This window comes from Leptodactylus fuscus, chromosome 5 (genome assembly GCF_031893055.1).
Source record: "Leptodactylus fuscus isolate aLepFus1 chromosome 5, aLepFus1.hap2, whole genome shotgun sequence".
NCBI classification, from domain to species: domain Eukaryota; kingdom Metazoa; phylum Chordata; class Amphibia; order Anura; family Leptodactylidae; genus Leptodactylus; species Leptodactylus fuscus.
This window is the reverse complement of record NC_134269.1, coordinates 21,215,273-21,336,477: the sequence shown is the minus strand read 5'-3', so window position 1 is coordinate 21,336,477 and position 121,205 is coordinate 21,215,273. Positions and strand designations below refer to the sequence as shown.

Genomic DNA, 121,205 nt, shown 5'->3' with positions numbered 1-121,205 from the left:
CTGTTTCTCAATGGAGCCTCATTGTTCTCTAAAGCTAAAGCGTGATTAAGCCGCCATCTTGCGAGCAGCATCACCAATCCCCCTCAGCCAATCACAGCCGTCCTGCGTTCCAAGCCTCGACTGTGAATTCCTACCTCTCAATAGAAACCGGCAACGTCAACACCTAGTGGGCGGGGCTTACATCCCCCTATATATAGCCTTGCACACGGTCACTTTCGTTCTATCCCACCTTGCCGGGCGCTTCCATCCTTTCGCGCCAGTCTCTGCCGTCACGTGAGTGGGATTAGCCAATCGCGCTGCAGCTCCTCCTCCCACCGACCGTTTAGCTGCGCAGTCAGGCCGCACATCACCGGGTAAGTATGAAGCCGTCCAAGCGGTTTCATTCGGCGGTTTCTGCCGTAGTTCACATTAGACATTGCTTCCTTGTCGTAGTTCACATTAGACAGTCCTGTGTTCATTGCTTACGCCAGGCGGTTATAAGGTGGCTGCCGCCATTTTCTCTTGTGTGGAGCCGCCGCCATTTTGTCTGGTTCCGCCGGTATTGTCCGTCCGCCGCGGCGGGTTGTGTGTTTCTCTCGTCCTCTGGTCGTTGTTCGCTGCGGTCTGAGTTCTCTCTTGTGTAAGATGGCTGGCGGGGAGATGAGGCGGTGCGGGGTTTCCTCCTCAGGTTGCAGGGGCTTTGTCCTCGGCCATTGCTGTGTGTTCTCTCTCCATGGCCTCAGGACTTCGCCTGTTTCCTCCCCTCAGTACACGAGGCCACATGTGACATACATGTGCATGGCATGTGGTGCCATTGTGCAGGCTCACCTCTTAAAGGGACAGGCACCCAGAATAGCTATAGCGCTATATACCTGTATACCCCTCATAGGGGGATGTTTAACCCTTTATTGGACTGATGCCTCCTACCAGCATGGTGTATAAAGGGTTAAACTCATTGTCTACCTGATATTGCTGTCAGAGAGGTAATATCCGCTATCAGACTGTTTAAAGTCTCATAGGGGTAAGGGCTTGACCCCATTTGGTCGACCTCTGACCTTGCCTACGGCTTTGTTCACACCGGCCTCCATTGTGCTGCAGAATCCATTGGCCAGGTCCGGTGTTGCTGCAGATCTGCCGCAGCCTTCTCAGTCTGACTAGTTACCGGCGGGGGTGAGGGGACGTTCGTGATCGGATAGACTAATGCTACACACGGGGGGCCGTATACCCTAGACTGAATACAGAGAAGGGTACACAAGTTCATTAACCCATTAGGTGAACAGCAGAGCAGAGTCTTCTGCAGTCCTGGAGATGTATATAAGGGCAGGTTGCCTGTGTAACCCCATGTGCCCCCGGTTAGTGATGGGTGGGGGGTCCAGATAGTGATCAGATACTTAGAATGGACTGTGAGGAGGAGGGGGACCATGAGCACGCTGCTGTATAGGGCAGAGGCCTGATCGCTAGTCACATGGATCCCTGTGTACATCCTGTAGTGTATGAACAGTGTTCTATTCACCTCTATGGGGGTGTTTGTTTCGAGCACTGCACTTAGCACCTCCAGTGTCCATACAACACATTTATCTATGAGACTGTCCGTGCACGAATGGAAAGGCTCCATATAAAGAAATCTGTGACACTGATCTCTGAAAGCAGCTGCTCTTTTGTTCTCCTGGCTCCCGTAGACATAGATAGGAGTTATGGGAACGGCGTAGCACATGCACCATTGTTTCCATATCTCCAGGAGCTGCGTACACGGCTTGCTGCATGGTTTCTGTAATACGATGGGAGTTGTGGAAACTGCTGAACAGTCTCCAGATCTCTAAACCTCCTCTTGAGATGGGCGATTAGGGCTAGGCCCTTATCACTGGTCACAACAGGAGCGCCCTGGAGCTTGTCCTGGCAGAAGTCCTTGTTGCACATGATAATTGAGACCTAAGGAAAAGACCCAGGATGTTCAGGTCTCTTCCTTAGGCTGCTGACTGGTCTGAGTTACGTGCGGTGAGGACTTGTGTCCATACAACTCTGAAGATAGCACCACCTTTTGGAAAATGGCTAATAGTGTTCCCTATCAGTATGTCTGGAGTGTGAGCGGGAAACCCACAAACATGGGGAGAACATACAAACTCCTTGTAGATGTTGTCCTTGGCAGGATTTGAACCCAGGACTGCAGCACTGCAAGGCCACAATACTAACCACATACATACGCTCTTATAGGCATCCTATCAGTCAGACACTTTTTTTTTTTTTCTTTTTCTAGGTACCACGACAGAATAGCCTTAAGACAGGTTATTTTTCTCCTACCTTTCATCGTCTTCTCTACGCCACTGTTATATGTTCTTGTTTGTATACAAATGAACTCTCTCCAGTGACGCCTCCATCTTTGTCATCAGTGTCCTCTTCAGCGTCTTCTTCCAGTGGTGACTTGTAACTTCTAGTGCTGTGAGCTAATTTGCATACCAACAAGAACCAGGATATCTACGTAACGGCGGCGCGGAGAAGACGACGAAAGGTAGGAGGAGAATAGCCTTTCTTAAGGCTATTCAGACGTGGTACCTAGAGAAAGTGTCTGACTGATAGGATCCCTTTTAGATGCCTGGTTTTCCAGTATAATAGAATTATTTTTCCTTGGATGTATTCTTATCTCATGTGCTGAGGATGAGGGTCTGTCGGGGGGGTGGTCCTGCACCCCATCACTCGTCCAGTTTAAGCGCAAGTAGACAATAGCCTGTACTTAGCCAGCAGTAGGTTGGGTCTCTCTAATAATTTTGCACATATTACCCCAGTGCAGCTTTTAAGGCAGAATCGACTTCAAAATCTGCTTCAAATTCCACCCTGAGTCTGCCTGCCATTGTTTTCAATGAGATGCAGAGTCAGACACAGGAGGCTGAAAAAAAAGTCTCCTGCTGGTTCTGTCTGTATTGTGGCCAACTCTACTATAGAGGCCCCTGTGTCTGAGGCTTCTGCAGGGTAGTGGAGCTCAATCTGAAGACTGCTTTAAATCCTCCTTCCCTCCTACTGTGTGAACTTGCCCTAGCGGTCCCTTGGAGCAATGTCTGCCTTAACTGGGGTGTTAATACAGATATATTCTGGCAAGTAGGCTACATGTTGGTAAAGACGTCTAATGTCCCCAGCATTCCTCCTGCTATTCTGAGGCAGATAAGTAAATGTAGATTTTCTACTTCATGAAATAACATCCCATTAGCCCCCCTCCTTATCTCGCTGTCTTGGGTCCTCCTGAGTCATGGCCTCAAGGCTATTCCTATAACACAGCTCACCCTCTTGTTCCTCTCTGTTATTGCTGATGTCTCGCTTTATTGATGGTGGTTGGTGAGGTGGGGGTGGCTGCTGTAGCATTGACAATCCCTAAAATACATATTTCTTGTGACTAGTGTATTTTGTCTGGACCCTGCAGCCTTGCTCTGTCAAGGATTTTGGCAAACAGACCTTGAGGATGTTGTGACTGCTGTGGTTTTCCTACTTTACTGCAGACTTGCCTCCTGCAGTGTGAACATGGTTGTGTAGCTTCTGATCCTCTCTGCATTGGGGTGTTTGTTTCTAGTTGCCTGGCTCTGTGGCTGTCAGATTAATTTCTTCACCTTCATTGTCCTCCACATTAATGCATCTGGGCCTGGTAATCACCTTATATTGCAGGGTATTATTTTCAGGTTGCATTCACATTGGCACGGAGATGGTGCTTTGGAGGTCACAGTGGCTTTGTGAACGTCTGTGCTAAAAGTAGGATTGTGTGCGTCTTCCTCTGCTCACTTTGCGTTATTCTTTGCAGCTCTGCTCACTACCTGGGAAAGATCCTTAGCGTGTGAATATCCCATCCGAATAGACTGCAGCCATGGTGAGTAGTCGCGTCACTCCGAGTCAATGCCCTTTGTATCTGTGCTGTTAAAGAGGACTTATCACTGATTTGGGCACAGGCAGTTCTATATACTGCTGGAAAGCAGACAGTGCGCTGAATTCAGCGCATTCGGCTTTCCCGATCTGTGCCCCGGGTAAAGCGCTATTGGTCCCGGTACTGTAACGCTTTACAGTCAGAAGGGCGTTCCTGACAGTCAGTCAGGAACGTCCTTCTCCACAGCAGCGCCTATCGTGCTGTACAGTGTGAGCGGGGAGGAACTATCAGGAGGGGTGGGGGCGTTCCTCCCCGCTCACACTGTACAGCACGATAGGCGCTGCTGTGGAGAAGGACGTTCCTGACTGACTGTCAGGAACGCCCTTCTGACTGTAAAGCGTTACAGTACCGGGACCGATAGCGCTTTACCCGGGACACAGATCAGGAAAGCCGACAGTGCGCTGAATTCAGCAGTATATAGAACTGCCTGTGCCCAAAGTCATGAAAAGTCCTCTTTGAGATTAGGCCTAACGTCTTCCCTGACCCTTTCAGCGTCCCATGCGCATCTTCCTGAATGATGACCGCCATGTTATGGCAAAGCACTGCGTGGTGTATCCAACTCAAGAGGAGCTCGAGGCTGTCCAGAACATGGTGTCTCAAACAGAGAGGGCCCTGAAGGCTGTGTCAGACTGGATTGACCAGCAAGAAAAGGTTAACACTGGAGAAACTCCCCAACCAGAAACCGAAGTCCAGGAGGAAACTTCTGAAGAGGGCAAGGAAGGGTAAATATCCTCCTTGTATGCATTTACTATTGTTGGAAGCAAGTTTGTGGAGGTATTAGAGGTATATTATGGTGGCTAATGCGTTTTTGTTTTGTTTTTTTTCTTCTCCTTCAGTAGTGAATCAAAATCTGCTGAGAACTCTACACGGACTCTTCGTGGCGTGATGAGGGTTGGACTTGTTGCCAAAGGACTTCTATTGAAGGGCGATCTGGATCTGGAACTGGTTCTTCTATGCAAGGACAAACCCACCATCTCTCTCCTGAAGAAAGTCGCTGACAACCTTGTTGTACAGTTTGCCGTAAGTCAGTTTGTGGACTATAAGACTAGAGATGAGTACTGCTGTTTCGAATAGCACGCTCCCATAGGAATCAATGGACGCAGCCTGTGCTGGCATTTGGCCGCTTAAACCCCCTGCACGCTGGCTGCGTCCATTCATTCCTGTGGGAGTGTGCTATTCGAAACGGCAGTGTCGAATAGTACTTGCTCATCTCTATATAAGCCCTATATCTCCTACCTGTGAGTCTGTAGCATGACCTGTGCTTTCTCGTAGTCTGTTTCTGAGGAAAAGTACGATGTGGTTCCCAACATCCGAGAAGCTTCAATCGTCATTAAGAACTCCAAGGAGCCACAGCTGACTCTTAACATCCGCTTGACCTCTACTCTGGTCCGCGAGGAGGTGGAGAAGTTGAGTGCCGGAGGTACGTATGGCAGAGAAATGGCCATAACCGAACACTTGCCCTCCCCCCGTCCCTACCTATCCATCCCCCTCCCTCTCCTTCTGCCCCCTGCAGTCCCATATAATGTATATTACCCTTCCACATAATGAGATTTTCTGCACTTGAATGACTTAATCTGTAACAGCACTGGCTGATCAATCTATATACTGTAATACCCTCCCCCTTTCTGGGCCTTGCTGTCAAATGTCTTATAACTTAGTGGTGCCCTTTGTGGATATTACAGTCTCTGCATACAGCATGGACACGGCCTGCTTTGCTGTTGCCTGTAGGCCCTGTCGCTGCTGTATTCAGTTGTAGATGTATTTCTAGTATTTTTTTTGCATGATCTCTTAATAGTGGGCTGTATGTGTTGCAGCAAGAATATCTGAAGCCATCTCTTTATCCCTAAAGAGACTACTCAGCATGTTTAATTCCAGCGGGGACTTGCGTTTTGGATAGTCAGCCTGGCTCCATAGACTAACGTATATCTGTAAAGACTGTCCCAGTAAATGAGGGTAGCCTTATGTAAAAAGACAAAACCACCCTGGTCTTACGACATGGTCTTGCTGCAGCACAGACTCGTCCCAATATGTTGTGCTGCTTCTGATAATATATATTGCTATATGGTTCTGACATCTGATCACGTATCAAGACTTCTAGTTTGTCGATTTTCAGGGACGCTGGACCTTTGACCAACAGGACTCTCTCTGTCATGGGCTGTGGCCAGGGCAGTCGAGCTGGGTGGAAGGTTTAGTGCAGTCTCAGCCATCAGATGAACGATTCTATCTTTCTTCTTTTTATTATTTTCTTGATCTTTCCCTCTTGTGGCTTTAAAGCAGCATTCTGGCATTAGTTAGGATTTTCCGCACCACAATAAATTGCAATATGAACTTGAATGCGTTAACGGTTTCGATCCAAACCTGTTTCTTTTATCCAGTACCTTGCAGCCTTTGATGGCACCCTATGCAGACTGCTGCTTTATCGCATTAGGCATGTCAGTTTCTTAGCCTTGAGTATATTATATAGAGATGCTGCCAGATATATTTTGTTTTCGGGAGAGTGTGAGACTGGGGGACGCCCGATCTCTTCCTTTATTAGCACAGTGTGTTAGGGTGATATGTAAGCAGTAGTACAGAGAAGCCCCACTGCCCTCTGGAAGCTGCCTCATCCCCTGTCCAGCTGACAGACAACCCCTTGGTCAAACCGTGCCTTGTCTTCTTATCCATGAATAGAAACGCTATCAATCAGCGATCCTCCGGACGTTCTGGACAGGCAGAAATGCCTTGCTGCATTGGCGTCACTCCGACACGCCAAGTGGTTCCAGGTTTGCATTTTATTATTTCTGTCTTAAAAGTAGTAAATGCCATTTTATATATTTTATTTTTAATTTTAAATCAACTCACATGTTTGTAGAAGAATACTATTAAAGCAAACACCAGAGCAGTAGCTGTGCTGCAAAAAAAATGGCTCCTGCCACCTCGCAGGCAGCCGCTGAAGGGCGCAGTGACTACACCTCACAGGAATACATTATTCTGCTTAGATATTAGTTGCTGCTTTGTTCTAAGAGTAATTCTAGCATAACTACACTGTAATTGCTAATGTAACATACATAAGGCTTATCCTTAAACATAGCTTACATTTACCCTTGACAAAGTAGCACTATATGTCTTTAATTTTTTTTTTTTTTTTTTTTTTCTTTTTTCTGGCTTGTGTTGGTGTAACATTGAATACTAACCGGGGTTTTCCTTGTCTCAGGCTAGGGCAAATGGGCTTAAATCCTGCGTTATTGTAATCCGTGTGTTGCGAGATCTGTGCACCCGTGTTCCAACCTGGGAACCTTTAAGAGGATGGGTATGTATCTTCTGGATGTTCAATGCAGTTTTCTTTTGTATTAAAGGGATCCTAATATTAAAACTCTTATTTTTTTTTTTCCCTAACACGTAGGAATAGCCTTAACAAAACGCTATTCATCTCTACCTTTCGATGTCTTCTCCGCGCCGCCATTTGGATGAAATCCCGGCTTCCAAGTGCAAATGAGTTCTCTCACAGCACTGAGGGCGTCCCCAATGCTGTGAGAACTCTCCAGCACCGCCTCAATCTTCTTCATGCATCATCTTTAGGCACAGGCTTCAGAGCTCTAGGGCAAAGCTGACTGTGTATGCCTGCCGGCCACAAGAAAATGGCCACTTGCACTGTATTGTAAGCGACCATTTTCTTGTGACCAGCAGGCACGTGCAGTTGGCTTCGCCCTAGGCCTAGCAGTTTGAAGCCACTGCCGGAAGAAGACGCGAAGAGAGCCCGTTCCTGAAGAAGATGGAGACTTCTCTTGTAGCATTGGTGACACCCCCCAATGCTGTGAGAACTCATTTGCATACTGGTGAAAACCGGGATTTCTACTGAACGGAGGCCCGGAGAAGACTTTTAAAGGTAGCAGAAGAATAGACTTAAGAAAGGCTATTTCTATGTGTTGGGGACAAAAAAAAAATTGAGTTTCAATGGTGGGATCCTTTTCAAATGTTTTATGTAAAATTGTCCTTTTTTTTTTTTTTTTTTTTGAACCAGTCATTGAAGGTGGCATATTTATTACCTTCCTGCCTTTCCGATTTGCTATGTACAGTGTTGCATGACTGTGACCACTAGGGAGTCATATAAGCATATAAGGCCTGCCCATCACTGAAGATGTAAAAATTTAGAGAAAAGACCCTAAAGAGGACCTTTCACCACTTTTGGGCACATGCAGTGTTATATACTGCCGGAAAGCTGACAGTGCGCTGAGTTCAGCACACTGTCAGCTTTCCCGATCTGTGCCCGGTGTGAAGAGCTTACGGCCCGGTACCGTAGCTCTTCTATGGTCAGAAGGGCGTTCCTGACAGTTAGCCAGGAACGTCCTTCTGCCTCACGGCGCCAATCGTGCTGTACTGTGGAGCGGGGAGGAACGGCCCCCCCCCCCCCTCCATCTGCTCACACAGCTCGTCCATAGACGAGCATTATCAGGGAGGGGAGGGGGCGTTCCTCCCCGCTCCACAGTACAGCGCGATTGGCGCCGTGAGGCAGAAGGACGTTCCTGGCTAACTGTCAGGAACGCCCTTCTGACCATAGAAGAGCTACGGTACCGGGCCGTAAGCTCTTCACACCGGGCACAGATCGGGAAAGCTGACAGTGCGCTGAACTCAGCGCACTGTCAGCTTTCCGGCAGTATATAGAACTGCCTGTGGGAAAAATGATGAAAGGTCCTCTTTAAAAACAGGCAAAATAGCCTTGTCCTGAAAGTAGCTACAGGATAGCAAAAGTTTAAATGAGGTTTCCAAAACTTGTGTATCGGTGGCCTATCTAAGATTGGTCAATATGTGATCGGTGAGGACACAACCAAAGAGATTTCAGGTGATCATGGAGTGTTGTAACATCTTGTGCTGACGTCCTCTACATTAGTGACCTGATACCTCAGCGCTTCTAAGCTCTGGCCCTACACAAATCTATATTTGGTGAAGAGTCCACACTGCTCTCCCTAATGCTGCATACGCTTAGGCTGTGTGCGTGCCATGTGTGGGGCTCATCCTACACCCCCCACTATTAATATTATCTAGCTGTATGATAAAAAATCATTTTAAGGTCCAGGAAAAACCCTTGAATTTTTCCATTTAAGGTACTTGACACCCATGACAGTACTAAGCAATAGCAGCAGAAGCCATATGTAACTGTCCCTTCCTTCTGGCTGGGTATGGTGGTCCCAGTGATTGGACCCTTGCTGCTTATCTTATGGATAGGTAGTGTTTTTGGTACCCCACCTTTAATTAAAAACTACATTTTTGAATTGCTATGCAGACTACAGGATTACTGTTAGCATGGAAACATGCCTGAATTCTTCAAATAGTCCCTACTTTGTGCTAACATGTCTGGTATTACAGAAGAAGGTCTGATTTGCCGGGGGGGGGGGGGGGGGGTTATGACTATTGGGTTTGATTATCTGAATATTTAGCAAAACTGGTTCATTTCTCTTAGCACCTGGTATTGTTAAAGCTTGGCCATGGCCTTTTAATATAAATCCACTCCCTACATGTAACCTTAGCCATAGTCTCTGGTTCTGTACTGTATGCTTGGCATATATAACTTTTCCTAATTCTTTCCTTCGTTCCTCTTCAGCCTCTTGAGCTGCTATGTGAAAAGGCTATTGGCACCGCCAACCGACCTATGGCTGCTGGTGAAGCTTTCAGGAGGGTCCTTGAATGCCTCAGCTCTGGAATCTTAATGCCAGGTCAGTGGGCTTTTCCTTAAGGCGATTACAGCTTGGGACTCTAATAAAATGCATGCCCTGACTGTATCAAATATTACAGATGGTCCCGGCTTGTACGATCCTTGTGAAAAAGAAGCTACAGATGCGCTCGGACACCTAGAAAGACAGCAACGGGAGGACATAACCCACAGTGCTCAGGTATGGGACCCCCTGGCTTGGTTGACTTGTCTCTATACCTAAAGAGGGCACTTGTCTTGTCGTTGCCGGATTTAATATCTAGTATTTCTCAACTTTTATCCTTACTTTACAGCACGCTCTTAGACTTGCAGCGTTTGGCCAGCTACACAAAGTTTTGGGTATGGACTCTTTACCCTCAAAGTTGCCTAAAAAGTCAAAACCAGAGCCCGCCATTGACTATACAGGTATGTAACTGGCTGCTTCCCTCTGGAACCAGGCTTGGTTTTGCCTCTGGTGGCATGTATGGTTCTAGCACTGCATTGTATTGAATTGACACTAGTTTACCTTTGTCTTACAGTCCAGATTCCCCCCAGCACCACCTATGTTATACCAGCCCTGAAACGACCCATGGAGGAGGACGGAGAGGACAAATCGCCAAGTAAGAAGAAAAAGAAGATTCAGAAGAAAGGTATTTGAGTGGTGTTAGGCAGGGTGCTACTAGTGCATGGAAACCTTTTGTAGCTCTCACGGCTAAACTTTATTATAGCAGGTATTTCCCAAAGTGTGAACCCAAACGCTTTGGCTAAGAACTGCAGGTCACCTCTGGTCAGGAGGTATCGATCCAGGGCTCCTGCAATGAATTTGGATGCCATGTCTCAATACATCATGGCAGCTGAAATATAGTGTTAGTTGCAGGGTAGACCTGTAGTTCTAGTGTAGCTATACATTGGGACAGAACGTGTGGGATCCATGCTTGGTTAAATGGGTGCAGCGCTCTGTGACGAAGTGCCAGCACTTGAGGTCTGTCCCTAGCCCCCCCCACCTTTAGTCTTATCCATATGGGACAGTGTTGGCACTTAAAGCATACCTTCCATTATAGAACTTTTATATTGATAGTTTAATGTAGAACGCTTAGAAGTGTCTCTATAATCGGAGGTACGCTTTAGGTCACTCCTTGGCGTAAGAAGCTGAGGTAAACATGTATTTCTGTACAGATGAGAAGAGCGAGCCTCCCCAAGCCATGAACGCCCTGATGAGGCTAAACCAGCTGAAGCCAGGCCTGCAGTACAAGCTGATCTCTCAGACAGGACCTGTCCACGCACCCGTCTTCACCATGTCTGTGGAAGTAGATGACAAGACCTTCGAGGCCTCAGGACCTTCCAAGAAGACTGCTAAGCTCCATGTTGCAGTTAAGGTATGTACATTGGATGTGATGACTTACGGCGGTCAGTCTGTCGTTCCTGTATGACAGAATAACTGAGCCTGTCTTAACTTTAGGTTTTGCAAGACATGGGACTTCCGACTGGAATCGAAGAGAAAGAGGAAGGCTCTGAAGAGACTGAGCAGAAGCCGGTGGTCCAGACCCAAGCCCAGAATGACTCTGCACAGGGCGATGCTTCCGCCGCAGACCAGGCAGAGGTAATACTATTGTGTCTGTCAGGAAGACTCCTCTTAAATCTTTACTTCTGTATCGGATACTGAGTGTTTTATGCATTTTAGAGCGCTAAACAGCAAGGTCCTATACTCACAAAGCATGGCAAGAATCCAGTCATGGAGCTGAACGAAAAGAGGCGAGGACTGAAGTACGAGCTTATCTCCGAGACGGGTGGCAGCCACGACAAACGATTTGTCATGGAGGTAACTATCATGTAAAGACTGAGCGGATGTCGGACTTTTTTTTTTTTTTTTTTTTTTTTTTTTTTTTTACTGATCCGTCACTCGGTGTATGCTAGGTGCTCAGAAAGGAATCTCACCGCCATAATCCAGAGAACGAGGTATTTCTGGCACTCAAGATGGATGTTTGGATGCCTGCAATAAACGCATAAAAAACATCCATCTTGAGTGCCAGAAATGCCTTGTTCTCTGGACATCAGCTGGTGTTAGACCTGTAATGGGGCACCCAAAGTATGATCCCTCATGTATCTGACTAGGCCTTCTGACTCCATCAGCAGACTTCAAGCCAGATTAGTAATGTGTAGTGTAAACCCATCCCCCCCCCCACTGGCATGTTATACACTAGAATTAAAAGCCTCTTAATCCTGCTGCACTATGGGAGGTCCTGCATGTCGGACTACTGTAGACTTGTGCAGTAAAAGGGCCACGTACAGATAAGACAGCGTGGATGGAATGGTAAATGCCCTCCACCACACACAGCTGAACATGGCATTGGTAAACTTCTCTCTTCTCATTGCGTCTTACCAATGCTTCCTTATCTTCACAGGTGGAAGTAGATAATGTGAAATTCCAAGGCTCCGGATCCAACAAGAAGGTGGCCAAGGCCTACGCTGCGCTGGCCGCATTAGAAAAACTCTTTCCAGATTACATGACCTTCACAGAAGCTCCCAAGAAGAAGCGACCACCAATGATGCCAAGAGGTGGCCCCAGAGGAGGAAAAGTAAGACTCTTGTAAATGGAGCTCTCTAGATCATTCCTCTCTGTAATGCTGCTCCTAACTGAATGTAAACCTTCTATCCACAGCATAACCAGGGCTTCGGCATGATGTACAGTGAAGTCCCACCACCCCAAGGCATGCGAGGCCGTGGGCGGGGAGGCATGAATCGTGGCAGGGGAAGGGGACGCGGCTTTGGTGGCAATCACGGTTACATGAATTCAGGTAAGGCGCATACTAATGCATTTACATAAGGATTATAGCTGATGCTTGTCTGCCTTAGACATACTTATAAGCTTCCTTCTTGTTCTATAGGTGGCTATGGGGGATATGGAGGAAACTACAACTATCAAACTTCCGCAACGGCTGGATACAGTAAGTGTTGTGCTGGATACAACAACCATACAGGCAGTACAATGTAATCGTGTGCACTAAGGCAGGACCTTCACTTAAAGGGGTACGTCAGATTACCTGATGGCTAGTCATCCTATAGGCACCCCTTAAGTCAGGTAAACTTTGTTTGCCGCCTTTTGCAGAAGAGTGGCTGGCTGGGATCTTCAGAGTCCGCCACATTCAGTAAAAGCACTTGAGTGCAGTTGGTTCTGGGCAATGTGATCAATGGTTTTGCTGTATTTTTTTGGGGACAGCTTTGCAGTCCTTCCACCTGGTAACATACACTTCCAAGCGTGACTGGAACAAGAAGGCATCACTCTTGTGTATTTTTTTTATTTTTTTTCAACTTTACCGCCAGAGATCTCTCCCTTCCCCCACTTCCTCTAAAGGCAGGGTACAGTAACACACCATTAATCCTACGGGACAGGAATCCTTCTGGAAAGGCCACTTCTGTCACATCCAAGAGAACCAAACGACTTGTAGACACGTTACTGCACTTTATTACATCCATTGTCTATCGCTACGTGTTCAGTTTCCCTTTGCATATTGAGGTTGGACACGAGAGCAGCCGAATATGCAAACGTCAACTGGTTCAATGTGGAACTAGCTAAAATAAGCTGCTTTTAGGGAGATGTTCACACGGCTAACTTGTTGCAGAAGTTTCTGAAACTGACCCGCTTGGTGAATAGCGTTCCTGAAAGTAATCCCATTCAGGTGTATGGAACGTCTGCAATCAATCCGCCGCATGTGAACGCTTCCCAAACTGTTAAGCATACTCTGACAGAAGCTCTTTCATGTGATGCGTCGTGTGGTTGCACCTTCTAGTAAAACCACATAGACCTTGACCTATGGAGCCTCTGTCACCGTATCCATGTCTTATGCTACACTATAGTACAAGGAGCAGCTTGTGTTGGTTGGCTTTTAAAGTCTGCCCCGTCGTCACATCTTAGAAGCCGTCCTCATTTCTTCTGGCGGACTCTGTACGGTTTCATTTCACCAGGAATGGCAGGTCTTGCTCGGCTAGGCCGTGGTTACAGGACAACTAAGATCGCATGGTCAATGCAGGTTACCAGGTCGCCAGTTTTGGGTGTGATAGAGCGATCTTTTGTTGACTACATGTAGCCATAGCCTATACCGGTGATCTTGCTGGTTCCTGGTGGACGGGGACTTCTTCGTGTACCGGTCCAGCCCTCATGGCGACTTTTCTCTGATGTGCCGACACTGGGTATACTTTACAGAGCAGATGTCTATCTGGTAATAATGTGCGTTAATTCTGTCGGACCTTTTTACATTTCTCTGCTTTGGTTTAGCGGTGTGAGATCTCTCCTCACACTCCCAAGTTGAGTATAGACTTAAAAACCCTTCCTCCCGTCGCCTAGCACCCCTTCCCACTGGAGGAGTCCCCCACTCGTGGGGGGAGACAGGAGCAGAGAAATCTAAAAAAAAAAAAAAAAAAAAACAAAAAAAACTTGCAGTGAAATAATCTGGCACAATGGCCGATCTACAGAGGATTCTAATTTTATTTCTCTCTGCTGTCTCCCCCTTTTGTAGGTGACTTTTTCACAGACTGCTACGGTTATCATGATTTTGCATCCGCTTAGACCATCTATAGCGTTATTGCGCCCAACCCTCTCAAAAACCCACAAACCAGCTCTTTACTCCTGACTGTCTTGAGCTCCACAAGATGAAAGCTCTGCTGTACCTTTTTACTTTTTTTTGTTTTTTTCCACATGCATATTTTTTTGGGAACTGTTCACTTCAAGCTTACAGACCGTAGCCCGCAGCATTGTAAAAAAAAAAAAAAAAAAAAAAAAAAAAAAAAATTGTGCAGTTTTTGAGCCTTTACTTGAGAACTTTTCACAAGTGGAACTTTGTTTTACTCAAGTCAGCGGTTGACGTGTCACTTGGCCAGTCATTTTCTCTGGATGTTGCCCTTTTATCATGGAGACCCTATCCCCCCTCTGGGCAGATTTTATTTTATTTTTTTTTACTACTACTTGGTGGTTTTTATTGTCCGAAACTTGCAGTTTTTAATTTGCGTGTTCATAATGTTTTAATAAATCTTGTATAAACTACTGTGGAAAGTGGCACTTGTCGTAATAGTGGTGTGGTCTCACTGGGTTATGCACACGCCTATGTACTACACTATATGGCAGTACAGGTTTTTATTTATTTTCCAGTGCAGGGATTCTGTTCCTCTATAGGATTCATTAAGGGCCAAAAACCTAGTCAAGGTACCGTATATACTCAAGTATAAGCCGACTTTCAGCACAGTTTTTAGGCTGAAAAAGCCTCCCCCTCGGCTTATACTCGAGTCAGGATCCACGGAGCACAGAAACTTAAAGAACCTGCATAAATTAAATGGAGGGGTCCTTTAGTGCTGCTCCTCTGTGATTGGCTTGTCATGTAAGGTCACGTGACTGTCATCAAAGGTCCCGTAGAAACTAGAATGTAACATCGGCAGATAAGTCAGTGGCCAGGATTCATTGTGTCTTATAGAAGATGTCTGTCGTATGGAGGAGAGGAAGTGACAGTAACACGCAGGTACCTGCTGGGGTTACTATTCCTAGTAATGTCAGGCATTTGGGGTTATTAATCTAGTTTCACTAACTCCATGTGCCTCACATTACTAGACGTTAACCCCATCATGTCCCTCGTATTAACCCCTGTGTGCCCCATATAAGGGTTACTAATATGTGAGACACATGGGGGTACTAATAAAGGACCTTAATTATGAAGATACCGAATTATTACCTCCATATGTCTCACATATCTAACTCTTACAAGGCACACAGGGGATTATGAAGCTGTAATGCACATGACCAGACTTTTTCTGCAATGATGGATTTCCAAACCAGGCTTCTACTCGAGTCAATAAGTTTTCATTTTTTTTTGTGGTAAAATTAGAGGCCTCGGCTTATACTTGAGTATATACGGTAAGTTGTAGAAGTGTAAAACTATTCAGGTTAGTTCCATATTGGCAAACTAAAGATTATCAGTCCTGATTTAGAATGAAGCTCTAGTCCTGAGCAGCAATACAAAGTGTTCCTGGTCTTCTCTAGGCCTACGATACCCCTGTGGCCTCCTAGTCGGTAAGTATTGTGGCTGTGTGTAATGTATCTCAGCTGCCACATGACCATGTGATCTCTATGGTGTTGAGCTGCACGTCCTACATGTGGGTCACTACATTGGAGACCACTTGGTGGATTCATTTGGACTATAGCTGTACCTCAAACACTTAGTGGCCCTCTGGGGTTCAGACTCAATTGATCCTGAGGGTAGGTTGTGAATTGTGATCTCCACTTAGCACATTGACAGCAATAATAGCATGTGGCCCCCACTCCATACTGTGATTCTAGCGGTGGTAAGAGTCAGTCCAGCCGATATATCCTGAGGGTGGGATATCTGTTTCTAAATTGTAGAAAACTTTCCGACTGCATCCCCGGAGCAGGATAGTCCTGTAGTGGCGTCCTGTCTTCTGCCTTAGTATTGGCTATGGCACCTCTCACTGTATGTTCGGATGCCATACTGGAGGAATATGAAGATTGGTGATGAGCAAGTACTATTCAATCGAATACAGTGCTGGTATAGGAATGCATGTAATTAGCTGAACACCAAGGGGTTAAACGCATCGACTATTCAAAGCGTGTAACCCCTTGGTGTTTGGCCGATGACTCGTATTCCTATGCCGGCGAGGTATTTGAATACTTCTCACTCATCACTAATGAAGATGGCAGGACTTTCTCTATTGGTGTGGTATGGAGGTAAAGGGCTGCTAATTCTCGAGGTCAAAGCTTATCTACCACTTCTGTATTCATTGACTTCTGTAGGCCATAACTTTAGTTACTGTACCTTTTTTATTAGGGTTTTTTTCATGGGTCTTATTGTTGGTGGCACAAACTGAATGACGGAAAGGGAAAATTTGTCTGCCCAAAACTGAAGACCCTGTAGAATAGAATGGGGTTCGACAGGTTTCTCCACCAATTTCAACAAAAATTGTTTGAGTCCTGTAGGATTCTACTCTGCCGACTTAAGCAAAATCTTGGGTGGATTTGCCGGAAGGCTTGTGACCCTAACATAAGCTGCTAACATAATGGTATGCTGCCACGGTGTACCTGAAATTGCTGCGACACCATTATGCTTAAGGGATATCCTATCCATTGGTCACGTGGTGATGCTACATCTTGATCCCATTAAAATGAATGATGCAAAGCTGCTGCATGGCCCTGTGACCAATGGACACTATCACTTCCTGAGAAGTAGAAATGGGGGTGACCCCTTTTATCTAAGACATCTGGTTAGCAGCTTTCCTTTAAAATAGAATACCCCCCAGCCGGTAAAGAGGTAACAGTCACTTAAAGGGGTTGTCTAAGACAACACTGGTCATAATGTAGTGTGTGACTTCAGGGCTGGCACCCGGACACTGTGCCAATAATCTGGGCTGAGGAAGCGGTTTCTGGACATGGAGCATACTCCTCTCCTATTCAGTAGGTGCTGCAGTTCTCCAGATCCACCACTAGGACTGTATGCACACTGTCTACTAGCACGCTCTGGTTTTCAGAATGGTGTCAGTGTTGATCTGGGGAGGGGGGGGGAGGTCACAGTTGAGGTCACAGTTGAGGTCACAGTTGAGGTCACAGTTGAGGTCACAGTTGAGGTCACAGTTGAGGTCACAGTTGAGGTCACAGTTGAGGTCACAGTTGAGGTCACAGTTGAGGTCACAGTTGAGGTCACATACTGATGACCTAGTCTGTACACGGGTCATCAATGTGCTAAAGTGATCTGGGGCCAGAAAACCATCAATTTAAGGCTCAGACGACCCCAGCGCTAGTCACTGTCAGGCTGGGACAATGTGGTTAACTTGGTAATGGGTCTCTCAGGGAGTAGGGGGAGAGGGTCTGGTTATAACTGTGCTCAGTTCTGGGTCTTCAGGTGGTTTTCCTTATGAGGTGACTTTATTGACCTTAAGGCCAAGGCCCCACAGGACGACCCATGGCAATAAAGCACGGGGGGGGGGAGAAACGCGGTGGCAACACATCGTGGTTCTTCCGTTGCGTTTTAAACTTCATGGTGTCTTCCTTTGGACTTTGTTACAATTATTATATCTATGGGGAAACTGACTGTTTCCATAAATATAATTGACATGCTGAGATTTCCAAAATCGTGGCAGTCTTGGAGCTTGTAATGTGTGTCCACACCATGGTTTTTACCGCAAAGTGGGTATGGGTTGCGCTAGAATCCCGTCCACTTTGCACTTGTTATAAAAACACTGCAATTTTTTTCCACTATGACCCAGTCAGTTTTTGTCCCGGCCTTAAGGGGACAACACCAGAACTTCAGCTAAGCTGGAAGTAAAAGCAATGTGCAGGACTTTATCATAGCCGCTTTCTTCCTCTCAGGAGTGACCTGCTGCAGTTTGGGCCTGCTCTCTTCCATGGCACTGCACTGAGCTGTAGCTTTGCCATGTGACCATGGACATGAGGTCACTTGCGGAGAATAAAGCGGCCAGGTTTTCTAGTCCTGCACAACTTTGGCTTCACCTGAAAACGTGATTGATTGGATCTGTTTAACTCTAATAGTGACTAGGTGTGGGGTTGTGATGGTGCAGACAGTGTGTATAGACCAGGCTTCTAGCTGTAGTACACTACTGATCATGGTGGAGCTCAGTCTAATGACCTCAGCCCTTAATATCGAGTCCCTTTAATGCTGGTTCCAGCATAGTGGTCAGTATAAGGAGCTGCAATGACTGAGTAACTTGTACTGCTCCCCACATCTGCTTCAAGTCAAGACTAAACTACTGTGCACTTACCTGTAAGTCCGCTACACTCTCTCCTACATATGGATGGCATGGTGGTCATGGCCATAAACTACTTAATTGTGTGGGTTAAGCCATGTCCCCATCTCAGTAGTCCTAGATCCGGGGAGGCTCCATCTGCTGCCAGGAATGGGCCCTGAGGTGGGTGGACATGGCTGATCTCCCAAGCCATATGTACAATGGTTCTAAATACTATAAAGGTTCACGATTATAGAAATTGTAACCTTTCAGGACCATATTTGTTACCCATTCCCTTCTGGTCCTCCGCTGTCATGTGATCAGCACAGACTCACCAACTGGTAGCAATTCACGTGAATGGCAAGTCAATTTTATAGTCTCTCCTTTTGGACGTCCTGTAAGGCTCTTCCAGGGGGTAGAGAAGCTCTGCACATAGTTGGAGAAGCTTTGGGTGGGTTCACACTACTTGTTTGCTGAAGACCTGAGTTCTCACACTTGTTACTCTGCAGACTGCTGGTAAACTCTGGCTTACTGACGTGATATACATATACTAAACCCTGCTGATCTGCAGTAATAAAGCTTGTACTGCTGGTCACATGACACAGCTGAGGACCACAAGGTGGCCCAGTATCTAGAAGACATCTGTGCTACAATACTGGGCCAGACACAGCTTTTCTTCATTGGATCAAAGCCTGGGGCTAGACGCTGCCTGTCTGTAAATGATTTGGTGTTGGGGATCCATCAGGCCAGACAGGGTCATAACACCGTCCAGCTGTAGCTTCTGGGTCACTGCCTATTTGTATATCCAGCTGTCAGGAGGTATCGGCTTCTCTTGCATTGTACAGGTTGGTCACATGTCACTGCAGTCCTAACAATTGCTCCTTCTTTCTCTTTGCAGGCCAGTTCTACAGCAACGGAGGCGGCTCTGGTAATGCCGGGGGTGGCGCTGGCTCTGGGGGCTACAGCTCCTACTACCAAGGGGAAGGTTACTCTGCACCAGCTCCTGCTAAACCCTTTGTGAACAAGAAACCTCCAGCACAACAGCAACAGCAGCCGCCACAACAGCAGCAGCAACAGCCGCCCCCATCTCAGCAGCAGCAGCCCCCAGCACAGCAGCATTCAGGTGCTCCCAACAAGCAGTCCTATAACCAGGGCTATCAGGCACACCAGGCCCAGTCACAGCAAGGCTACAACCAGAGCCAGTATGGAGGCTACGGGCCACCACAGAAGCAAAAGGGAGGCTACAACCAAGCATCTCAGGGAGCTGGCGGAGGCTCCTACTCCTACTCCAACTCTTACAGTGGCGGAGCAGCTTCAGGTAAGACTAGATGGGCTGGATCAGCGTCTCCGGTGTGGCGGGTTATTCTGATTCCTCTGTCTGGAGTTGACTCTTGCTATTCTTTCCTAGGTTATACCGGTGGTGACGGTGCTGGTGGTAGAGGTGGCAATTCATACACTGCTCCAAGTGCTGGTGGCTACAACGCCGGAACCAACTATGGTGGTGCCAACAATACCTCATACCAAGGTAAGGGTTCTGGTGTTTATAAAGGCCCCTAATCCCAGAACAAACCAGATTAGGATCTAGCATTATAGGTTTGGGTGAGGAAATGTCTCTGCCTGTATATGGCTCCGCGCTCTTGTGCTGTACAGTATAGGACACTGGAGCAAGCAGGCAGGGACTCCAATCTACTTACAGCACATGGAGCGAGCGCCTCTCAACTAGGTTTGGACTCATGTAGAGACTGGATTTTCCAGTACAGATTGCCGCATGTGCGTGGGACCATATCAATCTGTACTTGGGTAACATTATCGATCTACGTGGTTGGTTATACTCTGTGGCAGAAGCCTACTGGAATATCAACTGATCACAGACATTAGTGAATGGTGCATGAGATCAGGTCTTTCACGCCCACCCCACTACAAAGGAGCGGACTGTTATTCATGTGCGCTGCAACCTCTTTACGGCACTCTTCATTTCACATTTTCTATCTGGTATGGTTTCTACCATCTTATTGCAGCTCTGCCTTTACAGGGTTGTGTGCAGTACCAGCCACAGCCACTACAGAATGTGGCACTGTGCCAGTTAATGATTGGGTTGCAGGGTTCGCACAGCTGATCATAGGGAGTGACTGTAGATAGTGTCTTGTGGCCATACACAGCACTAAATATCCTTCAGAGTTCCCAATATTCTGTGCCCTTACCAAGGGTGTGTGGTCACGTGACTTCTATCTGCAGCCATCCTGGTGGGACTGAAGACTTTCATATGCCATATCCTATAATTTTGTAAAGGATCCCTTTTAACGTCGTCTTTCCTTCCTCTGTAGGATACACACAGTCCACTTACAATCAAGGTCCCGGTCAGAACTACAGCGCCCCCGGCTCCTATCAGCAACCCCAAGGAGGCACCGGAAACTACGGCAGGAATGCGGATCACAGCATGAATTACCAATACAGATAGACTCTAGTCCTACCCCACCCCCCTCCTCTGCTGCCCCCCCCCCCCCACCCTGCCCCTAATTCTGTGAAGTGACTTATCAAGCTTATGTATTTTAATGCGTTAGTGTTTTCAACTTCATGTTGCATATTTGTTTCGTTTTTTTTGTTCCTGTTTTATAAGTGAAGATTTTATTTTAAGACAGTGGGATGTGTCAAAAGGGTTTTTGGTATGTCTCGTTTCATTCAGGCGTTACTGGAGTGAGCCGAAACATTAAAATAAAAAAAATTTAAACTAACTTTATTAAGTATGTTACATCAAGGCCAACAATTGATGGGGCAGAAGTGGGGTCTGACCTGTATTGGAACCACAACTCCCAGCATGATGGCTTCCATGATAGACTTAGATGAACACCCCAAGGCTTAGACCTTATAGGTTAGGTTGTCACACCATTCACGTTATACATGGAAGAACCTGACTCCTGTCCTTGGTCCTCTTCACACATTGGACTATAAAAAGCCAAGATCCAAGGTATGGTCCGAACACTTTGGTGACTAGAAAATGATGAAAGACTTTTCTTATAAAGTCTCCTTGTCCTGTGGGCTGATCAGTGGGGGCACTGGTCTATTGCTTCATACAGGGGGGTATGAAGCAAATTTGGCATTGCTCGCAGTAGATTGCAGATTAGTACTAGGCACACCCAAAGACTTGAACGGAGCAGCAGCCTGTTCTAGCTGGGGGATGTTTGTCAGGGATCCCTGGACTTGCCCCATCACTAATCTGGAACCTGGTCCCACTTGGAGAAGGCTATAAATTCTGTTCCTGATGCCACAAGTGTACGGGGTTTCTCTACACTTCCTCTGGACTCTTTAAGTGCTGTATCTAAAGCCTCGTTCATATCTGCATTTTGTTACGTCAGGGGGAGTCCGCATAGGGACCGACACCCCCCCCCCCCCCCCCCCACCAAACAGCATACAGTACGCAACTGCAAGCGGTGTGCCAGTGAAAGCACATGGACCCCATAGACTATAATGGGGTCCTTGTGCTTGCCACCAGATCTCCACAGGGATCATGCAGACAGGCAAGTAGTTCATAATCTACTTTCTTGCCTGCATGATTCGTGCGGGCAGCGTGTGACCAGCACACGGACCCTATTATAATCTATGGGGTCCATGTGCTTTTACTGCACAGCGCTTGCATTTGCGGTCGGTATTCTATTTGGGGGTCCCCATGCAGACTCTCAACAGAATACTGAACGCCTAACTACGATGTGAACAAAAGGTCAGGGGTCCAGACTGGGTCTTAACCTGGGCCATATCATTGGAACCAGCACCCATCTGTCACTCTGCCTCCTTCCTCTCCCACTTTTCGAGGTGGTTGTCTGTACTACAGAGACTGGACAAATAAGTCAGACCCCCCCCCCCCCCCATACTTCAGGGAGCTACCTGTGAATGTGGAAGATACAGGAAGCAAAGCAACGTGGGATAGGCTGGGTACTGGTTCTGCTACCCAGGATCAGAATCACAAAGTCTAGTGCTTTAAATCCCTGGATAAAACAAAAATAAACTCCCTTTAAACTGTGAGAACAGAATGCAGCCTTGGGCGATCCGGTCACTTCAGTTTTTAGCATAAGCTGCCATGTGTGTAACCATCTCTGGTCTTTGTCTATTCTGCATCATTTAGCGCTTTTCCCCTCTGCAGGCTCTGACAGTGGATTGCAGATCTCTGAGATGTTGTGTGCACTACCTGTTGTATAATTGGTACAGTAGGAGGATATACAGGGCATATACACTCACCGGCCACTTTATTAGGTACACCATGCTAGTAACGGGTTGGACCCCCTTTTGCCTTCAGAACTGCCTCAATTCTTCGTGGCATAGATTCAACAAGGTGCTGGAAGCATTCCTCAGAGATTTTGGTCCATATTGACATGATGGCATCACACAGTTGCCGCAGATTTGTCGGCTGCACATCCATGATGCGAATCTCCCGTTCCACCACATCCCAAAGATGCTCCTCTATTGGATTGAGATCTGGTGACTGTGGAGGCCATTGGAGTACAGTGAACTCATTGTCATGTTCAAGAAACCAGTCTGAGATGATTCCAGCTTTATGACATGGCATTGCATTATCCTGCTGAAAGTAGCCATCAGATGTTGGGTACATTGTGGTCATAAAGGGATGGACATGGTCAGCAACAATACTCAGGTAGGCTTTGGCGTTGCAACGATGCTCAATTGGTACCAAGGGGCCCAAAGAGTGCCAAGAAAATATTCCCCACACCATGACACCACCACCACCAGCCTGAACCGTTGATACAAGGCAGGATGGATCCATGCTTTCATGTTGTTGACGCCAAATTCTGACCCTACCATCCGAATGTCGCAGCAGAAATCGAGACTCATCAGACCAGGCAACGTTTTTCCAATCTTCAATTGTCCAATTTCGATGAGCTTGTGCAAATTGTAGCCTCAGTTTCCTGTTCTTAGCTGAAAGGAGTGGCACCCGGTGTGGTCTTCTGCTGCTGTAGCCCATCTGCCTCAAAGTTCGACGTACTGTGCGTTCAGAGATGCTCTTCTGGCTACCTTGGTTGTAACGGGTGGCTATTTGAGTCACTGTTGCCTTTCTATCAGCTCGAACCAGTCTGGCCATTCTCCTCTGACCTCTGGCATCAACAACGCATTTCCGCCCCCCACAGAACTGCCGCTCACTGGATGTTTTTTCTTTTTCGGACCATTCTCTGTAAACCCTAGAGATGGTTGTGCGTGAAAATCCCAGTAGATCAGCAGTTTCTGAAATATTCAGACCAGCCCTTCTGGCACCAACAACCATGCCACGTTCAAAGGCACTCAAATCACCTTTCTTCCCCATACTGATGCTCGGTTTGAACTGCAGGAGATTGTCTTGACCATGTCTACATGCCTAAATGCACTGAGTTGCCGCCATGTGATTGGCTGATTAGAAATTAAGTGTTAACGAGCAGTTGGACAGGTGTACCTAATAAAGTGGCCGGTGAGTGTATATAGGACTGATATGAGCAGTTGAGTACATTAATTTGTCACAACTTCATGTGTAACGCCAGTGGGGAGATATCTGTGCCGAAATAATGTAACAGGGCACATACTGGGAAAGCCGACAGTGCGCTGAATGCAGCGGTATATATTGCCACACGTCGATGGATGGTAAAGTTTCTCTCTCATTGACTTGCTGTCCTTTGTCCGCTCAGGTCCTAATCTGTCACCAAGTATATGAGTGTGTTATATGGAATACTAGATTCTGTAGCCGCTGGAAAAGGGAAATATCCGGGTAGTCACAACTTGGCGGCTGATGCTTGTAAATCCTGCGGTAATCCGTTTATAGCTGAACCTGTTGGGGTGTCCTAAATACTGGGCTACCCTGTTAGTACCTCCCTGTAATTGCCTATTACCTGCCATGGATCCGTGCAATGCTTCATATCTGCTGTAGGGAGACTGAACACTTGCTGCTGAGTTGTTTTAAGGTTATCCGTATGTGATCTGTGGAGTCTGACCCCCTAGACCCTGCACGGATCAGCTGTTGCAGCCGTCCCTGGGTGCTGGAAGCTGCTAGTGAGCAGGTGGTGCAAGCACCTAGTCAAGTGATAGGAGTGGCGCTGCAAATCTCAATAACCATGGCTATGCGGTGGACGGGCTACCCAATGATAGATCCATTGTCCCACACGTTTCGCTTGCCATACACGCTTCCTCAAGGTAAGAGCTTCTCAACAGGACGGGGTACCGGACCCCCAATGGGGGGGGGGGCTAGGCCTGCACACTTGGTCTTGTGCATGAGGCCTAAGTCTTCCATTTCTAAGGCTCTGCCGTTTTTGGTAACAAAGGGGATTGACCTGAAGACAACCCATGAATGTCTGATCAGTGGAGGTTCATGAGAACTGCAATCCTGAGTCCCCACAGTGTAAATTGTGCTTTACTGGGCTCCATTTATCTCTATAGAACTGCCAGATATAGCCGGCTACTAAAACGCATCGTGCAGTCGCGTATTTACACAGTCATCGCCCCCCATTCGGAAGGGGGTACTAGGAACCTCCATTCTTGTAATAGAGGATACATGTCTGATCGGTGCAGGGCCGACTGCTGGGACCCCCACTGATCCGACGTGTATTCCCTATACGCAGGAGCTACGTTGTCTTTGAGAGCAAACTCTTTTAAGGTGTAGGGGTGCAAAATGGGACATGGGAATGGGAAATGTCACTTGAGCCAATGAAAGGACCCAACTCCTCAAAGCTGCTGAAGATCCAAAAAAATGCCGAAATAAACACAATCGGGAGGTTTATTAAACTTGTCAAAGAGGGGGGGGCGTGGCTTGGCATGCACGCGGGCGGCAGCTTACCTTAGGAGCTCCGCTCTAGGCTCCGGGACTTGGGCTTCTTCTGGCGGCGAAATGGGCAAATCCCGGTCACAGCGCTCCAAGGGGGATTCGTCTGCCCTTCCTCCACCTCCTGGGAAGATTCCGGCCTTCTTCACCCCGCGGTCGGGGCGGCAGGGGCCCGTTCAGGATGCGGCCTACTGCCCGCCGCCGGCGCCATCTTCCTCCTCCAGGCGTGTGCGCCTGCGCGAACTGTCCGGCTCCCTCTCCTCTTCTATGCCGGATCTCCGATGCCAGGTATCGACCGCTCCGGGGCTCTCCACGCTGTCTGCAGTAGGATCACAGGTACCTGCGGCTGTCTCTCCTGCTCTGGCCCCAGCTGGTTCCTCCTCTGGCTCTCCCGTGCACCACATGTGTGATGCTCCACAGGGAGCAGCGGCATCAGCGGCACCACTGCTCTCTGCTCCTGCTTCCCCGCCATTTGACCCCAGGTCCACTCCTAGGACCCTTCAGTCTTCACCTCCACAACTCCACGGTTCCATAAGGCCTCAGGGGTCCCTGGAGGCTGCATCTGAGTGGGGTGCCAGCCCCCAACCTGGACATCACCTCTGCCCGCCTGTCGGTCTAGGCCTGGTATCCTCTGCTCCTGGCCCTGATTTTCCCTCCGTGGCGGGTTCGCTCCCCCCAGCTGTTGTTGAAGGGGCGCCTGGATCTACATCTCCTGCTGTTACCCTCCGTGCGGAGGCCCCTGTTTTTGTTTCTCATCTCCCTCCACCTGAGGAGGCTGCTCTGACCCTGCGGAAGTTTCCAGAACTACAGGCCTTATTAGCCCTAAGCTGGAGGGACATGGACAGTCTTGCTTCTGATTTAAAGAGCGCCTGGCGCCAGGACCTGCGTGTGGTCCAAATGGACATCTCTGATTTACAACAACGAGTACAGGTCCTGGAGGATTCTCGGTCTGCCACATCCTCCTCTCTCGACTCCATCCAACAGCAAATGGCGGTTCACTCTGCGCAAATCTGTAATTTGGTTTCTCACATGGATGATATCGAGAACCGCAACCGCCGCAACAATATCCGCATTCGGGGCCTCCCAGAATCAGTTCAAACTGCGGATCTGGTTCCGGTTCTGTCTGGCATCTTTAACTCGCTATTGGGGCGCCCTCCTGACTCTCATATTGAGATGGACCGCGCTCACCGGGCTCTCCGCCCCCGCAGTGAGGACCCCGGTAAACCAAGAGATGTCATTTGCCGGATTCATTTCTATGCTACCAAGGACGCAATCATGCATAAGATTAGAGATGTTGGCACAGTGGACTTTGAGGGATCTTCTCTATCGATTTATCCGGATCTATCCAGGTACACTCTTCGGCAACGTGCAGCCCTGAAGCCTCTCCTCTCTCTCCTCCGGGAGCGTAAAATTCCTTACCGCTGGGGTTTTCCATTTTCATTACAAGTCCGCCGGGGTGACCGACTGCGCTCTCTCGCCCATCCAGATGATCTTCCGAACTTTCTGCGATCCCTGGGTTTACCACCTTTGCAACTTCCTGACTGGTCTTCCCTGCTTGCCGATCCTAATCGGTCTGGCCCTTTCCGCCTGCAATGGGATGCTGCAGAAGACTTAGGTGATTCAGGCCCCCTACGTCCTCAAAGGCCTCAACGTCAGCGCAGACCCTCCTCGATCCGGGGGTCCCAGAAGTGACTTTCTACGTTGCATTTTGGTTGTCTGTGACCGGACTCTGTGAGTTTGTTCCATATCCTGTTTTATTGTGATGACTTTTTCTACTTTTATCTTTTATTTGTTCTTGCCCACACTTATATGTTAATTGCCCTAGTCCTCTAGCCGCTTTCTACTTATTCTATGTTACTAGTCTATTCAGATGCCCGTGTGTCGGAGCCGGAGCTGCTCTCTCTCCTGCTTGTGCCTTTCACTCTTCCTTGTGTGTTTCTCCTCTGGTGCTCTGCTTTTGGCCGCGTGGCTTGCCTTCTTTGTCCCCACATAGCTGTGTCCCTGCTGTGCGGGGTCATCTGGAGACTTGTGCTCCTGTCGCCTAGCTTTCCCCCGAGGGTACCCCGCAAGCCCTCTTTTTGTGTTCTTATTCAGTGTTGTGTGTGAGGTCTCTGGCTCTCTTGAGGTCTCTGTTCTCTGGTCTTTAGTTCTCGTGTGTTCCTTGTGTCGTTTGGTCTCCCTCCCCCCCCCTTCCGTTCTTCCCTCCTGTGTCTTTTTTGTTCTTTGTTCCTCCCCAATGTCGGATATATCCGTCTCCTCTTTCAATGTTAAGGGGCTCAATGTCCCGGAAAAGCGTTCACAAGTATTGTATGATGCCCACAAACGTAGGGTGCAAATTTTATGTTTGCAAGAAACTCACTTCCTGGCTACCTGTACTCCCACGATTAAGAATAGATACTTTCCGCAATGGTTCCATAGTAGCAGCGCTTCGGGTAAGGTTAAGGGGGTAGCCGTCTTTTTCCATAAAAATCTCCCAGTGAAAATTTTAGATTCTTTAGCGGATAGTGAAGCGAGGTACTTATTTCTTATCTGTGAAATCTCAGGTGTTGTTTATACGATTGCTAATATATATGCTTCCAATGTCGATCAGGTACCTTTTCTGCTGTCTGCCCTGTCTGCGCTCCAGTCCTTTGCCAGGGGTCACATGATTGTCTGCGGTGATTTTAACCTCCCACTTAACCCTTTGCTGGATACCTCCACGGGTAGGTCCCAGATTTCTTATGGCGCTCTAAATAAGGTCCGGAAGGCGTTAAACGCCTTGTTGTTGTGTGATGTTTGGCGAATCCTCCACCCGACCGACAGGGACTATTCCTTTTTCTCCCACCCTCATGGTTCGTACAGTAGGATTGATTATATCTTCTTTTCTCATAATCTTCTGTCCTCTGTCTCGGTGGCCTCTACTGGTGTTGCCTTTCTCTCTGATCATTCTCCAGTTTCCTGTGCTTTTCGTTCGCCTGTCGCTAGCTCGCGGTCTAACACTTGGAGATTGAATGAATCGCTCCTTCTCGACCCGCAGTGTTTGGCGGAGCTGAAGCTCTCTGTCTCTCACTTTGTACAGGATCACTCGAGTGACGTCACCACCCCATCGATACAGTGGGAGGCTCTGAAGTGCGTTCTCCGCGGAGTGCTAATGAAGCATGGTGCGCGTCTAAAGAGAGAAGCTGGCCTGAAGCTTCGCTCTCTCTTGAACGATCTGGCAGTTTTAGAAGCCCAGCACAAGCGTACGCTCCAGCAGGCGACTTTGGCGTCTCTGACCGCTACGCGTCAAGAGATTAGGTCCCTTCTTGAACGGAAACACCAGCGGCTTCGTCTATTAGGTCAGCGCTCATTTTATGAATGGGGTAACAAAGCGGGCCGCCTGCTAGCGCGGGCAGTTCGGGAGCGCCATGCAGCCCAACATGTCATGGCTCTCAAATCGCCCTCGGGCTCTATCACTCATACCACATCTGCTATTGCTGCGGCCTTTCAGGAGTATTATAGTTCCCTCTATCATTTGCCCCCCCCGGGTATGGTTCATCCGGCTCCTGCCACTGGAACCTCGCTTTTTCAATATGTCGCTAGTACTGCCCTTCCGTCTCTGCGCCCTGAGGATGTGGATGCTCTGGAAACTCCCTTTTCTGCGAGTGAGCTAGAACTGGGTATTGCCTCCCTCCCCGGGGGTAAGAGTCCGGGCCCTGATGGCTATACGGCACGGTTTTTTAAGGTGCTTAAGGCTGATTTGACGCAACCGCTCCTGCGCGCGTTTAACTCCTCTACCTCTGGGGTCCCCTTCCCCCCTGCTTTCCTCCAAGCCCATATTACTGTAATACCTAAGGAAGGCAGGGACCATTTGCTCTGTGCTAATTATAGACCAATCTCGCTCCTGAACACTGACGCTAAGCTTTATGCCAAGTTGATTGCCAATCGCCTGAGCCCGTTCATGGGAGAGCTTGTACATCCTGATCAGGTGGGGTTTATCCCTTGTAGGAAGGCCCGGGACAACACCCTGCGGGCCTTCTCTGCAATTCATCATGCACAGCGCTCTCGTACCCCTATGATGCTGTTGTCTCTTGATGCGGAGAAGGCTTTTGACAGGGTGGACTGGAAGTTCTTGGAGGCTACCTTGTCTCAAATAGGCCTCGGCCCAGCCATGCTCGCGCGCATTCAGGCTCTCTACAGTTCTTCTATGGCTCGGGTCCGGGTTAATGGCTCACTTTCCTCCCCCTTTACTATTTATAATGGTACTAGGCAAGGCTGCCCGCTCTCCCCTCTCCTATATGCACTAGTAATGGAACATCTCTTAGTCGCTATTAGGAATAACCCTGATATCCGAGGCCTGCAGATGCGTAACTGTCATCTTAAGGTGTCTGCTTTTGCAGACGACGTTCTCCTGTTCATCACCAGCCCGCTTACTTCACTTCCGTCCGTTCTTAAGGAGATTAGTACTTACAGTTTCTTTAGTAATTATAAGATCAATTTGACGAAGAGCACAGCCTTAGATGTCTCACTGCTTCCGTCGACCCTTGGTGCCTTGCGCTCTTCCTTTCCGTTCTCGTGGTCCCCCAGATCCATTAAGTATCTGGGAGTGCAGTTGCCCCGTAATTTGGGAGATACCTATATGCTGAACTTTCTTCCCATACTCCGCACTTTGCGGTCTGATCTTGAGCGCTGGGACACCAAGGGCCTCTCGTGGCTGGGACGCATCAATTTATTGAAAATGAATGTCCTCCCTAGGTTGCTGTATCTCTTTCAGACTGTCCCGGTGATCCTGCCTTCGTGTTTTTTCTCGGTAATTAACAAATCCTTCACCAAATTTGTTTGGGCCTCGAAACCCCCCCGTATTGCTCGCAGTACGTAGCTCGTTCCAAACGAAAAGGAGGCCTGGCGGCTCCAGACTGCCTGAAATACTATCTAGCAGCGGTCGTCACGCGTATTCTTGATTGGCATCATTCGGCTAAGACTAAGCTCTGGGTTTCCCTCGAGGACTCGTTGAGCCCTGTCCCCCTCACTGCACTTCCCTGGCTCCATGAGAAATATTGGACCGATGATAAACGGTATTCGCTTCCCTATATAGTGCGCCAGACTATGGGAGTGTGCCGTAGATATAGTGCCATGCGTCTCCTCTATACGAACGATGGCCCCATGACTCCCATATCGGGGAACCCGGACTTTCCTGCAGCGTTGGGCTCTTCCTTCTTATCTTATCGCGTCGGCTCTCCCACCCTTCGCTTTAAACAAGTCACTTCTGCCTCTTCGCTTCTTTCCCACTCTGAGATTTTGGCTCAATCCTCTGGTTCAGATACACCTCTCTCCTCTTGGCAATACTCCCAGCTTTCTCATTTCTATTCCTCTTTACGGTCCTCTCGGGATCTTCATAGATCCTTGTCGCTGTTCGAACGTCTCTGTATCTCTTCCACTCCTCCCTCCCATACTGTATCCCTTCTGTATGGTCTCTTACTGGACGGGTCTGAGGATTCGCTTCCGTCATTTACTGGTGGGTGGGAGAGGGAACTGGGGACCTCATTCCCTCCTGATGTGTGGTCTTCGGCATTTCGTGCATGTCATACTTTCTCTATATCATGCAGGGCGCAGGAGACCAATTTTAAGATACTTTCCAGATGGTATCGAGTTCCAGCCCTCTTGCATGATATCTACCCCTCCACCTCTGATAGGTGCTGGAGATGTCTATCCGACCGCGGCACGATGGCACACGTTTGGTGGGGGTGTCCTCTATTACGCCCTTTTTGGACTGGGGTCAGACAGGTTATTCGGCAGGTGACGGGGATTGACTTGGAGGACGACCCGGCCCCGCTTCTTCTTTCCCTGTTCTCCCGGACGTTTTCTAAACCTACCCGTAGACTTCTTGGATTTTTGTTGGTGGCAGCGCGCTCTGTCATTCCCAGGTTGTGGAAGTCCACGACCCCTCCCTCGCTCATTTGCTGGCTGAATGAAGTGCTAGCTCTTCGAACGATGGAGACCCTGGTTGCTGAGCTCCGACAGGATGATACTAAGCATCGTCAGACTTGGGCCCTTTGGAACCATTTTTACTATTCTGCCGACTTCCGTTCCCTCTTCCCTTCTGTGTCCCCTGTGTAGTGTCCCCCTGTGCGTTTTGTCTGCTCAACGTGTTACTACTCCCTATGATACTTGATTTCCATTTGCTCTGAGATTTTTTGAATATGCTTTGTTCTTCAGCTCTGCTGCGTCAGAGCGTTTGCCTGTTTTGGTTTATTGTTTTTCTTTATTGGTTTTTGACCTTGTGACCCCCCTTTTTCTTTCCCCGCCCCCTACCCTCCCTTCACCCCTACGTTCCGCCTTTATTTGACTCCTTTGTTTATTATCCCCCCCCTTCCCCCCTCCCCCCCCCTTTCTTTCCCCAGTTTTGTAAAAATTTGTAAAACTTTCAATAAACTTCTAATGTTGAAAACTGTGCAAAGAGAAAAGCAGTTACCCATACCAACCAATCACAGCCCAGCTTTTATTTCTTATAGCACGTAGGAGGAATGAAACCTGTTCTGTGATTGGTTGCGTCGGGCAGCAGATCAGCTTTCACTTAAACTGTGTCTATAGGGCTCAACAATGGACCTGACCTTGTTCTCATCGCAACCAATTCCTTCAACTGCTATGGGGGAAAAAAAAAACCCCACTGCATTGTGGTTCTTATGGGCAACAAGGTCGGGCTCGTGTTCACATTGTTGCTACGGTCCAGTGTGGATGCGATAGGAAGAGACACCAAGCGCCAATATGGTGCAGTATTACAAACCGAACTGTGGAGTAAAATAAGCGATGAGTGGCCTCATATAGTGAACTTAAAGGTGGTGGCAGCAGCTTTTCCCCTTATACTAACCGAAGTTGCGCAAACATCAAATGCAAGGAGTCGCTCAAGGTTCTGGACCAATCGGGTGAGGAGGAATAGAGTAGAGCGCGTATGGTTCGCAAAGAGTCTTCAACAACTTTATTAAGTACTAAGCACAACGCGTTTCGGGCTGGGCCCTTTCTCAACGACAAAAAAAACATATTACAGAAAATGGCAACATATCCACGCGGACTCCCCCAAACGGAATACAAAGGCAGATGTGAACGAGGGGTTACCTGGCTTGTAGTCTAACTTGTCTAAATCTGAAGCTGTGCGCATGCGCACTGGCTTAAACGTATGCACGCGGAGAGTTATCGGCGGCGTCCGGTCATTCCATCGTGCGCATGTGCATGGACTTGTGAAACACGGCGTTCAAGCGGCATAGAAGCGCTCATAAGTGATAGAGCTGCCGCTACGCAGGGTTCACGTAATACAACCTAGATACCTTAGACTCTTAATTGACCAATTAAGGAGTTCACTTACTGATTTAATGTAGGACCAAATAAAACCCCACGTCAAGTGGATGGAATTACAATAAGATATAACTTAAAATTTACATTTACCCTAATCGCTCTACTGAAATTGCGTTTGGATTTTGCGCTCTTCGTTCTGATTTGATCTTTTGTGTGTATTTTTATATCTCTTATAATTATCATTCTCAGTATTTTTATTGTAGTTGTGATAGGTTGCTATTTTTTTGTAATGTTTTTTTTTTAGTTGTAAAAGTGCCCAGCCTGAAACACGTGATTAGTACTCAATAAAGTTGTTGCAAACCATCTGGCTTGTGCGCGCCATACCCTATTCCTCCTCACCCGATTGGTCCAGAACCTTGAGGCGCTCCTTGCAGTGTGGAAATAAGGCAGGGGTCTCAAACTGTTCTGGAGAAATGGGTCACATTCCTTACAGACTCCATACAATACAAATCTATTGTTAAATAATCCCAGAAGTGGAGCCACGCAGTATAATGTCCCCATCAGCTGTGTAGACGCGATGTGATGACGTCACATCGCGCCTACAACTGTGTGCGAGAGAGAGGCGCGCAGAGAGCGGCGGGGGAACGCGGAGAAGGTAAGTTTAATGTGTACACTGAGGTGGAACGTGAAACTGGGGGCAGATGAAGGAGAGGACGGCATGACACTGGGGGCAGAGATGGAGGGGACATGAATCTGGGGGCAGAGATGGAGGGGACATGAATCTGGGGGCAGAGATGGAGGGGACATGAATCTGGGGGCAGAGATGGAGGGGACATGAATCTGGGGGCAGAGATGGAGGGGACATGAATCTGGGGGCAGAGATGGAGGGGACATGAATCTGGGGGCAGAGATGGAGGGGACATGAATCTGGGGGCAGAGATGAAGGGGACATGAATCTGGGGGCAGAGTAACGGAGACCCCCTTTGGACAACAGGGCAGTAGTTCATTTTCTGTCCCATTGCTCAGGACAGCAGGTGCTGCCCCAACTCTTCTTCATCTGAAGGATGCTAATGAGTTGCACACAGTAATAAAGTAGGGAGCGGTCCGCTCCCTGCTTCACCGCCTGGCCCCTGTCTTTGCTCTCGGTGACCTGGAGTAGGATACGCGATGTAGTGAAGTCACTTTCATTGGGCCTGTTGCTCCTTGAAGACTCCGGTACCAGAGAGGAGAGTGAACGGGGAAAGGTATTAAGGTTTGTTTTTTTTATTTGATTATATACAATAGGGGACATAACAGTGTGGAGGAAAATGATACTGTGGGGGTAACCTGAGGGGGACTTGACACTGGGGGTAACCTGAGAGATGGGGAGAGATAATCTTGTGGGGTAACCTGGGAGAGGAGGAACATGACAGTGTGGGGGGATACAAATCTGTGAGGGCAACCTGAAGGGGGGACATGGAAATGTGGGGGCAACTTGGACGGGGCTATTATGGGGCCACTGGTGTTATACTATGTGGGGGCATTAGAATTTGTGCAGGTCAGGGTATTTCTAGGTGGTGATGGGGGGGGGGGCACCATCATTGCACTGGGCCCACCATCATTGCACTGGGCCCACCATCATTGCACTGGGCCCACCAATGTGTTAGAACGGCCCTACTTTTATAGTTGATTTTTCTATCCCCCCAGAATTGCGCTGCTGTGGACCTGCGTGGAGATTTGGCCCCGTGCATTGGTACTAATCCGTTTGCCTCTTCTCCGTATGGTCAGAATTGACAGGATCTCGTTTATTTCCCCACAACTTGGGTTCCTTTTGAAATCATATGGAATTCAGGATGAAATCGAACAGTCGTCATAAAAATGCAGTGTGAACAAGCCCTAAATGTGTCAAGTCAACATATTGTGTTACGATTCCTTTGTGACCACCGGATTCAGCTCCAAGCATCATACACTCACCGGCCACTTTATTAGGTACACCTGTCCAACTGCTCGTTAACACTTAATTTCTAATCAGCCAATCACATGGCGGCAACTCAGTGCATTTAGGCATGTAGACATGGTCAAGACAATCTCCTGCAGTTCAAACCGAGCATCAGTATGGGGAAGAAAGGTGATTTGAGTGCCTTTGAACGTGGCATGGTTGTTGGTGCCAGAAGGGCTGGTCTGAGTATTTCAGAAACTGCTGATCTACTGGGATTTTCACGCACAACCATCTCTAGGGTTTACAGAGAATGGTCCGAAAAAGAAAAAACATCCAGTGAGCGGCAGTTCTGTGGGCGGAAATGCGTTGTTGATGCCAGAGGTCAGAGGAGAATGGCCAGACTGGTTCGAGCTGATAGAAAGGCAACAGTGACTCAAATAGCCACCCGTTACAACCAAGGTAGCCAGAAGAGCATCTCTGAACGCACAGTACGTCGAACTTTGAGGCAGATGGGCTACAGCAGCAGAAGACCACACCGGGTGCCACTCCTTTCAGCTAAGAACAGGAAACTGAGGCTACAATTTGCACAAGCTCATCGAAATTGGACAATTGAAGATTGGAAAAACGTTGCCTGGTCTGATGAGTCTCGATTTCTGCTGCGACATTCGGATGGTAGGGTCAGAATTTGGCGTCAACAACATGAAAGCATGGATCCATCCTGCCTTGTATCAACGGTTCAGGCTGGTGGTGGTGGTGTCATGGTGTGGGGAATATTTTCTTGGCACTCTTTGGGCCCCTTGGTACCAATTGAGCATCGTTGCAACGCCAAAGCCTACCTGAGTATTGTTGCTGACCATGTCCATCCCTTTATGACCACAATGTACCCAACATCTGATGGCTACTTTCAGCAGGATAATGCAATGCCATGTCATAAAGCTGGAATCATCTCAGACTGGTTTCTTGAACATGACAATGAGTTCACTGTACTCCAATGGCCTCCACAGTCACCAGATCTCAATCCAATAGAGGAGCATCTTTGTGATGTGGTGGAACGGGAGATTCGCATCATGGATGTGCAGCCGACAAATCTGCGGCAACTGAGTGATGCCATCATGTCAATATGGACCAAAATCTCTGAGGAATGCTTCCAGCACCTTGTTGAATCTATGCCACGAAGAATTGAGGCAGTTCTGAAGGCAAAAGGGGGTCCAACCCGTTACTGGCATGGTGTACCTAATAAAGTGGCCGGTGAGGGTATAGTTCTGGCCTTGTTGATCTGCCTTATTCACCTTTATAGGAGACCAATAGTCCGCTCAGTCTCCTTTGGACACCATGGTGCGGTGGTTTTCTACCCTAGACGCATGATATGGTGCACCTAGGGGCTTAATGTGCCTTGGGCAGGGGTCTTCATAGGTGGCTTTACCATGATCAACCCCTTATTACAAGTCTCCGCAGTCACCATGAAATCTGGCCAAATTTCCACCAGCTCCTTCGGGGTAAATTGGTGGACAGTGATGAGCTTCGTGAACCGACACCCGTCATAAGGAACCTTTTCCCCTATAAACCAATTTTCTGTAGGTTTGAAGATTCGGACTCCTAACTTTTCTAAACACATTCCCACAAAAACATCTTCGAAAGGGAATGTCGCTATGGTTCCTGCCATCAAGTAGATCTTTTTCGCCAGGTCTCCAGAGAATACGTACCCCGTCCCGGAGCAGTAGGGCGGATAGAATTTTTTGGAGTAGGTTTCCAAGGACATGTACCATTTACTGCCCTTGTCTCTGTGGGGTATACCATCCTGCACAATCTGCCCCGTAATGAAGTTTCTCTTGGGTTGACTTCGAGGCTGTAATAGCGTTTCCACCAAAAACCACGGGTTGAAGAACATATCGGTGTCAATTTTCATGACGTACTTGACATTTGGGCACCAGCGACTGATCCACTCCATACCCATCAAAGTCTTAATGGTCAGGTTGAGGTAGGAGTCCGTGAAGTTTTGCATTACGATGTCGTGGAAGCGGTTACTCTCTTGGATCACGTTCTCTTCGCTACTATTTGGTCTTCCCAAGAGGAAAAGCCTCATGATCTTGACACCGTTGACCAAAGACTCATTGGCCCATGTTTTTCTCAAGACATTTCTGGTGTGGAACTCGTGAGGAGCAGAAGGGATGAGCATCAGTAGAAACGGGGCGCCATCTTTACACTTCCTGTCTTCCTCAATGAGGTACGGATACAAGGGGGTTATAGGTCTCTGAGGAACCCGGGCGTTGATCTTCTCATCTTCAGTCCTCCAGTCGTGTTTATATACAAAAATGAATGTAACGAATATTACAAATAGGATGAATTTCTGTTTCGAGCAGAAGAGATGATTTAGTGATGTCCTGTGAAGAACAAGGGGTAGATCAGTTACTTGCAATTCCAAAATCCTTGTGTACAATTGGTCACCCATAAATACCCACACTGCAGCTCCACCGCCCTGTCCTGCGGAGTACTGGAGTCAATAGCTATGGCCACCAGGTGGCAGCAATCGTATTATGCCCAGAGTGACCCCTGCACACAGTATTATGTCCCATAGTGGCCCCTGCACACAGTATTATGCCCCATAGTGGCCCCTGCACACAGTATTATGCCCCATATTGGCCCCTGCACACAGTATTATCCCCCATAGTGGCCCCTGCACACAGTATTATCTCCATAGTGACCCCTGCACATAGTATTATGCCCCATAGTGGCCCCTGCACACAGTATTATGCCCCATAGTGGCCCCTGCACACACAGTATTATATCCCATAGTGGCCCCTGCACACAGTATTATCCCCCATAGTGGCCCCTGCACACAGTATTATCTCCATAGTGGCCCCTGCACACAGTACTATGTCCCATAGTGGCCCCTGCACACAGTATTATCCCCCATAGTGGCCCCTGCACACAGTATTATCCCCCATAGTGGCCCCTGCACACAGTATTTTCCCCCATAGTGGCCCCTGCACACAGTATTATGTCCCATAGTCGCCCCTGCACACAGTATTATCCCCATAGTGGCCCCTGCACACAGTATAATGTCCCATAGTGGCCCCTGTATACAGTATTATCCCCCATAGTGGCCCCCGCACACAGTATAATGTCCCATAGTGGCCCCCGCACACAGTATAATGTCCCATAGTGGCCCCTGTATACAGTATTATCCCCCATAGTGGCCCCTCCACACAGTATTATGCCCCATAGTGGCCCCTGCACACAGTATTATGCCCCATAGTGGCCCCTGCACACAGTATTATGCCCCATAGTGGCCCCTGCACACAGTATTATGCCCCATAGTGGCCCCTACACACAGTATTATGCCCCATAGTGGCCCCTGCACACAGTATTATCCCCCATAGTGGCCCCTACCCACACTATTATGCCCCACTGTGGACAGCCATGAACAATTATTATACTCTGAGGTCTGTTCAGACCCCAGAGTATAATAATCGGAGACCGAGAGGGGATACAAACATAAAAAACAATGTTACTTACCTATCTCCGGCTCCGCTGCAGTCCTCGGTGGTGTCGGGCTTCTTCAATGACATCCAGGACGTCACATAACCGAGCTCTGCGTCCCGGGTGATGTGATGTCAGGGAGTGTCCAGAAGTAGGCCCGAACCTGCCCAGAGCGTGGAAAGGTAGTAACATGTTTTTTTATGTTCTCTTACCTTTCCTGGACCCCCGATCATTATAATTAGGGGTCTGAAAAGACCCCTGAGTATAATAATGATGTTTGTGGTGCCCGTGGCATCACTTACCAATGCTGGCCCCTGCCAGGATTGGTAAGTAAATAGGGTCCGTTACCGGCTGGAGTTAAAAAAAACCCGCTGTGGTAGCAGCTGGTGCCGGGCCCCTAATGTCCCAGGCCCTGTAGAAGCCACTACCCCAGTAGTTACGCCATTGGTTTCAAGTGAAAAACACCAACATTCTGAAAAATACAGTGAAAGGGTTAAGCGTTAGATAGTCAAACAGGATATTCCTGCCTATAAACATGATTTTAGGCCATGTTTGAAACTGTATACTTGGATTTTACCTGTGACTTAGGTAGCGCATTCCAGAGAACGGCTGCAGCTCAAGAAAAGTCATATTATGGAACATGGGAGGCTGAGATCACTGGTAGAATGAAGTGGATATGGTGGGGGTGGACAGAAATGTGAGAGGAGAGTTTAATGACTGGATGAGAGATTAGTAGGGAGGTTTGGTAATCTAGACGAGAACTTGCAAGAGGTAGGGATGGAAAAATAGCTCTTGAACTGTCAAGATAGCCGCTGTGCTGCTCAGAAATTGTGTTAAGACTGCAGACCGACGTGCAAATGGAAGGTTGGGTAGGAGGTGGCGGAAACACAAGGTTCTCAGTTTTAAAAAAAATTGGTTTCACTTAGAAAACCTAATATTAGAGACAGCAGACAGACGGTCACTGGTGTATTCTACCTGAGCAGGTGTGACATCTCGGGAGGAAGTATATAGGAGGGTGTTATCAGCAGAAAGATGGTGCCGAAAGTCAAACCTGTTGATGTTTTGTCCAGTAGGGGGAGCAAAGGGTTTGCCATAGTCCTAGGCGGGTATTATTATAGGGTGAAGCTATGAAACTCACTGCCACAGGATGGCTGAAACTCTGTACAAGTATAAGGAGGGGGTCGGATGCGTTTCTTAAAAATAAGGCTAGGAACTTACATTTTTTTATTTATATAGATTGTGAGCCCCATATAGGGATCACAACGTACTTTTTTCCCTATCAGTATGTCTTTTTTTTTTTTTTGTAGAATGGGAGGAAATCCACGCAAACACAGGGAGAACATACAAACTCCTTGGAGATCTTGTTCCTGGCAGGACTTGAACCCAGGACTCCAGCACTGCCAGGCTGCATTGATAACCACTGAGCCACCATGTTTCCCCTGATCTTACACATTTTTGTGATAGGGATGTTGATCCAAGGACCCACACAGTGTAATACTCTCTTTAGTGACCCCATACAGTATATTGCCCTCTAGTGATCCCAACAGTATAATGCCGTCTAGTGATTCCACGCAGTATAGTGTCCTTTAGTGATCCCACGCAGTATAATGTCCTCTAGTGATCCCACACAGTATAATGTCCTCTAGTGATCCCACACAGTATAATGCCGTCTAGTGATCCCACACAGTATAATGCCGTCTAGTGATCCCACGCAGTATAATGTCCTCTAGTGATCCCACGCAGTATATTGCCCTCTAGTGATCCCACGCAGTATAATGTCCTCTAGTGATCCCACACAGTATAATGTCCTCTAGTGATCCCACACAGTATAAGGCCATCTAATGATCCCACACAGTATAATGTCCTCTAGTGATCCCACGCAGTATATTGCCCTCTAGTGATCCCACGCAGTATAATGTCCTCTAGTGATCCCACACAGTATAATGTCCTCTAGTGATCCCACACAGTATAATGTCCTCTAGTGATCCCACACAGTATAATGTCCTCTAGTGATCCCACACAGTATAATGCCCTCTAGTGATCCCACACAGTATAATGCCCTCTAGTGATCCCACACAGTATAATGCCCTCTAGTGATCCCACACAGTATAATGTCCTCTAGTGATCCCACGCAGTATATTGCCCTCTAGTGATCCCACACAGTATAATGTCCTCTAGTGATCCCACACAGTATAATGTCCTCTAGTGATCCCACACAGTATAATGCCCTCTAGTGATCCCACACAGTATAATGTCCTCTAGTGATCCCACGCAGTATATTGCCCTCTAGTGATCCCACACAGTATAATGTCCTCTAGTGATCCCACACAGTATAATGTCCTCTAGTGATCCCACACAGTATAATGCCCTCTAGTGATCCCACACAGTATAATGTCCTCTAGTGATCCCACGCAGTATATTGCCCTCTAGTGATCGCACACAGTATAATGCCGTCTAGTGATCCCACACAGTATAATGCCCTCTAGTGATCCCACACAGTATAATGTCCTCTAGTGATCCCACACAGTATAATGTCCTCTAGTGATCCCACACAGTACAATGCTCTCTAATGATCCCACACAGTATAATGTCCTCTAGTGATCCCACACAGTACAATGCCCTCTAGTGATCCCACATAGTATAATGTCCTCTAGTGATCCCACGCAGTATATTGCCCTCTAGTGATCCCACACAGTATAATGTCCTCTAGTGATCCCACGCAGTATAATGTCCTCTAGTGATCCCATGCAGAATAATGCCGTCTAGTGATCCCACAGTATAATGCCCTCTTGTGATCCCACGCAGTATAATGTCCTCTAGTGATCCCACGCAGTATATTGCCCTCTAGTGATCCCACACAGTATAATGCCTTCTAATGATTCCACACAGTATAATGTCCTCTAGTGATCCCACACAGTATAATGCCCTCTAGTGATCCCACACAGTATAATGCCCTCTAGTGATCCCACACAGTATAATGTCCTCTAGTGATCCCACACAGTATAATACCCTCTAGTGATCCCACACAGCATAATGTCCTCTAATGATCCCACACAGTATAATGTCCTCTAGTGATCCCACACAGTATAATGCCCTCTAGTGATCCCACACAGTATAATGTCATCTAATGATCCCACACAGTATATTGCCCTCTAGTGATCCCACACAGTATAATGTCCTCTAGTGATCCCACACAGTATAAGGCCATCTAATGATCCCACACAGTATAAGGCCATCTAATGATCCCACACAGTATAATGCCCTCTAATGATCCCACACAGTATAATGCCTTCTAATGATCCCACACAGTATAATGCCCTCTAATGATCCACACAGTATAATGCCCTCTAGTGATCCCACACAGTATAAGGCCATCTAATGATCCCACACAGTATAATGCCTTCTAATGATTCCACACAGTATAATGTCCTCTAGTGATCCCACACAGTATAATGCCCTCTAGTGATCCCACACAGTATAATGCCCTCTAGTGATCCCACACAGTATAATGCCCTGTAGTGATCCCACACAGTATAAGGCCCTGTAGTGATCCCACACAGTATAATGTCCTCTAGTGATCCCACACAGTATAATGCCCTCTAGTGATCCCACACAGTATAATGCCCTCTAGTGATCCCACACAGTATAATGCCCTCTAGTGATCCCACACAGTATAATGCCCTCTAGTGATCCCACACAGTATAATGCCCTCTAATGATCCCACACAGTATAATGCCCTCTAATGATCCCACACAGTATAATGCCCTCTAATGATCCCACACAGTATAATGCCCTCTAATGATCCCACACAGTATAATGCCCTCTAATGATCCCACACAGTCTAATGCCCTCTAGTGATCCCACACAGTATAATGCCCTCTAATGATCCCACACAGTATAATGCCCTCTAATGATCCCACACAGTCTAATGCCCTCTAGTGATCCCACTCAGTACAATGCCCTCACTCATCCACCCCCTCTCTTGTCCATGACCGCCTCCATATAGACTCTACATACCCTAAGGGAAATTTTCATGTTCACCATCATTATAGTCTTTCAATTCAATTTTCAGGTCACTTCTAGTCTCTGTAGGAAGACATCTGTTGCCGTCTGGAAACCATCAACAAGCAGGCTGGCAATCATTAGTGACAGCAGAACTTAGAGGCGTTATGGTGGCTGGCGTGTATTTTCATCCCCAAATCAACATTATTTAGCAATTTTTCAGAAACCGCGCCACTGTTGTCCTTGGCTTGTAGCTCAGCTCCTTTGAAGTGAACGTGACTGAGCTGCAGTTCCAGACACAACCTATAGAGAAGAGTGGTGCTGTTTCGGAAAAAATCAGCCAGGTTCATATTATTTTATACAAATCCGTTAACCACTTGCCGACTGACCAATGACTTGATATGTCTGGGCTTTTGGGAGTTAACTCTTTAAGGATGCACGGATGCGAGGAGTCAGTGAGAGCCGGATTTCCCGGAGAGAAGGCAGGGACGATTTATTACCATCCATACCTTACCGATTGTTGTATATCTTCAATGAGGACTATATATACAGCTATGGAAGATGCCATGAGGTGTACCCAGTCGTGACGAACCAGGGAAAATGGCCTGGTCATGAAATGGTTAATATAGTAATGGCTGGTATTGAAGGAGATATCCAGGCAAAAATATCACACCGACAAGTTGAAGCCCTGACCACCAGCATACGGCACGAGAGATATAATACGAATAAAAGATCTGTAGACAGCAACTTGCTGATGGTTTCCAGGCAGCAAAATAGCATCAAGTGAACTGAATAGGCGGCAGTTCCTACTGACATCTTCATGGACGCCAAGGGGCTCCTACTTACAGCTGAAGACTCATCCTGTGGCGGAGCTGATGTGGGGAACTGAACTGCTGGTGACGGCACGTGCACGAAACATATCCCATCAGCCTGTAGGGAGTGCTTCCGTTCTGGTACGTAACCTTATTCACCCTACCGTCTAGGGGCTAGTACCGACCAACACTACAACATACAGTGTAAGTGATGGACTAAAGCATCGAAACGTGTTCCTGTTAGGAAATAACTCCACCTGGCAAGAGATGGGTTAAACCACACCCGGCGCTCAGTCCGCGCGTGTGCATTAGTGACTTGCAGCTCAGAGCTTCGAAAAATATCTCCAGAAAGAAGGAAATTGTGGCCAAAGTGTTAGGTACGAAACGCGGTACATAATAGTAACGAGTGATAAGTGAGTAGTATTCGATCAAACACCTCGCCGGCATAGGAATGCGTGTAAGCGGCCGAACACCGAGGGGTTAAATGCATCGAATATTCATCATATTAACCCCTTGGTGTTCGGCCGCTTACACGCATTCCTATGCCGGCGAGGTATTCGATCGAATACAACTCGCTCATCACTAATAGTAACCTTAGAGGAAGTTTCGATTTTGGGTTCCCCCTGTTTCGTACGTTCCATACGTCACCAATTTGCCTGCTAGACTCATGGGTTAAAAGACTTAAAGGGATCTATCAGGTTCCCACACCAATGGTAATGTCCGGTCGGGGTCTTTAATAGGAGCGACACCTACCTGTATGGCCACGTTCCGATGAGGCAGTGCAGAGATATTCATCTATTTATGGATATGAAAATCAGTCGGATTTCCCTAAAGACGTTTGTCAGGGAGACGGAGGATGGAAATGTCCTTCACAGATAAAGGGACGGCGTCCAGAAGAGAGCCGGGACACATACAGTGATTTATGGCCAATTTTGGGAAACCTGGCCCCGCCATTGTTGTGCTGCCAGGCTGATTTGCATATCCATAAATTATTACCTCTGCATTGCTCTGCATCAGGTTGTGGCCACAATGGTATGGTTCTACTTCTATTAAAGGTCCACTGTATTAAAGGGGTTTGGGGTCCTGGGTTGGGTTAAAATTAAAAAAAAGAATCTATCCCTCCCCCTGAGTAGCAGTGATGTCACTGGTGCCCAACGTGTGACCTCGGAGGCCAGTGATTGGCTGCAACGGTCATGTGAGACACTTAGATTCCGTCCACAGAAAGGAAAAGGTATCCAACGCTGGATCGGAGGAATGGGGTGTATGTGGAAGAGCGCTGCTCTGCGAAATCAGAGGGAACAAGACCATCATCTCCTGACCGATGGGTGTCCCAGTGGTGGAACAATATAGACATTTCTGCTACTTCCTGTACATATACGATAAATACCAGTACAACCTATAGACACGCCACAAATACTGATACGCCCTATAGACACGCCATAAATACCGATACGTCCTATTGACACACCATAAATACCAGTACGTCCTATAGACACGCCATAAATACCGGTACGTCCTATAGACACACCATAAATACCGGTACGTCCTATAGACACGCCATAAATACCGGTACGTCCTATAGACACACCATAAATACCGGTACGTCCTATAGACACGCCATAAATACCGGTACGTCCTATAGACACACCATAAATACCGGTACGTCCTATAGACACGCCATAAATACCGGTACGTCCTATAGACACACCATAAATACCGGTACGTCCTATAGACACGCCATAAATACCGGTACGTCCTATAGACACACCATAATTACCGGTACGTCCTATAGACACGCCATAAATACCCGTACGTTCTATAGACACGCCATAAATACCGGTACGTCCTATAGACACGCCATAAATACCCGTACGTCCTATAGACACTCCATAAATACCGGTACGTCCTATAGACACGCCATAAATACCGGTACGTCCTATAGACACACCATAATTACCGGTACGTCCTATAGACACGCCATAAATACCCGTACGTTCTATAGACACGCCATAAATACCGGTACGTCCTATAGACACGCCATAAATACCCGTACGTCCTATAGACACTCCATAAATACCGGTACGTCCTATAGACACGCCATAAATACCGGTACGTCCTATAGACACACCATAATTACCGGTACGTCCTATAGACACGCCATAAATACCCGTACGTTCTATAGACACGCCATAAATACCGGTACGTCCTATAGACACGCCATAAATACCCGTACGTCCTATAGACACTCCATAAATACCCGTACGTTCTATAGTCACGCCATAAATACCAATACGTCCTCTAGACATTCCATAAATACCGGTACGTCCTATAGACACACCATAAATACCGGTACGTCCTCTAGACACTCCATAAATACCGGTACGTCCTATAGACACGCCATAAATTCCGGTACGTTCTATAGACACGCCATAAATACCGATACGTCCTATAGACACACCATAAATACCGGTACGTCCTATAGACACGCCATAAATACCGGTACGTCCTATAGACACGCCATAAATACCGGTACGTCCTATAGACACGCCATAAATACCGGTACGTCCTATAGACACGCCATAAATACCGGTACGTCCTATAGACACGCCATAAATACCGGTACGTCCTATAGACACGCCATAAATACCGGTACGTCCTATAGACACACCATAAATACCATTACGTCCTATAGACACACCATAAATACCGCTATGTCCTATAGGCACACCATAAATATCGGTATGTCCTATAGACACACCATAAATACCGGTATGTCCTATAGACATGCCATAAATACCGATACGTCCTATAGACACACCATAAATACCGGTACGTCCTATAGACACGCCATAAATACCGGTACGTCCTATAGACACGCCATAAATACCGATACTTCCTATAGACACGCCATAAATACCGGTATGTCCTATAGACACACCATAAATACCGGTACGTCCTATAGACACGCCATAAATACCGCTACGTCCTGTAGACACTCCATAAATACCGGTACGTCCTATAGACACACCATAAATACCGGTACGTCCTATAGACACGCCATAAATACCGATACGTCCTGTAGACACTCCATAAATACCGGTACGTCCTATAGACACGCCATAAATACCGGTACGTCCTATAGACACGCCATAAATACTATAGACACGCCATAAATACCGATACGTCCTATTGACACACCATAAATACCGATACGTCCTATAGACACACCATAAATATCGGTACGTCCTATAGACACGCCATAAATACTGCTACGTCCTATAGACACACCATAAATACCTCTACGTCCTATAGACACTCATAAATACCGGTACGTCCTATAGACACACCATAAATACCGATACGTCCTATAGACACGCCATAAATACCGGTACGTCCTATAGACACACCATAAATACCGGTACGTCCTATAGACACACCATAAATATCGGTACGTCCTATAGACACGCCATAAATACTGCTACGTCCTATAGACACACCATAAATACCTCTACGTCCTATAGACACTCATAAATACCGGTACGTCCTATAGACACACCATAAATACCGATACGTCCTATAGACACGCCATAAATACCAGTACGTTCTATAGACACGCCATAAATACCGGTACATCCTATAGACACACCATAAATACCGATACGTCCTATAGACACACCATAAAAACCGATACATCCTATAGACACACCATAAATACCGGTACGTCCTATAGACACGCCATAAATACCGGTACGTCCTATAGACACACCATAAAAACCGATACATCCTATAGACACTCCATAAATACCGATACGTCCTATAGACACGCCATAAATACCGGTACGTCCTATAGACACGCCATAAATACCGGTACGTCCTATAGACACACCATAAAAACCGATACATCCTATAGACACTCCATAAATACCGGTACGTCCTATAGACACGCCATAAATACCGGTACGTCCTGTAGACACGCCATAAATACCGATACGTCCTGTAGACACTCCATAAATACCGGTACGTCCTATAGACACGCCATAAATACCGGTACGTCCTATAGACACGCCATAAATACTATAGACACGCTATAAATACCGATACGTCCTATTGACACACCATAAATACTGGTACGTCCTATAGACACACCATAAATATCGGTACGTCCTATAGACACACCATAAATACCGGTACGTTCTATAGACACGCCATAAATACCGGTACGTTCTATAGACACGCCATAAATACCGGTATGTCCTATAGACACGCCATAAATACCTCTACATCCTATAGACACTCATAAATACCGGTACGTCCTATAGACACGCCATAAATACCGGTACATCCTATAGACACGCCATAAATACCAATACGTTCTATAGACACATCATAAATAACGGTACGTCCTATAGCACACCATAAAAACCGGTACATCCTATAGACACACCATAAATACCGGTACGTCCTGTAGACACGCCATAAATACCAATACGTTCTATAGACACATCATAAATAACGGTACGTCCTATAGACACACCATAAAAACCGGTACATCCTATAGACACACCATAAATACCGGTACATCCTATAGACACACCATAAATACCAATACGTTCTATAGACACATCATAAATAACGGTACGTCCTATAGACACACCATAAAAACCGGTACATCCTATAGACACACCATAAATACCGGTACGTCCTATAGACACGCCATAAATACCGGTACATCCTATAGACACACCATAAATACCAATACGTTCTATAGACACATCATAAATAACGGTACGTCCTATAGACACACCATAAAAACCGGTACATCCTATAGACATACCATAAATACCAATACGTTCTATAGACACATCATAAATAACGGTACGTCCTATAGACACACCATAAAAACCGGTACATCCTATAGACACACCATAAATACCGGTACGTCCTGTAGACACGCCATAAATACCGGTACGTCCTGTAGACACGCCATAAATACCGGTACGTCCTATAGACACACCATAAATATCGGTACGTTCTATAGACACGCCATAAATACTGCTATGTGCTATAGACACGCCATAAATTCTGGTGATAGGACGCCAAGGCCTCCCCTAGGCTCCAGTTTATTAAGAGGCAGGAAGTAGCTAACTTCTCCTCCTACTTCACTCTCCATATACATGTGACCAAACTGTCTACTTGGGACATAACAGATCAGTTATATGGGATTTCTAGTCTTATTAGACCTCTGCGTAGGATGTACATTACGTTCTAAGTGCTCGGAGCGCCCCAGACGTTACAGACATCACTCACCTCATTTGCAGCTTCTCTCATGAACGTAGGAAAAGTGTATCAGGTCTGGAGTAAATAACGGGATGGCGTCACCCGGCTCTGCTATATCCAGTACAACTGCCTCAAAAAACAGGAGGGAGGGAGGGGGTGGATTTTGGAAGGAACCTGCAGAATCAGCATTCCGCCGAGCGCCTGTATTCAGAGTCATTTGGGTTTGATAGAACGGGATAACAAAGGACACTGAATGGCGTTGATGTATGTGAGGCCATTTTATTAATCCAGTATGTTGGCTGTACAAGCGGTTGTTTGATGTGAAGAGTCATTATTGCCCCCTTTACTTCCTAACCTACCTCCTCTTCATCACCACAACCAGGGGTCAAGCACTGTCCAACATGTCACCACTGTCATGTTATCACCAAATTAAATAGTGGCACCAACCATGGGCGGACACTAAGTAAGTGAATAATACCGCCAAACTGTGACTGATCAATAGTACCACACCGTTACTAAATAATATAATCACATAATGGATAAATAATATCACAATATTGTGACGGAAAAATACCGCCAGTCAGTGATGAAATAATACCATCAAAGGGTTACTAATACCGCTATATATCCACCAAAAGTGTACTGAAACTGAATAAGACTCTATAAATTACTGTGTAAAACCACCAAATAGTAATTGAAAAATATCACTATATACTTATACACATCAAGCAGTGAAGAAATAATACCAACATAGAGTCATTTAATAAAATAAAGCCACAACTCAATGACTAATAGCATCATACAGTCACTGAATACTACCATCACAGTGGGAAGAAATTATACCACAATACTATCACTAAACTATCCTGCCATACACTAACTAAATAATACCACCACAGAAACATTAATACCACCATACACTAACTAAATAGTTCCACCCAGTGGCGTAACTAGGAACGATGGGACCCAAGGCGAACATTCTACATGAGGACCCCCCCCAGCCCCCTGATCCACACCCCCGACCCGCACAAACCTCATTCCTGCACAGACTTTATGCCCCATAGTGCCCCTACCCACAGTATTATGTCCCATAGTGGCCCCTGTACACAGTATTATGCGCAATAGTGGCCTCTTCACACAGTATTATGTCCCATAGTGGCCTCTTCACACAGTATTATCCCCCATAGTGGCACCTGCACACAGTATTATGCTCCATAGTGGCCCCTGCACACAGTATTATGTCCCATAGTGGCCCCTGCACACAGTATTATGCCCCATAGTGGCCCCTACACACAGTATTATTCCCCATAGTGGCCCCTGCACATAGTATTATCCCCCATACTGGCCCCTGCACACAGTATTATCCCCCATAGTGGCCCCTGCGCACAGTATTATGCCTCATAGTGGCCCCTGCACACAGTATTATGTCCCATAGTGACCCCTGCACACAGTATTATGCCCCATAGTGGCCCCTACACACAGTATTATGCCTCATAGTGGCCCCTGCACACAGTATTATGGACCATTGTCGACCACCCATGAACCATTATTATATTCTGGGTTGTTTTCAGACGCCCGAGTATAATGATTCGAGACCCAGGGGAGGATACAAACATAAAAAACAATGTTACTTACCTCCCCCTGGCTCTGGCGCACTCTGCTGATTTCGTTCATCTTCAATGTTGGACCAGACGTCACCTGACCCAGGTCGGCATTGCAACACATAACGACACTGGCTTGGACCACATGACGTCTGTGATGTCACCAAACAGGACTGAAGTCTGTCGGAGCCCAGGAGAGGTAAGTATCAGTGTTTTTTATGTTCCCTCACCTCCCCTGGGCCCAACAATCATTATATTCTGGGCTCTGAAAAGGCCCCAGAGTTTAATGATAGGAGTGTCTGTGGGGTTCCTGGGCCCATGGTTTCACTTACTGATCTCCAGTCTTGTTCACAGCCACATCTGTAGAAGGGGAAGCATCGGCAGCCGTGAGCCGAATAGGGGATTGGTAAGTAAATAGGGCCCATTACCTGCTGGGGTTACTCCAGCCTATTTAAAAACAAAAACAAAAAAAAACAACACATCAATGGCTCGCCGGGCCCCCTAATGTCCCGGGAGCAGCTGCTACCCCGGGAGTTACTCGCCTGGTTCCACCATGTAGTGATTAATATCACCTATATTAACTAAATAATACCAAAATAAAGTGATTAATACCACCAGGACATGGTTCCCAATCCAGGCTTGTGTACGGTACCCCCTTTAGGCCAAAGTAGAGGTGGCCCTGAGCAGGGGTGGGAATGGGTGAGTGAGTATCAGTCATTACCAGTTGGCATGATCCAACAGGCAATGGCCTATCGTGGGAATAATACAAGGGGAGAATGTATTGTTTAGAGGCCATAAAATGGGGCAATGTATTGTGTGAGGGTCAGTTAAGGGGGCAATATGTATAGGATATGGACTGAAGCTATAAAAAAACATTAGGCGTTACTGACTATCACCCTCCATGGTTACCCCCTTAATAGTCTCCCATTGTTCTTATTTTTGTTCTGCTTTCTGCATGGAAACCACCAGCAAGCAGCAGTGTCCTTTTACATTTGCCTATACAATGCCGGGATCTTTTTTTCAGTTTGTGTCTATTAAAAAAAAAATAAAAGTTTTCCAAAACAGCACAGAAACAAGAATTATATTTTAACCCCTTCCTGCCTTTGACATTTTTTAAATTTGATTTTTGACTCCCCACCTTCCAAAAACGGTAACTTTTTTATTTTTCTGTTCACAGAGCCATACAAGGGCTTAATGTTTGTGGGACAAATTGTACTTCATAATGGCACCATTTAGTATTCTGTATGAAGTAGTGGAAAGCTGTAAAAAATTCAGAACGGGGTAGAATTGGAGAAAAACGGCATTTGTTTGACTTTCTTATCGGCCTCCTTTTTTACAGGGTTCACTGTGCAGCCAAAATGACACGTCATCTGTATTCTATTGGTCGATACGATTCCGGGAATACCAAATTTATATAGTTATTTTACTTTTTAACCCCTTTAAAAAAAATCCAAAACTTCACAAAAAAATCAAAAATTTCTTGAGGGCTCCATAATCTGACCCGTAACTTTTTTATATTTCCATGTACGGGACTATATAAGGCGTTTTTACGTTGGGCCAGATGTACTTTTTATTTATAAAATTTTGGGAGATGTCTGATGTATTGATTTATTTTTATAAAAATTCTTATGGGAGGTGAAATGGAAAAAAAAAAATCAGCGGTATGGTTCTTTTTGTTTTTTTTTCCTGCTACATCTTTCACTGAATAGGAAAAATACTGTTATATGTTTGTAGACCGGGCATTTTCAGATACGGGGACACATAATTTTTCTGATACGGGAACACATAATTTTTGGGGGTCTTTTATGTACAATAACGACAATGACCAGGTATTGTGTTGGGGTACACAGTGACTTGATCAGTATCTAATTCTTTTGTGTACAAGAATGAAGACTTGGTCCTGGGCCAAACCATAAAGTCAGGATAAAAGGACAACTTTCCGTATCTGGAAAATACAAAGACATTCCATCAAAGAAGTAAAATTATCTGATGGTTCGACCAATCAGGATGGGCTGCATTATAGTCAATGGCAATAATGTGGTTAAAAAGAGGCTTCAGAGGACATACAACAGATTTAGAAGCTCCTCACCACCAGAAGTCCTGAGTGTAGAACATCTGACTACTCCAAACCAGAACAAGTAACTAGAGATAAGCGAGTATATTCCATCGAATACCTCCCCTCCATAGACACTGGTGTTAAAAAAAAAAAAGGCTCCAGGGAAGGTTGGAGGGGAACGAAGGATTATGTAGATAATCTTGTTTCCCTTAGTCCTAACAGCGGCACAATGTGGGGTATTTCGTGCCCCTGTGTGCTGGTAGGACAGGCGGAGTTTTAATTAGCCATGTATTAATTTCACATGGCTCGTTCCCTTTAAGAGGGCACAGATACCTCCCCCCTGTGTGTAAATAACAAGTAATAATACATACATTTCAAATAAACAACAATAGGGGGGGAATCCTTGTGCCGCTGTTAGGACTAAGGGAAACAAGATTATCTACATAATCCTTCGTTCCCTGTCGTCCTTACCAGCGGCACAATGTGGGGAAATAGCAAGTAATCCCCATAAGGGTGGGACATTAAACACAAGCAGAATGTAATACAGTGCGCCCGAAGGCAGTAGCTTCTGAGCTATACCGATCAAGTCGGTAGTGCTTCACAAAAGTCGATTCTGAAGACCAGGATGCTGCTGCACAAATCTAATCCAAGGCAAGAGCCTTGATTTCCGCCCAAGAGGTCGACACTGCCCGTGTCGAGTGGGCCCTTAGGACAGTGGGCGGAGGTAAGTTCTGTTTCACAAACGCCAACTTGATTGCTTCCTTCACCCAGCGGGAGATGGTTGCTTTAGAAGCCTTGCGGCCTTTATGGCAAACTACATAATTTATTAATAAGTTTTCAGATCTCCTGAAAGCGCGCATGCGCTGAAGATAAATCTGCAGGTTCTGGACTAAATCCAGAGTATGCCACCTCTCCTCCTCAGGGGAAGTGGGTACTGGAAAAGGTTGGCAGGCAAATGAGCTGACACACATTTGCCCTAGAAGAAACCTTAGGCCTGAACCCTGGCAGAAATCTTAACTGAACACGGTCTTCAAAGAAGGCAATGTAAGGAGCTTCCGATGAGAGTGCTTGAAGCTCCCCTACTCTTTTTGCCGAGGTGACAGCGAGGAGAAAAGATACCTTATAGGTCAGCCACTTTAGATCCACCTCCTCCAGGGGTTCGAATGGAGCAACACAAAGTGCCTTTAGGACCATGTTGAGGTCCCATTGGTGGACAGGAGCAGATACTGCTGGTCTCAGCCTAGTTGCCCCTTTGATAAAGGTGCTCACTAAAGGATCTTGAGACAACCGCCTCCCCAGATAGGCGGACAGAGCGGCCACATGTACCTTCAGGGTAGAAGCTGCAAGCCCTCTGTCTAGGCCGTCCTGAAGGAAATCCAGGATCGCCCTCACAGGGGGATCGGAGGAGTCCACTTTGTGATCCGTGCACCAGGCCTGGAAAATATTACCGACCCTACGGTAATTCTTATTGGTAGAGTTGGCCCTGGCGCTGGCTAAAGTCCTTAGGACGCCTTCAGACAGTCCTCTATTCCTTAATAGGGACTGGTCAACCTCCAGGCTGTCAGATTGAATCTCCTCAGATCGTGGTGTCTCAGCTCTCCTTGTGTCACCAGATCTGGGAGGGGGGAAGCCTCCAATACCTGCCTTGACTCATCCACATGAGCTGGGCAAACCAAGTCCTTTTCGGCCAGAACGGGATTATGGCAACTCCCGAGACTTGGTCCTGTCTGATTTTCATCAATACCTTGGGTATGATGGAAACTGGAGGGAAAATGTATATCAGCCTGAACCTCCATGGGATGGACAGGGCATCCACTGCCAAGGCATTGTCCTCCTGGTACAGAGAACAGAAGGTTTCCACCTTGGCGTTGAGTCAGGTTGCCATGAGGTCGACATCCGGAAGGCCCCATGTTTGGACAATTTGATGGAATATGTCTTGATTGAGAGACCATTCTCCTGATACAGGGATACCCCGACTCAACTGATCCGCTACTATGTTCAGGGAGCCCTTGATGTGAACAGCGGATATGTGGGACAGATTCTTCTCTGCCCATGTGAAAATCAAGTTCGCCTCTCTCAGTAGGGCTGGAACCCTGGTGCCGCCTTGCTTGTTCAAGTATACTACCGTCGTCATGTTGTCTGACCGGACCTTGACTGCCTTCCCTTCGAGAAAAGGGGCAAAGTACTTCAGCACCAGATAGACTGCTTTTAGCTCCTTCAGGTTGGAGGTTCCTACCTTTGGATTCCTCCACAGACCCTGGACGGTCCCGCCGTCTAGGTGGGCTCCCCATCCCGTATGGGACGCATCTGTTGTCAACAGGGTCCAACGAGGTTGGACCGAGGACCTTCCGTCTTTCAGGTGTCTCCACCATCTGAGGGAAAGACGGGTACCGGGAGAAAGGCAGATCTTCCTGTGCAGTCCCCGTGGAGATCTGTTCCAGGCTCTCAACACCTCCATCTGAAGGGGACGCAAATGCCATGAAGCCCAAGGGACTGCCTTGGCTGAAGACGACATTAGGCCTAGGACCCGCATGGCGGTGCGGATGGTGACCCGCCGGGTCCGGAAAAGGCCCTGCACTGAAGCTTCTATTTTCGCTCGCCTTGGACGGGATAGGAAAATCTGCATGCTCTGGGAATCCAGAATAAACCCTAGGAATTTCTTCCGGGTGGATGGCACTATTTCTGACTTCTCCCAATTGATCAGCCAACCCAACTCCTGGAGGAAGGAGATGGCTATCTGGAGGTGGTGATGGAGAATTGAAGTAGACTGAGCTTTTATAAGCCAGTCGTCAAGGTAGGGAACCACGAAGAGGCCTTGCAGTCTGAGGGTGGCGGTAACTGGTGCGACCATCTTGGTGAATACGTACGGGGCTGACGATATGCCGAATGGCAGAGCAGTGAACTGTAGGTGCTTTCTGTGACCAGCCATAAGAATGGCTATGCGTAGATACTTCTTGTGTGGCGGGAAGGTGGGGATATGTAAGTAGGCATCCTTCAGGTCCAGGGTGACCATGACCTCGTCGCGCAATAGAAAGTTGGTTACTGAGTCTATGGACTTCATCCTGAATGGCTTTCCCTATATGAAAAGGTTGAGGAACCGAAGATCTATAATCATCCGCCACCCTCCTGTGGACTTTGGAACCAGGAATACGGGTGAATAAACTCCTTATCCCACTTCTGAGGGAGGGACCCTTTCCAGGTCCCCCTTTGCAAAATATTCTGCCACGGAAGCCTCCAGGCAGACCTGTTGTAGAGCTGGTAAAACCCGCGTAGTGATGAACCGGTCCACAGGAGGGTGTGAGAACTCTATTGCGTACCCCCGCTGAACGAACTGAAGGACCCATGGATCCAAAATGTGAAGATGCCACGCCACGGAAAAATTTGGAAAGGCGCCCTCCTATGGGAGAGCTGGACACAGAGAGCGAAGCCTCCTCAAAACCCCTTCTTCTTAGGGTCTTCCTTGGGGACCCCTTGCCCCGCCCCTTTGGGCGGTATCTGGAGCGTCTCTGGTTACCTTGCTGAGGCCTGTATTGGGATGTAGACTCTCGACCCCTAGAAGGGGAAAGCCTTCTTCTTCTGGTCGCTTGTGGTAGCGACCTGCCTTTACCTTCAGCCAGCCCCTCCATCAGGTCGTCCAGCCCCTGGCCGAAAATCTTCCCTGGTTGAAAGGGGAGGGAGCATAAAGAAAATTTGGAGGTGACATCAGCCCGCCAAGGATTGAGCCACAAGGGCCTCCTGGCAGCGGTATTCAGAGCCATGGTCTTGGAAGCCAGTTTCACCTTCTGTCTTGCTCACTCTCTCAGGAAATCCGTAGCGAGACGGAATTCCCCCATGGACGCCAGGATGATATCCCTGTTGGCCCCGGAGTCGATGTCCCGCTCCAGACGGTCCAACCGGGCTTGAAGCTTATCAGCTACTTCTGTGGAGGCGATGCCCACTGCCATCTGGGCTGAAGCAGACGAATACGCCTTCTTGAGTGTTGAATCCACTCTCCTATCGAGCAAATCTTGGAGGTTTGACCCATCATCGATAGGCACGACAGTGCGACGGGAGAGCTTTGAGATGGCCAAATCCACCTTGGGCGGAGGACCCCAGCGATCCAGCTGGGAGGAATCAATTGGATATACTGCTTTGAAAGCCCTGGTGGTGACATAAGCTTCCTCCGGCTGCTTCCACTCTTGTTCCATTAAACTGGCCATGGAGGCGTCCACTTGAAAAACCCTCCGCTTTTCAGAGGTGGACGCAGAGGCTTCCCCCTCGCCAATCTGGTCCCACGACCAGATGGCCTTCAGCAGCTTGTTAGTCTTCTCACGATGAAAAAATGGGTCTGCTGGAACAGGAGGACTGGTCGTCCGATGATATGGACACATCCTCCACCTGGAGGCTCCTTGACCTATGCTACCATATCACTGGTAACGGGTTCCTCCCGCAGAGGTCCCCTGCATTGCTGGCAGCGTGACCAGTCATAGCCTAGAGGCAAAAAATGACATTCAGGATACTCCCACCATTGGGAGAATTAGCAGACGAAAGAGACTGCACCTACTATCAGGTAGTAGAACGTCACATTCAATACAAGCCAGATGTCTCCTTTTTGAAGACTTCTTCCGTCTCACTTGATCCCCGGGAGGGGTGGAAGACGAAAACATGACAAAGAAACTAGCTTTCAGTGATACCTAAGCATAGGATACGGAACATAAAGGAGTACATTCAAGGAACCATATAAGGAGACTCACCCAGCTTCAGTCAGACAACTTACCAAACTTCAGTCAAGTTTGCACTAGAACAAGTGTAGTTGAAGCAGTAACACGAGCCACAACACGGAACCGGCTAGTGGTTTAAACTAGCAGACAATGAGGGAAGCAGCCATGCCCCTGTTTACAGCCCTGTATCCAGAAAGGGGCGTGGCTTAACAAAAAAATATGTGAGCTCTGTTCCTTGCCCTCCTGAGAGCACTCTCAGGCCTTATGAGTTGCTCCCTCCCTAGCCAACAGACCCTTGGCACATACCTTGCCTCTATAGCCGCACTGCACCGCTGTCTGCGTGGCCCTGGAGCAGTGGATGCCGAAACCGGAAGTGCCGGTGTCACCTCTATGAGCGTCCGGCCAGGAACCTCCTAGACAGAGAAGGTTCTGCAAAAACGGAAGTTCCCCTTCCTGGAGCCGCGCGTACACGCCAGCAATGCGCGGCTCCACAAAGCCCAAACAAGATGGGACTGCCGGGGATACATGAGGCAAACATTGTGGGAGGGAGGCAGGGATATATGAAGAGATAAAGGAGCCTTTAAACTTACCCCTCTTCTCCCTGCAGGACTGACACAGAAGTCCAGCAGGCCAGAGTGCTTCACTGAAGATGATTTGAACAGGTGAGAACCTGCAACCTGCAACTTACAACTTCTTCCTTCTTTCTCTTTAGGAGGACACAGAGTCCTCTCCACCTGTCCGATCCTTTACTCAGGACAGAAAAAAACACACATGGGGGAGGTATCTGTGCCCTCTTAAAGGGAACGAGCCATGTGAAATTAATACATGGCTAATTAAAACTCCGCCTGTCCTACCAGCACACAGAGGCACTAAATACCCCACATTGTGCCGCTGGTAAGGACGACAGCGAATTGAATAGTTCCCGCGTTTACCACGTGGTATTCGACCAAGTACACCAATAACTATGCAATGGAGGTATTCGATTGAATATTACTCGCTCATCTCCACAAGTAACGTCTCTGCTCCGGCAGGAGACAGTTGTAAGCCTCAGGCTTCTTGATACCTTCTGGTCCAGAAGTCCGGGGAAAGTCGAGAGCCTATTCTGTTTGGAGATGGCCTTGTGAAGCAGAAGCACCCCGTACACGTTTTTCAGTGGCACTCCCACTTTTTGTGCACTCAGTGTAATGTTGGCACATTCCACTCCATGCGCTGCTTGGCCATGCACCACGCAAGGAAAAAATTAAGACCTGGCGCCTGCGGATGAGGTCTCTGGCTTTGGAAGAAGGGTCGTGAGGATCAGCTGCAGCTCTTACCCAGGGAACAACTTACTGAGTAGGAGGTAGTGACCTAAGCGATAAAGGGAAGGAGAAAAATCTGGTAATATTTGAGAGCGCTGCTGAGTAAAGAGAAGGCAATAGTCATGTGATGAATGCACTTTATTGGTTCCAGTTGGACATATAGGACAAATTTGTCTTACTATGTTTTATGTGTCACGTTTACATTGCTATTCGTCAGTAGGATGAGGCTCAGACTGGCCCACTCGTGTACCGGTGAATCTCTGATGGCCCTGTGCCTTTTTTAATATGCAGTGGAGGTCCAATAACAGCTACTATTAACTTACCTATTCGTGCTCCTGCTCTTAGCCTCCTCTTCCATCTTCAGCCTCCAGGGAGCCCCTGTGTGCCTCACATTACGTCATCGTGGATAGGAAGTGCGTCACACTGGGCCCATTGAAGGCTAAAGAGGAGGCTGTGAGCAGGACAGCCACCTGGGAGAAGTGATGCCCCGAGCGGCTTCTGCTACAGGTAGTGCAGGAAACCACAAGCTCCCTACTCTACGAGTCTCTGAATTATTGGTAACAGGCCTATCCTGTTCCCCCCATAGGATATTAGCAGGGGAGGGGGTCACCTAAAAAAATTTCACTGTTAGGCCCTAGACATCCCACTCCGACACTGGGTAGAATTGGGGTAGAGATGGGTCTTGGTCAGATAATTAAAATTGTGCGCAAATTTGTAAATCCATCTATGGTGCGTTGGTTTTTACTGCCCTCATTGAAGAGATGGGTCGAGAGTGGTATCATGTCAGGGGATAGCATTTTGTAATATTCGTTTGTGAGACCACCAGGGCCGGATGTTTTATTGACGGGGCCGCGGAGATCGATGACACCTCAGCAGTGACGTCCTCCCAAGAAGGGTCACTTGTTCTGCAGTAAATCCCATAGTTAGTCAATCACATGAACCTCTGAGGGCGAGGCCCTTGTGTGTACAATGTTTTGTTCATTGGTGTACAAGGATCGCTCCTCAGGGTCTTAAAGGCTCAGAATATGGAGGTGGAGGTTATGTGAGTTTAGCCAGGAGGGGTCTCACTTGGTTACCCCATCTACAGTGTATGTTTTGTATGACCATGTTGTGCCATGTTTCTTGACCAGAGCCTGATCTTTGCGTTCTCTGGGGACAGGTTTGCTATGTGACCCCATTATGCTTGGTGTAGGGTTTGGAATTTATCAGGATGATGTTTGCGGAGATGATGCACGTGGTTGATCATGTGACCCCGCATCGCCATCTTGGAGGCAGCCCCAAAAGAATGGAAGATCCTCAGTATGTTCAATATTGTTAATTGCTAATTATTACATTTTTTTTTTACAGTTTTTTTGTCTGTTCATTTCTACTTAGGCCAGTACTCAAACAAATGTTCCCCTGATAATAGGAAACCATCAAAAAGCAGGAGTTGGTAAATCTGTTTTTGTTAATATTTGTCTGTAACGTGTAAAATCCCACATCATTGTATAGACATGTAAAGTGTTAAACCCATTCCATTTAGTTTTTAAAAATTTTTTTTTTTGCTATTGTGTATGGTAAACATTTTTGTAATATACTTTATTAACCTATCTAACTTCCTTTGAATAGAAAACAGGCTGTAATGTTCTCATATGTAACCCTCTCACTAAGCTGTTACTAGTGAAAGTCCGCACACATTCGTATTGTGAATATCAGTGGCGTAACTAGGAATGGCGGGGCCCCGTGGCGAACTTTTGACATGGGGCCCCCCCCATCCCAACTGACGCCGAAGACCTCAACCGACCCCCTCCTCCGCACTCTATTATGTCCCTTACTTGCCCCTGCACACACTATTAACCCCAGTAGTGTCCCCTGCACACACTATTAACCCCAATAGTGTCCCCTGCACACAGTATTAACCCCAATAGTGGCCCCTGCACACAGTATTAACCCCAATAGCGTCCCGTGCACACAGTATTAACCCCAATAGTGGCCCTTGCATACAGTATTAACCCCAATAGTGGCCCCTGCACACACTATTAACCCCAATAGTGGCCCCTGCACACAGTATTATGTCCCTCTGTGGACACCCATAAACAATTATTATACTCTGGGGTCTTTTCAGACCCCAGAGTATAATAATCGGAGACCCGGGGAATAAAAACATTAAAAAAAACAAACCACTGTTGCTTCTTACCTGTTCCCCGGCTCCTGTGCTGTGCTGTCTTCCTGGGCTCGCGTCCTTCGTTAATGACGTCGGACGTCACATGACCCGGGAAGCATGCCGGGTTCATGTGACGTCAGAGACGTCAGACAACAGTAGGACGGAGGCCTGGCAGGATCGCGGAGAGGTAAGTAACAGTGTTTGTTATGTTCCCTTACTTCTCCCGATCCGCCAATCATTATACAAAGACCCCCGAGTATAATGATAGCCTTTGTGGGGCCCGCAGTGTCACTTGCCGATCCCGGCCCAGCCAGGATCGGCAAGTGAATAGGGCCCGTAACTGCCTATTGAAAAAAACCGCAGCGGTAGCGGCTGTCACCGGGCCCCCTAATGGCCCGGGCCCTGTGGCAGCTGCTACTGCTGCTACCACGGTAGTTACGCCCCTGGTGAATATAGTTAGAGATATCGCTAGTTAAAAACACTGTTGGAAATGTGATTTTATTTGCAGAAAAAACTGATTTTTCTAAGTGGTATAAAACCGGAGATACAGTCATGTGAAGTGATCATCTCCCATTTTGGTAAATCCTTCAGCTCTGTATATACACAATACAAATGTCTATGGACTTTCCTAGTAACAGCTCAGTTAGAGGGTTGTAAGGAGAATGTTACTGCCTGTTTTGTAATAAAAAGGAAGTTAGATAGGATTAAAAAAAATAATAATAATAATTTTTCTTGCCCAGGTTATATCTGAGGGGCTCTCAGATGACTTAATCCTCCACGACTGTGCTTGCTGGAGTGTCGCGTCCTCTTTTACGCCAATACGCATGCGCAGAAACTTCATCTCGATATCTCCAGGAAGGAGCTGACGCAGGGACACGAGGGCTGCTGTGCTGGTACATGGCAGGCGGACCCTCAGAATGTATAAGGTTCATGCCTTCAGCATCTTCCGGAAAATTCTTCCTCTAATATTTGTACCAAATGTTCGCCTTCTTTTGAAGATCGCGGGTGTAGGGGTGAACCTACCTTTTTTGCCGCCCGAGGCGGACGACAGAAAGCCGCCCCCCCCCCTTCCCGGGAGGAGGGGGCGGACAAAGCAAAGTGACAAATATAAGTTTATTTACATGAGGTCACAAATGAAAAAATAATAATCACATAATATATTATAGCATTATAAATAAAGTTTTCAATGTCTGGACATTTTGTCTACCATTTTTTTTTAATCACTATACAATGTAGGGCTCTGTGTTAGGCATTCAGCAAAAAGGAAGCAATGCTCACTCAAATGCAAAGGATAGGTCATCAATGTGTAACTCCAGAAAAACTCCTCAAAATGTGGCTGCACATAGGTCTAATATTGTCTTTTTCCTCACGAACAGGAGCAGAATCATTAAGCGCAGACCAGAGGCGAGCTCACCAGCAGGTATAGGGAGTTCCCACGCTGTCAGCTGGTGTTCACCTTGCCCTAGCCTAGCAGCAACTGAGCTCCGCTTGCTCAAGCGCCGCTCTAGCTGTCAGGAGAGCAGGTGCCTTATATCCCGGGTGAGTGGCGCCGCCATTTTAAATTCCACTGGTGGGAATCAGCAGCCGCATCAGTTACTCCTTATATACACAGTACTGCAGGAGTACAGTTTGCCCTTCCCCTTAAGAGCAAAGACGCCATTTCTGTTCAAAGAAATTCAAAGAATTCAGAGACTTATTGTACTTTAAAAGTGTTGGTCTTACATAAAATGCGCACATTGACTTGTATTTAGTGTTAAACATATTGTATAGCGCTCATGGAATTACACTTTAAAATACGTGGCATTCATGATTCTCTCAGCCAAAAAGGTTCCCGACCCCTGCACTAACATATACAGAGATATATATCAGTGGATGTCAAGCAAATACATTTACAAGCACAATACAATACAGAAAATAAAATGGGGCTAAAAGAGAAAAACGAATACCGGAACAAATCTGTAACCTGGTCCACTTTGGCCTGACTCCTAGGCTCCCGGGTGCTGGCTTAATTCAACAGCATGACGTGTTGCATGTCTTCCCGGGTCTGTCAAGTGTAGAGGGTCTTCTTGTGCAGCTAACCTCGAGATGCCTCCTCCTTGAGAGACCCAGAATCGTGGTCTGCCTCGCAGTAAAAGGCTAGTGTCTAGCCACACCTCCCTTCCAGGTAGCCCCCTCCTCTTCCCCCACTACAGAATCTTGAGAAAGAGGGATACCTTCTTGGCTGTTGGGAAAGATGTGTGTCTGGGGTTCACCTGAGGGTCATTAGCCCCCCCGCCCCTCCCTCTGTGGACTTGTGCCATCTAGGGGCAATATACTGTCTGTCCAGAAAGGGCAATCTCCCATGGTATACACATAAAACCAACGTAAACACAGCTTAGACACAACTTTCCTAAGCCTAATAGGAATAAGGAGCAATACATTTCAAAGAAAGATCCATAACTGAGGGTCTCTCATCATCACAATAGGTTTGTGGGAAAAGATTGAGTAGAACTGGTAACTTATTCAATAAAATCTCTGCTCATCCTTGGCTTAAGAGTCCAGTGGGCGGTCCTAACAGTGCTTGACAGAGAAGGACATCCGTGGGTACCTTATTCATCACTATATCAGATTTTTTTTCCTCATGTCTGACCACAATATCAGCAAGTCCTCATTCTTAAAATGGTGGGCCATGACAAGCTTACTGAAGACGGTGGAATTGTAACCAATTCTCAGCCCCTCAAATACGTTTTTAGGAGGCGGAGTTAGTGAAATGTTCATTTTGTACAGGCATATCCCAATAAAGGCATCCTCTATGTTGTAAACAGCAATCTCTTGGGCCACTTTGTAGACCTTCTTGGCCATGTCACCAGATAGTACATACCCGGGACCGGCAGGATATGGGGGGAATATTTTTGAGGGGTATATTTCTTCAGGTAGGTACCATAGGCTATAGTTTACTCTACTGGGTGAGGTATTTTCCACTACAATCCCGGTTACATAATTCCTACGAGGTGGAAGCTCTGGATGGAGAAGTTGGTGGACCAGATAGTTGACATTGACAAAGACGTCATTGTCCACCTTCATCACGTAAGAGGCGTTAGGACAAAATTTTGTCACCCATTCCATTCCTGATAGAGTTTTCAGCGTTAGATTATGGTAGGTGTCCAAGAAGTCTTGTTGAACAATGTCTCCATAAAGGGTACTTTCCTCTTTGAGGACCCTCTGTATGGTGGCAGTCATAACGGGAGAGATGCCAACCAAGAAGATCCTGATGACGTGAACATCTTGATAGATACTTTCGTTCCCCCAGGTCCTACGGATGGTATCTCTAGCTTTTACATCGTGACTCTCTCCGATCACCAGAAGAACTAGGAAGGGGTTCTTCTTCTGACATTTTTCTAGAGGGTTCATTAGAAACTTATAAGGGTATGGGTATGGAGACAACATGGGGTGGTGTCTGAAGGAGGAATTAAAAGTCAATACAGTGATCTGTTCTGGCCGTTGGGCTGAACGAGTCTCTATCTTCAAGGTCGATAAAACTTTTTCCTCTATGTTAAACATTCGGATCAATAGAAACCACCCAAAACTAAGAGGAAAAACCAGGAGGATTAATCTAAAATATCTTCTAGACATGATGGGAGATCCAGAGGGTAATGTTAAATTTCTGCACAACAAAACAGAAAAGTCAGAGTTACACAAAAATTTTTGCAAAAATATCCATTTCTATTTGACGAAAGGCCTCATGAAAGTGTCTACTATACTTTTTTGTAAGCGCTTTACAGCCATTGTCAGTCACTGTCCCCTATAGGGCTCACAATCTACATTCCCTATCAGTAAGTCTATGGAGTGTTGGAGGAAATTGGAATCCCCGGAGGGAACCCACGCAAACACGGGGAGAACCTACAAACCCCTTGCAGATGTTGTCCTTGGCAGGATACTTTGTGGTGAATCTATAAGGCAGCTAGAACATGATGGTGGACCTCATCTCAAACTAAATATGGAGCCCCCCATAGCTGATCTATCTAAGTTACTGGCTCACACTTACTCCAGCCTTGGGGTAACCTTTGATCCTTCCCTAACCTTCAAGCTTTATAACCAAGCACTCAAACCTCCTGCCACCTCCAACTCAAAAACATTCACCGAATCAACTTTTTCCTCATCCCTGAGAGTACAAAAATCTACAACAGTCCTCATCATCCCCCACTTAGACTACTGCAACATCCATCTCGGAGGCCTGGGACAGTTCTTGACCAGCATTGCAAGCCCCCGATCCCTCCCCACACCCCATATAACTGGAATAGTGGAAGACTGTACATTAACACAACCAATCCACCCTAACCTGTGCCACTCACTTAATCTACCCCTCCCACGCATATTTCATCAGCCACTCCCCTCTACTAATCCTTCCACTGTTTACCCAACACTAAAGCATAATCTCTCACTACCTACCAAGACGTAATCTACGATCCTCCTGAGACCTCCTGCTTCGCTCTGCTCTTATCTACTCTTCACACTTTGCACGTCTCCAAGCCTTCTCCCGTGTATCCCTCATACTCTGGAACTCACCACCATGTTACATAAGACTGTTCCCCACAATCACAAGCATTAAGAGGATTGCAATTAAAGGATTTTCCCAAGCCAGAGCCAGAAGTTTATAGCGCCATCCACTGAGTAGTGCTCATGTTGAGCTGCCGCAGCTTAGGTCCAACTCATTTGAAGCTGTGTGCTTCTGGCTCTGTACACTGTGTAGTGCTGATATCAGTGAAGATATGTGTCTCTGCTTCTGTACACTGTGTAATACTGATATCAGTGGTGTTGTGTGCTTCCTGCTCTGCACACTGTATAGTACTGATATCAGTGAAGCTGTGTGCTTCCTTCTCTTTTTTTTTTTTAATGTAGATTGTGATCACAATATACATTTTTTTCAGCATGTCTTTGTAGAATGGGAGGAAATCCACGCAATCACGGGGAGAACATACAGACTCCTTGCAGATGTTGTTCCTGGTGGGATTTGAACCCAGGACTCCAGCACTGCAAGGCTGAAGGGCTAACCACTGAACCACCGTGTTGCCCCTGTGTGTTTCCTTCTCTGTACAGTGAAGTGCTAATATTAGTGGAGCTGTGTGCTTCTGGCTCTGTACACTGGAGTGCTGATATGAGTGAAGTTGTGTGCTTCTGGCTCTTTACACTGTATAGTGCTGATTTTGGTGAAGTTGTGTGCTTCTGGCTCTGTACACTGTATTGTGCTGATTTTAGTGAAGCTGTGCGCTTCTAGCTCTGTGCACTGTGTAGTACCAATATTAGTGAAGCTGTGTATTTCTGGCTCTGTGCACTGTAAAGTACCGATATTAGTGAAGCTGTGTGCTTCTGGCTCTGTGCACTGTATAGTCATTAAATCAGTGGAGCTGTGTGTTTCTGGCTCTATACACTGTGTAGTACTGATATCAGTGAAGCTGTGTGCTTCTGGCTCTGTGCACTGTGTAGTACCGATATTAGTGAAGCAGTGTGTTTCTGGCTCAATACACTGTGTAGTACTGATATCAGTGAAGCTGTGCGCTTCCTGCTCTGCACACTGTATAGCATTGAAATCAGTGGAGCTGTGTGTTTCTGGCTCTGTATACTCTGTAGTACTGATTTCAATGAAGCTGTGTACTTCTGATATCAGTGGATATTTGGGAGAATAGGACACTATTTCAATGTTCACCCTGTTGGTAAAACTCCTTAGAAACAGTGTGGGAGCTCAATCAAGTGTATAAGGAATGATCTCACTGGTTGCCACCTGAGGGACTGACGCTAAACCTCCTCGTACACACAGAAAATACAGTAATAAACATTGCAAAGTAAATAAAATGGCCTCGGTTACAATTGTCTACAGGCTTGGCCCATTTGCTCTGGAAAGACTCCGGCAGTTTTGCCCTATGTGATATGTACACACTAGCGCGCGTCTATGTTACTATGATCATCATGCTTTGACAGAACTGCCCTGACTGGCTACGGATACAATAGCATGTTGTGGATAGCCAAGGTTTACTAGTCCAAAGGGGACATTCCTGAACATCCCAGGGAGCTGCTATTGTGGGAAATGGGGGCCGACAAGGGCAACTGATTCTGAGATTGAGAAGACAAAATGAATTAACGACACACTTACTAATCGTTTTGTCTTGTCAATCATGTGTATGTCTCCACTATCACCGGTGATGTACAATGAACCACTATCCACAATTTCCGTCCAAGTGCAGACAGGAGGGGCCCGTTTTAAACATGTTTTTTTACCTAGTATACATAGGAGTAGCTGTCCATGCAAACAACTACCCTGTTTCCCCGAAAATAGGACACCCCCCCCTTCACCTCCTGGACCACCTACAACCGGCAGTCATGCCAGAACTCCTCTAAGGAAGCACCGGTATGACTGCCGATTGTCCCCCGATCCAGCTACTGCATAAGACATCCCCCGAAAATAAGAAAGGACACATATTTCGGAAGATAATTTAATATAAGACACTGTCTCATAAGGTTATAGAGTATACTGTACCTGTGTGGTGCTGATCAGATAGCTATGTGATATATTATAGTATATAAGGTTATAGAGTATACTGTACCTGTGCGGTGCTGATCAGCTAGCTATGTGATATATTATAGTATATAAGGTTATAGAGTATACTGTACCTGTGTGGTGCTGATCAGATAGCTATGTGATATATTATAGTATATAAGGTTATAGAGTATACTGTACCTGTGTGGTGCTGATCAGATAGCTATGTGATATATTATAGTATATAAGGTTATAGAGTATACTGTACCTGTGTGGTACTGATCAGCTAGCTATGTGATATATTATAGTATATAAGGTTATAGAGTATACTGTACCTGTGTGGTGCTGATCAGATAGCTATGTGATATATTATAGTATATAAGGTTATAGAGTATACTGTACCTGTGTGGTGCTGATCAGATAGCTATGTGATATATTATAGTATATAAGGTTATAGAGTATACTGTACCTGTGTGGTGCTGATCAGATAGCTATGTGATATATTATAGTATATAAGGTTATAGAGTATACTGTACCTGTGCGGTGCTGATCAGCTAGCTATGTGATATATTATAGTATATAAGGTTATAGAGTATACTGTACCTGTGCGGTGCTGATCAGATAGCTATGTGATATATTATAGTATATAAGGTTATAGAGTATACTGTACCTGTGCGGTGCTGATCAGCTAGCTATGTGATATATTATAGTATATAAGGTTATAGAGTATACTGTACCTGTGCGGTGCTGATCAGCTAGCTATGTGATATATTATAGTATATAAGGTTATAGAGTATACTGTACCTGTGCGGTGCTGATCAGATAGCTATGTGATATATTACTATAGTATATAAGGTTATAGAGTATACTGTACCTGTGTGGTGTGATATATTACTATAGTATATAAGGTTATAGAGTATACTGTACCTGTGCGGTGTGATATATTACTATAGTATATAAGGTTATAGAGTATACTGTACCTGTGCGGTGTGATATATTACTATAGTATATAAGGTTATAGAGTATACTGTACCTGTGCGGTGTGATATATTACTATAGTATATAAGGTTATAGAGTATACTGTACCTGTGTGGTGCTGATCAGATAGCTATGTGATATATTACTATAGTATATAAGGTTATAGAGTATGTGAGATATATATAGAGAAAGATCCACCACACAAAAATTTGGATATTACCTAGTGTCAGACTAGCAGTTTACAGGTCCTGTAATCTGACACTAGAGTGGGACCATGTATCTCAGAGGTGTGTTTCTGGTGGGACACTTATTGTAGTGCACCTCAGATAGCAAGAAGAAGGGAGGTCCTACTCTCCATATTGATGCATGTCCCTTATGATTACAGATAAAGTGAATAAAGAATATAACCCCCCCAACCACACCAGTGTTAGTTCATTAGGTGTGCAACAAAAATGGCGACGAGGATGGGATTGAGTGACAATTCATAGAAGATACAGAGCAGAATTCACTCAATAAGAGATAGAAAAGAACCAATTGTACAGTGCAGCCATCTCAGTGATATCCTGTGAGTGTCCCCTCAGTGAGATCCTGCCCAGCAGACTGACAATGGATGTGGAGAGCTGTATTAATGACATTAGTGAGTCCTTGCTGCATCTAACATTTGATGAACTGGGTGCTGTTAGCAAATATCTTAAAGTGCCAGGGGAGCAAATCTCTAAAGCCAGAACCCGCAGGCACCTGCTGAATGCCATCAATAAACTGCTTGATGAAGTGGGAGAAACAGAGGATGAAGATGTTACCTGTCTGTTCCTCCAAAAGTGCAAACAGTTCATTACAGATCTGCATTCAGAGGCAGAGGTCGGGGCACAGGCAAAAGAGACTAAGACCCAGACTCAATTGGAAGATTTAAAGGCACAGTACCTTACTTTGCAGAAAGCATTCCAGGAATCTAGCAAACTGTTAGAAAAAGCCCTTGTTTCTGAGACATCAAGTCAAGCAAAGCAAGAGGTGTCAGAGAGAGAGAGACTTACTGCAGGACTTCTCCACAGAACATGTGGCCAGAAATGACAATACGGAAAGACTTTAAAATTAGTGGTCAAATTGGTGAAAGAGGTCAAAAAGACAAACTGTCTTACACAAATCTCATGCACCAGATAGACATGGGACTGCAAAAGGGCTACAGTGAATTAGAAGTGATTGAGGCAGTAGTTAAAGCAATAAGCCCCGGCCTGAGTATAAGAAATATGTTAGAGATGAAAAGTGATCTAACACTGCCACAGCTGAAGACTATCCTAAAAGGACACTACAAGGAGGAGAGCAACTCGGACTTATACCACCAGCTGGTAAATATCTCGCAAGACAGCAAAGAATCTCCTCAAAATTTCCTCTTCAGGGCTATAGAACTAAAGGACAGACTTCTTTTTGCCTCTAGAGAAGTGGGAGCAGAGGAAAAATTTGAAACGGATTTGATTCAAAGGAAATTCCTGAGATCAGTAGGAACAGGACTGCTCAGTGAACACATTAAATTCCAATTGAAACCTTATTTGGATGATCCCACTGTCACTGATGACGTATTAATAAAGAAAATGAATGAAGCTGCCAGTTGGGAACAAGAGAGGGAACAGAAATTAAAGAAGTACTCTTCCAGCAAAATCAGCAAACTTGGCGAAATGCAGGCTGGTACCACACAACAAGGATTACTTACAAAAGTAGAGTCATCTACAACTCAAACCGCCCCACCTACGCTAAAATCAAAGAAAGTTCCACCTTCAGGAGATACAGAAGTGACAAACTGGGAGGAGGCTGTGAAAGAACTGAGGAATGAGATGTCAGAATTGAAAAAGTTACTTAAGACTTCTCAAGAACCAAGATTGGTTTCATCCCAAGTAACTTCCAGAAATAAGCAGAATCCAATTTGTGAGGCCTGCAAGACATCAAATCAAGGTCATACATGTCGCCACTGCTACAAATGTGGTAAAGAAGGACATTATGCTAGGGGATGTTGTGCATCCAGATCTGCACAGTTAAAAGACAGGAGGTTGCTGATGAGGGACAATCAGTAACCTGTGCCAAGCCCCAGTCCCAACCAAAGAAAGTACCATCTTCAGGTATGGAAGCCAAAGAAAATCTGCTACATACTTATTTCCAAAATGTATGTGATCGTATCCAATAACTGGAGCTTCAACAGAACAATATACAGCAAGTCACTTCTAGGAAGTGCACGACAACTAACTTACAGATGAGTGACAGTGTGTCGAGAGGCCAAAGAAAACTCATCAATTTAATAGGAAAAAGGTGTATGGTCCTATGTAAACTAAATGGGGTTCCTCTTCAGGCATTATGGGACACTGGAGCTCAAGCAAGTATCATCAATGAAAGTTGGCGGCAGCAGTACCTTCCTCAAACAGAAGTAAGGGCAGTGGAAGAATTACTAGGCTCTGAACCATTATGCGGGAGAGCGGTAAACAAGACCGAAATTCCTTTCATTGGTTGGATAGAAGTAACCTTCCAGCTGTCCTCTGGTAATGACAACATAGAACTTCTGGTGCCTTTTCTAGTATCCAGTGACAATAATGTAGCTGAAGAGCCAATCATTGGATATAATGTGATTGAGGAAGTCATCCTGAGAAAAATCCCTTCATCATCTTTGGTGAGTACACTGGCTGCATCATTTTCACTGCCGACAAGAAGAGCAGAGATGGTGGTAAAAGCCGTCCAAGTGAGCCAAGCAGAAACATTTGTGAAGGAGGTAAGAACTGGAGTACGTCGTACCATTATTCCTGCAGGTACTATAATGGGTGTCAAGTGTGGTGTCCATGTGGGACCTCATAAGAAGAACCAGGAAAAGCTCTTTGTGCCAAGTAACACTGCACAGTTACCAGAGGGAATATATACAGATGAGACAGTTGTGATTGTACCTTATGACAACTATGCTCGGGTAACCATTCCAGTAATGAACCCCACTAAACATGATATTGTACTGGATCCAAAAACCGTGTTGGGTCACTTGGAAACAGTCAAAGCGGTATACCCAGCTTGCATAAAACCTGTTCAAGTTTCTTCTCTGACTGCAAACATACAAACAGTGGAAAATGTTGACAAAGCAGAGGGTGAAGTGTATTCAGTTAAAGAGGAATGGGATCCTCCGGTTCCTACGGATCATCTTGATGCAGACGAACAGTGCATAGTAAGGCAGATGTTAAGAGAAGAATGTCATGCCTTCTCCAGAGATGAGTCTGATGTTGGATGCATTCCATCACTCCAATTAAAGATTAATCTAAAAGACACCACCCCCGTTAAGAAGACATATACTTCCGTGCTGAAACCGCTTCATAACGAAGTGAAGGAGTACCTACAAGACCTGATAAATAGAGGATGGATTAGAAAGTCAAAATCATCCTACTCTTCTCCTATAGTATGTGTAAGAAAACGAGATGGTAGCCTGAGACTCTGCTGTGATTATAGAGAACTAAACCAGAAGTCAGTTCCTGACCGTCATCCTATACCGAGAATCCAAGATATGCTGAATAGTTTGTCAGGAAGTTCATGGTTTTCTGTGCTTGATCAAGGGAAAGCCTATCACCAAGGATTTATGGAAGAATCCAGTAGGCCTTTGACAGCCTTTATAACACCTTGGGGATTATATGAATGGATCCGTATTCCTTTTGGGCTCAGCTCAGCTCCAGCGGAATTTCAGAGAAGCATAGAAGAATGCTTGGAAGGACTGAGAGACAGTATCTGTCAACCATATCTTGATGACAACCTGGTTCACAGTAAGTCTTTCACTGAACATGTGGAACATGTACGGACTGTGCTTCAGCGCTACCAACAGCATGGAATCAAGCTAACACCGAAGAAATGTGAGCTGTTCAAAAGACAAGTCCGGTTCCTAGGTAAGATTGTCTCTGGTGATGGCTATACTATGGATCCAGCAGAAATTGCTCCAGTAATGGCTTTGAAAAACAAACCTCCATCTACAGTGGGAGAGCTTAGAAAAATACTAGGTTTTCTGTCCTACTACCGGACATATATTCAAAATTTCTCCCGGATTGCCGCTCCACTGTATAATCTACTGTCAGCAGGGCCATGTTCACCATCACCCACACAAAAGAAAGCAAAGAGAGATAGATCCAAACAGAAGGAAAAAAGTCAACTTCCTGCACATCAGCCCATCAATTGGACTGCCCATCATCAAGAAATCCTGGAGAGACTGATTGATTTGTTAGTTAAGCCACCAGTGATGGGATATCCAGACTTCAACATCCCATTCATACTGCACTGTGATGCGTCTCAGGAAGGACTTGGTGCTGTCCTATATCAAAGGCAAAATGGCAAGTTGAGAGTTATTGGTTATGGCTCAAGAACTCTTACTGCAGCAGAGAAAAACTACCATTTGCACTCGGGGAAACTTGAGTTTTTGGCAATGAAATGGGCAATATGTGACCGTTTTAGAGACTACTTGTACTATAGTCCATCATTTGTTGTATATACAGACAACAATCCACTTACCTATGTTCTCACTACAGCAAAATTAAATGCGACTGGCCATAGATGGGTGTCAGAACTTGCAGACTTCAATTTTAGCATTAAATACCGCCCAGGGAAAGCAAATGCAGACGCTGATGGATTGTCAAGAATGCCACTAGATCCTGACCAGTATATGAAGGAATGTTCCCAAGAAATCAGCATGGAAGCTATTGGTAGCACTGTCCAAGCAGTTCAGATACAAGAGGAGGAACATATGCCATGGTGGTGCCCTGTAACTGTAGAAAGTACAGCTGGAGAAGCTGAACAAAGCCTCAGAGCAAGCGTTAACCAGCTCCCAAAAGAAACTATCAGAAAAGCACAAGAAGAAGACAAGATCATTGGGAGACTGCTACACTACAAACATCAAAATAGATTTCCGGCTAAGAAGGAGAGACAAACAGAACCACCAGCTGTAACTGCCTTATTCAGAGAATGGTCTAAGTTATACCTCAATTCAGATGGTATTCTTTATAGGAAGACTAGCCATAACTTACAATTAGTCCTGCCAAAAGTCTACCATAGGACAGTATTCAAAGAACTCCATGAGCAAATGGGACACTTAGGAGTAGAAAGAACTGTCAATCTTGTTAGAGAACGCTTTTTCTGGCCATACATGCAGAAGGATATTGAGCATTATGTCACCAGAGAATGCAAGTGTCTAAAAGACAAACGTCCCAATAAACCAACCAGAGCATCATTGAACAACATTGTCTCCACCTATCCTTTTGAAATGGTATCGATTGATTTTCTGCATCTGGAAAAATGCAAAGGAGGATATGAGTACATCCTTGTTGTAATGGATCATTTTACAAGGTTTGCACAGGCATATGCTACCACAAACAAGTCTGGTAAGACTGCAGTAGACAAGATATTTAATGATTTTGCTCTAAAGTTTGGCTTTCCAACAAAATTACACCATGATCTGGGAAGAGAATTTGAAAATCAGTTATTTGCAAGACTTGGGAAATACTGCAGAATTCAGAATTCTCATACAACTCCATATCACCCAGAGGGTAATGGACAGGTTGAACGTTTTAATCGTACATTGTTGTCAATGTTGAGAACTCTTACAGAGGAAGAAAAGCAAGACTGGAAGAACTCTTTGTCAAAAGTTGTCCACGCTTACAATTGTACTAAAAGTGAAGCAACAGGGTATTCACCTTTCTACCTATTGTATGGTCGTTCACCAAGACTTCCAATTGACATAATGTTTGACACTCCAGTATCAGAGAAATACAAAACTTACGCAGATTATGTTACAGTCTGGAAAAAGAGAATGGCAGAAGCTTATAAAATAGCTTCAGAAACAGCAAAGAAGTCAGCATGTAAAAGCAAGGAATACTATGATCAAAAAAGTCATGGTGCTGAACTTACTCCAGGAAGTCGAGTTCTAGTGAAGAACTTACATGAGAAAGGAGGACCAGGAAAACTTCGCTCCTATTGGGAAGATAAGATTTATGTTGTCGTGAGAAGAAAACACGAAAACAGTCCAGTGTATGAGGTAAAACCAGAGTCAGGTGGCAACAGATCAAGGATTTTGCACCGTAATCTGTTATTATCTTGTGACTATCTTCCAGATGTACATCAGACTGCTGAATTGTTAGGCCAAGAGAGATCCTCCAAAGCAAAGCGACCAAAACCAACATCGCATGTAGGATATGAAACTGATAGTGTTGATGAAGAAGATGAAATGTGTTCATTAAGTTCACCTATAACAGATAACTATACAGCACAAGGCAGTAAACTTAATCCTGACGCAGCAGAATTTGAACCACAAAATTCATCAGAGATCTTGGCATCACCTGAAGGTCTACTGTCAGAGTCAGAAAAGTCATCAGAGGAATCTGCAACAACTCCAGAGGAAGAAGTATGGATGGAGAAATCTGAATCAACAGACCCAGAAACAGATGAAGAAACAGAAACTTCAGGACAACAGACTTTGAAAAGATCTTCTGTTGCGAGAGAAAGGCGAAGGCCGGTTACACTTACTTATGATACCATGGGAGAACCAAGTAGGGTACCAAGAAGTTTTCATGCTAAACAGGTAGTGAAAACCATTGGCCAAGAGAAACAACCTGAATGGTACCTACCACCAGCATATTTTCTGGAGAACTGTGAGCGGATATAAAGACTATTTACCTTCAAAGCAATTGCACTGTTACGTTTACAATTAGTTTGTTTATTTGGAAATGTTTCTAGTTGTTTAGCGATAGAAACTGTGAGGTTACATGGTCATATGGTCATATTTAATGCAAAAATTAGACCTGACCAATCTCCACCTCATAAAATGAGGTTCAGATATTGTAGTAGCATTGTTATGCATGGTGGTCCAATACTACTGAGAACCAGTGCTAACATTGGCTCTTCTAGGTCTCTTAGCTAGCAACGGACCTAGAAGTAACTTGTGACATTTTATGGGAACATATGTTACAATGAGGCATTGACCTCTATTGGAGATATCACCACCAATTGATTGTTCTCAATTACTAAAGTACCTTAAGACAACCCACATAATTGTGGAAATGCGGAATGTCGAGGACGACATTAATTTAGTGGGGAAGAATGTGAGATATATATAGAGAAAGATCCACCACACAAAAATTTGGATATTACCTAGTGTCAGACTAGCAGTTTACAGGTCCTGTAATCTGACACTAGAGTGGGACCATGTATCTCAGAGGTGTGTTTCTGGTGGGACACTTATTGTAGTGCACCTCAGATAGCAAGAAGAAGGGAGGTCCTACTCTCCATATTGATGCATGTCCCTTATGATTACAGGTACAGTGATTAATTGCTGCAGCCATGTTGTTGTTATATTCTCATATTGTATTGTTCAGTATATGTTGATACAGTCACTGATGTTAGGAATGATTGAGAACTTGATGCTAATGTATAACTACTAGATAGTATGTAAGGACACTTATTGTAGTGCACCTGAGATAGCAAGAAGAAGGGAGGTCCTACTCTCCATATTGATGCATGTCCCTTATGATTACAGATAAAGTGAATAAAGAATATAAACCCCCCCAACCACACCAGTGTTAGTTCATTAGGTGTGCAACAAGTATACTGTACCTGTGCGGTGTGATATATTACTATAGTATATAAGGTTATAGAGTATACTGTACCTGTGCGGTGTGATATATTATAGTATATAAGGTTATAGAGTATACTGTACCTGTGCGGTGTGATATATTACTATAGTATATAAGGCTATAGAGTATACTGTACCTGTGCGGTGTGATATATTACTATAGTATATAAGGTTATAGAGTATACTGTACCTGTGCGGTGTGATATATTACTATAGTATATAAGGTTATAGAGTATACTGTACCTGTGCGGTGTGATATATTATAGTATATAAGGTTATAGAGTATACTGTACCTGTGCGGTGTGATATATTACTATAGTATATAAGGTTATAGAGTATACTGTACCTGTGTGTCTCTCAGTAGTTCTCTCCCGGGACATCCAGGCTGTTGCCTATAGATCTGGTGCAGGATAGGTCACTGGTGTTTGCTATGGCACTTATAGCTCAGTCTGCGGTATGTCACCTGGAGATCACGGTGTTACTTCTAAATTTGAAGGCGTGTTACACAGAAAGTCCTATCTGACAGATCACTATGAGAATATGTCGCCGTCATCCTTTGTCACACATGCGTTCCTGGTTTCTGAATGGTGATTCCTGTATAACTAGCTGAACTTGGATGGTTTAAGTCTTCCGCCTGACTCACAGGGTGAGGGCACAGACCAGGTAGGGGTCCCCGCATCCATGTATACACTATATACTATCAGAGGGAATGTCACTGATAAGGAGTAACATAAAACTTACCTTGTATTCCTCATAAATTCCTATACAGTGCTGGTAAATTATAGGGCGAGAACTAAACAAGACTCTCACTTTCCTATCACATATGTCAGAGTTCCTTTCAGCTTCTTATACGAGTCTAATAACGAGAACTTGCTGAGAATGACAGTATATATATATATACTAGACTGTGTTAGAAGGGTCTCAGGTGAACAGAACCTCACGTGTATACGGTAGGTGATGACTCCGGATCCCCCATATGAGTATTACCTATATACTTTGTATCACAATGCTCACTTCCACTTCTGGGCAGAGTTTCACCTACTAGAGAGCAGCCCCAATGAACAAGGCATCCGAATGTCAGCCCTAATAATAGCCGCCGCACCCTCTCATCTTCTGATGGAAATCTCTATAGCTTATATGGCTAATGTGCTGGGAGTGGCGGTATATATTAGGGAGCTGAGGAACAGGAAGGAATCAGAGTAAGAAAGCCTTAACTCTTAATGCTCCAAAGTCATTTACCAGCACCATATAGGAGTTTATGAGGAATACAAGGTAAGTTTTATGTTATTCCTTATGTATACACGATAGAAAACCTTCCCACCCTACAGGGTTATGGAGTTTAGCAATTTTTGCTACAAACATCCACTAGGGGGAGGTACACATATATCCATTTACATGATTTTATACGTTTCTATATTGCTCCCATATAGAGGCACTCTGCTTGTATTACTGTTTATGGAAGCACTCTGCTTGTATTACTGTTTATGGAGGCACTCTGCTTGTATTACTGTTTATGGAGGCACTCTGCTTGTATTACTGTTTATGGAGGCACTCCGCTGGTATTACTGTTTATGGAGGCACTCTGCTTGTATTACTGTTTATGGAGGCACTCCGCTGGTATTACTGTTTATGGAGGCACTCTGCTTGTATTACTGTTTATGGAGGTACTCTGCTTGTATTACTGTTTATGGAGGCACTCTGCTTGTATTACTGGTTATGGAGGCACTCTGCTTGTATTACTGTTTATGGAGGCACTCCGCTTATATTACTGTTTATGGAGGCACTCTGGTTGTATTACTGTTTATGGAGGCACTCTGCAGACATTATTGTTTATGGAGGCACTCTGCTTGTATTACTGTTTATGGAGGCACTCTGCTTGTATTACTGTTTATGGAGGAACTCTGCTTGTATTACTGTTTATGGAGGTACTCTGCAGACATTATTGTTTATGGAGGCACTCTGCTTGTATTACTGTTTATGGAGGCACTCCGCTGGTTATTACTGTTTATGGAGGCACTCCGCTAGTATTACTGTTTATGGGGGCACTCTGCTTGTATTACTGTTTATGGAGGCACTCTGCTTGTATTACTGTTTATGGAGGCATTCTGCTTGTATTACTGTTTATGGAGGCACTCTGCTTGTATTACTGTTTATGGAGGTACTCTGCTTGTATTACTGTTTATGGAGGCACGCTGTTGGCAATATTGTTTACGGAGGCGCTCTGCTAGCATTGTTAGTGATGGAGGAACTCTGCTGGCATTATTGATTATGGAAGCACTCTGCTGGCATTATTGGTTAAGGGCTGGGAGGGCCCACAGGGTGACAGTCATGATAAGGATGAGGGGGTGAGGGTTGTTGATGTATTTAGCAGGTCCCCCTCCTCTACTGTGTAGGCATCTAACATAGAATACTGCAAGCTTGCCTAACATACTGGATTATAGGGGAGATCTGCAAATGTGCTAATGACAGCCACTAGGGGGCGTCCATATTTATTCATATGTAGTATTTATATTACTATTTAAGGGGTACTCTGCTTGTACCAAATATGGGAAAACTGTTGGTAATATTTATATGGTACTCTGCTCATATTATTTATGGGAGAACTCTGCAGATACTATTTCTGGCAGTACTGTGATGGGAATATTTATGGTGTCACTCTGCTGGTACTATTTATGGTGTCACTCTGCTGGTACTATTTATGGTGTCACTCTGCTGGTAGTATTTATGGTGTCACTCTGCTGGTACTATTTATGGTGTCACTCTGCTGGTACTATTTATGGTGTCACTCTGCTGGTAGTATTTATGGTGTCACTCTGCTGGTACTATTTATGGTGTCACTCTGTTGGTAATATTTATGGTGTCACTCTGCTGGTACTATTTATGGTGTCACTCTGCTGGTAGTATTTATGGTGTCACTCTGCTGGTACTATTTATGGTGTCACTCTGCTGGTACTATTTATGGTGTCACTCTGCTGGTAGTATTTATGGTGTCACTCTGCTGGTAATATTTATGGTGTCACTCTGCTGGTAGTATTTATGGTGTCACTCTGTTGGTACTATTTATGGTGTCACTCTGCTGGTAGTATTTATGGTGTCACTCTGTTGGTACTATTTATGGTGTCACTCTGTTGGTAGTATTTATGGTGTCACTCTGTTGGTACTATTTATGGTGTCACTCTGCTGGTAGTATTTATGGTGTCACTCTGCTGGTACTATTTATGGTGTCACTCTGTTGGTAATATTTATGGTGTCACTCTGCTGGTACTATTTATGGTGTCACTCTGCTGGTAGTATTTATGGTGTCACTCTGCTGGTACTATTTATGGTGTCACTCTGTTGGTAATATTTATGGTGTCACTCTGCTGGTACTATTTATGGTGTCACTCTGCTGGTACTATTTATGGTGTCACTCTGCTGGTAGTATTTATGGTGTCACTCTGCTGGTAATATTTATGGTGTCACTCTGCTGGTAGTATTTATGGTGTCACTCTGTTGGTACTATTTATGGTGTCACTCTGCTGGTAGTATTTATGGTGTCACTCTGCTGGTACTATTTATGGTGTCACTCTGCTGGTAGTATTTATGGTGTCACTCTGCTGGTACTATTTATGGTGTCACTCTGCTGGTAGTATTTATGGTGTCACTCTGCTGGTAATATTTATGGTGTCACTCTGCTGGTACTATTTATGGTGTCACTCTGTTGGTACTATTTATGGTGTCACTCTGTTGGTAGTATTTATGGTGTCACTCTGTTGGTAGTATTTATGGTGTCACTCTGCTGGTAGTATTTATGGTGTCACTCTGTTGGTAGTATTTATGGTGTCACTCTGCTGGTAGTATTTATGTTGTCACTCTGCTGGTAATATTTATGGTGTCACTCTGTTGGTAGTATTTATGGTGTCACTCTGTTGGTACTATTTATGGTGTCACTCTGTTGGTACTATTTATGGTGTCACTCTGTTGGTACTATTTATGGTGTCACTCTGTTGGTACTATTTATGGTGTCACTCTGTTGGTAATATTTATGGTGTCACTCTGTTGGTAGTATTTATGGTGTCACTCTGTTGGTACTATTTATGGTGTCACTCTGTTGGTAATATTTATGGTGTCACTCTGTTGGTAATATTTATGGTGTCACTCTGTTGGTAGTATTTATGGTGTCACTCTGTTGGTAGTATTTATGGTGTCACTCTGCTGGTAGTATTTATGGTGTCACTCTGTTGGTACTATTTATGGTGTCACTCTGTTGGTAGTATTTATGGTGTCACTCTGTTCGTAGTATTTATGGTGTCACTCTGCTGGTAGTATTTATGGTGTCACTCTGTTGGTAATATTTATGGTGTCACTCTGTTGGTAGTATTTATGGTGTCACTCTGCTGGTACTATTTATGGTGTCACTCTGTTGGTAATATTTATGGTGTCACTCTGCTGGTACTATTTATGGTGTCACTCTGCTGGTACTATTTATGGTGTCACTCTGTTGGTACTATTTATGGTGTCACTCTGCTGGTACTATTTATGGTGTCACTCTGCTGGTAGTATTTATGGTGTCACTCTGCTGGTAGTATTTATGGTGTCACTCTGCTGGTACTATTTATGGTGTCACTCTGTTGGTAGTATTTATGGTGTCACTCTGTTGGTAGTATTTATGGTGTCACTCTGCTGGTACTATTTATGGTGTCACTCTGCTGGTACTATTTATGGTGTCACTCTGTTGGTAATATTTATGGTGTCACTCTGCTGGTACTATTTATGGTGTCACTCTGCTGGTACTATTTATGGTGTCACTCTGTTCGTAGTATTTATGGTGTCACTCTGCTGGTAGTATTTATGGTGTCACTCTGCTGGTAGTATTTATGGTGTCACTCTGCTGGTAATATTTATGGTGTCACTCTGTTGGTACTATTTATGGTGTCACTCTGCTGGTAGTATTTATGGTGTCACTCTGCTGGTAGTATTTATGGTGTCACTCTGCTGGTACTATTTATGGTGTCACTCTGCTGGTAGTATTTATGGTGTCACTCTGCTGGTAGTATTTATGGTGTCACTCTGCTGGTACTATTTATGGTGTCACTCTGCTGGTAGTATTTATGGTGTCACTCTGTTGGTACTATTTATGGTGTCACTCTGCTGGTACTATTTATGGTGTCACTCTGCTGGTACTATTTATGGTGTCACTTTGTTGGTACTATTTATGGTGTCACTCTGTTGGTACTATTTATGGTGTCACTCTGCTGGTACTATTTATGGTGTCACTCTGCTGGTACTATTTATGGTGTCACTCTGTTCGTAGTATTTATGGTGTCACTCTGCTGGTAGTATTTATGGTGTCACTCTGTTGGTAATATTTATGGTGTCACTCTGTTGGTACTATTTATGGTGTCACTCTGCTGGTACTATTTATGGTGTCACTCTGTTCGTAGTATTTATGGTGTCACTCTGCTGGTACTATTTATGGTGTCACTCTGTTGGTAATATTTATGGTGTCACTCTGCTGGTAGTATTTATGGTGTCACTCTGTTGGTAGTATTTATGGTGTCACTCTGTTGGTACTATTTATGGTGTCACTCTGTTGGTAGTATTTATGGTGTCACTCTGCTGGTAGTATTTATGGTGTCACTCTGCTGGTAGTATTTATGCTGTCACTCTGTTGGTAGTATTTATGGTGTCACTCTGCTGGTACTATTTATGGTGTCACTCTGCTGGTAGTATTTATGGTGTCACTCTGTTGGTAGTATTTATGGTGTCACTCTGCTGGTACTATTTATGGTGTCACTCTGCTGGTACTATTTATGGTGTCACTCTGCTGGTAGTATTTATGGTGTCACTCTGTTGGTAGTATTTATGGTGTCACTCTGCTGGTAGTATTTATGGTGTCACTCTGTTGGTAGTATTTATGGTGTCACTCTGTTGGTAATATTTATGGTGTCACTCTGTTGGTAGTATTTATGGTGTCACTCTGTTGGTACTATTTATGGTGTCACTCTGTTGGTAGTATTTATGGTGTCACTCTGTTGGTAGTATTTATGGTGTCACTCTGTTGGTAGTATTTATGGTGTCACTCTGCTGGTAGTATTTATGGTGTCACTCTGTTGGTACTATTTATGGTGTCACTCTGCTGGTACTATTTATGGTGTCACTCTGTTGGTAGTATTTATGGTGTCACTCTGTTGGTACTATTTATGGTGTCACTCTGTTGGTAGTATTTATGGTGTCACTCTGTTCGTAGTATTTATGGTGTCACTCTGCTGGTAGTATTTATGGTGTCACTCTGTTGGTAATATTTATGGTGTCACTCTGCTGGTAGTATTTATGGTGTCACTCTGCTGGTACTATTTATGGTGTCACTCTGTTGGTAATATTTATGGTGTCACTCTGCTGGTACTATTTATGGTGTCACTCTGCTGGTACTATTTATGGTGTCACTCTGTTGGTACTATTTATGGTGTCACTCTGCTGGTACTATTTATGGTGTCACTCTGTTGGTAGTATTTATGGGGTCACTCTGCTGGTACTATTTATGGGGTCACTCTCTTGGTAATATTTATGGTGTCACTCTGTTGGTAGTATTTATGGTGTCACTCTGCTGGTAATATTTATAGTGTCACTCTGTTGGTAGTATTTATGGTGTCACTCTGCTGGTAGTATTTATGGTGTCACTCTGCTGGTAGTATTTATGGTGTCACTCTGTTGGTACTATTTATGGTGTCACTCTGCTGGTAATATTTATGGTGTCACTCTGTTGGTACTATTTATGGTGTCACTCTGTTGGTAATATTTATGGTGTCACTCTGTTCGTAGTATTTATGGTGTCACTCTGCTGGTAGTATTTATGGTGTCACTCTGTTGGTAATATTTATGGTGTCACTCTGTTGGTACTATTTATGGTGTCACTCTGTTGGTAGTATTTATGGTGTCACTCTGCTGGTAGTATTTATGGTGTCACTCTGTTGGTACTATTTATGGTGTCACTCTGTTGGTACTATTTATGGTGTCACTCTGTTGGTAGTATTTATGGTGTCACTCTGCTGATAGTATTTATGGTGTCACTCTGTTGGTAATATTTATGGTGTCACTCTGCTGGTACTATTTATGGTGTCACTCTGTTGGTAGTATTTATGGTGTCACTCTGTTGGTAATATTTATGGTGTCACTCTGTTGGTAGTATTTATGGTGTCACTCTGCTGGTACTATTTATGGTGTCACTCTGCTGGTAGTATTTATGGTGTCACTCTGTTGGTACTATTTATGGTGTCACTCTGCTGGTAGTATTTATGGTGTCACTTTGTTGGTACTATTTATGGTGTCACTCTGTTGGTACTATTTATGGTGTCACTCTGCTGGTACTATTTATGGTGTCACTCTGTTCGTAGTATTTATGGTGTCACTCTGCTGGTAGTATTTATGGTGTCACTCTGTTGGTAATATTTATGGTGTCACTCTGTTGGTAGTATTTATGGTGTCACTCTGTTGGTAGTATTTATGGTGTCACTCTGTTGGTAGTATTTATGGTGTCACTCTGCTGGTAGTATTTATGGTGTCACTCTGCTGGTAGTATTTATGGTGTCACTCTGCTGGTACTATTTATGGTGTCACTCTGTTGGTAGTATTTATGGTGTCACTCTGTTGGTAGTATTTATGGTGTCACTCTGTTGGTACTATTTATGGTGTCACTCTGCTGGTAGTATTTATGGTGTCACTCTGTTGGTAGTATTTATGGTGTCACTCTGCTGGTAGTATTTATGGTGTCACTCTGCTGGTAGTATTTATGGTGTCACTCTGCTGGTACTATTTATGGTGTCACTCTGTTGGTAGTATTTATGGTGTCACTCTGTTGGTAGTATTTATGGTGTCACTCTGTTGGTACTATTTATGGTGTCACTCTGCTGGTAGTATTTATGGTGTCACTCTGTTGGTAGTATTTATGGTGTCACTCTGCTGGTAGTATTTATGGTGTCACTCTGCTGGTACTATTTATGGTGTCACTCTGTTGGTACTATTTATGGTGTCACTCTGTTGGTAGTATTTATGGTGTCACTCTGTTGGTACTATTTATGGTGTCACTCTGCTGGTAGTATTTATGGTGTCACTCTGTTGGTAGTATTTATGGTGTCACTCTGCTGGTAGTATTTATGGTGTCACTCTGTTGGTAATATTTATGGTGTCACTCTGCTGGTACTATTTATGGTGTCACTCTGCTGGTAGTATTTATGGTGTCACTCTGCTGGTAGTATTTATGGTGTCACTCTGTTGGTACTATTTATGGTGTCACTCTGTTGGTACTATTTATGGTGTCACTCTGCTGGTACTATTTATGGTGTCACTCTGTTGGTACTATTTATGGTGTCACTCTGTTGGTACTATTTATGGTGTCACTCTGCTGGTAGTATTTATGGTGTCACTCTGCTGGTACTATTTATGGTGTCACTCTGCTGGTACTATTTATGGTGTCACTCTGCTGGTACTATTTATGGTGTCACTCTGTTGGTACTATTTATGGTGTCACTCTGCTGGTAGTATTTATGGTGTCACTCTGCTGGTAGTATTTATGGTGTCACTCTGCTGGTAGTATTTATGGTGTCACTCTGCTGGTAGTATTTATGGTGTCACTCTGTTGGTACTATTTATGGTGTCACTCTGCTGGTAATATTTATGGTGTCACTCTGCTGGTACTATTTATGGTGTCACTCTGTTGGTACTATTTATGGTGTCACTCTGCTGGTAGTATTTATGGTGTCACTCTGCTGGTAGTATTTATGGTGTCACTCTGCTGGTACTATTTATGGTGTCACTCTGCTGGTACTATTTATGGTGTCACTCTGCTGGTAGTATTTATGGTGTCACTCTGTTGGTAGTATTTATGGTGTCACTCTGCTGGTAGTATTTATGGTGTCACTCTGTTGGTAGTATTTATGGTGTCACTCTGTTGGTAGTATTTATGGTGTCACTCTGCTGGTAGTATTTATGGTGTCACTCTGTTGGTAGTATTTATGGTGTCACTCTGTTGGTACTATTTATGGTGTCACTCTGTTGGTAGTATTTATGGTGTCACTCTGCTGGTAGTATTTATGGTGTCACTCTGTTGGTACTATTTATGGTGTCACTCTGCTGGTACTATTTATGGTGTCACTCTGCTGGTAGTATTTATGGTGTCACTCTGTTGGTACTATTTATGGTGTCACTCTGCTGGTACTATTTATGGTGTCACTCTGTTCGTAGTATTTATGGTGTCACTCTGCTGGTACTATTTATGGTGTCACTCTGCTGGTAGTATTTATGGTGTCACTCTGCTGGTACTATTTATGGTGTCACTCTGCTGGTACTATTTATGGTGTCACTCTGTTCGTAGTATTTATGGTGTCACTCTGCTGGTAGTATTTATGGTGTCACTCTGCTGGTAGTATTTATGGTGTCACTCTGCTGGTACTATTTATGGTGTCACTCTGCTGGTACTATTTATGGTGTCACTCTGCTGGTAGTATTTATGGTGTCACTCTGCTGGTACTATTTATGGTGTCACTCTGCTGGTACTATTTATGGTGTCACTCTGCTGGTAGTATTTATGGTGTCACTCTGCTGGTACTATTTATGGTGTTACTCTGCTGGTACTATTTATGGTGTCACTCTGCTGGTAGTATTTATGGTGTCACTCTGCTGGTACTATTTATGGTGTTACTCTGCTGGTACTATTTATGGTGTCACTCTGCTGGTAGTATTTATGGTGTCACTCTGCTGGTAGTATTTATGGTGTCACTCTGTTGGTAGTATTTATGGTGTCACTCTGTTGGTAGTATTTATGGTGTCACTCTGCTGGTACTATTTGTGGTGTCACTCTGCTGGTAGTATTTATGGTGTCACTCTGTTGGTACTATTTATGGTGTCACTCTGCTGGTACTATTTATGGTGTCACTCTGCTGGTACTATTTATGGTGTCACTCTGCTGGTAGTATTTATGGTGTCACTCTGTTGGTACTATTTATGGTGTCACTCTGTTGGTACTATTTATGGTGTCACTCTGCTGGTACTATTTATGGTGTCACTCTGTTGGTAGTATTTATGGTGTCACTCTGTTGGTACTATTTATGGTGTCACTCTGTTGGTAGTATTTATGGTGTCACTCTGTTGGTACTATTTATGGTGTCACTCTGCTGGTAGTATTTATGGTGTCACTCTGTTGGTAGTATTTATGGTGTCACTCTGTTGGTAGTATTTATGGTGTCACTCTGCTGGTACTATTTATGGTGTCACTCTGTTGGTAGTATTTATGGTGTCACTCTGCTGGTAATATTTATGATGTCACTCTGCTGGTACTATTTATGGTGTCACTCTGCTGGTACTATTTATGGTGTCACTCTGCTGGTACTATTTATGGTGTCACTCTGCTGGTACTATTTATGGTGTCACTCTGCTGATACTATTTATGGTGTCACTCTGTTCGTAGTATTTATGGTGTCACTCTGCTGGTAGTATTTATGGTGTCACTCTGCTGGTACTATTTATGGTGTCACTCTGTTGGTAGTATTTATGGTGTCACTCTGTTGGTACTATTTATGGTGTCACTCTGCTGGTAGTATTTATGGTGTCACTCTGCTGGTACTATTTATGGTGTCACTCTGTTGGTACTATTTATGGTGTCACTCTGCTGGTACTATTTATGGTGTCACTCTGCTGGTACTATTTATGGTGTCACTCTGCTGGTACTATTTATGGTGTCACTCTGTTCGTAGTATTTATGGTGTCACTCTGCTGGTAGTATTTATGGTGTCACTCTGTTGGTAATATTTATGGTGTCACTCTGTTGGTAGTATTTATGGTGTCACTCTGTTGGTAGTATTTATGGTGTCACTCTGTTGGTAGTATTTATGGTGTCACTCTGCTGGTAGTATTTATGGTGTCACTCTGCTGGTAGTATTTATGGTGTCACTCTGCTGGTACTATTTATGGTGTCACTCTGTTGGTAGTATTTATGGTGTCACTCTGCTGGTACTATTTATGGTGTCACTCTGCTGGTACTATTTATGGTGTCACTCTGCTGGTACTATTTATGGTGTCACTCTGTTGGTAGTATTTATGGTGTCACTCTGTTGGTAGTATTTATGGTGTCACTCTGCTGGTAGTATTTATGGTGTCACTCTGTTGGTAGTATTTATGGTGTCACTCTGTTGGTACTATTTATGGTGTCACTCTGTTGGTAGTATTTATGGTGTCACTCTGCTGGTAGTATTTATGGTGTCACTCTGTTGGTAGTATTTATGGTGTCACTCTGTTGGTAGTATTTATGGTGTCACTCTGCTGGTAGTATTTATGGTGTCACTCTGTTGGTACTATTTATGGTGTCACTCTGCTGGTACTATTTATGGTGTCACTCTGCTGGTAGTATTTATGGTGTCACTCTGTTGGTACTATTTATGGTGTCACTCTGCTGGTAGTATTTATGGTGTCACTCTGTTGGTACTATTTATGGTGTCACTCTGCTGGTAGTATTTATGGTGTCACTCTGCTGGTACTATTTATGGTGTCACTCTGCTGGTAGTATTTATGGTGTCACTCTGTTGGTACTATTTATGGTGTCACTCTGTTGGTAGTATTTATGGTGTCACTCTGTTGGTACTATTTATGGTGTCACTCTGCTGGTACCATTTATGGTGTCACTCTGTTGGTAATATTTATGGTGTCACTCTGTTGGTAGTATTTATGGTGTCACTCTGTTGGTAGTATTTATGGTGTCACTCTGCTGGTACTATTTATGGTGTCACTCTGCTGGTACTATTTATGGTGTCACTCTGCTGGTACTATTTATGGTGTCACTCTGCTGGTAATATTTATGGTGTCACTCTGCTGATACTATTTATGGTGTCACTCTGTTCGTAGTATTTATGGTGTCACTCTGCTGGTACTATTTATGGTGTCACTCTGTTGGTACTATTTATGGTGTCACTCTGCTGGTACTATTTATGGTGTCACTCTGCTGGTAGTATTTATGGTGTCACTCTGCTGGTAATATTTATGGTGTCACTCTGCTGAGTACTATTTATGGTGTCACTCTGTTCGTAGTATTTATGGTGTCACTCTGCTGGTAGTATTTATGGTGTCACTCTGCTGGTACTATTTATGGTGTCACTCTGTTGGTAGTATTTATGGTGTCACTCTGTTGGTAGTATTTATGGTGTCACTCTGTTGGTACTATTTATGGTGTCACTCTGCTGGTACTATTTATGGTGTCACTCTGCTCGTAGTATTTATGGTGTCACTCTGCTGGTACTATTTATGGTGTCACTCTGCTGGTAGTATTTATGGTGTCACTCTGCTGGTAGTATTTATGGTGTCACTCTGCTGGTAGTATTTATGGTGTCACTCTGCTGGTACTATTTATGGTGTCACTCTGCTGGTACTATTTATGGTGTCACTCTGCTGGTAGTATTTATGGTGTCACTCTGCTGGTACTATTTATGGTGTCACTCTGCTGGTACTATTTATGGTGTCACTCTGCTGGTAGTATTTATGGTGTCACTCTGCTGGTACTATTTATGGTGTTACTCTGCTGGTACTATTTATGGTGTCACTCTGCTGGTAGTATTTATGGTGTCACTCTGCTGGTAGTATTTATGGTGTCACTCTGTTGGTAGTATTTATGGTGTCACTCTGTTGGTAGTATTTATGGTGTCACTCTGCTGGTACTATTTGTGGTGTCACTCTGCTGGTAGTATTTATGGTGTCACTCTGTTGGTACTATTTATGGTGTCACTCTGCTGGTACTATTTATGGTGTCACTCTGCTGGTACTATTTATGGTGTCACTCTGCTGGTAGTATTTATGGTGTCACTCTGTTGGTACTATTTATGGTGTCACTCTGCTGGTAGTATTTATGGTGTCACTCTGCTGGTAGTATTTATGGTGTCACTCTGCTGGTAGTATTTATGGTGTCACTCTGCTGGTAGTATTTATGGTGTCACTCTGCTGGTACTATTTATGGTGTTACTCTGCTGGTAGTATTTATGGTGTCACTCTGCTGGTAGTATTTATGGTGTCACTCTGTTGGTAGTATTTATGGTGTCACTCTGTTGGTACTATTTATGGTGTCACTCTGCTGGTAATATTTATGATGTCACTCTGCTGGTACTATTTATGGTGTCACTCTGCTGGTACTATTTATGGTGTCACTCTGCTGGTACTATTTATGGTGTCACTCTGCTGGTACTATTTATGGTGTCACTCTGCTGATACTATTTATGGTGTCACTCTGTTCGTAGTATTTATGGTGTCACTCTGCTGGTAGTATTTATGGTGTCACTCTGCTGGTACTATTTATGGTGTCACTCTGTTGGTAGTATTTATGGTGTCACTCTGTTGGTACTATTTATGGTGTCACTCTGCTGGTAGTATTTATGGTGTCACTCTGCTGGTACTATTTATGGTGTCACTCTGTTGGTACTATTTATGGTGTCACTCTGCTGGTACTATTTATGGTGTCACTCTGCTGGTACTATTTATGGTGTCACTCTGCTGGTACTATTTATGGTGTCACTCTGCTGGTACCATTTATGGTGTCACTCTGCTGGTACTATTTATGGTGTCACTCTGTTGGTAGTATTTATGGTGTCACTCTGTTGGTACTATTTATGGTGTCACTCTGTTGGTACTATTTATGGTGTCACTCTGCTGGTACTATTTATGGTGTTACTCTGCTGGTACTATTTATGGTGTCACTCTGCTGGTACTATTTATGGTGTCACTCTGCTGGTACTATTTATGGTGTCACTCTGTTGGTAGTATTTATGGTGTCACTCTGTTGGTACTATTTATGGTGTCACTCTGCTGGTACTATTTATGGTGTCACTCTGCTGGTAGTATTTATGGTGTCACTCTGCTGGTACTATTTATGGTGTCACTCTGTTGGTAGTATTTATGGTGTCACTCTGTTGGTACTATTTATGGTGTCACTCTGCTGGTAGTATTTATGGTGTCACTCTGTTGGTACTATTTATGGTGTCACTCTGCTGGTAGTATTTATGGTGTCACTCTGCTGGTACTATTTATGGTGTCACTCTGCTGGTAGTATTTATGGTGTCACTCTGTTGGTACTATTTATGGTGTCACTCTGTTGGTAGTATTTATGGTGTCACTCTGCTGGTAGTATTTATGGTGTCACTCTGCTGGTAGTATTTATGGTGTCACTCTGCTGGTACTATTTATGGTGTCACTCTGTTGGTACTATTTATGGTGTCACTCTGCTGGTACTATTTATGGTGTCACTCTGTTGGTAGTATTTATGGTGTCACTCTGTTGGTAGTATTTATGGTGTCACTCTGCTGGTAGTATTTATGGTGTCACTCTGTTGGTAGTATTTATGGTGTCACTCTGTTGGTACTATTTATGGTGTCACTCTGTTGGTACTATTTATGGTGTCACTCTGTTGGTACTATTTATGGTGTCACTCTGTTGGTAGTATTTATGGTGTCACTCTGCTGGTAGTATTTATGGTGTCACTCTGTTGGTACTATTTATGGTGTCACTCTGTTGGTACTATTTATGGTGTCACTCTGTTGGTAGTATTTATGGTGTCACTCTGCTGGTACTATTTATGGTGTCACTCTGTTGGTAGTATTTATGGTGTCACTCTGTTGGTAGTATTTATGGTGTCACTCTGTTGGTACTATTTATGGTGTCACTCTGTTGGTAGTATTTATGGTGTCACTCTGCTGGTAGTATTTATGGTGTCACTCTGTTGGTACTATTTATGGTGTCACTCTGTTGGTACTATTTATGGTGTCACTCTGCTGGTAGTATTTATGGTGTCACTCTGTTGGTACTATTTATGGTGTCACTCTGTTGGTACTATTTATGGTGTCACTCTGCTGGTACTATTTATGGTGTCACTCTGCTGGTAGTATTTATGGTGTCACTCTGTTGGTACTATTTATGGTGTCACTCTGCTGGTACTATTTATGGTGTCACTCTGCTGGTAGTATTTATGGTGTCACTCTGTTGGTACTATTTATGGTGTCACTCTGCTGGTAGTATTTATGGTGTCACTCTGTTGGTACTATTTATGGTGTCACTCTGTTGGTACTATTTATGGTGTCACTCTGCTGGTAGTATTTATGGTGTCACTCTGCTGGTAGTATTTATGGTGTCACTCTGCTGGTACTATTTATGGTGTCACTCTGCTGGTAGTATTTATGGTGTCACTCTGTTGGTAGTATTTATGGTGTCACTCTGCTGGTACTATTTATGGTGTCACTCTGCTGGTAGTATTTATGGTGTCACTCTGTTGGTAGTATTTATGGTGTCACTCTGCTGGTACTATTTATGGTGTCACTCTGCTGGTAGTATTTATGGTGTCACTCTGTTGGTACTATTTATGGTGTCACTCTGCTGGTAGTATTTATGGTGTCACTCTGTTGGTACTATTTATGGTGTCACTCTGTTGGTACTATTTATGGTGTCACTTTGCTGGTAGTATTTATGGTGTCACTCTGCTGGTACTATTTATGGTGTCACTCTGCTGGTAGTATTTATGGTGTCACTCTGTTGGTACTATTTATGGTGTCACTCTGTTGGTAGTATTTATGGTGTCACTCTGCTGGTAGTATTTATGGTGTCACTCTGCTGGTACTATTTATGGTGTCACTCTGCTGGTAGTATTTATGGTGTCACTCTGTTGGTACTATTTATGGTGTCACTCTGCTGATAGTATTTATGGTGTCACTCTGTTGATACTATTTATGGTGTCACTCTGTTGGTACTATTTATGGTGTCACTCTGCTGGTACTATTTATGTTGTCACTCTGTTCGTAGTATTTATGGTGTCACTCTGCTGGTACTATTTATGGTGTGACTCTGCTGGTACTATTTATGGTGTCACTCTGCTGGTACTATTTATGGTGTCACTCTGCTGATACTATTTATGGTGTCACTCTGTTGGTAATATTTATGGTGTCACTCTGCTGGTACTATTTATGGTGTCACTCTGCTGGTACTATTTATGGTGTCACTCTGCTGGTAGTATTTATGGTGTCACTCTGTTGGTAGTATTTATGGTGTCACTCTGCTGGTAGTATTTATGGTGTCACTCTGTTGGTAGTATTTATGGTGTCACTCTGTTGGTAGTATTTATGGTGTCACTCTGCTGGTACTATTTATGGTGTCACTCTGTTGGTACTATTTATGGTGTCACTCTGCTGGTACTATTTATGGTGTCACTCTGCTGGTACTATTTATGGTGTCACTCTGCTGGTAGTATTTATGGTGTCACTCTGTTGGTACTATTTATGGTGTCACTCTGTTGGTACTATTTATGGTGTCACTCTGTTGGTAGTATTTATGGTGTCACTCTGTTGGTACTATTTATGGTGTCACTCTGCTGGTACTATTTATGGTGTCACTCTGTTCGTAGTATTTATGGTGTCACTCTGCTGGTACTATTTATGGTGTCACTCTGCTGGTAGTATTTATGGTGTCACTCTGCTGGTACTATTTATGGTGTCACTTTGTTGGTACTATTTATGGTGTCACTCTGTTGGTACTATTTATGGTGTCACTCTGCTGGTACTATTTATGGTGTCACTCTGCTGGTACTATTTATGGTGTCACTCTGTTCGTAGTATTTATGGTGTCACTCTGCTGGTAGTATTTATGGTGTCACTCTGTTGGTACTATTTATGGTGTCACTCTGTTGGTAGTATTTATGGTGTCACTCTGCTGGTACTATTTATGGTGTCACTCTGTTGGTAGTATTTATGGGGTCACTCTGTTGGTAGTATTTATGGTGTCACTCTGTTGGTACTATTTATGGTGTCACTTTGCTGGTAGTATTTATGGTGTCACTCTGCTGGTACTATTTATGGTGTCACTCTGCTGGTAGTATTTATGGTGTCACTCTGCTGGTAGTATTTATGGTGTCACTCTGCTGGTAGTATTTATGCTGTCACTCTGCTGGTAGTATTTATGGTGTCACTCTGTTGGTAATATTTATGGTGTCACTCTGCTGGTACTATTTATGGTGTCACTCTGTTCGTAGTATTTATGGTGTCACTCTGCTGGTAGTATTTATGGTGTCACTCTGTTGGTACTATTTATGGTGTCACTCTGCTGGTAGTATTTATGGTGTCACTCTGCTGGTAGTATTTATGGTGTCACTCTGCTGGTAGTATTTATGCTGTCACTCTGCTGGTAGTATTTATGGTGTCACTCTGTTGGTAATATTTATGGTGTCACTCTGTTGGTACTATTTATGGTGTCACTCTGTTGGTACTATTTATGGTGTCACTCTGTTGGTACTATTTATGGTGTCACTCTGCTGGTAGTATTTATGGTGTCACTCTGTTGGTACTATTTATGGTGTCACTCTGCTGGTACTATTTATGGTGTCACTCTGCTGGTACTATTTATGGTGTCACTCTGCTGGTAGTATTTATGCTGTCACTCTGTTGGTAGTATTTATGGTGTCACTCTGCTGGTAGTATTTATGGTGTCACTCTGCTGGTAGTATTTATGGTGTCACTCTGCTGGTAGTATTTATGCTGTCACTCTGTTGGTAGTATTTATGGTGTCACTCTGTTGGTAGTATTTATGGTGTCACTCTGTTGGTAGTATTTATGGTGTCACTCTGTTGGTACTATTTATGGTGTCACTCTGTTGGTACTATTTATGGTGTCACTCTGTTGGTACTATTTATGGTGTCACTCTGCTGGTAGTATTTATGGTGTCACTCTGTTGGTAGTATTTATGGTGTCACTCTGTTGGTACTATTTATGGTGTCACTCTGCTGGTACTATTTATGGTGTCACTCTGCTGGTACTATTTATGGTGTCACTCTGCTGGTAGTATTTATGGTGTCACTCTGCTGGTACTATTTATGGTGTCACTCTGCTGGTAGTATTTATGGTGTCACTCTGCTGGTACTATTTATGGTGTCACTCTGCTGGTAGTATTTATGGTGTCACTCTGCTGGTACTATTTATGGTGTCACTCTGCTGGTAGTATTTATGCTGTCACTCTGCTGGTACTATTTATGGTGTCACTCTGCTGGTAGTATTTATGGTGTCACTCTGCTGGTACTATTTATGGTGTCACTCTGCTGGTAGTATTTATGGTGTCACTCTGCTGGTAATATTTATGGTGTCACTCTGCTGGTACTATTTGTGGTGTCACTCTGTTGGTACTATTTATGGTGTCACTCTGTTGGTAGTATTTATGGTGTCACTCTGTTGGTACTATTTATGGTGTCACTCTGCTGGTACTATTTATGGTGTCACTCTGCTGGTACTATTTATGGTGTCACTCTGCTGGTAATATTTATGGTGTCACTCTGCTGGTAGTATTTATGCTGTCACTCTGCTGGTAGTATTTATGGTGTCACTCTGTTGGTAGTATTTATGGTGTCACTCTGCTGGTAGTATTTATGGTGTCACTCTGTTGGTAGTATTTATGGTGTCACTCTGCTGGTAGTATTTATGGTGTCACTCTGCTGGTAATATTTATGGTGTCACTCTGTTGGTAGTATTTATGGTGTCACTCTGTTGGTACTATTTATGGTGTCACTCTGTTGGTACTATTTATGGTGTCACTCTGTTGGTACTATTTATGGTGTCACTCTGTTGGTACTATTTATGGTGTCACTCTGTTGGTACTATTTATGGTGTCACTCTGTTGGTACTATTTATGGTGTCACTCTGTTGGTACTATTTATGGTGTCACTCTGTTGGTAATATTTATGGTGTCACTCTGTTGGGTAGTATTTATGGTGTCACTCTGCTGGTAGTATTTATGGTGTCACTCTGCTGGTACTATTTATGGTGTCACTCTGCTGGTACTATTTATGGTGTCACTCTGTTGGTAATATTTATGGTGTCACTCTGCTGGTAGTATTTATGGTGTCACTCTGCTGGTAGTATTTATGGTGTCACTCTGTTGGTACTATTTATGGTGTCACTCTGCTGGTACTATTTATGGTGTCACTCTGCTGGTACTATTTATGGTGTCACTCTGCTGGTACTATTTATGGTGTCACTCTGTTGGTAATATTTATGGTGTCACTCTGCTGGTACTATTTATGGTGTCACTCTGCTGGTAGTATTTATGGTGTCACTCTGCTGGTAGTATTTATGGTGTCACTCTGCTGGTAGTATTTATGGTGTCACTCTGCTGGTAGTATTTATGGTGTCACTCTGTTGGTAGTATTTATGGTGTCACTCTGTTGGTAGTATTTATGGTGTCACTCTGTTGGTACTATTTATGGTGTCACTCTGCTGGTAGTATTTATGGTGTCACTCTGCTGGTACTATTTATGGTGTCACTCTGTTGGTAGTATTTATGGTGTCACTCTGTTGGTAGTATTTATGGTGTCACTCTGTTGGTAGTATTTATGGTGTCACTCTGCTGGTAGTATTTATGGTGTCACTCTGTTGGTAGTATTTATGGTGTCACTCTGCTGGTAGTATTTATGGTGTCACTCTGTTGGTAATATTTATGGTGTCACTCTGTTGGTAGTATTTATGGTGTCACTCTGTTGGTAGTATTTATGGTGTCACTCTGTTGGTACTATTTATGGTGTCACTCTGTTGGTAGTATTTATGGTGTCACTCTGTTGGTAGTATTTATGGTGTCACTCTGCTGGTAGTATTTATGGTGTCACTCTGCTGGTACTATTTATGGTGTCACTCTGTTGGTAGTATTTATGGTGTCACTCTGTTGGTAGTATTTATGGTGTCACTCTGTTGGTAGTATTTATGGTGTCACTCTGCTGGTAGTATTTATGGTGTCACTCTGTTGGTAGTATTTATGGTGTCACTCTGCTGGTAGTATTTATGGTGTCACTCTGTTGGTAATATTTATGGTGTCACTCTGTTGGTAGTATTTATGGTGTCACTCTGCTGGTAGTATTTATGGTGTCACTCTGTTGGTACTATTTATGGTGTCACTCTGCTGGTAGTATTTATGGTGTCACTCTGTTGGTAATATTTATGGTGTCACTCTGCTGGTAGTATTTATGGTGTCACTCTGTTGGTAGTATTTATGGTGTCACTCTGTTGGTACTATTTATGGTGTCACTCTGTTGGTAGTATTTATGGTGTCACTCTGCTGGTAGTATTTATGGTGTCACTCTGCTGGTAGTATTTATGCTGTCACTCTGTTGGTAGTATTTATGGTGTCACTCTGCTGGTACTATTTATGGTGTCACTCTGCTGGTAGTATTTATGGTGTCACTCTGCTGGTAGTATTTATGGTGTCACTCTGTTGGTAGTATTTATGGTGTCACTCTGTTGGTAGTATTTATGGTGTCACTCTGTTGGTACTATTTATGGTGTCACTCTGCTGGTACTATTTATGGTGTCACTCTGCTGGTACTATTTATGGTGTCACTCTGTTGGTACTATTTATGGTGTCACTCTGCTGGTAGTATTTATGGGGTCACTCTGCTGGTACTATTTATGGGGTCACTCTCTTGGTAATATTTATGGTGTCACTCTGTTGGTAGTATTTATGGTGTCACTCTGCTGGTAATATTTATAGTGTCACTCTGTTGGTAGTATTTATGGTGTCACTCTGCTGGTAGTATTTATGGTGTCACTCTGCTGGTACTATTTATGGTGTCACTCTGCTGGTAATATTTATGGTGTCACTCTGTTGGTAATATTTATGGTGTCACTCTGTTGGTACTATTTATGGTGTCACTCTGCTGGTAATATTTATGGTGTCACTCTGTTGGTAATATTTATGGTGTCACTCTGTTGGTAATATTTATGGTGTCACACTGTTGGTAGTATTTATGGTGTCACTCTGTTGGTAGTATTTATGGTGTCACTCTGCTGGTAGTATTTATGGTGTCACTCTGTTGGTAGTATTTATGGTGTCACTCTGTTGGTAGTATTTATGGTGTCACTCTGTTGGTACTATTTATGGTGTCACTCTGTTGGTAGTATTTATGGTGTCACTCTGTTGGTACTATTTATGGTGTCACTCTGCTGGTAGTATTTATGGTGTCACTCTGTTGGTACTATTTATGGTGTCACTCTGTTGGTAGTATTTATGGTGTCACTCTGCTGATAGTATTTATGGTGTCACTCTGTTGGTAATATTTATGGTGTCACTCTGCTGGTACTATTTATGGTGTCACTCTGCTGGTAGTATTTATGGTGTCACTCTGCTGGTAGTATTTATGCTGTCACTCTGTTGGTAGTATTTATGGTGTCACTCTGCTGGTAGTATTTATGGTGTCACTCTGCTGGTAGTATTTATGGTGTCACTCTGCTGGTAGTATTTATGCTGTCACTCTGCTGGTAGTATTTATGGTGTCACTCTGCTGGTAGTATTTATGCTGTCACTCTGTTGGTAGTATTTATGGTGTCACTCTGCTGGTAGTATTTATGGTGTCACTCTGCTGGTAGTATTTATGGTGTCACTCTGCTGGTAGTATTTATGGTGTCACTCTGCTGGTACTATTTATGGTGTCACTCTGCTGGTACTATTTATGGTGTCACTCTGCTGGTAGTATTTATGGTGTCACTCTGTTGGTAGTATTTATGGTGTCACTCTGCTGGTAGTATTTATGGTGTCACTCTGTTGGTAGTATTTATGGTGTCACTCTGTTGGTAGTATTTATGGTGTCACTCTGCTGGTAGTATTTATGGTGTCACTCTGTTGGTAGTATTTATGGTGTCACTCTGTTGGTACTATTTATGGTGTCACTCTGTTGGTAGTATTTATGGTGTCACTCTGCTGGTAGTATTTATGGTGTCACTCTGTTGGTACTATTTATGGTGTCACTCTGCTGGTACTATTTATGGTGTCACTCTGCTGGTAGTATTTATGGTGTCACTCTGCTGGTAGTATTTATGGTGTCACTCTGTTGGTACTATTTATGGTGTCACTCTGCTGGTAGTATTTATGGTGTCACTCTGTTGGTAGTATTTATGGTGTCACTCTGTTGGTAGTATTTATGGTGTCACTCTGCTGGTAGTATTTATGGTGTCACTCTGTTGGTAGTATTTATGGTGTCACTCTGTTGGTAGTATTTATGGTGTCACTCTGCTGGTAGTATTTATGGTGTCACTCTGTTGGTACTATTTATGGTGTCACTCTGCTGGTAGTATTTATGGTGTCACTCTGCTGGTACTATTTATGGTGTCACTCTGCTGGTAGTATTTATGGTGTCACTCTGTTGGTACTATTTATGGTGTCACTCTGCTGGTACTATTTATGGTGTCACTCTGCTGGTAGTATTTATGGTGTCACTCTGTTGGTACTATTTATGGTGTCACTCTGCTGGTAGTATTTATGGTGTCACTCTGTTGGTACTATTTATGGTGTCACTCTGTTGGTAGTATTTATGGTGTCACTCTGTTGGTACTATTTATGGTGTCACTCTGCTGGTACCATTTATGGTGTCACTCTGTTGGTAATATTTATGGTGTCACTCTGTTGGTAGTATTTATGGTGTCACTCTGTTGGTAGTATTTATGGTGTCACTCTGCTGGTACTATTTATGGTGTCACTCTGCTGGTAGTATTTATGGTGTCACTCTGCTGGTACTATTTATGGTGTCACTCTGTTGGTACTATTTATGGTGTCACTCTGTTGGTAGTATTTATGGTGTCACTCTGCTGGTACTATTTATGGTGTCACTCTGCTGGTACTATTTATGGTGTCACTCTGCTGGTACTATTTATGGTGTCACTCTGCTGGTAATATTTATGGTGTCACTCTGCTGATACTATTTATGGTGTCACTCTGTTCGTAGTATTTATGGTGTCACTCTGCTGGTAGTATTTATGGTGTCACTCTGCTGGTACTATTTATGGTGTCACTCTGTTGGTAGTATTTATGGTGTCACTCTGTTGGTACTATTTATGGTGTCACTCTGTTGGTACTATTTATGGTGTCACTCTGCTGGTACTATTTATGGTGTCACTCTGTTCGTAGTATTTATGGTGTCACTCTGCTGGTACTATTTATGGTGTCACTCTGCTGGTAGTATTTATGGTGTCACTCTGCTGGTACTATTTATGGTGTCACTCTGCTGGTACTATTTATGGTGTCACTCTGTTGGTAGTATTTATGGTGTCACTCTGCTGGTACTATTTATGGTGTCACTCTGTTGGTACTATTTATGGTGTCACTCTGTTGGTACTATTTATGGTGTCACTCTGCTGGTAGTATTTATGGTGTCACTCTGCTGGTACTATTTATGGTGTCACTCTGCTGGTACTATTTATGGTGTCACTCTGCTGGTAGTATTTATGGTGTCACTCTGCTGGTACTATTTATGGTGTCACTCTGCTGGTACTATTTATGGTGTCACTCTGCTGGTAGTATTTATGGTGTCACTCTGCTGGTAGTATTTATGGTGTCACTCTGCTGGTACTATTTATGGTGTCACTCTGCTGGTACTATTTATGGTGTCACTCTGCTGGTAGTATTTATGGTGTCACTCTGCTGGTACTATTTATGGTGTTACTCTGCTGGTACTATTTATGGTGTCACTCTGTTCGTAGTATTTATGGTGTCACTCTGCTGGTACTATTTATGGTGTCACTCTGTTGGTAGTATTTATGGTGTCACTCTGCTGGTAGTATTTATGGTGTCACTCTGCTGGTACTATTTATGGTGTCACTCTGCTGGTACTATTTATGGTGTCACTCTGCTGGTAGTATTTATGGTGTCACTCTGCTGGTAGTATTTATGGTGTCACTCTGTTGGTACTATTTATGGTGTCACTCTGCTGGTAGTATTTATGGTGTCACTCTGCTGGTACTATTTATGGTGTTACTCTGCTGGTACTATTTATGGTGTCACTCTGTTCGTAGTATTTATGGTGTCACTCTGCTGGTACTATTTATGCTGTCACTCTGCTGGTAGTATTTATGGTGTCACTCTGCTGGTAGTATTTATGGTGTCACTTTGTTGGTACTATTTATGGTGTCACTCTGTTGGTACTATTTATGGTGTCACTCTGCTGGTACTATTTATGGTGTCACTCTGCTGGTACTATTTATGGTGTCACTCTGTTCGTAGTATTTATGGTGTCACTCTGCTGGTAGTATTTATGGTGTCACTCTGTTGGTACTATTTATGGTGTCACTCTGTTGGTAGTATTTATGGTGTCACTCTGCTGGTACTATTTATGGTGTCACTCTGTTGGTAGTATTTATGGGGTCACTCTGTTGGTAGTATTTATGGTGTCACTCTGCTGGTAGTATTTATGGTGTCACTTTGCTGGTAGTATTTATGGTGTCACTCTGCTGGTACTATTTATGGTGTCACTCTGCTGGTAGTATTTATGGTGTCACTCTGCTGGTAGTATTTATGGTGTCACTCTGCTGGTAGTATTTATGCTGTCACTCTGCTGGTAGTATTTATGGTGTCACTCTGTTGGTAATATTTATGGTGTCACTCTGCTGGTACTATTTATGGTGTCACTCTGTTCGTAGTATTTATGGTGTCACTCTGCTGGTAGTATTTATGGTGTCACTCTGTTGGTACTATTTATGGTGTCACTCTGCTGGTAGTATTTATGGTGTCACTCTGCTGGTAGTATTTATGGTGTCACTCTGTTGGTAATATTTATGGTGTCACTCTGCTGGTACTATTTATGGTGTCACTCTGTTCGTAGTATTTATGGTGTCACTCTGCTGGTAGTATTTATGGTGTCACTCTGTTGGTACTATTTATGGTGTCACTCTGCTGGTACTATTTATGGTGTCACTCTGCTGGTAGTATTTATGCTGTCACTCTGCTGGTAGTATTTATGGTGTCACTCTGTTGGTAATATTTATGGTGTCACTCTGTTGGTACTATTTATGGTGTCACTCTGTTGGTACTATTTATGGTGTCACTCTGTTGGTACTATTTATGGTGTCACTCTGCTGGTAGTATTTATGCTGTCACTCTGTTGGTAGTATTTATGGTGTCACTCTGCTGGTAGTATTTATGGTGTCACTCTGTTGGTAGTATTTATGGTGTCACTCTGCTGGTAGTATTTATGCTGTCACTCTGTTGGTAGTATTTATGGTGTCACTCTGCTGGTAGTATTTATGGTGTCACTCTGTTGGTAGTATTTATGGTGTCACTCTGCTGGTAGTATTTATGCTGTCACTCTGTTGGTAGTATTTATGGTGTCACTCTGCTGGTAGTATTTATGCTGTCACTCTGTTGGTAGTATTTATGGTGTCACTCTGCTGGTAGTATTTATGGTGTCACTCTGTTGGTAGTATTTATGGTGTCACTCTGCTGGTAGTATTTATGCTGTCACTCTGTTGGTAGTATTTATGGTGTCACTCTGCTGGTAGTATTTATGGTGTCACTCTGTTGGTAGTATTTATGGTGTCACTCTGCTGGTACTATTTATGGTGTCACTCTGTTGGTAGTATTTATGGTGTCACTCTGTTGGTACTATTTATGGTGTCACTCTGTTGGTACTATTTATGGTGTCACTCTGTTGGTACTATTTATGGTGTCACTCTGCTGGTACTATTTATGGTGTCACTCTGCTGGTACTATTTATGGTGTCACTCTGCTGGTAGTATTTATGGTGTCACTCTGTTGGTACTATTTATGGTGTCACTCTGTTGGTACTATTTATGGTGTCACTCTGCTGATAGTATTTATGGTGTCACTCTGCTGGTACTATTTATGGTGTCACTCTGTTGGTAGTATTTATGGTGTCACTCTGCTGGTACTATTTATGGTGTCACTCTGCTGGTACTATTTATGGTGTCACTCTGCTGGTAGTATTTATGGTGTCACTCTGCTGGTAATATTTATGGTGTCACTCTGCTGGTAGTATTTATGGTGTCACTCTGTTGGTACTATTTATGGTGTCACTCTGCTGGTAGTATTTATGGTGTCACTCTGCTGGTACTATTTATGGTGTCACTCTGCTGGTAGTATTTATGGTGTCACTCTGCTGGTACTATTTATGGTGTCACTCTGCTGGTAGTATTTATGGTGTCACTCTGCTGGTAATATTTATGGTGTCACTCTGCTGGTACTATTTATGGTGTCACTCTGTTGGTACTATTTATGGTGTCACTCTGTTGGTAGTATTTATGGTGTCACTCTGCTGGTACTATTTATGGTGTCACTCTGCTGGTAGTATTTATGGTGTCACTCTGTTGGTAGTATTTATGGTGTCACTCTGTTGGTACTATTTATGGTGTCACTCTGCTGGTAGTATTCATGGTGTCACTCTGTTGGTAGTATTTATGGTGTCACTCTGCTGGTAGTATTTATGGTGTCACTCTGCTGGTAATATTTATGGTGTCACTCTGTTGGTAGTATTTATGGTGTCACTCTGTTGGTACTATTTATGGTGTCACTCTGTTGGTACTATTTATGGTGTCACTCTGTTGGTACTATTTATGGTGTCACTCTGTTGGTAATATTTATGGTGTCACTCTGTTGGTAGTATTTATGGTGTCACTCTGTTGGTACTATTTATGGTGTCACTCTGTTGGTAGTATTTATGGTGTCACTCTGTTGGTACTATTTATGGTGTCACTCTGTTGGTAGTATTTATGGTGTCACTCTGCTGGTACTATTTATGGTGTCACTCTGCTGGTAGTATTTATGGTGTCACTCTGTTGGTAGTATTTATGGTGTCACTCTGTTCGTAGTATTTATGGTGTCACTCTGCTGGTAGTATTTATGGTGTCACTCTGTTGGTAATATTTATGGTGTCACTCTGTTGGTAGTATTTATGGTGTCACTCTGCTGGTACTATTTATGGTGTCACTCTGTTGGTAATATTTATGGTGTCACTCTGCTGGTACTATTTATGGTGTCACTCTGCTGGTAGTATTTATGGTGTCACTCTGCTGGTACTATTTATGGTGTCACTCTGTTGGTAATATTTATGGTGTCACTCTGCTGGTACTATTTATGGTGTCACTCTGCTGGTACTATTTATGGTGTCACTCTGCTGGTAGTATTTATGGTGTCACTCTGTTGGTAGTATTTATGGTGTCACTCTGCTGGTAGTATTTATGGTGTCACTCTGTTGGTAGTATTTATGGTGTCACTCTGTTGGTAATATTTATGGTGTCACTCTGTTGGTAGTATTTATGGGGTCACTCTGTTGGTACTATTTATGGTGTCACTCTGTTGGTAGTATTTATGGTGTCACTCTGCTGGTAGTATTTATGGTGTCACTCTGCTGGTACTATTTATGGTGTCACTCTGCTGGTAGTATTTATGGTGTCACTCTGTTGGTAGTATTTATGGTGTCACTCTGCTGGTAGTATTTATGGTGTCACTCTGCTGGTAATATTTATAGTGTCACTCTGTTGGTAATATTTATGGTGTCACTCTGCTGGTAGTATTTATGGTGTCACTCTGTTGGTACTATTTATGGTGTCACTCTGTTGGTAATATTTATGGTGTCACTCTGTTCGTAGTATTTATGGTGTCACTCTGCTGGTAGTATTTATGGTGTCACTCTGCTGGTAGTATTTATGGTGTCACTCTGCTGGTAGTATTTATGGTGTCACTCTGCTGGTACTATTTATGGTGTCACTCTGTTGGTAGTATTTATGGTGTCACTCTGTTGGTAATATTTATGGTGTCACACTGTTGGTAGTATTTATGGTGTCACTCTGTTGGTAATATTTATGGTGTCACTCTGTTGGTACTATTTATGGTGTCACTCTGCTGGTAGTATTTATGGTGTCACTCTGTTGGTAATATTTATGGTGTCACACTGTTGGTAGTATTTATGGTGTCACTCTGTTGGTAGTATTTATGGTGTCACTCTGTTGGTAATATTTATGGTGTCACTCTGTTGGTACTATTTATGGTGTCACTCTGTTGGTAGTATTTATGGTGTCACTCTGTTGGTACTATTTATGGTGTCACTCTGTTGGTAGTATTTATGGTGTCACTCTGTTGGTACTATTTATGGTGTCACTCTGCTGGTAGTATTTATGGTGTCACTCTGTTGGTACTATTTATGGTGTCACTCTGTTGGTAGTATTTATGGTGTCACTCTGTTGGTAGTATTTATGGTGTCACTCTGTTGGTACTATTTATGGTGTCACTCTGTTGGTACTATTTATGGTGTCACTCTGCTGATAGTATTTATGGTGTCACTCTGTTGGTAATATTTATGGTGTCACTCTGCTGGTACTATTTATGGTGTCACTCTGTTGGTAGTATTTATGGTGTCACTCTGTTGGTAATATTTATGGTGTCACTCTGTTGGTACTATTTATGGTGTCACTCTGCTGGTACTATTTATGGTGTCACTCTGTTCGTAGTATTTATGGTGTCACTCTGCTGGTAGTATTTATGGTGTCACTCTGTTGGTAATATTTATGGTGTCACTCTGCTGGTACTATTTATGGTGTCACTCTGTTGGTAGTATTTATGGTGTCACTCTGTTGGTAGTATTTATGGTGTCACTCTGCTGGTAGTATTTATGGTGTCACTCTGCTGGTAGTATTTATGGTGTCACTCTGCTGGTACTATTTATGGTGTCACTCTGTTGGTAGTATTTATGGTGTCACTCTGTTGGTAGTATTTATGGTGTCACTCTGTTGGTACTATTTATGGTGTCACTCTGCTGGTAGTATTTATGGTGTCACTCTGTTGGTAGTATTTATGGTGTCACTCTGCTGGTAGTATTTATGGTGTCACTCTGTTGGTAATATTTATGGTGTCACTCTGTTGGTAGTATTTATGGTGTCACTCTGCTGGTAGTATTTATGGTGTCACTCTGCTGGTAGTATTTATGGTGTCACTCTGCTGGTAGTATTTATGGTGTCACTCTGCTGGTAGTATTTATGCTGTCACTCTGTTGGTAGTATTTATGGTGTCACTCTGCTGGTAGTATTTATGGTGTCACTCTGCTGGTAGTATTTATGGTGTCACTCTGCTGGTAGTATTTATGGTGTCACTCTGCTGGTACTATTTATGGTGTCACTCTGCTGGTACTATTTATGGTGTCACTCTGCTGGTAGTATTTATGGTGTCACTCTGCTGGTACTATTTATGGTGTCACTCTGTTGGTAGTATTTATGGTGTCACTCTGCTGGTAGTATTTATGGTGTCACTCTGTTGGTACTATTTATGGTGTCACTCTGCTGGTACTATTTATGGTGTCACTCTGCTGGTAGTATTTATGGTGTCACTCTGTTGGTACTATTTATGGTGTCACTCTGCTGGTACTATTTATGGTGTCACTCTGCTGGTAGTATTTATGGTGTCACTCTGTTGGTACTATTTATGGTGTCACTCTGCTGGTACTATTTATGGTGTCACTCTGTTGGTAGTATTTATGGTGTCACTCTGCTGGTACTATTTATGGTGTCACTCTGTTGGTACTATTTATGGTGTCACTCTGTTGGTAGTATTTATGGTGTCACTCTGCTGGTACTATTTATGGTGTCACTCTGTTGGTACTATTTATGGTGTCACTCTGCTGGTAATATTTATGGTGTCACTCTGCTGGTAGTATTTATGGTGTCACTCTGTTGGTACTATTTATGGTGTCACTCTGCTGGTAGTATTTATGGTGTCACTCTGCTGGTAGTATTTATGGTGTCACTCTGTTGGTACTATTTATGGTGTCACTCTGCTGGTAGTATTTATGGTGTCACTCTGCTGGTAGTATTTATGGTGTCACTCTGCTGGTACCATTTATGGTGTCACTCTGTTGGTAATATTTATGGTGTCACTCTGTTGGTAGTATTTATGGTGTCACTCTGTTGGTAGTATTTATGGTGTCACTCTGTTGGTAGTATTTATGGTGTCACTCTGCTGGTACTATTTATGGTGTCACTCTGCTGGTAATATTTATGGTGTCACTCTGCTGATACTATTTATGGTGTCACTCTGTTCGTAGTATTTATGGTGTCACTCTGCTGGTAGTATTTATGGTGTCACTCTGCTGGTACTATTTATGGTGTCACTCTGTTGGTAGTATTTATGGTGTCACTCTGTTGGTACTATTTATGGTGTCACTCTGCTGGTACTATTTATGGTGTCACTCTGCTGGTAGTATTTATGGTGTCACTCTGCTGGTACTATTTATGGTGTCACTTTGTTGGTACTATTTATGGTGTCACTCTGTTGGTACTATTTATGGTGTCACTCTGCTGGTACTATTTATGGTGTCACTCTGCTGGTAGTATTTATGGTGTCACTCTGCTGGTACTATTTATGGTGTCACTCTGTTCGTAGTATTTATGGTGTCACTCTGCTGGTAGTATTTATGGTGTCACTCTGCTGGTACTATTTATGGTGTCACTCTGCTGGTACTATTTATGGTGTCACTCTGCTGGTAGTATTTACGGTGTCACTCTGCTGGTACTATTTATGGTGTCACTCTGTTCGTAGTATTTATGGTGTCACTCTGCTGGTAGTATTTATGGTGTCACTCTGTTGGTACTATTTATGGTGTCACTCTGTTGGTAGTATTTATGGTGTCACTCTGCTGGTACTATTTATGGTGTCACTCTGTTGGTACTATTTATGGTGTCACTCTGTTGGTACTATTTATGGTGTCACTCTGCTGGTAGTATTTATGGTGTCACTCTGCTGGTACTATTTATGGTGTCACTCTGCTGGTACTATTTATGGTGTCACTCTGCTGGTAGTATTTATGGTGTCACTCTGCTGGTACTATTTATGGTGTCACTCTGCTGGTACTATTTATGGTGTCACTCTGCTGGTAGTATTTATGGTGTCACTCTGCTGGTACTATTTATGGTGTCACTCTGCTGGTACTATTTATGGTGTCACTCTGCTGGTAGTATTTATGGTGTCACTCTGCTGGTACTATTTATGGTGTTACTCTGCTGGTACTATTTATGGTGTCACTCTGCTGGTAGTATTTATGGTGTCACTCTGTTGGTAGTATTTATGGTGTCACTCTGCTGGTAGTATTTATGGTGTCACTCTGTTGGTAGTATTTATGGTGTCACTCTGTTGGTAGTATTTATGGTGTCACTCTGCTGGTACTATTTGTGGTGTCACTCTGCTGGTAGTATTTATGGTGTCACTCTGTTGGTACTATTTATGGTGTCACTCTGCTGGTAGTATTTATGGTGTCACTCTGCTGGTACTATTTATGGTGTCACTCTGTTGGTACTATTTATGGTGTCACTCTGCTGGTAGTATTTATGGTGTCACTCTGTTGGTACTATTTATGGTGTCACTCTGCTGGTACTATTTATGGTGTCACTCTGCTGGTAGTATTTATGGTGTCACTCTGTTGGTACTATTTATGGTGTCACTCTGTTGGTAGTATTTATGGTGTCACTCTGTTGGTACTATTTATGGTGTCACTCTGTTGGTAGTATTTATGGTGTCACTCTGTTGGTACTATTTATGGTGTCACTCTGTTGGTACTATTTATGGTGTCACTCTGTTGGTAATATTTATGGTGTCACTCTGCTGGTAGTATTTATGGTGTCACTCTGCTGGTACTATTTATGGTGTCACTCTGTTGGTACTATTTATGGTGTCACTCTGCTGGTAGTATTTATGGTGTCACTCTGTTGGTACTATTTATGGTGTCACTCTGCTGGTACTATTTATGGTGTCACTCTGCTGGTAGTATTTATGGTGTCACTCTGTTGGTACTATTTATGGTGTCACTCTGTTGGTAGTATTTATGGTGTCACTCTGTTGGTACTATTTATGGTGTCACTCTGCTGGTAGTATTTATGGTGTCACTCTGTTGGTACTATTTATGGTGTCACTCTGTTGGTAGTATTTATGGTGTCACTCTGCTGGTAGTATTTATGGTGTCACTCTGCTGGTAGTATTTATGCTGTCACTCTGTTGGTAGTATTTATGGTGTCACTCTGCTGGTAGTATTTATGGTGTCACTCTGCTGGTAGTATTTATGGTGTCACTCTGCTGGTAGTATTTATGGTGTCACTCTGCTGGTACTATTTATGGTGTCACTCTGCTGGTAGTATTTATGGTGTCACTCTGCTGGTACTATTTATGGTGTCACTCTGTTGGTAGTATTTATGGTGTCACTCTGCTGGTAGTATTTATGGTGTCACTCTGTTGGTAGTATTTATGGTGTCACTCTGTTGGTAGTATTTATGGTGTCACTCTGCTGGTAGTATTTATGGTGTCACTCTGTTGGTAGTATTTATGGTGTCACTCTGTTGGTACTATTTATGGTGTCACTCTGTTGGTAGTATTTATGGTGTCACTCTGCTGGTAGTATTTATGGTGTCACTCTGTTGGTACTATTTATGGTGTCACTCTGCTGGTACTATTTATGGTGTCACTCTGCTGGTAGTATTTATGGTGTCACTCTGTTGGTACTATTTATGGTGTCACTCTGCTGGTACTATTTATGGTGTCACTCTGCTGGTAGTATTTATGGTGTCACTCTGTTGGTACTATTTATGGTGTCACTCTGCTGGTAGTATTTATGGTGTCACTCTGTTGGTACTATTTATGGTGTCACTCTGTTGGTAGTATTTATGGTGTCACTCTGTTGGTACTATTTATGGTGTCACTCTGCTGGTACCATTTATGGTGTCACTCTGTTGGTAATATTTATGGTGTCACTCTGTTGGTAGTATTTATGGTGTCACTCTGTTGGTAGTATTTATGGTGTCACTCTGCTGGTACTATTTATGGTGTCACTCTGCTGGTACTATTTATGGTGTCACTCTGCTGGTAGAATTTATGGTGTCACTCTGCTGATAGTATTTATGGTGTCACTCTGTTGATACTATTTATGGTGTCACTCTGTTGGTACTATTTATGGTGTCACTCTGCTGATAGTATTTATGGTGTCACTCTGCTGGTAATATTTATGGTGTAACTCTGCTGATACTATTTATGGTGTCACTCTGTTCGTAGTATTTATGGTGTCACTCTGCTGGTAGTATTTATGGTGTCACTCTGCTGGTACTATTTATGGTGTCACTCTGTTGGTAGTATTTATGGTGTCACTCTGTTGGTAGTATTTATGGTGTCACTCTGCTGGTAGTATTTATGGTGTCACTCTGCTGGTAGTATTTATGCTGTCACTCTGTTGGTAGTATTTATGGTGTCACTCTGCTGGTAGTATTTATGGTGTCACTCTGCTGGTAGTATTTATGCTGTCACTCTGTTGGTAGTATTTATGGTGTCACTCTGCTGGTAGTATTTATGGTGTCACTCTGCTGGTAGTATTTATGGTGTCACTCTGCTGGTAGTATTTATGGTGTCACTCTGCTGGTACTATTTATGGTGTCACTCTGCTGGTAGTATTTATGGTGTCACTCTGCTGGTACTATTTATGGTGTCACTCTGTTGGTAGTATTTATGGTGTCACTCTGTTGGTACTATTTATGGTGTCACTCTGTTGGTACTATTTATGGTGTCACTCTGCTGGTACTATTTATGGTGTCACTCTGTTCGTAGTATTTATGGTGTCACTCTGCTGGTACTATTTATGGTGTCACTCTGCTGGTAGTATTTATGGTGTCACTCTGCTGGTACTATTTATGGTGTCACTTTGTTGGTACTATTTATGGTGTCACTCTGTTGGTACTATTTATGGTGTCACTCTGCTGGTACTATTTATGGTGTCACTCTGCTGGTAGTATTTATGGTGTCACTCTGCTGGTACTATTTATGGTGTCACTCTGTTCGTAGTATTTATGGTGTCACTCTGCTGGTAGTATTTATGGTGTCACTCTGCTGGTACTATTTATGGTGTCACTCTGCTGGTACTATTTATGGTGTCACTCTGCTGGTAGTATTTATGGTGTCACTCTGCTGGTACTATTTATGGTGTCACTCTGCTGGTACTATTTATGGTGTCACTCTGCTGGTAGTATTTATGGTGTCACTCTGCTGGTACTATTTATGGTGTCACTCTGCTGGTACTATTTATGGTGTCACTCTGCTGGTAGTATTTATGGTGTCACTCTGCTGGTACTATTTATGGTGTCACTCTGCTGGTACTATTTATGGTGTCACTCTGCTGGTAGTATTTATGGTGTCACTCTGCTGGTACTATTTATGGTGTTACTCTGCTGGTACTATTTATGGTGTCACTCTGCTGGTAGTATTTATGGTGTCACTCTGTTGGTAGTATTTATGGTGTCACTCTGCTGGTAGTATTTATGGTGTCACTCTGTTGGTAGTATTTATGGTGTCACTCTGTTGGTAGTATTTATGGTGTCACTCTGCTGGTACTATTTGTGGTGTCACTCTGCTGGTACTATTTATGGTGTCACTCTGCTGGTAGTATTTATGGTGTCACTCTGTTGGTACTATTTATGGTGTCACTCTGCTGGTAGTATTTATGGTGTCACTCTGCTGGTACTATTTATGGTGTCACTCTGTTGGTACTATTTATGGTGTCACTCTGCTGGTAGTATTTATGGTGTCACTCTGTTGGTACTATTTATGGTGTCACTCTGCTGGTACTATTTATGGTGTCACTCTGCTGGTAGTATTTATGGTGTCACTCTGTTGGTACTATTTATGGTGTCACTCTGTTGGTAGTATTTATGGTGTCACTCTGTTGGTACTATTTATGGTGTCACTCTGTTGGTAGTATTTATGGTGTCACTCTGTTGGTACTATTTATGGTGTCACTCTGTTGGTACTATTTATGGTGTCACTCTGTTGGTAGTATTTATGGTGTCACTCTGCTGGTAGTATTTATGGTGTCACTCTGCTGGTAATATTTATGGTGTCACTCTGTTGGTACTATTTATGGTGTCACTCTGCTGGTAGTATTTATGGTGTCACTCTGCTGGTACTATTTATGGTGTCACTCTGTTGGTACTATTTATGGTGTCACTCTGTTGGTAGTATTTATGGTGTCACTCTGTTGGTACTATTTATGGTGTCACTCTGCTGGTAATATTTATGGTGTCACTCTGCTGGTAGTATTTATGGTGTCACTCTGTTGGTACTATTTATGGTGTCACTCTGTTGGTAGTATTTATGGTGTCACTCTGTTGGTACTATTTATGGTGTCACTCTGTTGGTAGTATTTATGGTGTCACTCTGTTGGTAGTATTTATGGTGTCACTCTGTTGGTAGTATTTATGGTGTCACTCTGTTGGTACTATTTATGGTGTCACTCTGTTGGTACTATTTATGGTGTCACTCTGTTGGTACTATTTATAGTGTCACTCTTCTGGTAATATTTATGGTGTCACTCTGCTGGTACTATTTATGGTGTCACTCTGCTGGTACTATTTATGGTGTCACTCTGCTGGTACTATTTATGGTGTCACTCTGCTGGTACTATTTATGGTGTCACTCTGCTGATACTATTTATGGTGTCACTCTGTTCGTAGTATTTATGGTGTCACTCTGCTGGTACTATTTATGGTGTCACTCTGCTGGTAGTATTTATGGTGTCACTCTGCTGGTACTATTTATGGTGTCACTCTGCTGGTACTATTTATGGTGTCACTCTGCTGGTACTATTTATGGTGTCACTCTGCTGGTACTATTTATGGTGTCACTCTGCTGGTACTATTTATGGTGTCACTCTGCTGGTAGTATTTATGGTGTCACTCTGCTGGTACTATTTATGGTGTTACTCTGCTGGTACTATTTATGGTGTCACTCTGCTGGTACTATTTATGGTGTCACTCTGCTGGTAGTATTTATGGTGTCACTCTGCTGGTACTATTTATGGTGTCACTCTGCTGGTACTATTTATGGTGTCACTCTGCTGGTAGTATTTATGGTGTCACTCTGCTGGTACTATTTATGGTGTCACTCTGCTGGTACTATTTATGGTGTCACTCTGCTGGTAGTATTTATGGTGTCACTCTGCTGGTACTATTTATGGTGTTACTCTGCTGGTACTATTTATGGTGTCACTCTGCTGGTAGTATTTATGGTGTCACTCTGTTGGTAGTATTTATGGTGTCACTCTGCTGGTAGTATTTATGGTGTCACTCTGTTGGTAGTATTTATGGTGTCACTCTGTTGGTAGTATTTATGGTGTCACTCTGCTGGTACTATTTGTGGTGTCACTCTGCTGGTAGTATTTATGGTGTCACTCTGTTGGTACTATTTATGGTGTCACTCTGCTGGTAGTATTTATGGTGTCACTCTGCTGGTACTATTTATGGTGTCACTCTGTTGGTACTATTTATGGTGTCACTCTGCTGGTAGTATTTATGGTGTCACTCTGTTGGTACTATTTATGGTGTCACTCTGCTGGTACTATTTATGGTGTCACTCTGCTGGTAGTATTTATGGTGTCACTCTGTTGGTACTATTTATGGTGTCACTCTGTTGGTAGTATTTATGGTGTCACTCTGTTGGTACTATTTATGGTGTCACTCTGTTGGTAGTATTTATGGTGTCACTCTGTTGGTACTATTTATGGTGTCACTCTGTTGGTACTATTTATGGTGTCACTCTGTTGGTAATATTTATGGTGTCACTCTGCTGGTAGTATTTATGGTGTCACTCTGCTGGTACTATTTATGGTGTCACTCTGTTGGTACTATTTATGGTGTCACTCTGCTGGTAGTATTTATGGTGTCACTCTGTTGGTACTATTTATGGTGTCACTCTGCTGGTACTATTTATGGTGTCACTCTGCTGGTAGTATTTATGGTGTCACTCTGTTGGTACTATTTATGGTGTCACTCTGTTGGTAGTATTTATGGTGTCACTCTGTTGGTACTATTTATGGTGTCACTCTGCTGGTAGTATTTATGGTGTCACTCTGTTGGTACTATTTATGGTGTCACTCTGTTGGTAGTATTTATGGTGTCACTCTGCTGGTAGTATTTATGGTGTCACTCTGCTGGTAGTATTTATGCTGTCACTCTGCTGGTAGTATTTATGGTGTCACTCTGCTGGTACTATTTATGGTGTCACTCTGTTGGTAGTATTTATGGTGTCACTCTGCTGGTAGTATTTATGGTGTCACTCTGTTGGTAGTATTTTTTGGTGTCACTCTGTTGGTACTATTTATGGTGTCACTCTGTTGGTAGTATTTATGGTGTCACTCTGCTGGTAGTATTTATGGTGTCACTCTGTTGGTACTATTTATGGTGTCACTCTGCTGGTACTATTTATGGTGTCACTCTGCTGGTAGTATTTATGGTGTCACTCTGTTGGTACTATTTATGGTGTCACTCTGCTGGTACTATTTATGGTGTCACTCTGCTGGTAGTATTTATGGTGTCACTCTGTTGGTACTATTTATGGTGTCACTCTGCTGGTAGTATTTATGGTGTCACTCTGTTGGTACTATTTATGGTGTCACTCTGTTGGTAGTATTTATGGTGTCACTCTGTTGGTACTATTTATGGTGTCACTCTGCTGGTACCTATTTATGGTGTCACTCTGTTGGTAATATTTATGGTGTCACTCTGTTGGTAGTATTTATGGTGTCACTCTGTTGGTAGTATTTATGGTGTCACTCTGCTGGTACTATTTATGGTGTCACTCTGCTGGTACTATTTATGGTGTCACTCTGCTGGTAGAATTTATGGTGTCACTCTGCTGATAGTATTTATGGTGTCACTCTGTTGATACTATTTATGGTGTCACTCTGTTGGTACTATTTATGGTGTCACTCTGCTGATAGTATTTATGGTGTCACTCTGTTGATACTATTTATGGTGTCACTCTGCTGGTAGTATTTATGGTGTCACTCTGCTGGTACTATTTATGTTGTCACTCTGTTCGTAGTATTTATGGTGTCACTCTGCTGGTACTATTTATGGTGTGACTCTGCTGGTACTATTTATGGTGTCACTCTGCTGGTACTATTTATGGTGTCACTCTGCTGGTAATATTTATGGTGTAACTCTGCTGATACTATTTATGGTGTCACTCTGTTCGTAGTATTTATGGTGTCACTCTGCTGGTAGTATTTATGGTGTCACTCTGCTGGTACTATTTATGGTGTCACTCTGTTGGTAGTATTTATGGTGTCACTCTGTTGGTAGTATTTATGGTGTCACTCTGTTGGTACTATTTATGGTGTCACTCTGTTGGTACTATTTATGGTGTCACTCTGCTGGTACTATTTATGGTGTCACTCTGTTCGTAGTATTTATGGTGTCACTCTGCTGGTACTATTTATGGTGTCACTCTGCTGGTAGTATTTATGGTGTCACTCTGCTGGTACTATTTATGGTGTCACTTGTTGGTACTATTTATGGTGTCACTCTGTTGGTACTATTTATGGTGTCACTCTGCTGGTACTATTTATGGTGTCACTCTGCTGGTAGTATTTATGGTGTCACTCTGCTGGTACTATTTATGGTGTCACTCTGTTCGTAGTATTTATGGTGTCACTCTGCTGGTAGTATTTATGGTGTCACTCTGCTGGTACTATTTATGGTGTCACTCTGCTGGTACTATTTATGGTGTCACTCTGCTGGTAGTATTTATGGTGTCACTCTGCTGGTACTATTTATGGTGTCACTCTGCTGGTAGTATTTATGGTGTCACTCTGCTGGTACTATTTATGGTGTCACTCTGCTGGTACTATTTATGGTGTCACTCTGCTGGTAGTATTTATGGTGTCACTCTGCTGGTACTATTTATGGTGTCACTCTGCTGGTACTATTTATGGTGTCACTCTGCTGGTAGTATTTATGGTGTCACTCTGCTGGTACTATTTATGGTGTCACTCTGCTGGTACTATTTATGGTGTCACTCTGCTGGTAGTATTTATGGTGTCACTCTGCTGGTACTATTTATGGTGTTACTCTGCTGGTACTATTTATGGTGTCACTCTGCTGGTAGTATTTATGGTGTCACTCTGTTGGTAGTATTTATGGTGTCACTCTGCTGGTAGTATTTATGGTGTCACTCTGTTGGTAGTATTTATGGTGTCACTCTGTTGGTAGTATTTATGGTGTCACTCTGCTGGTACTATTTGTGGTGTCACTCTGCTGGTACTATTTATGGTGTCACTCTGCTGGTAGTATTTATGGTGTCACTCTGTTGGTACTATTTATGGTGTCACTCTGCTGGTAGTATTTATGGTGTCACTCTGCTGGTAGTATTTATGGTGTCACTCTGTTGGTACTATTTATGGTGTCACTCTGTTGGTACTATTTATGGTGTCACTCTGTTGGTAGTATTTATGGTGTCACTCTGCTGGTAGTATTTATGGTGTCACTCTGCTGGTAATATTTATGGTGTCACTCTGTTGGTACTATTTATGGTGTCACTCTGCTGGTAGTATTTATGGTGTCACTCTGCTGGTACTATTTATGGTGTCACTCTGTTGGTACTATTTATGGTGTCACTCTGCTGGTAGTATTTATGGTGTCACTCTGCTGGTACTATTTATGGTGTCACTCTGCTGGTACTATTTATGGTGTCACTCTGTTGGTACTATTTATGGTGTCACTCTGCTGGTAATATTTATGGTGTCACTCTGCTGGTAGTATTTATGGTGTCACTCTGTTGGTACTATTTATGGTGTCACTCTGTTGGTAGTATTTATGGTGTCACTCTGTTGGTACTATTTATGGTGTCACTCTGTTGGTAGTATTTATGGTGTCACTCTGTTGGTAGTATTTATGGTGTCACTCTGTTGGTACTATTTATGGTGTCACTCTGTTGGTAGTATTTATGGTGTCACTCTGTTGGTACTATTTATGGTGTCACTCTGTTGGTACTATTTATGGTGTCACTCTGTTGGTACTATTTATGGTGTCACTCTTCTGGTAATATTTATGGTGTCACTCTGCTGGTACTATTTATGGTGTCACTCTGCTGGTACTATTTATGGTGTCACTCTGCTGGTACTATTTATGGTGTCACTCTGCTGGTACTATTTATGGTGTCACTCTGCTGATACTATTTATGGTGTCACTCTGTTCGTAGTATTTATGGTGTCACTCTGCTGGTACTATTTATGGTGTCACTCTGCTGGTAGTATTTATGGTGTCACTCTGCTGGTACTATTTATGGTGTCACTCTGCTGGTACTATTTATGGTGTCACTCTGCTGGTACTATTTATGGTGTCACTCTGTTGGTACTATTTATGGTGTCACTCTGCTGGTACCATTTATGGTGTCACTCTGCTGGTACTATTTATGGTGTCACTCTGTTGGTAGTATTTATGGTGTCACTCTGTTGGTACTATTTATGGTGTCACTCTGTTGGTACTATTTATGGTGTCACTCTGCTGGTAGTATTTATGGTGTCACTCTGTTGGTACTATTTATGGTGTCACTCTGCTGGTACTATTTATGGTGTCACTCTGCTGGTAGTATTTATGGTGTCACTCTGCTGGTACTATTTATGGTGTCACTCTGTTGGTAGTATTTATGGTGTCACTCTGTTGGTACTATTTATGGTGTTACTCTGCTGGTACTATTTATGGTGTCACTCTGCTGGTAGTATTTATGGTGTCACTCTGTTGGTAGTATTTATGGTGTCACTCTGCTGGTAGTATTTATGGTGTCACTCTGTTGGTACTATTTATGGTGTCACTCTGCTGGTAGTATTTATGGTGTCACTCTGCTGGTACTATTTATGGTGTCACTCTGCTGGTAGTATTTATGGTGTCACTCTGTTGGTACTATTTATGGTGTCACTCTGTTGGTAGTATTTATGGTGTCACTCTGCTGGTAGTATTTATGGTGTCACTCTGCTGGTAATATTTATGGTGTCACTCTGCTGGTACTATTTATGGTGTCACTCTGTTGGTAGTATTTATGGTGTCACTCTGTTGGTACTATTTATGGTGTTACTCTGCTGGTACTATTTATGGTGTCACTCTGTTGGTAGTATTTATGGTGTCACTCTGTTGGTAGTATTTATGGTGTCACTCTGCTGGTAGTATTTATGGTGTCACTCTGTTGGTACTATTTATGGTGTCACTCTGTTGGTACTATTTATGGTGTCACTCTGCTGTTAGTATTTATGGTGTCACTCTGTTGGTAGTATTTGTGGTGTCACTCTGCTGGTAGTATTTATGGTGTCACTCTGTTGGTAGTATTTATGGTGTCACTCTGCTGGTAGTATTTATGGTGTCACTCTGTTGGTAGTATTTATGGTGTCACTCTGTTGGTACTATTTATGGTGTCACTCTGTTGGTACTATTTATGGTGTCACTCTGCTGGTAGTATTTATGGTGTCACTCTGTTGGTACTATTTATGGTGTCACTCTGCTGGTACTATTTATGGTGTCACTCTGCTGGTAGTATTTATGGTGTCACTCTGTTGGTACTATTTATGGTGTCACTCTGCTGGTAGTATTTATGGTGTCACTCTGTTGGTACTATTTATGGTGTCACTCTGTTGGTACTATTTATGGTGTCACTCTGCTGGTAGTATTTATGGTGTCACTCTGCTGGTAGTATTTATGGTGTCACTCTGCTGGTACTATTTATGGTGTCACTCTGCTGGTAGTATTTATGGTGTCACTCTGTTGGTAGTATTTATGGTGTCACTCTGCTGGTACTATTTATGGTGTCACTCTGCTGGTAGTATTTATGGTGTCACTCTGTTGGTAGTATTTATGGTGTCACTCTGCTGGTAGTATTTATGGTGTCACTCTGCTGGTAGTATTTATGGTGTCACTCTGCTGGTAGTATTTATGGTGTCACTCTGTTGGTAGTATTTATGGTGTCACTCTGTTGGTAGTATTTATGGTGTCACTCTGCTGGTAGTATTTATGGTGTCACTCTGTTGGTAGTATTTATGGTGTCACTCTGCTGGTAGTATTTATGGTGTCACTCTGCTGGTAGTATTTATGGTGTCACTCTGTTGGTACTATTTATGGTGTCACTCTGTTGGTACTATTTATGGTGTCACTCTGCTGGTAGTATTTATGGTGTCACTCTGCTGGTACTATTTATGGTGTCACTGTGCTGGTAGTATTTATGGTGTCACTCTGTTGGTACTATTTATGGTGTCACTCTGTTGGTAGTATTTATGGTGTCACTCTGCTGGTACTATTTATGGTGTCACTCTGCTGATAGTATTTATGGTGTCACTCTGTTGATACTATTTATGGTGTCACTCTGTTGGTACTATTTATGGTGTCACTCTGCTGGTACTATTTATGTTGTCACTCTGTTCGTAGTATTTATGGTGTCACTCTGCTGGTACTATTTATGGTGTGACTCTGCTGGTACTATTTATGGTGTCACTCTGCTGGTACTATTTATGGTGTCACTCTGCTGATACTATTTATGGTGTCACTCTGTTGGTAATATTTATGGTGTCACTCTGCTGGTACTATTTATGGTGTCACTCTGCTGGTACTATTTATGGTGTCACTCTGCTGGTAGTATTTATGGTGTCACTCTGTTGGTAGTATTTATGGTGTCACTCTGCTGGTAGTATTTATGGTGTCACTCTGTTGGTAGTATTTATGGTGTCACTCTGTTGGTAGTATTTATGGTGTCACTCTGCTGGTACTATTTATGGTGTCACTCTGTTGGTACTATTTATGGTGTCACTCTGCTGGTACTATTTATGGTGTCACTCTGCTGGTACTATTTATGGTGTCACTCTGCTGGTAGTATTTATGGTGTCACTCTGTTGGTACTATTTATGGTGTCACTCTGTTGGTACTATTTATGGTGTCACTCTGTTGGTAGTATTTATGGTGTCACTCTGCTGGTACTATTTATGGTGTCACTCTGTTGGTAGTATTTATGGTGTCACTCTGTTGGTAGTATTTATGGTGTCACTCTGTTGGTACTATTTATGGTGTCACTCTGCTGGTACTATTTATGGTGTCACTCTGCTGGTACTATTTATGGTGTCACTCTGCTGGTAGTATTTATGGTGTCACTCTGTTGGTACTATTTATGGTGTCACTCTGCTGGTAGCTATTTATGGTGTCACTCTGCTGGTAGTATTTATGGTGTCACTCTGCTGGTACTATTTATGGTGTCACTCTGTTGGTACTATTTATGGTGTCACTCTGCTGGTAGTATTTATGGTGTCACTCTGCTGGTAGTATTTATGGTGTCACTCTGCTGGTACTATTTATGGTGTCACTCTGCTGGTAGTATTTATGGTGTCACTCTGCTGGTACTATTTATGGTGTCACTCTGCTGGTACTATTTATGGTGTCACTCTGTTGGTACTATTTATGGTGTCACTCTGCTGGTACTATTTATGGTGTCACTCTGCTGGTAGTATTTATGGTGTCACTCTGCTGGTAGTATTTATGGTGTCACTCTGTTGGTACTATTTATGGTGTCACTCTGCTGGTAGTATTTATGGTGTCACTCTGCTGGTAGTATTTATGGTGTCACTCTGCTGGTACTATTTATGGTGTCACTCTGTTGGTACTATTTATGGTGTCACTCTGCTGGTAGTATTTATGGTGTCACTCTGCTTGGTACTATTTATGGTGTCACTCTGTTGGTACTATTTATGGTGTCACTCTGCTGGTACTATTTATGGTGTCACTCTGCTGGTACTATTTATGGTGTCACTCTGTTGGTAGTATTTATGGTGTCACTCTGTTGGTACTATTTATGGTGTCACTCTGCTGGTACGTATTTATGGTGTCACTCTGCTGGTAGTATTTATGGTGTCACTCTGCTTGGTAGCTATTTATGGTGTCACTCTGCTGGTACTATTTATGGTGTCACTCTGCTGGTAGTATTTATGGTGTCACTCTGTTGGTACTATTTATGGTGTCACTCTGTTGGTACTATTTATGGTGTCACTCTGCTGGTACTATTTATGGTGTCACTCTGCTGGTACTATTTATGGTGTCACTCTGCTGGTACTATTTATGGTGTCACTCTGCTGGTAGTATTTATGGTGTCACTCTGTTGGTACTATTTATGGTGTCACTCTGTTGGTAGCTATTTATGGTGTCACTCTGCTGGTAGTATTTATGGTGTCACTCTGCTGGTACTATTTATGGTGTCACTCTGCTGGTAGTATTTATGGTGTCACTCTGTTGGTACTATTTATGGTGTCACTCTGCTGGTACTATTTATGGTGTCACTCTGCTGGTACTATTTATGGTGTCACTCTGCTGGTAGTATTTATGGTGTCACTCTGTTGGTAGCTATTTATGGTGTCACTCTGCTGGTACTATTTATGGTGTCACTCTGCTGGTAGTATTTATGGTGTCACTCTGCTGGTAGCTATTTATGGTGTCACTCTGCTGGTACTATTTATGGTGTCACTCTGCTGGTAGTATTTATGGTGTCACTCTGTTGGTACTATTTATGGTGTCACTCTGTTGGTACTATTTATGGTGTCACTCTGTTGGTAGTATTTATGGTGTCACTCTGTTGGTAGCTATTTATGGTGTCACTCTGTTGGTACTATTTATGGTGTCACTCTGTTGGTAGTATTTATGGTGTCACTCTGTTGGTACTATTTATGGTGTCACTCTGCTGGTAGTATTTATGGTGTCACTCTGCTTGGTACTATTTATGGTGTCACTCTGCTGGTAGTATTTATGGTGTCACTCTGTTGGTACTATTTATGGTGTCACTCTGCTGGTAGCTATTTATGGTGTCACTCTGTTGGTAGTATTTATGGTGTCACTCTGCTGGTAGCTATTTATGGTGTCACTCTGCTGGTAGTATTTATGGTGTCACTCTGTTGGTACTATTTATGGTGTCACTCTGCTGGTACTATTTATGGTGTCACTCTGCTGGTACTATTTATGGTGTCACTCTGTTGGTACTATTTATGGTGTCACTCTGCTGGTAGTATTTATGGTGTCACTCTGCTGGTACTATTTATGGTGTCACTCTGCTGGTACTATTTATGGTGTCACTCTGCTGGTACGTATTTATGCTGTCACTCTGCTGGTACTATTTATGGTGTCACTCTGCTGGTAGTATTTATGGTGTCACTCTGCTGGTACTATTTATGGTGTCACTCTGTTGGTAGTATTTATGGTGTCACTCTGCTGGTAGTATTTATGGTGTCACTCTGCTGGTAGTATTTATGGTGTCACTCTGCTGGTACTATTTATGGTGTCACTCTGTTGGTAGTATTTATGGTGTCACTCTGCTGGTAGTATTTATGGTGTCACTCTGTTGGTACTATTTATGGTGTCACTCTGTTGGTACTATTTATGGTGTCACTCTGCTGGTATATTTATGGTGTCACTCTGCTGGTACTATTTATGGTGTCACTCTGCTGGTAGTATTTATGGTGTCACTCTGCTGGTAGTATTTATGGTGTCACTCTGTTGGTAGCTATTTATGGTGTCACTCTGTTGGTAGTATTTATGGTGTCACTCTGCTGGTAGTATTTATGGTGTCACTCTGTTGGTAGTATTTATGGTGTCACTCTGCTGGTACTATTTATGGTGTCACTCTGCTGGTACTATTTATGGTGTCACTCTGCTGGTACTATTTATGGTGTCACTCTGCTGGTACTATTTATGGTGTCACTCTGCTGGTAGTATTTATGGTGTCACTCTGTTGGTACTATTTATGGTGTCACTCTGCTGGTAGTATTTATGGTGTCACTCTGTTGGTAGCTATTTATGGTGTCACTCTGCTGGTAGTATTTATGGTGTCACTCTGTTGGTACGTATTTATGGTGTCACTCTGCTGGTAGTATTTATGGTGTCACTCTGTTGGTACTATTTATGGTGTCACTCTGCTGGTACTATTTATGGTGTCACTCTGCTTGGTACTATTTATGGTGTCACTCTGCTGGTACTATTTATGGTGTCACTCTGCTGGTAGTATTTATGGTGTCACTCTGCTGGTAGTATTTATGGTGTCACTCTGCTGGTACTATTTATGGTGTCACTCTGCTTGGTAGTATTTATGGTGTCACTCTGCTGGTAGTATTTATGGTGTCACTCTGCTGGTAGCTATTTATGGTGTCACTCTGCTGGTACTATTTATGGTGTCACTCTGCTGGTACTATTTATGGTGTCACTCTGCTGGTAGTATTTATGGTGTCACTCTGCTGGTACTATTTATGGTGTCACTCTGCTGGTACTATTTATGGTGTCACTCTGTTGGTACTATTTATGGTGTCACTCTGCTGGTACGTATTTATGGTGTCACTCTGCTGGTACTATTTATGGTGTCACTCTGCTGGTAGTATTTATGGTGTCACTCTGTCTGGTACTATTTATGGTGTCACTCTGCTGGTACTATTTATGGTGTCACTCTGCTGGTAGCTATTTATGGTGTCACTCTGCTGGTACTATTTATGGTGTCACTCTGTTGGTACGTATTTATGGTGTCACTCTGCTGGTACTATTTATGGTGTCACTCTGCTGGTACTATTTATGGTGTCACTCTGCTGGTAGTATTTATGGTGTCACTCTGCTGGTACTATTTATGGTGTCACTCTGCTGGTAGTATTTATGGTGTCACTCTGCTGGTACTATTTATGGTGTCACTCTGCTGGTACTATTTATGGTGTCACTCTGTTGGTACTATTTATGGTGTCACTCTGCTGGTACTATTTATGGTGTCACTCTGCTGGTAGTATTTATGGTGTCACTCTGCTGGTACTATTTATGGTGTCACTCTGCTTGGTACTATTTATGGTGTCACTCTGCTGGTAGTATTTATGGTGTCACTCTGCTGGTACTATTTATGGTGTCAC

At 44.1% G+C, this 121,205-nt stretch overlaps 3 protein-coding genes across 5 annotated transcripts; 1 reads left to right on the top strand and 2 right to left on the bottom strand.

The window, feature by feature from the left end:
* Nucleotides 1–212: 212 nt before the first annotated feature.
* ILF3 (interleukin enhancer binding factor 3) lies at nt 213–21,013 on the top strand. Of its 3 annotated transcripts, XM_075272608.1 has the most exons (20): nt 213–353; nt 3,761–3,826; nt 4,373–4,602; nt 4,717–4,900; nt 5,153–5,300; nt 6,551–6,642; nt 7,074–7,169; nt 9,459–9,570; nt 9,650–9,747; nt 9,860–9,971; nt 10,085–10,195; nt 10,722–10,921; nt 11,005–11,145; nt 11,227–11,364; nt 11,948–12,121; nt 12,205–12,340; nt 12,431–12,490; nt 19,180–19,599; nt 19,690–19,806; nt 20,606–21,013. In XM_075272608.1, the coding sequence occupies exons 2-20, from the start codon at nt 3,824–3,826 to the stop codon at nt 20,737–20,739; spliced, it is 2,706 nt and encodes a 901-aa protein (XP_075128709.1). In that variant the 5' UTR covers nt 213–353; nt 3,761–3,823; the 3' UTR covers nt 20,740–21,013. The 3 variants fall into 3 exon arrangements, with proteins under 3 accessions (XP_075128709.1, XP_075128711.1, XP_075128710.1); XM_075272610.1 differs by lacking the exons at nt 19,180–19,599; nt 19,690–19,806; nt 20,606–21,013 and adding an exon at nt 14,060–14,608 and having other exon boundaries at nt 4,720–4,900; XM_075272609.1 differs by lacking the exons at nt 19,180–19,599; nt 19,690–19,806; nt 20,606–21,013 and adding an exon at nt 14,060–14,608.
* Nucleotides 21,014–35,609: 14,596 nt separating this feature from the next.
* LOC142204443 (beta-1,3-galactosyltransferase 2-like) lies at nt 35,610–47,870 on the bottom strand. Its single transcript, XM_075275755.1, has 2 exons — nt 47,836–47,870; nt 35,610–36,615 (listed from the first exon to the last, which is right to left on the bottom strand). Exons 1-2 carry the CDS (start codon nt 47,838–47,840, stop codon nt 35,610–35,612), a joined length of 1,011 nt encoding a protein of 336 aa, XP_075131856.1. The 5' UTR covers nt 47,841–47,870.
* Nucleotides 47,871–62,201: 14,331 nt separating this feature from the next.
* Nucleotides 62,202–63,143, bottom strand: LOC142202717 (beta-1,3-galactosyltransferase 2-like). The gene has a single exon (XM_075272993.1). The coding sequence runs from the start codon at nt 63,141–63,143 to the stop codon at nt 62,202–62,204; it is 942 nt and encodes a 313-aa protein (XP_075129094.1).
* Between the last annotated feature and the right edge of the window lie 58,062 nt (nt 63,144–121,205).

Bases quoted from the DNA above. Each gene is read 5' to 3' on its own strand.
- LOC142202717 (XM_075272993.1), bottom strand. From the start codon at position 63,143: ATGTTTAACATAGAGGAAAAAGTTTTATCGACCTTGAAGATAGAGACT.
- ILF3 (XM_075272608.1), top strand. The intron at 4,901-5,152 runs GTAAGTCAGTTT...GCTTTCTCGTAG, and splicing joins ACCTTGTTGTACAGTTTGCC to TCTGTTTCTGAGGAAAAGTA. The intron at 12,341-12,430 runs GTAAGGCGCATA...CTTGTTCTATAG, and splicing joins TCACGGTTACATGAATTCAG to GTGGCTATGGGGGATATGGA.